The 144179-nt window shown below is 43.8% G+C and overlaps 4 protein-coding genes and 2 pseudogenes across 4 annotated transcripts; 4 read left to right on the plus strand and 2 right to left on the minus strand.

Annotated features, from left to right (window-relative positions):
- Positions 1-3263: 3263 nt before the first annotated feature.
- On the minus strand, positions 3264-11085 carry LOC121478154 (alcohol dehydrogenase class-3-like). The gene is made up of 2 exons (XM_041733040.1): positions 10028-11085; positions 3264-3609 (listed from the first exon to the last, which is right to left on the minus strand). The coding sequence occupies exons 1-2, from the start codon at positions 11074-11076 to the stop codon at positions 3531-3533; spliced, it is 1128 nt and encodes a 375-aa protein (XP_041588974.1). The 5' UTR covers positions 11077-11085; the 3' UTR covers positions 3264-3530.
- Positions 11086-41799: 30714 nt separating this feature from the next.
- On the plus strand, positions 41800-42302 carry LOC121477826 (annotated as a pseudogene).
- A 7941-nt stretch (positions 42303-50243) lies between these two features.
- On the plus strand, positions 50244-62790 carry LOC121477827 (L-lactate dehydrogenase A chain-like). Its single transcript, XM_041732364.1, is given in 6 exon segments — positions 50244-50303; positions 51836-52008; positions 52911-53004; positions 61724-62034; positions 62209-62252; positions 62255-62790. Coding segments are annotated over 6 exon segments (1218 nt in total).
- An 8004-nt stretch (positions 62791-70794) lies between these two features.
- LOC121477829 (WAP four-disulfide core domain protein 8-like) lies at positions 70795-79223 on the plus strand. The gene is made up of 6 exons (XM_041732365.1): positions 70795-70877; positions 71445-71554; positions 74623-74763; positions 76051-76218; positions 77981-78121; positions 79084-79223. The coding sequence occupies exons 1-6, from the start codon at positions 70795-70797 to the stop codon at positions 79221-79223; spliced, it is 783 nt and encodes a 260-aa protein (XP_041588299.1).
- A 12443-nt stretch (positions 79224-91666) lies between these two features.
- On the plus strand, positions 91667-98830 carry LOC121477830 (annotated as a pseudogene).
- Positions 98831-135938: 37108 nt separating this feature from the next.
- On the minus strand, positions 135939-141690 carry WFDC2 (WAP four-disulfide core domain 2). The gene is made up of 4 exons (XM_041733480.1): positions 141534-141690; positions 140824-140967; positions 138473-138625; positions 135939-136108 (listed from the first exon to the last, which is right to left on the minus strand). Exons 1-3 carry the CDS (start codon positions 141610-141612, stop codon positions 138474-138476), a joined length of 375 nt encoding a protein of 124 aa, XP_041589414.1. The 5' UTR covers positions 141613-141690; the 3' UTR covers positions 135939-136108; position 138473.
- Between the last annotated feature and the right edge of the window lie 2489 nt (positions 141691-144179).

Below are 144179 nucleotides of genomic sequence, written 5' to 3' on the forward strand. Positions count from 1 at the left end.
ACTTGCTTACTTTACTTAGCTTGTGTTCAAGTTCATCCGTGTTGTAGCCTGTATGGTAATTTCCCTAATTTTCGAGGCTGAATAATGATCCATTGTATATCCATTCCATATCTCCTTTATCCATTCAATAGAGTGGGGAAAAGATTCCTCCAAAAATTCATCACTTACAAGCTAGTTTTCCCACATAACAGTGCAGCAGGAATTAGCACATGGGTGAAGTCCGAAAAACCTAGTCATGACTTGAGTTTGAAAATAGTCTGAGTGGTTAGGTGAAACATCTGATTTTGACATTGCTCACTTAAACACAGGATTCCAAGAAATTCTACAAGTAAAGTGTCATGGAAGAGAAGTTTCCATTAAATATACGAGCTCACAAGAAAAAAAAATTCCCACCCGTTTAAGAAAACAAGAAAGGATGAAAAAAGTCAAGAGAAGCAGAGATCCACAGAGACTTCAGATATTGGAATTACTATAGACAGAGCACAAAATAAAAGTGCTTAGGAAAGGAAAGGAAATGAAAGATGGTAATAATGCCCAGATAAAGTGAAAGAGAACATAAATATCACGAGAGTACTGGGGCTCCTGGCTGGCTTAGTCGGTGGAACATGTGACTTGAGCTTGCAGTTGTGTGTTGGGAGTCCCATGTTGGGTGTAGAGATTACTTAAAAATAAAATCTTTTAAAAATCATCAGGATATTGAAAAAGTACAAGTAGAATACCTAGAAGTAAAATACATAACTGAGTAAAAAGCAAAAGAATGAAATATCTTGACTCACCAAGGATTACTCAGAATGCAGTAATATATTTTTAACGTGCTGGCAGAAAACTGTTAATCTAGTACCGACTACCCAGTGGAAACTTCTTATTTTTAAAAAATTTCACCCAGCTCTCCTGAAGTAATTGATACATAAAAATTGTATGTATTGAAGATGGGTATCATAAGTTTTGATATAGTTACATTTTATGAAATGATCACCATAATTAAGTTTGTTAACACATCCATCACGTCACATAGCCATCTCTTAATTTTATGTCTGGTGAGAACACTTAAGATCTACTCTCTTAGAAAATTTCAAGTGTACACTATTGTTTTATTACTTGTGGTCACTATGATACATGTTGGATCCCTGGAACTTATGCATGTTATAACTGGAGGCTTGCTCCCTTGGAAAAGTACCTTCTCTTTTGCACACATCCCTCAGTCCCTGGCAACCACTATTCTGTGGAGAGATGGAGTGCTCTGTATACCACCCTTAGAGAATTTCATTATCAGAATGTAGATTACTAGATAGGAGTTATGTCTTTGGAGGAGGCATCTACTTACTCTGCCTAGGAATAGGGCAAGGTGTATGAAAGAGACCCACAGAGCTAATTGTCCTCCTCAGGGTCTGCCCAGTGGCTGAGGCTAAAGGCACATTCTTGGTTGAGTAGCCAAGCAGGAGACATGCTATGCCATTGGGAGGAGGAAGATGTGAGGGAGGAGCTCTCAGTCATGGAAACAGGGTCTGAGGCTGGCTCTGCTCCCGGTGTGTGGTGGGAGTGGGGGAAAGAAGTAGGCCGTCATGGGATGTAGTAGAGTTACAGTGGGGCCTTACCTGTAGTTTCCAAAAATTGTAACCTGGAACTTCACACTCTTCCCCCAGCTCCTGACCATCAGGAGATCTTTTGATTGAAAATGCTCCTCCGTATACTGCAAAGAACAACCTCAGCCATGTGGGGAAGCTGGGCAAAGAGGTAGGTTCTGTGATGGGGTTCTGGAGAAAATTTGACCACTCAGGCTCAGGAACTGAGTAACACTCTGGGTGTGAAACATTGTCAAATGGACTGTTGGGAAATAGGGGGAAAAAAAAACCCTACCATCATTTTAAGTGACTTAGATTCTTAGAGACCCTGAAATTTAAGCAAATTACTTTAATCTCTTAAAAGTTGTTGCACTTCTACCACTATGCATGTATTAGAATGACAATTCTAATGCTAGAATTACAATTCTAAATGCTAGCAAGGATATGAGGCATGTGCAACTCTCATATGTTACTAGTAGAAATGCAAAATGGTACAGCCATTTTGGAAAACACTTTGGTAGTTTCTTTTTTTAAAATAAATTTATTTTTTACTGGTGTTCAATTTCTCAACATATAGCATAACACCCAGTGCTCATCCCGTCAAGTGCCCACCTCAGTCCCCACCACCCAGTCACCCTCAACCCCCTCTTACCTCCCCTTCCACCACCCCTAGTTCATTTCCCAGAGTTAGGAGTCTTCCATGTTCCATCTCCCTTTCTGATATTTCCCACTTATTTTTTTCTCCTTTCCCCTTTATTCCTGTTCACTATTTTTTATATTCCCCAAATGAATGAGACCATAAAATGTTTGTCCTTCTCCGATTGACTTATTTCACTCAGCATAATACCCTCCAGTTCCATCCACGTTGAAGCAAATGGTGGGTATTTGTCATTTCTAATGGCTGAGTAATATTCCATTGTATACATAAACCACATCTTTCTCCATTCATCTTTCATTGGACACTGAGGCTCCTTCCACAGTTTGGCTATTGTGGACATTGCTGCTATAAACATCCGGGTGCAGGTGCCCCGGCATTTCATTGCATCTGTATCTTTGGAGTAAGTCCCCAGCAGTGCAATTGTTGGGATGTAGGGCAGGTCTATTTTTAACTCTTTGAGGAACCTCCACACAGTTTTCCAGAGTGGCTGCACCAGTTCATCTTCCCACCAACAGTGCAAGACGGTTCCCTTTTCTCCACATGGTCTCCAACATATGTGGTTCCCTGCCTTGTTAATTTTCCCCATTCTCACTGGTGTGAGGTGGTATCTCATTGTGGTTTTGATTTGTATTTCCCTGATGTCAAGTGATGCGGAGCATTTTCTCATGTGCGTGTTGGCCATGTCTAGTCTTCCTCTGTGAGATTTCTGTTCATGTCTTTTGCCCATTTCATGATTGGATTGTTTGTTTCTTTGGTGTTGAGTTTAACAAGTTCTTTATAGATCTTGGAAACTAGCCCTTTATCTGATACGTCATTTGCAAATGTCTTCTCCCATTCTGTAGGTTGTCTTTTAGTTTTGTTGACTGTATCCTTTGCTGTGCAAAAGCTTCTTATCTTGATGAAATCCCAGTAGTTCATTTTTGCTTTTGTTTCTTTTGCCTTTGTGGATGTATCTTGCAAGAAGTTACTGTGGCCGAGTTCAAAAAGGGTGTTGCCTGTGTTCTCCTCTAGGATTTTTTTTTTTATACAGAAATTACTTTATTATGTTAGAATACTCCTTAATGGGTTGGCAATTATTCATGTGAAGGAGAGTTCAGAAAACAGATTTATGACTGTATTAGCCTTGTCCTTGATTAGAGATTTATGAATTATACAAAAAATATTATTCCCTAGAGAAGGTTACTCTAAAAGTAGTAGTAGAAAAGGTCTAAGAGACTGTGAACTTAGAAGAGCATCTCCCTACTTGTCTGGCTGTTCCAGGTGGACCACAAGACTTCAGTACAAGGATGGACATGTTTTCTCTGTTGAATTTAAAGCTTTACAACAGTTCGAATGCTCTTTCCTGCATGCAACAGGTCAAAGGCTTCATTAATTTGGTCAAAAGACAGACTGTGGGGGGGGAGGGGCAAGATGGCGGAGGAGTAGGGTCTCCAAGTCACTTGTCCTCAACAAATTACCTAGAAAACATTCAAATCATCCTGAAAATCTACGAATTCGGCCTGAGATTTAAAGAGAGACCAGCTGGAACGCTGCAGTGAGAAGAGTTCGCGCTTCTATCAAGGTAGGAAGACGGGAAAAAAGAAATAAAGAAACGAAAGGCCTCCAAGGGGGAGGGGCCCGCGAGGAGCCGGGCTGAGGCCGGGGCGAGTGTCCCCAGGACAGGAGAGCCCCGTCCCGGAGGAGCAGGAGCTGCACCAACCTTCCCCGCGGAAAGGCCTCCCGGGGAATTGGAGCAGGATCCCCAGAAAGGCGGGGACGCCCTCGGGCTCCCTGGGACAGTAACAGAGGAACTGCGCCCCGGAGAGTGCGCCGAGCTCCCTAAGGGCTGCAGCGCTCGGCGGGGCCCGGAGCAGCTCGGAGGGGCTCGGGCGGCGGCTCCGCGGAGGGGGCTGCGGGGCTCCGGGAACAGCTCAGCGGCGGCAGCTCGGGTGGAGGAAGAAGCTCCGCGGAGGGGGCGGCGCGGCTCCGGGAACAGCTCGGAGTGACTCGGTCTGCGGCTCCGCGGAGGGGGCTGCACCGCCGGGAGCGCGAATCCAACAGCGCAGGCCCCGGAGCACAGGGCGCCGGGACACAGCCCAGGATCCGGCCTCCCCCGGGACAGGCAGAGGCCGGGAGGGCCCAGGACAGCAAGGACGCTCCTGCCTGGAACTGAGCAGATCAGCGGCCCCGCCCCGGAGCCCCCAGGCCCTGCAGACGGAGAGCCCCGGAGCTACTGCGGGAGCTGACTCCAGGGTCACAGAGCTGCCCCGGCCACTGTGGCTTCCTCCCGGGGCCTCACGGGGTAAACAACCCCCACGGAGCCCTGCACCAGGCAGGGGCAGAGCAGCTCCCCCAAGTGCTAACACCTGAGACTCAGCACAGCAGGCCCCTCCCCCAGAAGACCAGCAACACGGACCAGTTCCAGGGGAAGTCAAGGGACTTAAAGTATACAGAATCGGAAGATACTCCCCCGTGTTTGTTTGTTTGTTTGTTTGTTGTTTTTGTTTTTGTTTTTTTTGTTTTTGTTTTGTTTTGTGCTTTTTTTTCTTTCTTTCTTCTTGATTTCGGATTGCTTCCCCCACCCCACCCCACCCTTTTTTTTCTCCTTTCTTATTCTTTCTCTTTTTCTTCTCTTCCCCCCCTTTTTTTTCTTCTTTCTCTTTTTTCTTTTTCTCTTTTCTTTCCTTCTCTCTCTTTTTCTCCTTTTCCCAATACAACTTGTTTTTGGCCACTCTGCACTGAGCAAAATGACCAGAAGGAAAACCTCACCTCAAAAAAAAGAATCAGAAACAGCCCTCTCTCCCACAGAGTTACAAAATATGGATTACAATTCAATGTCAGAAAGCCAATTCAGAAGCACTATTTTACAGCTACTGGTGTCTCTAGAAAAAACCATAAAGGACTCAAGAGACTTCATGACTGCAGAATTTAGATCCAATCAGGCAGAAATTAAAAATCAATTAAATGAGATACAATCCAAGCTAGAAGTCCTAACTACGAGGCTTGACGAGGTGGAAGAACGAGTGAGTGACATAGAAGACAAGTTGATGGCAAAGAGGGCAACTGAGGAAAAAACAGACAGACGATTAAAAGACCATGAGGATAGATTAAGGGAAATAAATGACAGCCTGAGGAAGAAAAACCTACGTTTAATTGGGGTTCCCGAGGGCGCCGAAAGGGACAGAGGGCCAGAATATGTATTTAAACAAATCCTAGCTGAAAACTTTCCGAATCTGGGAAGGGAAACAGGCATTCAGATCCAGGAAATAGAGAGATCCCCCCCTAAAATCAACAAAACCCGATCAACACCTCGACATTTAATAGTGAAGCTTGCAAATTCCAAAGATAAGGAGAAGATCCTTAAAGCAGCAAGAGAAAAAAAGTCCCTGACTTTTATGGGGAGGAATATTAGGGTAACAGCAGACCTCTCCACAGAGACCTGGCAGGCCAGAAAGGGCTGGCAGGATATATTCAGGGTCCTAAATGAGAAGAACATGCAACCAATAATACTCTATCCAGCAAGGCTCTCATTCAAAATGGAAGGAGAGATAAAGAGCTTCCAAGACAGGCAGGAACTGAAAGAATATGTAACCTCCAAACCAGCTCTGCAAGAAATTTTAAGGGGGACTCTTAAAATTCCCCTTTAAGAAGAAGTTCAGTGGAACAATCCACAAAAAGAAGGACTGAATAGATATGATGACACTAAACTCATATCTATCAATAGTAACTCTGAATGTGAACGGGCTTAATGACCCCATCAAAAGGCGCAGGGTTTCAGACTGGATAAAAAAGCAGGACCCATCTATTTGCTGTCTACAAGAGACTCATTTTAGACAGAAGGACACCTACAACCTGAAAATAAAAGGTTGGAGAACCATTTACCATTCAAATGGTCCTCAAAAGAAAGCAGGGGTAGCCATCCTTATATCAGATAAATTAAAATTTACCCTGAAGACTATAGTGAGAGATGAAGAGGGACACTATCTCATACTCAAAGGATCTATCCAACAAGAGGACTTAACAATCCTCAATATGTATGCCCCGAATGTGGGAGCTGCCAAATATTTAAACCAATTAATAACCAAACTGAAGAAATACTTTGATAATAATACACTTATACTTGGTGACTTCAATCTAGCTCTTTCTATACTAGATAGGTCTTCTAAGCACAACATATCCAAAGAAACGAGAGCTTTAAATGATACACAGGACCAGATGGATTTCACAGATATCTACAGAACTTTACATCCAAACTCAACTGAATACACATTCTTCTCCAGTGCACATGGAACTTTCTCCAGAATAGACCACATACTGGGTCACAAATCGGGTCTGAACTGATACCAAAAGATCGGGATAGTCCCCTGTATATTCTCAGACCATAATGCCTTGAAATTAGAACTTAATCACAACAAGAAGTTTGGAAGGACCACAAACACATGGAGGTTAAGGTTAATCATCCTGCTAAAAGATGAAAAGGTCAACCAGGAAATTAAGGAAGAATTGAGAAGATTCATGGAAACTAATGAGAATGAAGATACAACCGTTCAAAATCTTTGGGATGCAGCAAAAGCAGTCCTGAGGGGGAAATACATCGCAATACAAGCATCCATTCAAAAACTGGAAAGAACTCAAATTCAAAAGCTCACCTTACACATAAAGGAACTAGAGAAAAAGCAACAAATGGACCCCACCCCCAGCAAAAGAAGACAGTTAATTAAAATTCGAGCAGAACTAAATGATATCGAGACCAAAAGAACTGTGGAACTGATCAACAGAACCAGGAGTTGGTTCTTTGAAAGAATTAATAAGATAGATAAACCATTAGCCAACCTTATTAAAAAGAAGAGAGAGAAGACTCAAATTAATAAAATCATGAATGAGAAAGGAGAGATCACTACCAACACCAAGGAAATACAAACGATTTTAAAAACATACTATGAACAGCTGTACGCCAATAAATTAGGAAATCTAGAAGAAATGGACGCATTCCTGGAAAGCCACAAACTACCAAAACTGGAGCAGGAAGAAATAGAAAACCTGAACAGGCCAATAACCAGGGAGGAAATTGAAGCAGTCATCAAAAACCTCCCGAGACACAGGAGTCCAGGGCCATCTGGCTTCCCAGGGGAATTCTATCAAACGTTTAAAGAAGAAATCACACCTATTCTACTAAAGCTGTTTGGAAAGATAGAAAGAGATGGAGTACTTCCAAATTCGTTCTATGAGGCCAGCATCACCTTAATTCCGAAACCAGACAAAGACCCCACCAAAAAGGAGAATTACAGACCAATATCCCTGATGAACATGGATGCAAAAATTCTCAACAAGATACTAGCCAATAGGATCCAACAACACATTAAGAAAATTATTCACCATGACCAAGTAGGATTTATCCCCGGAACACAAGGCTGGTTCAACACTCGTAAAACAATCAATGTGATTCATCATATCAGCAAGAGAAAAACCAAGAACCATATGATCCTCTCATTGGATGCAGAGAAAGCATTTGACAAAATACAGCATCCATTCCTGATCAAAACACTTCAGAGTGTTGGGATAGAGGGAACTTTCCTCGACATCTTAAAAGCCATTTACGAAAAGCCCACAGCAAATATCATTCTCAATGGGGAAGCACTGGGAGCCTTTCCCCTAAGATCAGGAACAAGACAGGGATGTCCACTCTCACCACTGCTGTTCAACATAGTTCTGGAAGTCCTCGCCTCAGCAATCAGACAACAAAAAGACATTAAAGGCATTCAAATTGGCAAAGAAGAAGTCAAACTCTCCCTCTTCGCCGATGACATGATACTCTACATAGAAAACCCAAAAGCCTCCACCCCAAGATTGCTAGAACTCATACAGCAATTTGGTAGCGTGGCAGGATACAAAATCAATGCCCAGAAATCAATGGCATTTCTATACACTAACAATGAGACTGAAGAAAGAGAAATTAAGGAGTCAATCCCATTTACAATTGCACCCAAAAGCATAAGATACCTAGGAATAAACCTAACCAAAGAGGTAAAAGATCTATACCCTAAAAACTATAGAACACTTCTGAAAGAAATTGAGGAAGACACAAAGAGATGGAAAAATATTCCATGCTCATGGATTGGCAGAATTAATATTGTGAAAATGTCAATGTTACCCAGGGCAATTTACACGTTTAATGCAATCCCTATCAAAATACTATGGACTTTCTTCAGAGAGTTAGAACAAATTATTTTAAGATTTGTGTGGAATCAGAAAAGACCCTGAATAGCCAGGGGAATTTTAAAAAAGAAAACCATAGCTGGGGGCATCACAATGCCAGATTTCAGGTTGTACTACAAAGCTGTGGTCATCAAGACAGTGCGGTACTGACACAAAAACAGACACATAGATCAATGGAACAGAATAGAGAACCCAGAAGTGGACCCTGAAATGTATGGTCATCTAATATTCGATAAAGGAGGAAAGACTATCCATTGGAAGAAAGACAGTCTCTTCAATAAATGGTGCTGGGAAAATTGGACATCCACATGCAGAAGAATGAAACTGGACCACTCTCTTTCACCATACACAAAGATAAACTCAAAATGGATGAGAGATCTAAATGTGAGACAAAAGTCCATCAAAATCCTAGAGGAGAACACAGGCAACACCCTTTTTGAACTCGGCCACAGTAACTTCTTGCAAGATACATCCACAAAGGCAAAAGAAACAAAAGCAAAAATGAACTATTGGGACTTCATCAAGATAAGAAGCTTTTGCACAGCAAAGGATACAGTCAACAAAACTAAAAGACAACCTACAGAATGGGAGAAGATATTTGCAAACGACATATCAGATAAAGGGCTAGTTTCCAAAATCTATAAAGAACTTATTAAACTCAACACCAAAGAAACAAACAATCCAATCATGAAATGGGCAAAAGACATGAAGAGAAATCTCACAGAGGAAGACATGGATATGGCCAACATGCACATGAGAAAATGCTCTGCATCACTTGCCATCAGGGAAATACAAATCAAAACCACAATGAGATACCACCTCACACCAGTGAGAATGGGGAAAATTAACAAGGCAGGAAACAATAAATGTTGGAGAGGATGCGGAGAAAAGGGAACCCTCTTACACTGTTGGTGGGAATGTGAACTGGTGCAGCCACTCTGGAAAACTGTGTGGAGGTTCCTCAAAGAGTTAAAAATAGACCTGCCCTACGACCCAGCAATTGCACTGTTGGGGATTTACCCCAAAGATTCAGATGCAATGAAATGTCGGGACACCTGCTCCCCGATGTTTCTATCAGCAATGGCCACAATAGCCAAACTGTGGAAGGAGCCTCGGTGTCCATCGAAAGATGAATGGAGAAAGAAGATGTGGTTTATGTATACAATGGAATATTACTCAGCAATTAGAAACGACAAATACCCACCATTTGCTTCAACGTGGATGGAACTGAAGGGTATTATGCTGATTGAAATAAGTCAATCGGAGAAGGACAAGCAGTGTATGTTCTCATTCATTTGGGGAATATAAATAATAGTGGAAGGGAATATAAAGGAAGGGAGTAGAAATGTGTGGGAATATCAGGAAGGGAGACAGAACATAAAGACTCCTAACTCGGGGAAATGAACTAGGGGTGGTTCATTCAAAGGGGGGAGGAGGGCGGGTGTTGGAGGGGAATGGGTGACGGGCACTGAGGTGGACACTTGACGGGATGAGCACTGGGTGTTTTTCTGTATGTTGGTAAATTGAACACCAATAAAAATTAATTAAAAAAAAAAAAAAGAAAAAAAAGTCAAAGAGCAAAAAAAAAAAAAAAAAAAGAAAAAAAAAAGACAGACTGTGAGTCACAAATTCATCAACTTTTATCTTTCTGGACATATATTCAGATACCAACTTTGGGACACTTTCCACACTCTTCCATCCTCCAAAGGCAGTGCCTTTCCATACGCGCCCTGTTACCAGCTGAAATGGACGAGTGGCGATTTCTTCACCTGAACCAGCTACTCCAACTATGACGCTGACACCCCAGCCTTTGTGGCAGGCCTCTAGCGCAGCTCTCATGACTTTCACGTTACCAATACACTCAAAGGAATAGTCCACTCCCCCGTCAGTCATTTCAATGAGCACTTCCTGGATGGGCTTACTGAAGTCCTGGGGGTTAATACATTCAGAGGATCCAAACTCCTTGGCCCTTGAGAATTTATCTTTATTGATGTCCACACCAATGATCCGGGATGCACCAGCCACCTTACAGCCCATGATAGTCGCCAATCCAACTCCTCCTAGGCCAAAGACGGCACAAGTAGAGCCAGGCTCCACCTTGGCAGTGTTCAGAGCAGCACCATAACCAGTTGAAATGCCACAACCGAGAAGGCAGACTTTATTCAAAGGTGCTAAAGGATCAATTTTAGCAACAGAGATATCAGCCACAACTGTATATTCAGAAAACGTGCTGGTTCCCATATAATGTAAAATTGTCTTTCCTTTGCAAGTAAATCTGCTAGTACCATCTGGCATTAATCCTTTCCCCTGTGTAACTCTTATCTTCTGGCAAAGGTTTGTTTTAGGATTTAGACAAAATTTGCATTCTCCACACTGTGGGATGTAAAGTGGGATGACAGTGTCACCTGCTTTCAGCTTAGTAACTCCTTCGCCAACACTTTCCACAATTCCAGCACCTTCATGTCCCAGGATCACTGGAAAACTTCCTTCAGGATCAGCCCCACTCAGGGTGTAGGCATCGGTGTGGCAAACTGCAGTGGCAATAATCTTAATTCGAACTTCATGAGCCTTTGGGGGTGCCACCTCTACCTCTTCTATAGAGAGAGGCTTTCCTGCCTCCCAGGCAACTGCAGCCTTGCACTTGATAACCTGGTTCACCATGTCCTCTGCTCCGGGTCAGTGAGGGGCGGACATCTGGGGTGGGCCGCACGGCCTCCTCTAGGATTTTGATGGAATTTTGTCTCACATTTAGATCTTTCATCCATTTTGAGTTTATCTTTGTGTATGGTGAAAGAGAGTGGTCTAGTTTCATTCCTCTGGATGTGGATGTCCAATTTTCCCAGCACCATTTATTGAAGAGACTGTCTTTTTTCCAGTGGATAGCCTTTCCTCCTTTATTGAATATTAGTTGACCATAAAGTTGAGGGTCCACTTCTGGATTCTCTATTCTGTTCCATTGATCTATGTGTCTGTTTTTGTGCCAGTACCGAACTGTCTTGATGACCACAGCTTTGTGGTACAACCTGAAATCTGGCATTGTGATGCCCCCAGCTATGGTTTTCTTTTTAAAAATTCCCCTGGCTAGGAATATAAATAATAGTGAAAGGGAATATAAGGGAAGGGAGAAGAAATGTGTGGGAAATATCAGAAAGGGAGACAGAACATAAAGACTCCTAACTCTGGGAAAAGAACTAGGGGTGATGGAAGGGGAGGAGGGCGGAGGGTGGGGGTGAATGGGTGATGGGCACTGAGGGGGGCACCTGACGGGATGAGCACTGGGTGTTATTCTGTATGTTGGTAAATTGAACACCAATAAAAATAAATTTATTATTAAAAAAAAAGATCTTGGAAAATTTAAATAAATAAATAAATAAATAAATAAAATAAAATTCCCCTGGCTATTCGGGGTCTTTTCTGATTCCACACAAATCTTAAAATAATTTGTTCCAACTCTCTGAAGAAAGTCCATGGTATTTTGATAGGGATTGCATTAAACGTGTAAATTGCCCTGGGTAACATTGACATTTTCACAATATTAATTCTGCCAATCCATGAGCATGGAATACTTTTCCATCTCTTTGTGTCTTCCTCAGTTTCTTTCAGAAGTTTTCTATAGGTTTTAGGGTATATATCCTTTACCTCTTTGGTTAGGTTTATTCCTAGGTATCTTATGCTTTTGGGTGCAATTGTAAATAGGATTGACTCCTTAATTTCTCTTTCTTCAGTCTCATTGTTAGTGTATAGAAATGCCACTGATTTCTGGGCATTGATTTTGTATCCTGACTTTAGCAGTTTCTTATAAACATATACTTATCACATAACCCAGCCGTCCTCCTCTCTGGTATTTAGCAAAGAGAAATGACCATTTATGTCCATAGAAAAACCTGTATGAAAACATTTGTAGAGGATTTACTCATACTCATCAAAAACTGGAAACAATCCAATGTCTATTAACTAGTGAATGGATAAACAACCTATGGTACCTCATACGATGAACCAGAAATCAGCAATAGGAGGTCCAGACAACACACAAGAAGGAATCTCAAATGTATTATGCAAACATGCTGTAGATATTAATCTTATTAAAGCTGCCCAGCTTTATTTTTTAAATTTTTTTAAAACCATTATCTTTTTTTTTAATTTTTATTTATTTATGATAGTCACAGAGAGAGAGAAAGAGAGAGGCAGAGACACAGGCAGAGGGAGAAGCAGGCTCCATGCACTGGGAGCCCGACGTGGGATTCGATCCTGGGTCTCCAGGATCGCGCCCTGGGCCAAAGGCAGGCGCCAAACAGCTGCGCCACCCAGGGATCCCTATTTTTAAAATTTTTTTTATTGGAGTTGAAGTTGCTAACATTTAGCATAACACCTAGTGCTCATTCCGCCAAGTACCCCCCTCAGAGCCCATCACCCAGTCACCCCAACCCTCCCGCCCCGCCCACCTCCCTTTCCACTACCCTTGTTCATTTCCCAGAGTTAGGTGTCTCTCATGTATTGTCACACTCAATATCTCTTTCTCTTTATTTTCTTTCACTAATATTCACATGCCTAGCTTTATTTCTTTTTAAATTAATTTTTATTGGTGTTCAATTTACCAACATACAGAAAAACACCCAGTGCTCATCCCGTCAAGTGTCCACCTCAGTGCCCATCACCCATTCCCCTCCAACACCCGCCCTCCTCCCCTTCCACCACCCCTAGTTCGTTTCCCAGGGTTAGGAGTCTTTATGTTCTGTCTCCCTTCCTGATATTTCCCAGCATTTCTTTTCCCTTCCTTTATATTCCCTTTCACTATTATTTATATTCCCCAAATGAATGAGAACATACACTGTTTGTCCTTCTCCGATTGACTTATTTCACTCAGCATAATACCCTCTAGTTCCATCCACGTTGAAGCAAATGGTGGGTATTTGTCGTTTCTAATTGCTGAGTAATATTCCATTGTATACATAAACCACATCTTCTTTCTCCATTCATCTTTTGATGGACACCGAGGCTCATTCCACAGATTGGCTATTGTGCCCATTGCTGCTAGAAACATCGGGGTGCAGGTGTCCCGACGTTTCATTCTGCAGTCATGAAGTCTCTTGAGTCTTTTATGGTTTTTTCTAGAGCCACCAGTAGCTGTATAATAGTGCTTCTGAATTGGCTTTCTGACATTGAATTGTAATCCAGATTTTGTAACTCTGTGGGAGAGAGGGCTGTTTCTGATTCTTTTTTTTGAGGTGAGGTTTTCCTTCTAGTCATTTTGCTCAGTGCAGAGCGGCCAAAAACAAGTTGTCCTGGGAAAAGGAGAAAAAGAGAGAGAAGGAAAGAAAAGAGAAAAAGAAAAAAGAGAAAGAAGGGGAAAAAAGTGGGGGAAAGAGAAAGAAAAAGAAAGGAAGGAGAGAAAAAGGGGGGTGGGATGGGGGAAGCAATCAGAAATCAAGAAGAAAGAGAAAAAAAAGCACAAAACAAAACAAAACAAAAAACAAACAAAAAAAACAAACAAAAAACCCCGGGGGAGAATCTTCCGATTCTGTATACTTTAAGTCCCTTGACTTCCCCTGGAACTGGTCCGTGTGGCTGGTCTTCTGGGGGAGGGGCCTGCTGTGCTGATTTTCAGGTGTTAGCACTTGGGGGAGCTGCTCTGCCCCTGCCTGGTGCAGGGCTCAGTGGGGGTTGCTCACCCCGTGAGGCCCCGGGAGGAAGCCACAGTGGCGGGGCGGCAGCTCTGGGAACCTGGAGTCAGCTCCCGCAGTAGCTCCGGGGCTCTCCGTCTGCAGAGCCTGGGGGCTCCCAGGCGGGGCCGCTGCTCTGCTCAGTTCCAGGCAGGAGCGTCCTTGCTGTCCTGGGCCCTCCTGGCCTCTGCCTGTCCTGGGGGGAGGCCGGATCCTGGCACATGCCCAGCTTTAAAAATAAATCGATTGGTGTCAAAATACTATCCTACGGTTTGTCACCCGCTCTAATTTTTCCCATTTTTGCTCCCTTCCCCTATAATCCCTTTCATATTTCTATAATCCCTGTAGGAGTGAAACTATAACATGATTGTCCTTCTCCGATTGACTTACTTCACTCAGCATAATACCCTCCAGTTCCATCCATGTTGATGCCAAAAATAAATAAATAAATAAATAAATAAGGCAGCTTAGCGCTGCCTTCAGCCCAGGGCCTGATCCTGGAGACCCGGGATCGAGTTCCACGTCGGTCTCCCTGCATGGAGCCTGCTTCTCCCTCTGCTTGTGTCTCTGCCTCTCTCTATGTCTATCATAAATAAATGAATAAATAAATAAATAAATAAATAAATTTAAAAAATAAAATAAACATATAATAAAAAATACATGGAAAGCCTTTATTTTTTAATAATAAATTTATTTTTAATTGGTGTTCAATTTGCCAATTTACAGAATAACACCCAGTGCTCATCCCATCAAGTGACCCCCTCAGTGCCTGCACCCATTCACCCTCACCCTCCGCCCTCCTCCCCTTCCACCACCCGTATTTCGTTCCCAGAGTTAGGAGTCTTCATGTTCTGTCTCCCTTTCTTTAAAAGTCGGACATTTTAAAACACTTCTCCTTCTCCTTGAATTCATATTTCCATTCCTAATACCCCACAGACTCTTACTCTAAAGCAATATAATCTTATGCTCAGGATCCCTGGGTGGCGCAGCGGTTTGGCGCCTGCCTTTGGCCCGGGGCCTGATCCTGGAGACCCAGGATCGAGTCCCACGTCAGGCTCCCCATACATGCAGCCTGCTTCTCCCTCTGCCTGTCTCTGCCTCCCTCTCTCTCTCTCTCTGTGTTACTATCATAAAAAATTAAAAAATAAAATAAAATAAAAAAATCTTATGCTCAAGAGTCTTTTATCACCACCTTTTCATACTGCTATGCAGTAAAAAAATGAGTATAGATTGAAATTTTAAGTTTTCATTTACTGGGACCAGAAGACTCTAGGAATAAAGTTTTTTCTTATGCATTGATTTTTCATTCCATTCATTATTAAAATAACAATAACACGATATACAAGTAAATACATTGAAATTATTGATCACCAAAATTTTATTGGTTAGCAAAATTCTATAGGTAATGCATCTCTTAGTGATAAGTAATTGCAGGGGAACAAAATTTTTGTTATAGGTATGTCATTTGGATTTTCCAACTTCTAGCACGCTGCCCCACCAAATCACATAATGCTCTCTAATAAAAAATTATTTTAATGATCTAAGTTAAATATTAAAACAGTTTAATTAAACCCCCTTTCGTATTTTATTAAGGCATAGAACTGGAAGCCTTATACTTGAAAAGAATTTATTTCCTAGTAATTAGGATGCTGCTCACAAATTGGTTGGTAGGCACTGAGCGGGGCACTTGACGGGATGAACACTGGATGTTATTCTGTATGTTGGCAAATTGAAAACCAATAAAAAAATCAATTTATTATTAAAAAAACAAATCAAAAGTGATTTTCTTCATTTTTGGAAGGTTTACCAAAAAGCCTTTGCCAATTGACTGGGTGGGGGACACTGAGGGGGGTACTTGACGGGATGAGCACGGGGTGTTATTCTGTATGTTGGCAAATTGAACACCAATAAAAAATAAATTTATTATTAAAAAAATTTTAAAAAGCCTTTACCAATATTTAATACATGTTCAATAATGTCATTAAGTATACCTGTTATTCTTTGATTTAGACACCTTATTGAATCTGATACACTCCATAAATGTTGGAAAGTTAACTCTGATAGACCTTTAATAGTATATATTTTATAAAATGCTTTATCTTATAACATGCTTTAAACACATTCAGAAATTTTTTAATGTATTTTTTATTGGAGTTCAATTTGCCAACATAAAGCATAACACCCAGTGCTCATCTCGCCAAGTGCCCCCCTCAGTGCCCATCACCCAGTCACCCCAATCCCCCACTCACCTCCCTTTCCACTGCCCCTTTTTTTAAAATGTATTTTTTATTGGTGTTGAATTTGCCAACCTATAGCATAACACCCAGTGCTCATCCCATCAAGTGCCACCCTCAGTGCCCGTCACCCAGTTACCCCCACCGCCCGCCCACCTCCCTTTCTACCACCCCTTGTTCATTTCCCAGAGTTAGGAGTCTCTCATGTTCTGTCTCCCTTTCTGATATTTACCACTCATTTTTTCTACTTTCCCCTTTATTCCCTTTCACTATTTTTTATATTCCCCAAGTGAATGAGACCATAAAATGTTTGTCCTTCTACAATTGACTTACTTCACTCAGCATAATACCCTCCAGTTCCATCCACATCGAAGCAAATGGTGGGTATTTGTCATTTCTAATGGCTGAGTAATATTCCATTGTATACAAAAACCACATCTTCTTTCTCCATTCATCTTTCATTGGACACCGAGGCTCCTACCACACTTTGGCTATTGTGGACATTGCTGCTAGAAACATCGGGGTGCAGGTGTCCCGACGTTTCACTGCATCTGTATCTTTGGGGTAAATCCCTAGCAGTGCAATTGCTGGGAGTAGGGCAGATCTATTTTTAACTCTTTGAGGAACCTCCACACAGTTTGCCAGAGTGGCTGCACCAGATCACATTCCCACCAACAGTGCAAGATGGTTCCCTTTTCTCCACATGGTCTCCAACATTTGTGGTTTCCTGCCTTGTTAATTTTCCCCATTCTCACTGGTGTGAGGTGGTATCTCATCGTGGTTTTGATTTGTATTTCCCTGATGGCAAGTGATGCGGAGCATTTTCTCATGTGCTTGTTGGCCATGTCCATGTCTTCTTTGGTGAAATTTCTGTTCATGTATTTTGCCCATTTCATGATTGGATTGTTGTTTCTTTGGTGTTGAGTTTAATAAGTTCTTTATAGATCTTGGAAACTACCCCTTTATCTGATAGATTGTTTGCAAATATTTTCTCCCATTCTGTAGGTTGTCTTTTAGTTTTGTTCACTGTTTCTTTTTTATATAAATTTTTTTTATTTTTATAAATTTATTTTTTATTGGTGTTCAACCTGCCAACATATAGAATAACACCCAGTGCTCATCTTGTCAAGTGCCCACCTCAGTGCCTGTCACCCAGTCACCCCCAACCCCTGCCCACCTCCCCTTCCACCACCCCTAGTTCGTTTCCCAGAGTTAGGAGTCTTTCATGTTCTGTCTCTCTCTTTCTGATATTTCCCACTCATTTTTCTCCTTTCCCTTTATTCCCTTTGTTCACTGTTTCTGTTGTTCTGCAGAAGCTTTTTATCTTGATGAGTCCCAATAATTCATTTTTGCTTTTGTTTCCCTTGCCTTCATGGATTTATCTTGCAAGAAGTTGCTATGGCCAAGTTCAAAAAGGGTGTTGCCTGTGTTCTTCTCTAGGATTTTGATGGATTCTTGTAGCACATTTAGATCTTTCATCCATTTTGAGTTTATATTTAGAAATTTTTTTGAAGCCACAGATTTAACTCCCTATATTTATGGAAAATGTTCAATGAATCAGCTAATTGGCAAAGTCCGTCTTCAATTAGCCAAATTAGACCACTTTATCCCACAAGATGACTGACTTCACTTTTCAATTGATATGAATGTTTTAATGTACATCCCTGTGGATATATGCTATTGTCCTTGGGATTTCTAACTTTAAAAGAGTGAGCTAAAGGCATAACGACATACTATGACTTTGACACCTGAGTGAAACAAGGTACTGTCCCCTTAGTATTTCCTATCCACATATTTTTTTTGCTTTGCTCCCAGGGAAGCATACTCAGGAAAATACATTTTCAAATTGTTCCTTTGTTTAGAACTCAGTTTTTATACTTCCAACACATATAAGAGACTCTTAACTCTGGGAAACGAACTAGGGGTGGTGGAAGGGGAGGTGGGCGGGGGTTGGGGGTGACAGGGTGACTGGCACTGAGGTGAGCACTTGACGGGATGAGCACTGGGTGTTATTCTATATGTTGGCAAATTGAACACCAATAAAAAAATAAATTTATAAAAAAATAAGAGATAGGTAAAGCATATGCTTCCATCCCCACCTTTCTTAGAAGCAGCACGGGACATTCTGAGAGACAGAAGAGGAGAAAGGCAGGCTGCAGGCTATTTTTCAGGCAGACCAACTTCAAGAAACAATAAATGTGGAGTTTAAGAACCAGGACATCATGTCCTTAAACCTGTTTGTGCCTCTGGAAAATCTATCTGTGCCCTCTGGAGTAGGGGAATGCCAGCATGCAGCATGGACAGGACTGACTGAGTTGACCTCATTTTTCAAATGGGTAGACTGAAATAAAAGTAGCCCAAATTGATATGCTGAATTAATGGTAGAACTTTGGCTTTGATCAAGGTCTCTTCATTTCTGGCTCATTGTTGTTCCTACAGGATGTTCGGGTCATGCCTCCCACATCTGTTCCAGTCCCCAGGGCCACTGAACCAGTAAGCCACATGCGTTTGCTTGTTCCCCACAGGACACATGTTTTGTAGTCTCTTGCCCAAAGAAATACCCCTCCAGAATGAATTCACTGTTTTATGGTTGCTAGATTTAGCACATAAAAATATTATATGACCAACTAAATTTATTTATTTATTTATTTATTTTTAAATTTTTATTTATTTATGATAGTCACAGAGAGAGAAAGAGAGAGAGGCAGAGACATAGGCAGAGGGAGAAGCAGGCTCCATGCATCGGGAGCCTGATGTGGGATTCGATCCCGGGTCTCGAGGATCGCGCCCTGGGCCAAAGGCAGGCGCCAAACCGCTGCGCCACCCAGGGATCCCTGACCAACTAAATTTAATGTCAGATAAATACTGAATCGTTTTTAGTGTAATTACAGTGTTTATATTTCATGGGATATACTACTAAAAATTCTAACTGAATACTCTACATTATATTTGGCTATCCGATTGATCTGCATCTTTCCTTTCCTTCCACCCAAATCCCTGGAGATCTGCTTCCAACAAAGAGACTACAGGCTAATCTGATGAACTACTACTCAAGACTGGGTTAACAGGTATAAAACATCAAACCCAAAGAGTGATTTGATTTAAGAATTTAAGACTCCACGATATGTTGGCAAATAGATCTCCAATAAAAAAATACATATAATTTTTAAAAAGTGAAAAAAAAAAAGAATTTAAGACACCATAGGGCCTTGGCTAATCTTCCCAGGGAAGAGAAATAATGATATGCCGAGATGATTATGGGAAATTCAAGAGCTAAAAAGATAATAGGCACCTTTTCTTTGACATTCAGTAAATTATTTGTTTACTTCCTAAAATATATTAAGTACTAATTATGCCAGTTGCCTTGCTTTCCACAAGAGTTCAGTTAATTCTCATGTCTATGATGTAGGTGTGTTACTATTTCCTTCAAGGGAAACTGAGGTGTGGGACACCTGGCTGGCTCAGACAGAGGACTATGTGCCTCTTGTATTTGGCCTTATGTGTTCAATCCCTACATCAGGTATAGAGACTAGTTAAAACTAAAATCTTGAAAAGAAGATTCTTGTTTTTTCTCTTGTTGATATGATCTATCACCTTGATTGTTTTACGAGTTTTTTTAATAATAAATTTATTTTTATTTGTGTTCAATTTGCCAACATATAGAATAACACCCAGTGCTCATCCCATCAAGTGCCCCCCTCAGTGCCCATCACCCAGTCACCCCCACCACCACTATCCTCCCCTTCCACCACCCCTAGTTCATTTCCCAGAGTTAGGAGTCTTCATGTTCTGTCTCCCTTTCTGATATTTCCTACCCATTTCTTCTCCCTTCCCTTCTATTCCCTTTCACTATAATTTATATTCCCCAAATGAATGAGACCATATAATGTTTGTCCTTCTCTGATTGACTTACTTCACTCAGCATAATACCCTCCAGTTCCATCCACATCGAAGCAAATGGTGGGTATTTGTCCTTTCCAATGGCTGAGTAATATTCCATTGTATACATAAACCACACCTTCCTTATCCATTCATCTTTGGATGGACCCCGAGGCTCCTTCCACAGTTTGGCTATTGTGGACATTGCTGCTATAAACATCGGGGTGTAAGTGTCCCGGCGTTTCACTGAATCTGTATCTTTGGGGTAAATCCCAGCAGTGCAATTGCTGGGTCGTAGGGCAGGTCTGTTTTTGAATCTTTGAGGATCCTTCACACAGTTTTCCAGAGTGGCTGCACCAGTTCACATTCCCACCAACAGTGTATGAGGGTTCCCTTTTCTCCACATGGTCTCCAACATTTGTGGTTTCCTGCCTTGTTAATTTTCCCCATTCTCAATGATGTGAGGTGTTATCTCATTGTGGTTTTGATTTGTATTTCCCTGATGGCAAGTGATGCAGAGCATTTTCTCATGTGCTTGTTGGCCATGTCTATGTCTTCCTCTGTGAGATTTCTGTTCATGTCTTTTGCCCATTTCATGTTTGTATTGTTTGTTTCCTTGGTGTTGAGTTTAATAATTTCTTTATAGATCTTGGAAACTAGCCCTTTATCTGATATGTCATTTGCAAATATCTTCTCCCATTCTGTAGGTTGTCTTTTAGTTTTGTTGACTGTATCCTTGCGAGTTTTGAACCAACCTTGCATCCCGGGGATAAATCCCACTTGGCCATGGAGAATACTCTTCTTAATGTACCATTGGATCCTATTGGCTAGTATCTTACTGAGAATTCTTGCATCTTTGTTCATCAGGGATATTGGTCTATAAATCTGATTTTTGGTGGGGTCTTTGGCTTTGGAATTAGGGTGATGCTGGCTTCATAAAATGAGTTTGGAATTATTCTGTCCCTTTCTATCCTTTGGAACAGCTTTAGTAGAGTAAGTATTATTTCCTCTCTAAACATTTGATAGAATTCTCCCGGGAAGCCATCTGGCCCTGGACTTTTGTGTCTTCGAAGGATTAAAACAATCAACGTGATAGATCACATCAACAAGAGAAAAAACAAGAACCATATGATCCTCTCATTAGATGTAGGTGTCTTTGAAAAAATACATTTGAAAAAGTACAGCATCCATTCCTGATCAAAACTCTTCAGAGTGTGGGGATATAGGGAATATTCCTCAGCATCTTAAAAGTCATCTATGAAAAGCCCACAGCAAATATAATTCTCAGTGGGGAAACACTGAGAGCCTTTGTCCTAAGATCAGGAATGCAACAGGGATGTCCACTCTTACCACTGTTATTCAACATGGTACTAGAAGTCCAGCGTCAACAACCACAATGAGATACCACATCACACCAGTGAGAATGGTGCAAAAAATTTTTTTCTAGTCACACATTTAGATCTTTCATCCATTTTGAGTTTATTTTTCTGTATGGTGTAAGAGAATGGTCTAGTTTTCATTCTTCTGCATGTGGCTGTCCAGTTTTCCCAATACCATTTATTGAAGAGACTGTCCTTTTTCCAGTGGCTAGTCTTTCCTGCTTTGTCGAATATTAGTTGACCATAGAGTTGAGGGCCCATTTCTGGTATCTCTATTCTGTTCCATTGATTATGTGTCTATTTTTGTGCCAGTACCACTCTGTCTTGATGAACACAGCTTTGTAGTACAACCTGAAATCTGGCATTGTGATGCCCCTGGCTCTGGTTTTCTTTTTTCAATAATCCTCTGGCTATTCGGGTCTTTTCTGATTCCACACAAATCTTAAGATGACTTGTTCCAACTCTCTGAAGAAAGTCCATGGTATTTTGATTGGGATTGCATTGAACATGTAAATAGCCCTGGGTAGCATAGACATTTTCACAATATTAATTCTGCCAATCCATGAGCATGGAATATTTTTCCATTTCTTTGTGTCTTCCTCCATTTCTTTCAGAAGTTTTTTGTAGTTTTTAGGATATAGATCCTTTACCTCTTTGGTTAGGTTTATTCGTAGGTATCTTATGCTTTTGGGTGCAATTGTAAATGGGATTGACTCCTTAATTTCTCTTTCTTCAGTCTCATTGTTAGTGTATAGAAATGCCACTGATTTCTGGGCATTGATTTTGTACTTGCCACACTGTGGAATTGCTGTATGAGTTCTATCAATCTTGGGGTGGAGTCAGGGATATTGGTCTATAATTCTCCCTTTTGGTGGGGTCTTTGTCTGGTTTTGGAATGAAGGTGATGCTGGCCTCATAGAACGAGTTTCAAAGTATTCCATCCTTTCCTATCTTTCAGAACAGCTTTAGTAGAATAGGTATGTTACTTCTTCAAATGTTTGCTAGAATTCCCCTGGGAAGTCATCTGGCCCTGGACTTTTGTCTCTTGGGAAGTTCACTGCTTCAATTTCCTCCCTGGTGTTCAGGTTTTCAGATTTTCTAATTTCTTCCTGTTCCAGTTTTGGTAGTTTGTAGTTTTCCGGAAATACACCCATTTCTTCTAGATTGCCTGATTTATTGGCGTATAGTTGCTCATAATATGTTTTTTAAATTGTTTGTATTTCCTTGGTATTGGTTGTGATCGCTCCTTTTTCATTCATGATTTTATTAACTAGAGTCTTTTCTCTTTTGTTTTTAATAAGGCTGCCTAATGGTTTATCTATCTTATTAATTTTTTCAAAAAACCAACTCCTGGTTTTGTTGATCTGTTCCTTAGTTCTTCTGGTCTCTAATTCATGGAGTTCTGCTCGAAACTTTATTAACTCTCTTCTTCTGTTGGGTGTAGGTTTTATTTGCTGTTCTTTCTCCAGTTCCTTTAGGTGCAAGATTAGCTTGTGTATTTGAGGTTTTTTTCCAGTTCTTTGAGGGATGATTGTATTGTGATATATTTCCTTCTCAGGACTGCTTTTGCTATATCCCAAAATTTTGAACGGTTGTATCATCATTCTCATTAGTTTCCATAAATCTTTTTAATTCTTCTTTAATTCCCTGGTTGACCTTTTCATCTTTCAGCAGGATGGTCCTTAATCTCCACGTGTTTGAGGTCCGTCCAAACTTCTTGTGATTTAGTTCTAATTTCAAGGCATTATGGTCTGAGAATATGCAGAGGACGATCCCGATCTTTTGGTATCGGTTCAGACCCGATTTGTGACCCAGTATGTGGTCTATTCTGGAGAAAGTTCCATGTGCACTTGAGAAGAATGTGTATTCAGTTGAGTTTGGATGTAAAGTTCTGTAGATATCGGTGAAATCCATCTGGTCCAGTGTATCATTTAAAGCTCTCGTTTCTTTGGATATGTTGTGCTTAGAAGACCTATTGAGTATAGAAAGAGCTAGACTGAAGTCACCAAGTATAAGTTTATTATTATTTAAGTATTTCTCCACTTTGCTTATTAATTTATTTAAATATTTGGCAGCTCCCACATTCGGGGCATATATTGAGGATTGTTAAATCCTCTTGTTGGATAGATCCTTTAAGTATGAGATAGTGTCCCTCTTCATGTCTCACTACAGTCTTCGGGGTAAATTTTAGTTAATCTGATATAAGGATGGCTACCCCTGCTTTCTTTTGAGGACCATTTGAATGGTAAATGGTTCTCCAACCTTTTATTTTCAGGTTGTAGGTGTCCTTCTGTCTAAAATGAGTCTCTTGTAGACAGCAAATAGATGGGTTCTGCTTTTTTATCCAGTCTGAAACCCTGCGCCTTTTGATGGGGTCATTAAGCCCGTACACGTTCAGAGCTACTATTGACAGATATGAGTTTCGTGTCATCATGATATCTATTCAGTCCTTGTTTTTGTGGATTGTTCCACTGAACTTCTTCTTAAAGGGGAATTTTAAGAGTCCCCCTTAAAATTTCTTGCAGAGCTGGTTTGGAGGTCACATATTCTTTCAGTTCCTGCCTGTCTTGGAAGCTCTTTATCTCTCCTTCCATTTTGAATGAAAGCCTTGCTGGATAAAGTATTCTTGGTTGCATGTTCTTCTCATTTAGGACCCTGAATATATCCTGCCAGCCCTTTCTGGCCTGCCAGGTCTCTGTGGAGAGGTCTGCTGTTACCCTAATACTCCTCCCCATAAAAGTCAGGGATTTCTTGTCTCTTGCTGCTTTAAGGATCTTCTCTTTATCTTTGAAATTTGCAAGCTTCACTATTAAATGTCGAGGTGTTGAACGGTTTTTATTGATTTTAGGGGGGGATCTCTCTATTTCCTGGATCTGAATGCCTGTTTCCCTTCCCAGATTAGGAAAGTTTTCAGCTAGGATTTGTTCAAATACATATTCTGGCCCTCTGGCCCTTTTGGCGTCCTCGGGAACCCCAATTAAATGTAGGTTTTTCTTCCTCAGGCTGTCATTTATTTCCCTTAATCTATCCTCATGGTCTTTTAATTGCCTGTCTGTTTTTTCCTCAGTTTCCCTCTTTGCCATCAATTTGTCTTCTATGTCACTCACTCGTTCTTCTACCTCGTTAACCCTCGTCATTAGGACTTCTAGTTTGGATTGCATCTCATTCAATTGATTTTTAATTTCTGCCTGATTGGATCTAAATTCTGCAGTCGTTAAGTCTCTTGAGTCCTTTATGCTTTTTTTCTAGAGCCACCAGTAGCTGTATAATAGTGCTTCTGAATTGGCTTTCTGACATTGAATTGTAATCCATATTTTGTAACTCTGTGGGAGAGAGGACTGTTTCTGATTCTTTCTTTTGAGGTGAGGTTTTCCTAGTCATTTTGCTCAGTGCAGAGTGGCCAAAAACAAGTTGTATTGGGAAAAGGAGAAAAAGAGAGGAGAGAAAGAAGGAAAGAAAAAGGAAAAAAGGAAGAAAAAAAGAAAAAAAGAGAGAAGAAAAAGAGAAAGAAAAAGGAAGGGGAAAAAAGGGTGGGGTAAGCAAAAAGAAATCAAAAAGCAAAGCAAAACAAAACAAAACAAAAAACAAACAAACAGAAAAAAACCACGGCGTAGTATCTTTTTTTTTCCTGTATACTTTTAAGTCCCTTGACTTACCCTGGAACTTGTTCGTCTAGTTGGTCTTCTGGGGGAGGGGTTTGTTGTGCTGATTTTCAGGTATTAGGACTTGGGGGAGCTGCTCAGCCCCCTGCCTGGTGCAGGGCTCAGTGGGGGTTGTTTACCCTCTGAGGCCCCAGGAGGAACAACCGGAGTGGCGGCGGCCAGCTCTGGAGCCCTGACGTCAGCCCCTGCAGTAACTACAGAGCTCTTGGTCTGCAGGGGCCTGGATGCTCCCGGGCAGGGTCGCTGATCTGCTCAGCTTGGGGCAGGAGAGTCCTTGCGGTCCTGGGCCCTCCCGGCCTCTGCCTGTTCGGGGGGGAGTCCGGATCCTGGGCTGTGTCCCGGCGCCCAGTGCTCCCGCGCCTGCGCTGTTGGATTCGCGCTCCCGGCCGCGCAGCCGCCTCTCAGGAGCCGCCGCCCGAACCCTCCGAGCTGCTCCCAGAGCCCCGCAGCCCCCTCTGCAAGGAGCCTCTTCCTCTGCAGGAGCCACCTCCGAGCTGCTCCCGGGACACGCAGCCCCCTCCGGAGAGCCGCCGCCCGAGCCCCTCCGAGCTGCTCCCGGGTCCAGCCGTGCGCGCTGCAGCCCTTAGGGAACTCGGCGCACTCTCCCCGGGGCGCAGGTGCCTGTTAGTGTCCCAGGAAGCCTGAGGGCATCCCCGCCCTCCTGGGGTCCTGCTCCAACTCCCTGCGAGCTCCTTTCCTCCCAGGAAGATTGGTGAAGCTCCTGCTTCTCCTGGACGGTGCTTTCCTGTCCTGGGGACACTCGCCCCGGCCTTAGCCTGTCTCCTGGCGGGGCCCCTCCCCCCTTGGATGCCTTTTATTTCTTTATTTCTTTTTCCCCCCGGTCTTCCTACCTTGATAGAAGTGCGAACTCTTCTCACTGTAGCATTCCAGCTTTCTCTCTTTAAATCTCAGGCCGAATTCGTAGATTTTCAGGATGATTTGAAGGTTATCTAGGTAATTTGGTGGGGACAGGTGATTTGGAGACCCTACTCCTCTGCCATCTTGCCCCTCCTTATAGGGTTAGTTTGCCCACTGTCATTCCCAGGTCAACCCCAGACATGAGTGGACACCTTTTCCTTGCTCCACTGATGACAAGAGAATGATGGTATGAGATCTTCAGGAGGGCCTGAGTATTTCCCCCTGAGTCTTAGAGTACCAGGAGCAAAAAATCCCAGGTGACCTTGGGTGAAGAAAAGAATGCCTCATCTTCCTTCTGGTGTTATCCAAGCCTTGCTTCTGATACTCCCAGAGCACTCCATACACAGATGACCCTTCCCTACTCACCTGACACCCATTTCAACATGTCTTTTCTTTGTCCTTATGTCCTTTTAAATTCTGTGATGTGAAGAACTGATAATGCCTTGCCATGTTACCTCTCTCAGACTAAACACATCTCAAAAACAGCACTTGACAGGATGAGCACTGGGTGTTATTCTGTATGTTGGCAAATTGAACACCAATAAAAAATAAATTTATTATTTAAAAAAATTTAAAAAATAAAATCTGAAAAAAAAAACAGCAAGAGAGAGAGAGAGAGAGAGAGAGAGAGAGAGAGAGAGAGAGAGACGGAGGCAGAAAAGAAGGGAAACAGAAAGAGAGAAAGGCAGAGAATGTTGTTATGCCCAGGAAGGGACCTATGTTGGTGGAACTTCAGATACTGTGTAAGGGGTAGAGTCTTTTCCAGATTTCCTGAAACCATAATACGTGGCTAAGAGTAAAGACTTGTAGCAATGTCTTCATTTTTGTCTCCTCTAATCCTGCATCCTCCCCACATTTTACAACAGTGCCTGGGCTGTTCAGTAATGACAATTATGGCCCCAAATCGAAGGACACTGATTTTTGGTCCTGGCTAGTAACCTATCACTGTAGCTGTGTCTTGGAGCCTTAGTTTCCTCATCTAGAAAATGGAAACGATACAACCTACTGGCAACTTTGGTGTCACTGTGAGGATTAGATAAGATCAGGTGAAGTTTATCCATGAAGTGGCAAGGCATGGTCAAAAATAGTGCTTAGAGTTGATTCTGAGTTCATGTGGTGGATCCCCCCACTTGCCAGCTGTGCCTCTTGGCTCAGTCATGGAACCTCACTGAGCGTTATTCTGTTTTACTTTTGTTCTGTTTTTTAGTTCTTTCATTGTTTCGGTTATGATTTTAGTTTTAAGTAATCTCTACATCCAACTGGGGGTTATACTCACAAGCCTGAGATCAAGAGTCATACAGTCTTCCACCTGAGCCAGCCAGATGTCCTGCACCTCAGTTATCCCCCCATTTGCTCTTGTAAAGAATGTATATTCCCCAGTAATTCTGAATTCTTTTTGATACACATCAGTCACTTGTTATTTGTATTGTTCAAATCTTCTAGATCCTTCCTGAGTTTGTTGTATTTTGTTTTGTTTTGTTTTGTCTTCCTACTCTATTGGTTACTGGAAAGTGTGTGAAAATTGTCTGCTGGTCAGTTATGCTTCTGGCAATGGCAGGCCAGTTGACTTTGCATTCCAAGAATGCAAAATGAGATCTCCTGCGGTCTCCCAGCCCCACATTTGGATACTGGTCACCTCCCAATTCTTCTTCCAGGATGGGTTAACCTGGACTTTGAAGTGAGACACCCAAGAGCAAGGGCTCAGTGTATTGCTTAATGTACCTACTGGTTAAGAATGTCCTATCTCCCTGGTGGCTCCAGAGTCTTTCTCAACTGCTTCTTTTTGTTAATTGCTTAGCAGGAAACAGTTTATTGGTTTTGTCCTAAGGCAATCACCCCCTGCTAGTCCAGGAGAACACTATGGACCTGTCCTCTTTCGCCCATCTCAGCTATCACTCTTTCTGCACAGTGCCCCTCCCCAACCCTATATGCCACCAGAACCCCTATTTCAAGCACATCTCTGGTTCCTAACATATATGCATTTCAGGAAACTCAAGTACAGGGGCATGTAGACAATGAGGTCTACATATCTATTTGTCTTCAATCTGCTGAGTGGACGTGAGTAGGTTCAGCCACCTGTCTGTGCCTATTGGTTTTCCCTAGTTAATTTTAGCAGGTGTGTGCTGCAGTATTCATGGGTTTAACAACAGAGATCAAAAACTAGAGTTGGCAAGTTACTAGGGTAGGGTCATAGAGCCCATAATCCAGTCTTGCCCACAACTTCATCTGTGGTGTCGGGGACAGGAGGAAGATTTGATATCAACCTGTTATATCCTTCAAATTCCCTTACTTCTCCCGCCAGTGTATATTTAATCCTGTCATGGAGGAAAACTAACTTTCATTTCAGTTACCCCAATTCCTCCCTACCCCTCAAGGTAGGATCAAGCATCTCTTCTTCCAGTAAATCTGATACCACGACACACATACTGATCTCTCTGTACTTATACCTTAAGGCACTAACTATATATCCCATTTATCCCTTTTTGCCACAAAAAGGGGGTCTTTCAAAACCATGGAAAACCACTGTGCTTCTGGGATTCTGGTTTCTGCTTGTTTGGGTCATAAGACTTGGCGCATATGCCAACAGAGAGTTAGTCACACACCTCTGCACATGAGAAGTTGTCCTTGCCATGAGCCTGAGCACAATGTAGATTCTCTATAACCTTCTAAAGTTTGCCTCTTCTTCCTAGGAGTATTCACACTTGAATCTTCAAGTTCAATTCCTATAGATTCAAGTGATTGAGTAAATAATGCTGACAAATATGGCATTATTTGAGCACTGGGTGCTATATGCATCTGATGAATCATGAAACTGTACCTCTGAAGCTAATAATGCACTGTATATCAATTAATTGATTTGAAAGAAAAGAAAGAGGAAGATGAGAAGAAAAGAAAGAATAGAAATGAAAGAGCTTAATCAAGGCCTCATTACAAGTTATAGTAATAAAAAAGTTCTTTCTGAAAATATAAAACAAATATCAAAAACAAAAACAAAAAAAAGTGGCATTGTCTGAGAGGGCTTGGATAGGCCAATGGCATTTCCTTTCAATTCTAGACTGTGGGTGCTATCATCTATAAAAAAGATTGTACTTCCCTGGATTAGTTAAAAGGTGGCCACTTGTGGGGACCTACTAGAATCACAGGCCTGAAATAAGGAAAGAAAGGCTGCACCAAGAAATTCTGGGAAACCCAGAGGTATGGTGTTTCCTATAGCCAAAAGAACATCCCACACATAAGCAGTTTTTCCTCAGAGATGATAGTCAATGAACAAAGAGAGTCCAGGAGTCTTAGCTAATAAGTTCAATCTTCTTTTTTTTCAGTTCAATCTTCTGAATGGTGAGAGGGCAGAGAAATCCACAGGGAGGCAGGGGTTAGGGGCTTAAGGTGGAGGGAGCTAATGGTAGTGGGACTACAGAAGAAGAGTCAGATGTTCTGGGTTACTGCCACTGTTTATTTGTGAAGGAGTAGAGGTTGATAATACAATGGTTCAGAGAAGAGGGTTGGCAAGTAGGGGAGATGTTGCCCTCCCCTGCCCTCCAACCCCCCAAATGAGACAAGACAATGGTCCCACTGATTATCAGGGAGTATTAATCTGATGCTCCTTGAACATCTCTACCGGAGTCCAAGGGAACAGCATTAGACACCACTGTGCTTCAGGGGTTGTTGTTTGCAGTGCTGGTCTCTGGAAGCAAAAAGGGGTAGATATTCAGTGATCACAGTTGGCTGAAACACAGTTCTTTGAGAGTGAGAGTAACAGATCCTCCCAAACCCCAGGGGCAGGATATTTTCTGTGGTTTAGGAGATGCCCACACAAGGCTTCCCTCAGGCTATATGTATTAAGTCCAGTGAGTCCAGGCAATATGTATTAAGTCAGGAGTCCAGATCTCCTGAGTTTTGGATAAGTCAGCAGCCTTGAAAGTGAGCAATAAAAATGGGCTTGGACTGGGAGGAAGGGGTGGAGATCTCCATGTTGGAACGGGTACTGAGACTAGGGAGGGATAGTATCCTTTGACTTTCCCTCACGTTTAGGGGTTCCGTGGTCTTTCAAAACCAAATGGCAAAAGAGGGGTGATTCTTATATCTTACCAGGTCCTCGGATTTTCATGCAGATGTTTCCACAGATGGACAAGCAGCATATACTGTCAGTATTACAACCTGAATAAGAGTTGCAGTGTTGCCTGCAATCATAGTAGTTGGGCAGGTTCGGGCAATATGATAGTACATCTTTGGGGTTAACTAGGAAGGAACACATAAGCAGTGACTTCAAGAAGAGGAAGAGATTTTTCTCACTATTATCAGCCCCTGTATGTCCCCAGCACCACCTCCATTGGTTTCTCTTCTTCTTTTCCCTGCCTAGGGATCTGGGAGGCCTTTTCCATTCCCAGAGTCAAAATCCAGATCTCACCCCTTAACAAACCCAGCAACCATGAGGCCACCTCCATGGAATTCAACATCACATGACCTGAGTCCTGAAACCAGTTCTCAGAACAAAGAGGCCCAAGAGATCCTCTGGTCTCCTGCTCTCATTTTACGGAGTGAGAGGAACAGGGTCCCAAAGGAGAGGAAGAACTGTCTCATTCTTTTCTCTGTCTGGCTGAGACAACCCTCCAAACCTAGCTGTCCCTCAGAAACCTTTGCCAGCCAGTATGGATTCACTACTCTCCCCTCATTTCTGCTAACTTCAATTCTTTTACCCCAGCCATTCCAAACTTCTCTTGGTCAAGATCCATTTCAGTTCTCTTCCCCACACCCAATGTTCTAAAATACTCAATTCGGTAAAGAAAAGGCATATTTCAAGAAATAATTAGTCTCCCGTGCTCAATTTGTTGCTCATCCTTGGAACTCCTGAGAGGAGGATGCAAACTCCTGGTGGTTCAACCTAGGCACTCTCCATGCAGCCTTCCATGGCTACAGGTCCTCCTCAACAAAAACACCATGTAGTACCACAGTCCCCACAACATACAGAAAAACATCATTACTTGTCACATCAGGAGTCCCTCAAACTTGAGAACTGCACATTCAGCTTTCCTCAGGTATCTTGGCTTAAAAAAAGAACCAACATTTTCATTATGCCAGTACCTGACTCCTTGTTTTCTAGCCCCTCTTCAGTTTGAAGCTCCACCAAAATACCTACTGAAATCTGGATGATAAGTTACTTTCCTGGTTTTTTCTCTCATATTTCCTGTCACTGGCATGATGACCAGGCAGTAGAGTGTCACCAGCTGGAGAAACAACCACTTCATGATGTTAACTCTGGATGTCTGAGTGTGAACCTGGCAGCAGACCCAGTATTTTACCAGGTCCTGCAGGGGGTAGTGAAGGGCTTTGGGGTGTGGAGTTTGGAGAACATGTGACTGGTCTCTCACTGCCCCACCTGGTTCTGCTTCATCTCCTCCAGGCACCACTCCTTGGCTGGGCACTGCCATCTCTTGAGGTACTTTTCTTGTCTTATGCTTTCTACTCCTCTCATTGCAGAAATTAATTCTCCATAATTTTATCATTATTTAATTTAGAGATTTGAAAAACACAAAAGCACAAAGAAAACTAATCAGATATAATCAGTTATCCACTACCTAGATAGATAATAATGTCATTTGTCTTTCATGAAAGATATCTTTAGAGTTGAACCCCCCAAATCATACATATTTATTATTGAAGTGTTTTGGTATACTTTAAAAGCTATTTAAGAATATCAGTAAATGGGGGTACCTGAGTGGCTCAGTTGGTTGAGTGTCTGTTTTCAGCTTAGGCCCTTATCTCAAGGTCCTGATATCAGAGTCCTGTTATGGAGCCACTTGCTGGGCTCTCTACTCAGCAATGAGTCTGCCTCTCCCTCTCTCTCTCTGCTCCCCCCCACCTGCCAATGCCCTATCTCCCTTAAATAAATATAGAATATAGTCTTTTCAAAAAAAGGCTGTCTATAAATGTGAGTTAATTAAAATTTAAAAATCACCAGAGACTTTTAAAAATTGATTATAAAATTTGAAATGGACAACTTTTTCTAAGCCTGAATTTCCCCAACATTTTCTGGGTTCCACAAGAATTAGCTCTTAAATGATACCAGCATATTTCATATTTAAATGATACTGAATTTACACTTTGAAAAATAAAAAAATAAAGGATACTGAATTTAGTTTTTGTAGATACAATATTTCTATATCATTCAATTTCATTAAGGTACTCTTTGGGAGTGACATCAGCAAGATGGCTGAATAAGACTCCCGTCTTGACCCCCGCCCCCATACACAACATGCAACATTTGGAATCCACTCACAGACAAAAGTACCTTTGTGGAAGCTGTGGATCCAGCACCATATGCCAAGGGACCCAAGAGGAGTCTCAGCCATGGGTTGGGTCATAGGCATGGAGATTTCAGCCTTGGCATGGGACCCTGAAGTGGCCTGAGAACTGGCTCTATTCCTCCTCAGCCACAGTCCAGGAGCCACTGGAGAACACTCATTTAGACAACAACCTGCAGGTGACAGAGCTTTGTGGAAGTCCAGGCTTGTAACAGGGAAGTTCCACCACACTGATGGAGAAAAAAAAAATCCAAGTGTGGATGGAATGGAGAGGTTATAAGTAACAGTTTGACTCTACACACTTCACACCTACCCAGATTTAAAAAAAAATATTTTCTAAAGAACTGTGAATGGAAAAATGTTTAAGTTGTCTGTGCATCCAGGTGAGAGGATATATAGTCACTGCATCAAACTTAAGCTCATTTCATGCTTACATCATTTACACATATTATGCATTATCAGTATCTTCCCCAGATTGCTAACTGAAATACTTTCTTAAAAAGTAAAACCTTATGAATGAGATTGGCATGAGGCAACAACAACTCTGCCTTTCCTGGTGACCTCCCATAACTGGCTGGCTCCTTCCTTTCCACATCTTTTGTCTTTAGCTGAGGATGATATTTAAAGAGATGACTAGAGCCATTTCAGGGAGCTACTCAGTTTTCCTTGTCTGTCTCATGTTACTGTAGATACGCATTTAGTTCACTTCTGTTTTTTTTTTTTTTTTTAACTCCTCCTAATCTTTTATTGCAGAGGTCCCAGCTAGGAACCCAGAAGGATAGAGAGAAACTACTTTCCCTTCCCCATAATACCCAAGATACCCAAAGGGACAACACTTTCCTTCTGTATCCTTCCTTTGGGGGTCTCTAACCTCTTATTCTTCTCTACTATTTTTGTTGGAAGGAATAGCCACTTCACTCAATAGAACTCCAAGTGCTCCTTATCTCTGAAGATCAAGACAAAGCCCCACTCCTGCAGGATGGTTCCCTGAGCCCCCCAGTCCTTGTGCCTTTTTCTTACCCTGAGTTCTAAGGCACTAACCAGTGTTCTGGTAGGCCTTAGTCCCTTACCTGGCCTCGGTCTATCCTATATCCCATTGTGGAACCTTTCCATGGGCTCTATAGTTGATAAGTGTGAGGTGCTGACTCATCCCATCTAAATGAGAATATCTCATTCTCTAGACCAGGCAGAGGCACAGATATGAACACGTTGTAGGGACTTTATAATCCCCTCATCCAAGGGAAGTTACATCATTAAAATGACCTTCAAGATACTAATGGTAGAAATTCAAATATATACTAGGGGAACAGTATGGGCTGTAAAGCCTGCCTCACATTACCACAGGATATGAGTATTATTACCAGATAAAACTGCCAGGCATACAGGGACACCTGGGTGGCTCAGTGGTTGAGTGTCTGCCTTCAGCTCAGGGTGTGATCCCCAGGTTCCAGGAGGCTGCTTCTCCTTCTGCCTGTGTCTCTATCTCTGTGTGTCTCTCATGAATTAATAAATAAAATCTTTTTAAAAAGCTTCCAGGCAGACAAAACAGGCAGGAGTAGGAAGATACTGGGATGCCAGAATGAAGAATCATTTTGGAAGCTCAGGGTGCCAACCCTGAGGGCAGGAACCCTTTCTCTATGATAGGGGTTGCCAGCTTCTTACCATAGGGGTACTTGTTCAATTGGACAGTGATATGGAGGCCAAGCTCTTGGATCTTCCTTGAGGAGCTTGACTTTGCATATGGAGACAGATCAGAGACCATGTGTACACCAAATCCTGCTTTCTGTTCTTCTTGGGAATAAAGCTAGACTATATTTGCCAGTCTCCTTATAAATAAGAGGCCTGGGTGACTACCTTATGGCAATTCAAGTGGTTAAAAGTCAGGGAGCCCTAGGGACAGCCAAACTTAATAGCACCCTGGTCCATGTTAATGGGAACAGAAGTTCTTTCTGTAAGATGAGGAGTTACCCATTTTAAGCAATTTCTCCGAAGAGATTTGCTAACTGGGGACGTAGGTGGAGCCCAAGACTCTTTGGGCCTGCCTGCCTCAAGGGACCAATGGAAAGGCCAGATGAAGGAGGCAATAGTCTGGACCTTGGACAAAAGAGGGATGAACAAACCAATGGATGACCCTTTGGGGGAAATGAATGAGAGCAAAGGAAGAAAAGTGAGCCCCTCACATTGGTGTTTGGGTTTTTGTCCTAAATGGCAGTCTTGGTATGGACATAGGAGGACATTGCCTTATGCTTCCTGTTTCTTTGACCAGGATTTTGGTGAATCTGTTCCATGTCACAGCTTCTGGATGAAGATGGCCAGTAGTGAGGAAGCATGTCCAGGCCCGATCATCTTACTCCAACCAACTCACTCATTGTCCAATCAGATATTTCCACAGAAGGTCCAGCAACATATATGATTGGGAGATAAACACTTCTGTAATTTAGTGCACCTCTACTTACAATACTTTAACAGAGGCTGTATACCCAGCACTACTCAGTGGCTCTTCTTCCAACTGGAACTGAGATGGTCGGTGTTGGCAGATCCATCACCCACAACTTAGAGAAAACACCTTTCCCAAGCTTAACAACTCTTGAGCTCTGAATACTGAGCTCGTAGTCACAAACAAAACACTTGTTTTCATTTTCAGAAAATCCTTTCTTTGAATTCTAGCTGAGTCTTTTCACAGAAGACCCTTGTTGCATCACATGCCTTCCCTCTTTCCACATGTCCCCATAGCACCTCAGGCCTTTGGGCCCTCTCCAAGCTCCCTAAAGATAGGAGCCAGGACAATTTCACAACTTTGGCACTACCTCACCAGGTCTATTTCCTTAGCACTTGGGATTTCGGGGCCTACAATATTCTCTAGCTTCACTTCCCATACCCAGTTTACAGAATGGAAAACGGAGCTGAGGGAGAATAGGTACTATCTTTCCCCTTGTCTCTTTGCTTCTCCGCTCATACCACCTAATCACTCAGCCTCACTCTACATTTTATATCTTTCACTATTCCCCAACCTTCCTCATTATCCCCTCATTATCATCTGGCCCCAAGTTTTGACTCCTAACAATGTCTCACTTGCCTTTTCCATTTTTTCTCATTCTAAAAGATTCTTCCCTTCCAAGTAAATCATATTGCTCTTTTGGTATTCATCAAAGGCAAGAGATCTGAAAATATGGCTCAGAGGGCAGTTCTGTGTTGGTGTTTCCCCTACCTAATGTAGTCTAACATTGGAAATTATCATTTTGTGCCAGCTTTTGGTATGCACTTACAGACAAAGCTATGTTCCCTTTCCATATGCCCATCGTCACTTTCAGAGCTCAGACGGGGAGCTGGAGGGCTCCAAACTGGGGACATCCAACCTAAATCTTTCTTTATGTCTCTATTTTAAGGAGTTTGTGATCCAGAAAAGATGGTCACATAATCAGTTACACCTGACATCCCAGGCCTGGGCAAAGCCCCCTCCTCCCATGTCATACCACCTACAAAAATCTTGTCCTTGATGCCTCCCAGCAGAGCCAGAAGTAGCATAAACCCATAGATGAGCATGATGAGTAGGAGAACCTGGGGCTTCATTGTTGTCACTCTGTGTGTTTGGGTTAAGTTCTGGCAGAAGACAGGTCTTCTCCAAATGCCGCCTGTGGTAGAACAGGAATTAAGTAGACTGGGATCAGAAAAAGATAGAAAATGCTTGTGAATATTGGGTTATTCTTTCTCCTACTTTTCCCTTTCACCCTCTGGCACCTAACAGCGTATCAAGCTAGCCATTGGCTTCCCTAGGGTACTTCCCCAACTCACATTACGTGTTACTTCCTTTGCAAAATTGTTTTTTTAAATGCATTTTTTTCTGATTTAAAAGCAATAAATCTTTTCTATAAAGAACTTATTAAACTCAACACCCAGGAAACAAACAATTCAGTCATGAAATGGGCAAAAGACATGAACAGAAATTTCACTAAGAAGACATACACATGGCCAACAAGCACATAAGAAAATGCTCCACATCACTTGCCATCAGGGAAATACAAATCAAAGCCACAATGAGATACTGCCTCACACCAGTGAGAATAGTGAAAATTAACAAAACAGGAAACAACAAATGTTGGAGAGGATGTGGAGAAAGGGGAACCCTCCTGCACTGTTGGTGGGAATGCAAACTGGTGCAGCCACTCTGGAAAACTGTGTGGAGGTTCCTCAAAGAGTTAAATAGAGCTAGCCTATGACCCAGCAATTGCACTACTGGGTATTTATCCCAAAGATACAGATGCAGTGAAACACCAGATCACTTGTACCCCAATGTTTCCAGCAGCAATGTCCACAAGCCAAACTGTGGAAGGAGCCTCGGTGTCCATCGAAAGATGAATGGATAAAGAAGATGTGAGATATATATTTGCTTCAATGTGGATGGAAAACTGGAGGGTATTATGCTGAATGAAGTATGTCAATTGGAGAAGGACAATCATTATATGGTTTCACTCATACAGGGAATATAAGAAATAGTGAAAGGGATTACAGGGGAAAGAAGGGAAAATGAGTGGGAAACATCAGAGAGGGTGACAGGACATGAGAGACACCTAACTCTGGGAAACGAACAAGGGGTAGTGGAAGGGGAGGTGGATGGGGGGATGGGGTGACTGGGTGACAGGCACTAAGGGGGGCACTTGATGAGATGAGCACTGAGTGTTATACTATATGTTGGCAAATCGAACTTCAATAAAAATAAATAAATAAATAAATAAATAAATAAATAATAAATGCAATAAATATTCAGCTTGTATAATTTGTCAAACAATAACAAGAAAAATACAAAAAGGAAACAGATAAGCATTAGGACTTCCACTATGCATGGATACCCTGTGTATGTGTGTCCTTTTTTGTTATATTCATTATTTTAAAAAAAGATTTTATTTGTTCATGAGAGACACAGAGAGAGAGACACACACACACATATAGGCAGAGGTTAGAAGCAGGCTCCATGCAGGAAGCAGGTGGGGATATGAGGTAGGAGGTAGCTCGGTGAAGGTGAGTAGGCCCTGGGGCGGGCTGCATTCCTGGACACTGCCTTTGCTCAAAGAAAAAGGAAAACTAGTGCACACTGACAGAAACACAGTAAACCCAAAGCCATGGGTTCCATGAAGCTATGTATTTGTTTCTGAGGAGGGCATTTGATGGGATGAGCATTGAGTGTTATACTATAGGTTGGCGAATCAAACTTAAATAAAAACAAATGAAAAATTGAAAAAAAAAACAAATGAAAAATTGTAAAAAATATAAAACTATCATTCTATATCTAAGTTTTCCAGAACTTTGAGATCTGTTCATTGAAAAGGCCTTACTCAGTCCAGTTCTCTGAGTTCCTTACTTGCCCTTAAAGGGTGCTCAGGATCCTGGGGATGCTCAATACCCTTCTTTGCACACCTCAGGTGCACTAACTGAGCCAGAAAAGAGATATAATCACATCCAGGCTGGATACTACTCACATACAGGATTCTGGGTGAATTCTTTGGTCATCTTGAGATACAGTGTAGGTTGATGACAAAACCCCTAGGCATTGCAAAGACACAGAGCAACTGCTCCTCTCAGAATTCAGGATCCTGGGCTTTCCAGATAATGTTAAAGAGGAGAAAGTACTGGATTTAGAGTCAGGAATACAGGTATCTTGTTTCATGTATGCCCTTTTACCTGTGGGACCTCAGACAGGTATGTCCTCTCTGTCTCAAGTTTTTTATTCAAACACCAGAGACAGTAATCTCCATCTCACAGGAATAGTGCTGATGCCACCTATGCAGAGAACTCATCCAAGCAAGCCACCAATAAAAGCTGGCGCCTCCAGACCCTTATCCCTACTTACCTCTGAAAGGGTTTGAGTGTATGAGGAACTGGCTGATAGCTCTTTTATGTGGCCTCTTCTTACTTGGGGAGGGGGAGAGGAGGTTGTGACATGGAACCAGGACAGAAGAGCAGAAAAACAAGGTTCAAAGGCCCATAACTTTTTTTTTTAATTTATGTTTTATTGGTGTTCAATTTGCCAACATATAGAATAACACCCAGTGCTCATCCCATCAAGTGCCCCCCTCAGTGCCCGTCACCCAGTCACCCCCACCTTCCGCCCACCTCCCTTTCTACCAAAGGCCTAAAACTTAATGGTGATATGCATTGTGGCAGATCTGTAAGTTCTCCCCAGAAGCTACACTTTGGCCATGTCACAGACTTTTTCCTTTGATACTCTCCCATTCCAAAGGATTGGATTTTCTTTAATATGAGCAGTATATCCGGCTAAGCTAGGAGGAATGCTTTATACCTTACTCACAGTTCTGGTCACCCAAACAGATCCAAGTCTTGAGTCTGTCTGATGCATCTGAGTCTACCCATTGGTAGACTGAAGTGAAGTTTATAATTCTATTTGCCTTGGACTTGCTTTGTGCAAGTTTGGATTGATTATTTTTTGGTAATTAAAGCATAACACTATCTCCCGCCAAATGCCTTGGGGGTTTTAGTGGATAAAAAGAGACTGAACAGGAAGGATTTAGGAAAGGCAGGTGGAAAAAAAATAATTTAAGAAAAAAAAAAGGAAAGACAGGTGGCCATCTAGCAAATAAGGGAAGTGAAGTGATCAAATCTAGCCCCAAGGTCTTGGCACATGTTCGAGGGTTGAGGGCTGGGGGTATTTTCTCACCAAATATCAGAGAGGAGCATTGTACTGGGCACTCATACACATGATTTGGAGCTTATTAAAAAAGAAGAGTCCACAGGCCAAGGGCCAGGGCTCCCAAGAAGCAGACCTCCTTCTCCCAAACTCTATGTCCAGGAATATTTCACACACTGCCTGGAGACATCCATGTGCATAGTATGTATATATATACATATATATACACATTTATTAAAACATATACATATATGTATATGTATTAATGTTAAATAATATATATCATTTAATATATACATATATACACATATATTATACACATATATGATACCTGCTTATGTATCTTTGACCCATAATGTGTGCAAGCATTCTTCTAAAATCGCAAGTTTGTGTGGTTGATGTCTGCTCTCATAGTCCCCATTCCTGAGCCCTCCATAAAACCTACTGATTGCTTACTCCACAAGTATTTGCATTTTAATTGAGAGATAATTGACATATAACATCATATTAGTTCACATATGCAGCATAAAGTTTCAATATTTATATAGTGAAATCATCATCACAATAAGTCTAGCTAGCATTCATCACCACACAATTACGCTTTTTTTTACTTGTGTTAAGAACTTTCTTTTTTAGATTTTATTTTTTTACTTGAGAAAGAGATAAAGAGAGAGCATGGAGTAGGGGCAGGGGAGAGGAACAGAGAGACAAGCTGACTCCATGCTGAGTGGGGAGCCTAATGTGGGCTCAGTCCCAGGACCCAGAGATCATGACCTGAGCTGAAGCTCAGGTGCTTAACTGACTGAGCCACCCAGGTGCCCAGTGATAAGAGTTTTGAGATCTATTCTGTTAGCAACTTTTTAATATACAATACAGTATTGTTCACTACAGTCACCATGCTATACAATGCATCAATCATTAATTGATTGCATCAATGCAATCCAGTTATTTTGTAACTGGAGGTTTGCACCTTTTGTCCCTGTCACTCATTTTGTTCACACTCTGCCTGCCACCTCTGGAAACCACCAGACTATTCTCGATAGGTATGAGTTTGAGCTGTATTTGTTTTCTGGCTACATATATTTCATACAGTACTTGCAGTTGTAAAGGGATCCAATCTCCAAAGAAAAAATGGCTGATGATGGAAATTTAAGGATCCTTTAGGAATTCTTTTTGGACAGGGAGGTCTTTACAGTTGACCTCAGGTTAAAGAGTAAGATTGTGTGTCTTTGGGAAGAGCTTTGGGAAGAGCCCAGAAAATGTTGAAAGAGGAGACAGTCTGTGGAGCTCTCCCCACAGTCACTAGGGTGAACAAGGAAAGAAGAGGAGGCAGGGGAGAAGAAAAGCCTGAGGGATTTTTCTCCAAGGGAGTAGGTTGGTGGAGCCTGTCAACAGGAAAAAATAATTTAAGTTGAAGGACAAGGTAGAGTAATTGACCCTCCACCTCACAGAACGTGAAAAGGTCCCTTCTCAGAATTCACCTCCTCACTCCATAATACCAGAACAAATTCCCCACATTTGCTGTTCTTTCAGAGAGTAGAGGTAGTTCATTTGAAATGGCTGTTTTGAGTTCCTATATCTACTCCTGGCTCTGCTACCAATCCATGTGGAGTTGGCAGATCTGCTTGGATAAGCATGCAAATCGCACCAACTCCTGGACCAAACAGTTTTTCTTCTAAGAGTCCAACTCTAAGACTGGGTCTTAATACTCAGGGTAAACTATAAACTAAGAGAGTTCTTCTGGTACTTGGGGCTTGCTATGTGTCATTGGGAAGCAAGATTGGAGATAAGACAAAGGTACTGCATTGAGCACCTACTGTGTGCCAGGTATTATGAAAGTGTTTAAAGATGTCAATTTATTTCATTCTCACCATGGAAGTGCCAAGAATTCATGAGTGAACTAAGTCTACAGAAGTCATAGGACTGTCCCAGTGTTATGATGCTGGTGAATATCGGGGTTAGCTTCGACTCCCCATCTACCCCAGTACAAAATGTACGAATATTCCTCTGATACTCAAATTTTTATAGTCAATAGAGGGCTGATTCCTGAAATTGTCTCCAGACTTACTCCAGATACTCCAGATACTGTGGTATCTTATAAGGTTTGAGGAAATTATCATTCATCCTCCGTTGAGTTAAACATGATTTGTACATGTTTAATTACATTTATAGCAGCAATGTCCACAAAAACCAAACTGTGGAAGGAGACTTGGTGTCCATTGAAAGATGAATGGATAAAGAATATGTGATATATATATATATATATATATATATATATATATATATATATATATATAATTTTACTCAGCCATTAAAAACGACAAATACCCACCATTTGCTTTGACATGGATGGAACTGGAGGGTATTATGCTGAGTGAAATAAGTCAATTGGAGAAGGACAAACATTATATGGTCTCATTCATTTGGGGAATATAAAAAATAGTGAAAGGGAATAAAGGGGAAAGGAGAAAAAATGAGTGGGAAATATCAGAAAGGAGAAAAAATGAGTGGGAAATATCAGAGAGGGAGACAGAACATGAGAGACTCCTAACTCTGGGAACTGAACAAGGGGTGGTAGAAAGGGAGGTGGGCGGGGGGTGGGGGTGACTGGATGATAGGCACTGAGGGGGGCACTTGATGGGATGAGCACTGGGTATTATGCTATATGTTGGCAAATTGAACTCCAATAAAAAATAAAAATTAAAATTAAAAAAAAGCTCTGGTCATCCTGGCCAAAGGAGCAGAGGAGATGGAGACAGTCATTCCTATAGATGTCATGAGATGAGCTGGAATTAAAGTCACCATTGCAGGTCTGGCTGGGAAAGACAGGGTAGCCGAGATGTCATTTATCCTGATGCCAGTCTGGAAGATGCAAAAAAAGAGGGACACAGAATGTATGTGAGTCCGCTGCCGAGAAGGAGATAATGAAGGAGCAAGAAGACAGGAAGGGCCTCATAGCCGCCATCTGTGCAGGTCCTACAGCTCTTTGGGCTCATGAAATAGGTTTTGGAAGCAAAGTTACAACACACCCACTTGCAAAAGACAAAATGATGAAGTCATTACAGCTACTCCGAGAACCGCATGGCAAAGGACGGCCTGGTCCTCACCAGCCAGGGGCCTGCAACCAGCTTTGCGTTTGCGCTTGCGATTGTCGAGGCACTGAGCGGCAAGCATGTGGCTGACCAAGTGAAGGCCACGCTCGTCCTTAAGGATTAAAGCAGAAATCTTTGATGGCGAGGTAGAGAAATGGGATGTTTGTAATCCTTCTCACCGTGTCCACTTTAAGCAAAATGGGCAGTTCCCACGCAGTCTGGCTGCCAAGTGGCCACCTCACCGAGCTTCCAGGCCTTCGCCTAGGTCTTCACGGTCCTGAGCCTTGATGGCAGAGTAAATGGCAGTTAGCAAACTGCTGGTTGTTACTTCATTTGTCTCTCAATTCTCCCTTTTTTTTGTGTGTGTGACCAAATTCACTATCAGCTTCACTTGCAGCTGTTAAGTGTTGATACAGCCACTGAGAGAAAAGAGCAGTGAACACATTTGACACAGCAAAGAGGAAAAGCATAAAAAAAGATTTAAGGAGCTTGTGATTTTTCCTCCCATTTGCTAACTGTATATTGTTAATGTGCTACTACAAAACCAGTGGAGAGAAGGGCACTAGACGGGATGAGCACTGGAGGTTATCAAACTCCAACAAAAAAAAAAAAAATAGGAGGAGGGGCAAGATGGCAGAGGAGTAGGGTCCCCAAATCACCTGTCCCCACGAAATTACCTAGATAGCCTTCAAATCATCCTGAAAATCTACGAATTTGGCCTGAGATTTAAAGAGAGAACAGCTGAAACGCTACAGTGAGAAGAGTTCATGCTTCTATCAAGGTAGGAAGACGGGGAAAAAGAAATAAAGAAACAAAAGGCATCCAAGGGGGAGGGGCCCCACGAGGAGCCGGGCTAAGGCCGGGACGAGTGTCCCCAGGACAGGAAAGCACCATCCAGAGAAGCAGGAGCTGCACCAATCTTCCTGGGCAAAGACGCCCGCAGGGAGTTAGAGCAGGACCCCAGGAGGGCGGGGATGCCCTCGGGCTCCCTGGGACACTAACATACACCTGCGGCCTGCGCAGGAGAGTGCGCCGAGCTCCCTAAGGGCTGCAGCGCGCACACATTGACCTGGGAGCAGATCGGAGGGGCTCCGGCGCCGGCTCCGCGGAGGGGGATGCGAGGCCGGGAGCGCGAATCCAACAGCGCAGACCGGGAGCACAGGGCGCTGGGACACAGCCCAAGATCTGACCTCCCCCGGGGACAGGCAGAGGCCGGGAGGGCCCAGGACAGCAAGGACGCTCCTGCCCGGAGCTGAGCAGATCAGCGGTCCTGCCCCGGACCCTCCAGACCCTGCAGACGGAGAGCTCCGGAGTTACTGCGGGGGCTGAATCCAGGTTTCTGAAGCTGCCCTAGCCACTGTGGCTGTTCCTCCTGGGGCCTCATGGGGTAAACAACCCCCACTGAGCCCTGCACCAGGCAGGGAGCAGAGCAGCTCCCCCAAGTGCTAACACCTGAAAATCAGAACAGGCCCCTCCCCCAGAAGACCAGCTAGACGGACAAATTCCAGGGGAAGTCAAGGGACTTAAAGTATACAGAATCAGAAGATACTCCCCGTGGTTTTTGTTTTTTTTTTTCTTTTTGATTTCTGATTGCTTCCCCCACCCCTTTTTTCACCTTTCTTTCTGTTTCCTTCTCTTTTTCTTCTCTTTTTTCCTTTTTATCTTCCTTTTTTCATTTTTCTTTTTCTCTTTTCTTTCCTTCTCTCTCTCTCTTTTTCTCCTTTTCCCAATACAACTTGTTTTTGGCCACTCTGCACTGAGCAAAATGACTAGAAGGAAAACCTCACCTCAAAAGAAAGAATCAGAAACAGTCCTCTCTCCCACAGAGTTACAAAATCTGGATTACAATTCAATGTCAGAAAGCCAATTCAGAAGCACTATTATACAGCTACTGGTGGCTCTAGAAAAAAAGCATAAAGGACTCAAGAGACTTCATGACTGCAGAATTTAGATCCAATCAGGCATGAATTAAAAATCAATTGAATGAGATGCAATCCAAACTAGAAGTCCTAACAACGAGGGTTAACGAGGTGGAAGAATGAGTGAGTGACATAGAAGACAAGTTGATGGCAAAGAGGGAAACTGAGGAAAAAACAGACAGACGATTAAAAGACCATGAAGACAGATTAAGGGAAATAAACGACAGACTGAGGAAGAAAAACCTATGTTTAATTGGGGTTCCCGAGGGCGCCGAAAGGGACAGAGGGCCAGAATATGTATTTGAACAAATCCTAGCTGAAAACTTTCCTAATCTGGGAAGGGAAACAGGCATTCAGATCCAGGAAATAGAGAGATCCCCCCTTAAAATCAATAAAAACCGTTCAACACCTCGACATGTAATAGTGAAGCTTGCAAATTCCAAAGATAAAGAGAAGATCCTTAAAGCAGCAAGAGACAAGAAATCCCTGACTTTTATGGGGAGGAGTATTTTTTTTAATTTTATTTATTTATGATAGGCACACAGTGAGAGAGAGAGAGAAAGAGGCAGAGACATAGGCAGAGGGAGAAGCAGGCTCCATGCACTGGGAGCCTGACGTGGGATTCGATCCCGGGTCTCCAGGATCGCGCCCCGGGCCAAAGGCAGGCGCTAAACCGCTGCGCCACCCAGGGATCCCTATGGGGAGGAGTATTAGGGTAACAGCAGACCTCTCCACAGAGACCTGGCAGGCCAGAAAGGGCTGGCAGGATATATTCAGGGTCCTAAATGAGAAGAACATGCAACCAAGAATACTTTATCCAGCAAGGCTCTCATTCAAAATGGAAGGAGAGATAAAGAGCTTCCAAGACAGGCAGGAACTGAAAGAATATGTAACCTCCAAACCAGCTCTGCAAGAAATTTTAAGGGGGACTCTTAAAATTCCCCTTTAAGAAGAAGTTCAGTGGAACAATCCACAAAAACAAGGACTGAATAGATATCATGATGACACGAAACTCATATCTGTCAATAGTAGCTCTGAACGTGTACAGGCTTAATGACCCCATCAAAAGGCACAGGGTTTCAGACTGGATAAAAAAGCTGGACCCATCTATTTGCTGTCTACAAGAGACTCATTTTAGACAGAAGGACACCTACAACCTGAAAATAAAAGGCTGGAGAACCATTTACCATTCAAATGGTCCTTAAAAGAAAGCAGGGGTAGCTATCCTTATATCAGATAAACTAAAATTTACCCCGAAGACTGTAGTGAGAGATGAAGAGGGACACTATCTCATAAAGGATCTATCCAACAAGAGGACTTAACAATCCTCAATTTGTGCCCCGAATGTGGAATCTGCCAAATATTTAAACCAATTAATAAGCAAAGTGAAGAAATACTTAGATAATAATACACTTATACTTGGTGACTTCAACCTAGCTCTTTCTACCCTCAATAGGTCTTCTAAGAACAACATCTTCAAAGAAACGAGAGGTTTAAATGATACACTGGACCAGATGGATTTCACAGATATCTACAGAACTTTACATCCAAACTCAACTGAATACACATTCTTCTCAAGTGCACATGGAACTTTCTCCAGAATAGACCACATACTGGGTCACAAATCGGGTCTGAACCGATACCAAAAGATTGGGATCATCCCCTGCATATTCTCAGACCATAATGCCTTGAAATTAGAACTAAATCACAACAAGAAGTTTGGAAGGACCTCAAACACGTGGAGGTTAAGGACCATCCTGCTAAAAGATGAAAGGGTCAACCAGGAAACTAAGGAAGAATTAAAAAGATTTATGGAAACTAATGAGAATGAAGATACAACCGTTCAAAATCTTTGGGTGCAGCAAAAGCAGTCCTAAGGGGGAAATACATCGCAATACAAGCATCCATTCAAAAACTGGAAAGAACTCAAATACAAAAGCTAACCTTACACATAAAGGAGCTAGAGAAAAAACAGCAAATAGATCCTACACCCGGCAGAAGAAGAGAGTTAATTAAGATTTGAGCAGAACTCAACGAAATCGAGACCACAACTGTGGAACAGATCAACAGAACCAGGAGTTGGTTCTTTGAAAGAATAATAAGATAGATAACCCATTAGCCAACCTTATTAAAAAAGAAGAGAGAGAAGACTCAAATTAATAAAATCATGATGAGAAAGGAGATATCACTACCAACACCAAGGAAATACAAACGATTTTAAAAACATATTATGAACAGCTATACGCCAATAAATTAGGCAATATAGAAGAAATGGACTCATTCCTGGAAAGCCGCAAACTACCAAAACTGGAACAGGAAGAAATAGAAAACCTGAACAGGCCAATAACCAGGGAGGAAATTGGAGCAGTCATCAAAAACCTCCCAAGACACAAGAGTCCAGGGCCAGATGGCTTCCCAGGGGAATTCTATCAAACGTTTAAAGAAGAAATCATACCTATTCTACTAAAGCTGTTTGGAAAGATAGAAAGAGATGGAGTACTTCCAAATTCGTTCTATGAGGCCAGCATCACCTTAATTCCAAAACCAGACAAAGACCCCACCAAAAAGGAGAATTACAGACCAATATCCCTGATGAACATGGATGCAAAAATTCTCAACAAGATACTAGCCAATAGTATCCAACAGCACATTAAGAAAATTATTCATCATGACCAAGTAGGATTTATCCCCGGGACACAAGGCTGGTTCAACACTCGTAAAACAATCAATGTGATTCATCATATCAGCAAGAGAAAAACTAAGAACCATATGATCCTCTCATCAGATGCAGAGAAAGCATTTGACAAAATACAGCATCCATTCCTGATCAAAACTCTTCAGAGTGTAGGGATAGAGGGAACATTCCTCGACATCTTAAAAGCCATTTACGAAAAGCCCACAGCAAATATCATTCTCAATGGGGAAGCACTGGGAGCCTTTCCCCTAAGATCAGGAACAAGACAGGGATGTCCACTCTCACCACTGCTGTTCAACATAGTATTGGAAGTCCTCGCCTCAGCAATCAGACAACAAAAAGACATTAAAGGCATTCAAATTGGCAAAGAAGAAGTCAAACTCTCCCTCTTCGCCGATGACATGATACTCTACATAGAAAACCCAAAAGCCTCCACCCCAAGATTACTAGAACTCATACAGCAATTTGGCAGTGTGGCAGGATACAAAATCAATGCCCAGAAATCAATGGCATTTCTATACACTAACAATGAGACTGAAGAAAGAGAAATTAAGGAGTCAATCCCATTTAAAATTGCACCCAAAAGCATAACATACTAGGAATAAACCTAACCAGGTAAGAGGTAAAAGATCTATAGAGGTAAAGGATCTATACCCTAAAACCTATAGAACACTTCTGAAAGAAATTGAGGAAGACACAAAGAGATGGAAAAATATTCCATGCTCATGGATTGGCAGAATTAATATTGTGAAAATGTCAATGTTACCCAGGGCAATTTACACGTTTAATGCAATCCCTATCAAAATACCATGGACTTTCTTCAGATAGTTAGAACAAATGATTTTAAGATTTGTGTGGAATCAGAAGAGACCCCGAAGCCAGGGGAATTTTAAAAAAGAAAACCATAGCTGGGGGCATCACAATGCCAGATTTCAGGTTGTACTACAAAGCTGTGGTCATCAAGACAGTGTGGTACTGGCACAAAAACAGACACACAGATCAATGGAACAGAATAGAGAACCCAGAAGTCAACCCTGAACTTTATGGTCAACTAATATTCGATAAAGGAGGAAAGACTATCCATTGGAAGAAAGACAGTCTCTTCAATAAATGGTGTTGGGAAAATTGGACATCCACATGCAGAATGAAACTAGACCACTCTCTTTCACCATACACAAAGATAAACTCAAAATGGATGAAAGGTCTAAATGTGAGACAAGATTCCATCAAAATCCTAGAGGAGAACACAGGCAACACCCTTTTTGAACTTGGCCACAGTAACTTCTTCCAAGATACATCCACGAAGGCAAGAGAAACAAAAGCAAAAATGAACTATTGGGACTTCATCAAGATAAGAAGCTTTGCACAGCAAAGGATACAGTCAACAAAACTAAAAGACAACCTACAGAATGGGAGAAGATATTTGGAAACGACATATCAGATAAAGGGCTAGTTTCCAAAATCTATAAAGAACTTATTAAACTCGACAGCAAAGAAACAAACAATCCAATCATGAAATGGGCAAAAGACATGAACAGAAATGTCACAGAGGAAGACATAGACATGGCCAACACGCACATGAAAAAATGCTCCGCATCACTTGCCATCAGGGAAATACAAATCAAAACCACAATGAGATACCACCTCACACCAGTGAGAATGGGGAAAATTAACAAGGCAGGAAACAACAAATGTTGGAGAGGATGCGGAGAAAAGGGAACCCTCTTACACTGTTGGTGGGAATGTGAACTGGTGCAGCCACTCTGGAAAACTGTGTGGAGGTTCCTCAAAGAGTTAAAAATAGACCTGCCCTACGACCCAGCAATTGCACTGTTGGAGATTTACCCCAAAGATTTTTATGCAATGAAACGCCGGGACACCTTCACCCCGATGTCTCTAACAGCAATGTCCACAATAGCCAAACTGTGGAAGGAGCCTCGGTGTCCATCGAGAGGTGAATGGATAAAGAAGATGTGGTTTATGTATACAATGGAATATTACTCAGCCATTAGAAACGACAAATACCCACCATTTGCTTCAACGTGGATGGAACTGGAAGGTATTATGCTGAGTGAAGTAAGTCAATCGGAGAAGGACAAACAGTGTATGTTCTCATTCATTTGGGGAATATAAATAGTAGTGAAAGGGAATATAAGGGAAGGGAGAAGAAATGAGTGGGAAATATCAGAAAGGGAGACAGAACATAAAGACTCCTAACTCTGGGAAACGAACTAGGGGTGTTGGAAAGGGAGGAGGGCGGGGGTGGGGGTGAATGGGTGAGGAGCACTGAGGGGGACACTTGACGGGATGAGCACTGGGTGTTTTTCTGTATGTTGGTAAATTGAACACCAATAAAAAATTAATTTATTAAAAAAATATACACAAAAATACCAGTGGGAAAATGTTTTTTAAAAACTGATGGAGGAAAGACCTTGTGGCCATAATAATACATATAGCGCTGTGGGACAGCATTCTTTTTTAATTTCTAAAAATTTTTTTTATTGGAGTTCAATTGGTTGCTGTATCAGCCTGGAACCTTCCTCCCTCCCCCAGTGATCATGGCTATCAATCTATGAATGTTTTTCTCTAACATTCAAAAATATTACGCTGTGTTCCGGTGACTCACTATAGCTTTATAGAGCCCACAGAACCTAGCTTATCCTCTTGTGCACAGAAGAATCACGAAAACATTTCATGTGGTCAGACAGGTGTGTTCAACATTCCAATGTGAATACTTAGCCATTTTACATCCATTATTGTGGGCTTCTCTATGACCCTTGACTCAAGCCAAGCTCACTCATAAGGTTTTATTTTTGTAGAAAATATTTTCACTTAGTAATGTGGGCAAGTTGATATCCATTATGTACAATATGTGTAAACAGTGTGAGCATGAAGCAAACTGAAGTGTAATGCAGGGACTATACATCCTCTTGCCTGGGTGCACAGATAGATTAAACATTTTTGCATGCACAAGTCCTCAGACTATTTTTAAAAGATTTTATATATTTATTCATGAGAGACACACAGAGAGAGGCAGAGACATAGGCAGAGGGAGAAGGAGGCTCCTTGCAGGGAGCCGATGTGGGACTCGATCCTGGAACAGGTATCATGCCCTGAGCCTAACGTAGATGCTCAACCGCTGAGCCATCCAGGAGGCCCTCCATAGACTTTTTTTTTTTAATCTGTAGAGGTAGGATACAGATAAAGTCAACCTGTCACTTTTAACCTCTCCATTGTGTCCACACATGGCTTTTGTTTTTCCTCCATCAGTGTGATGGAACTTCCCTGTTATAAGCCTGGACTGCCACAAAGCTCTGTTACCTGTGGGTTATTGTCTAAATGAGTGCTCTCCAGTGGCTCCTGGTCTGTGGCTGAGGGAGGATAGAGCCAGTTCTCAGGCCACTTCAGTGTCCCCTGCCAAGGCTGAGATCTACATGAAAGGACCCAACCCATGGGTGAGATTCCTCCTGGGTCCTTGGCATATGGTGCTGGATCTGCAGCTTCCTCAAAGGTACTTTTGTCTGTGGGTGGATGCCAAAATTTTGTGCTGCTGAGAGGAAGGATCCAAGCAGTGGGGTCTTCTTATTCAGCCATCTTGCTAATGTCACTGCCAAACACTACCTTAATGAAATTGAATGATATAGAATTACTGAATCTACAAATATTGTAAATGCAGTATAATTTAAAAATGAAAGGTGAGGGGATCCTTGGGTGGCTCAGAGGTTTAGCGCCTGACATTGGCTCAGGGTATGATCCTGGAGTCCTGGGAAGGAGTCCTGCATCAGGCTCCCTGCACGGAGCCTGCTTCTCCCTATGCCTGTGTCTCTGCATCTCTTTCTCTCTGTGTCTCTCATGAATAAATAAATAAATAAATAAATAAATAAATAAATAAATAAATAAATAAAATCTTTTAAAAAGAATGAATGGTGCTGCTATCATTTAGGAGCTAATTCTTATGAAACAGAAAATGTTGTGATAATTTAGGCTTAGAAAAAAATTGTTCAACGTTGAATTCTGTAACCAATTTTTTAAAGTCTGTGGTGATTTTTAAGTTTTAATAAACTTACATGCATTGACATTCTCTTTTATTTTATTTTATTTTATTTTTATTAAGATTTCAATCTTATTTTATTTTTTTAATAAATTTATTTTTTATTGATGTTCAATTTGCCAACATATAGCATAACACCCAAGGCTCATGCAATCGAGTGCCCCCCTCAGTGCCCGTCACCCAGTCACTCTAACCCCCCGCCCACCTCCCCTTTCCACAACCCCTTGTTCGTTTCCCAGGAGTCTCTCATGTTCTGTCTTCTCTCTGATATTTCCCACTCATTTTCTCTCTTTTCCCCATCATTCCCTTTCACTATTTTTTATATTCCCAAAATGAATGAGACCATATATTGTTTGTCCTTCTCTGATTGACTTATTTCACTCAGAATAATACCCTCCAGTTCCATCCACATTGAAGCAAATGGTGGGTATTTGTCGTTTCTAATGGCTGAGTAATATTCCATTGTATACATAGACCAGGTCTTCTTTATCCATTCGCCTTTCTATGGACAGCAAGGCTCCTTCCACAATTTGGCTATTGTGACATTGCTGCTATGAACATCGGGGTGCAGGTGTCTCAGTGTTTCACTGCTGGACTGACATTTTTAAATGGCTTTTAAAATTTACTAAAACTCTCAAACAGTAAAGACGTATTATTTTTGTTTATTGAAAGGACAATTTTAAAGCTATCTTTCTATGAAAACAAATGGCACTATTACCTATCTAGGTTGGATAGCTGATTATATCTCCTTCATTTTCTTTGTACTTCTGTATTTTTCAAATTTCTAAAATAGAAATGATTAAATATGAAGAATTCATTTCTGCAGTGAGCAGAGTAGAAAACATAAGAAATAGGAAGTACCTCAGGAGACACCAGGGCCCAACCAAGGAGTGGTGCCTAGAAAAGATGAGACAGAACCAGATGGGGCAGTGAGAGACCAGTCACATGTTCTCCAAACTCCACACCCCAAAGCCCTTCGCTACCCCCTGCAGGACCTGGTAAAATACCGGGTCTGCTGCCAGGCTCACACTCAGACATCCAGAGTTAACATCATGAAGTGGTTGGTTTTCCAGCTGGTGACACTCTACTGCCTGGTCATCATGCCAGTGACAGGAAATATGAAAGAAAAAACTAAGAAAGTAACTCATCGTCCACATATCAGTAGGTATTTTGGTGGAGCTTCAAACTGAAGAGGGGCTAGAAAACAAAAAGGGACCAGGCACTGGCATATGTGAAACTCTTGGTTCCTTTTTAAAGCCAGGATACCAGAGGAAAGCTGAATGTGCAGTTCTCAAGTTTCAGGGTCTCCTGATGTGACAAGTAATGATGTTGTTCTGTATGTGTGGGGACTATGGTGTTTTTGTTGAGGAGGACCTGTAGTGGTGGAAAGCTGCACAGGATTCAAAGCCTGCATAGAGAATGCCTAGCTTGAACCACCAGGAATTGGTGTCCTCCACTTAGGAGTTCCAAGGATGAGCACCAAATTGGGCAAGGGGGACTAATTATCTCTTGAAATATGCCCTTTGTTTACCAAATTGAGTATTTTAGAACACTGGGTGTGGGAAGAGAACTGAAATGGGTGATTGACCAAGAGAAGTTTGGAATGGCTGGGGTAAAATAATTGAAATCAGCAGAATTGGGGGGAGAGGAGTGGGTCCATACTGGCCGGCAAAGGTTTCTGAGGAATAGCCAGGTTTGGAGGGTTGTCTCAGCCAGACAGGGAAAAGCAAGGGACGGTTCTTCCTCCCCTCTGGGACCCTGTTCCTCTCACTCTGTAAAATGAGAGCAGGAGACCAGTAGATCTCTTGAGTCTGTTTGTTCTGCAAACTGGGCTTCAGGACTCAGGTCATGTGATGTTGAATTCCATGGAGGTGGCCTCATGGTTGCTGGGTTTGTTAGGGGGTAGGAGCTGGATTTTGACTCTTGGAATGGAAAAGGCCTCCCAGATCCCTGAGCAGAGAAAAGAAGAAGAGAAACCTATGGAGGTGGTGCTGGGGCCTTAGAGGGGCTGATAATAGTGAGAAAAACTCTTCTTTTTCGAGTCACTGCTCATGTATTCCTTCTCAGTTTTAGTAAAACCGAAAGTGCGAGATTGTTCGAGGTCACCTACCTCCTACGAGTGCCAAAGAAAGTGCCAATATTCCTGGGACTGTGCTGTTGGGTATGAATGCTGCTTTGCTGCCTGTGGAAGTATTTGCTTGAATATCCGACAAATTGGTAGGGTTAAGAATCACATCCTCTTGCCACTCGGTTGTTAAACCTATAGAACCACTATTGTAGGGGAAAGACAGAGAGAGACTATACCTCCTCAGTCCCAGGACCCATTCCAGCTGGGGATCCCCACTCCTTCCCTCAGCCCAAGCCCCCATTGTCTGCTTGTAGCCCTGCCTGATTTATTCAAAACTCAGGAGATCTAACATTAATGTCCCTTTGCTCACTAGACTCGAAAAAACCCAAGGGAAGCCTTGTGTGGGCATCCCCTAAACCACATTAAATATCCCTGCCCCCAGGGTTTGGGAGGATCTGTTACTCTCAAAGAAATATGTTTCAGCAAACTGTGTGGTCACTGAATACCTACTACCCCTTCTCTCTTTCAGAGACTCATAAGGACACTACACCCAGAACCAAGGCTGTAACTACTTTGTATCCCCCAACCACCATTTGGAATTAGGACCTATAGACACCTACAAGGTGTCAGGCTAATCTACATGATGTCCAGTGGTATCATCGTCTTATCCCAGCTGGGAGACGGCAGGGAGGGAAGTGGATGGGTCCCAGGGCAATGTCTCTCCTACTTGCCAACCCTCTTCCCTGAACCATTGTATATCAGCCTCTTTTCCCTGAAAAATAAACAGTGGCATTAACCCAGAACCTCTGTCTCTTCTTCTATAGTACCACTACCTTTAGCTCCCTCCATTTAGTACCTAAGTTTCCAACGCCTGCCTCCCAGTGGATTTCTCTACCCTCTCACCATTCAGAAGTCTGAACTCCTTAGCCAAGACTCCTGGACTCTGTTCATAGACTACCATCTCTGAGGAAAGATGCTTATGTGTGGGATCTTCTTATAGCTACAGGAAGCACCATCCCTCTGAGTTCTCCAGACTTTCCTTGTGCAGCTTATCTTTTCTTTTCAGACCTGTGATTCTAGTAGGTTCCCACAAGTGGACTCCCTTTGAACTAATCCAGGGAAGTACAATCAATCTCACAGGTGACAGCACCCATGGTCTAGAATGGATAGGAAATACCATTGGCTTCTCTAAGCATTCCTCTCCAACAATGCCTTATTTGTTGGCATCGTTTACTCAATCACTTGGAAACTACAAGAATATCTTCAAGTGCAAATACGCTTAAAAAAATAAACAAACTTTAGAAGGTTATAGAGAGCGTACAATGTGTCCAGACTTGAGGGAAGAACCACTCCTCATGAGTCGAGGTATGACTAACTCTCTGTTGGCATACAGCCCAGGGAAGGGTTAAGTCTTATGATCCAAACTAGCAGAAACCAGGATGGGGCATGGAAAAAAGCATGAATGGGATATAAGATATAAATGCAGAGAGGTCATTATGTGCATCATAGTATCAGGTTTCCTGGAAGAAGAGATACTTAGTCCTAAACTTGGAGGATAGGGAGGAATTGGGGCAACTGAAATGAAAGTTAATTTTCCTCCATGACAATATTAAATATAGAGTGGAGGGAGAAGAAAGGGAACTTGAGGATATGAAAGGTTGATTCCCTCCCTACTTCCTGTCCCCAAACCAACATATGAAGTTATGGACAAGATTGGATTATGAATTTGGCATTAAGCTCTATGGCCCCAGCATATTGGAACTTGCCAACTCTTCCTTTTTGGTCTCTGTCGTTATATCCATTAAACCTGCAACACGCAGGTATTATTTGCTAAAATTAACAAACGAAAACCAATAGGCACAATAGGTGGCTGAACCTACTCAAGTCCTCTCACCAGGTTGATGACAAATAGATGTGTAGACCTCATTCTCTACATGCCCTGTACTTGAGTTTCCTGAAATGCATATATGTCAGGGGCCAGAGATGTGCTTAAAATAGGAGATCTGGTGGCGAATAGGGTTGGAAAGGGGCACTGTGCAGAAAGAGTGATAGTTGAAATGGTCGAAGGAGGACAGGTCCATAGTGTTCTTCTGGACTAGCAGGGGGTGATTGCCTTAGGACAAAACCAATGAACTGTTTCCTGCTAAGCAATTTAACAAAAAGAAGCAGTTGAGAAAGACTCTGGAGCCACCAGGCAGATAGGACACTCTTAACCAGTGGGTACACTGAGGAACACACTGAGCCTTTGCTCTGGGGTGTCTCACTTCAAAGCCCAGAGGTAACCTACCCTAGAAACAGAATTGGGAGTATCCAAATATGGGGCCAGGAGAACCCCAGGAGATCTCATTATGCATTCTTGGAAGGATTGTTCCCAAGTCAACTGGCCTGCCATTGCCAGAAGCATAACTGACCAGCAGACAATTTTAACACACTTCCCAGTAACCAATAGAGTAGGAAGACAAAACAAACAAAATACAACAAACCCAGGAAGGATCTAGAAGATTTGAACAACACAGTAACAAGCACTGACATGTATCAAAATGAATTACTGGAGAATATACATTCTTAAAAAAGCAAATGGAACATTTTTTTAAAAAGTCTCAGCAAATGTCAAGAAAATGAAATCAAACATACCACAGTGGGAAAAAAACTAGAAATAAGTAAGATAAAATTGATAGAAAAAATTTCCAAATGGGTAAAAGTTAAGGAAAGCAGTGCACCAGAGTGGTTCAATCAACTAATTGTCTGCCTTTGGCAAGGGTCATGATCCTGGGGTCCTGGGATTGAGCCCCATGTTGGACTTCCTGCTAAGTGGGGAATCTGCTTCACCCTCTCCCTTCACCCCTGCCCCGGCTCTTGGTCTCTCTATCCTTCTCTCTCTCTCTCTGCTCCATTTCTCTCTCGAAGAAATAAAATCTAAATAAAATTAAACAAGCAATTCTAAGGAGTCATAGGTCAAAATGAAATCATGATAGAAAATAAAAAATATTTGGAACTGAAAAATGAACATGACATCTCAAAACATATGCACACAGAATGATGTCCAGCAAGTGGCAACACATGAGACCCTAGCCTCTGTCCCTCCACACAGATCAATAATTACACAGCTGTCCGTGAACAAAAACAGTTCTGCAGTAGCAGACACACAGTGGAAGTGATTGTGGCAAATGGTGTCCTGCCCTACAAACCAACCCAGCAGATTTGCCATTGAAGAAACCAATGGCCAGCATGGCATCCATAGACCTCAAAGAAGATTTCAGTAGTTTTTGCCACTCTCACTGTCACCGGCCACTTGAGTCTCTTCCCACTCCTTAGCCTCTGCCCACATGGAGCTCAGGAACTGCACCAGTAGCCGACCCAGGCCTCTGTAACTGTGCAATTGCAAGATGCCTGTCAAGACCCCCGTGACTGACCCCACCAAAGTGAAGTGTACATGCTTGGGGCTGGCCTACCTGTGACAGGCCTTCACTGCAGTACACATGCCCTGGGAAAATGTGAAGCTACAGGAGGGCTTCACGTGCTGACCTGCAGAGCCATTGCTGCCACTTACGGTCCTGGATCAGGCCCTGTCTTCAGTCACTGGCCTGTACCACAGCACTCATCTACAGACAGTCCATCCTGCTGCGCACCTGCACTCCCCTGGTCCCACTCCCACCACAGGCCTTCCCTGCCAGGGTTGGCAATCTAATGCACAGCATGCTGACTACAGTTAATACTAGTGTATTGCATACTTGCAAGTTGCTGAGAGAGCAAGTCTTCAGTGATCATCAAAGTTTCTTGATCTACAGTCTTATGTCTCCCAATATACTTAGGAACTTTCAGTCATTATTTCCTCAAATATTTTTTCAGCATCAGAACTTTGGTTGTTGCCCTTAGGCTCTGTAGATTTTTGGTATGTTCTTCTTTTTTTTTTCTTTGTTGTTCAAATTGGATACTTTCAATGCAGCAGTCTTCAAGTTGGTTGCTCCTATATCTGCCCTGTGGATTCTGATATTAAGCCCATTCAGTGAGCATTAAATCTCAGTTATCATGCTCATTTCAAATTTCCATTTTCTTCTTCTTTAGGTCTTCCATTTCTTTGTCAAGATTTTCTATTTTTCCATCTTTCAAGGGTGTTTTGATTACTTGTTTCAGAGTTTTTATAATAGTTGCTTTAACACTTTTAAAAGATGATTTCAACATTTATTTCATCGTGAAACTGGAGTCTGTTGGTCGCCTTTTGCCATAGGAGTTGGTATTTTCCTTTTCTTTCATATATTCCAAAATTTTGGATTATATCCTGGACATTTTTAAACATATTTTATTTATTTATTCATGAGAGACTCACAGAGAGATGCAGAGCCATAGGCAGAGGGAGAAGCAGGCTCTCCAGAGGGAGCTTGATGCGGGACTTGAACCTGGACCCGGATCAAGCCCTAAGATGAAAGCAGATGCTCAACCACTGAGCCACTCAGGTGTCCCTATCCTGGACATTTTGAATGTTTTAAGACCCTGAGTCTTGTTCACACTGAACGGAGAAGGTAATACTGTGTTTTCAAAAGTAATTCATTTTTTTTTAATTTTTTTTTTTAATTTATGATAGTCACAGAGAGAGAGAGAGAGAGAGGCAGAGACACAGGCGGAAGGAGAAGGAGGCCCCATGCACCAGGAGCCCAACGTGGGATTCGATCCCGGGTCTCCAGGATAGCGCCCTGGGCCAAAGGCAGGCGCCAAACCGCTGCGCCACCCAGGGATCCCCTCAAAAGTAATTCAAATGGTTAAGAGTAGAGTGAGTTCAACCTGTCTTGGGTGAGTTGTGTTCCTATGTCAGTTCAGTTGTTCAAAGCCCCTGTTTGCAGTTCGTTTGGTGCCTTCCTGAATATGCACCACCACATGGCTAGTCCGGGATTTAGGTGGTGGTGTACCTATCTGCTGGTTCATTTCTCGAAGTATGTCAGCTAGGATCACATCCATGCGTGCAATGGCTTAGAGGTGAACCCAGAAATAAACAAACAACTATATGTGTTTGCTTTCTCAAGTTCTTGTTGGTCATCTCCCCCTGTGCCTTGTATTTCCCCTCAGCTCCAAACAGCTTAGGCTTTGGTTATCCTGCTCTACTAGGCCCTTCCACAACTACATCCATATCCAGAGCCAGTTGGTGAGAGAACAAAGAGAGAAAAGATAAACAGGGACAATGGTGGCCACCTGCTCTATAGAATTACAGCTGCACCCAACAGAGGAAGAGTTCCCCTCTCTCAGAGTCTTGGCTCCTTCCCATCCTGATCACCACTCTTTTTCTTAGGGACTAGGACATAGAAGAAAAATTAAGGGGCACTCTGCAGGCTCGGTAGAGCATGCAACTTTTGATATTGGGCTGTGAGTTTGAGCCCCGTGTTGGGTGTAGAGATTATGTAAAAATATAATATTTGAAAAAAGAAAGAGGAGGGAGAGGTGGAGAAGGAGGAAAGGGAAGAATTAAGAGAAAGAGAAAAAACCAGGTGATTTCTGCACCTCTTCTGGGCATTACAAGTTCTCTTTTCTATGTCTCAAGCCAACTTTAGAAAGTTTCTCCCGCCATTCTACCTGTGCCCTAGTGCTTATTTTCAGGTTTGGTGGGGGATATCAGAGGGGGAAAAATCCCAGTAGATGCATCATCAACAATGTGGTACTTGAATTCTAGCCTTCTTTCCCATCTGTCTGTTAGTACTGACTTTCCAATTTTTATAGCTATATTCAGTGGGATGGGCAAGGAACCAGAAACAGGCAATAGTATTTATCCCTGGAAATGGGTTCGCCTTTCCTTCTATTAGGTCTTTTTTTTAAGATTTTATTTATTTATTCATGAATGACACAGAGAGACAGAGGCTGAGAGACATGCAGAGGGAGAAGCAGGCTCCATGCAGGGAGCCTGACACCAGACTGGATTCCAGGTTCCAAGGAACACGCCCTGGGTGGAAGGTGGCGCTAAATCGCTGAGCCACCTGGGCTGCCCATATTAGGTCTTTAATGTGGAAATTTGTGTTAATCTAATCAGGAGCCAGGCTAGTTTGTGGTTTATGGGTTGTTTGTTGCTGTGGTTACCTTGAGTGCACCATGGATTTTTGGTGAAAATCTGTAAGAGTGTGTGAATTGCCCACTGCCTCCACCCTTGCCCAGTATTTGCAGCCTCAGACTTTTCACTTTCTTTTGATTTTTTTATAAATTTATTTTTTATTGGTATTCAATTTGCCAGCATATAGAATAACACCCAGTGCTCATCCCGTCAAGTGTCCACCTCAGTGCCTGTCACCCAGTCACCCCCACCCACCTCCCCTTCCACCATCCCTAGTTTGTTTCCCAGAGTTAGGAGTCTTTCATGTTCTGTCTCCCTTTCTGATATTTCCCACTCATTTTTTCTCCTTTCCCCTTTATTCCCTTTCACTATTTTTTATATTCCCCAAATAAATGAGACCATATAATGTTTGTCCTTCTCCAATTGACTTATTTCACTCAGCATAATACCCTCCAGTTCCATCCACATTGAAGCAAATGGTGGGTATTTGTCGTTTCTAATGGCAGAGTAATACTCAGCCTCTAGCAATATGTTGACCACCTAGATTAACTATCCTTTCTGGTTTCTGGCTGCCTATCTCCTAGGAAATCAATGTTTGTGTCTTCTATCTCCTTGCAGGTGCCTGACTCCATTGATACTGCACTGGTTAGTTGTCCTGGAATCTCAGTGCTCTGGTGAGTTTAAGAAAAGTTGTCAAAGATGCAGTGAAATGCTGGGACACCTGCACCCCGATGTTTATAGCAGCAATGTCCACAATAGCCAAACTGTGGAAGGAGCCTCGGTGTCCACTGAAAGATGAATGGATAAGGAAGATGTGGTCTATGTATACAATGGAATATTACTCAGCCATTAGAAACGACAAATACCCACCATTTGCATTGACTGGATGGAACTGGAGGGTATTATGCTGAGTGAAATAAGTCAATCGGAGGACAAACATTTTATCGTCTCATTCATTTGGGGAATATAAAAAATAGTGAAAGGGAATAAAGGGGAAAGGAGAAAAAATGGGTGGGAAATATCAGAAAGGGATACAGAACATGAGAGACTCCTAACTCTGGGAAACAAACAAGGGGTGGTGGAAAGGGAGGTGGGCGGGGGGTGGGGGTGACTGGGTGACAGGCACTGAGGGGGGCACTTAATGGGATGAGCACTGGGTGATATGCTATATGTTGGCAAATTGAACTCCAATAAAAAAAATTGTCAAGCTTTTTTTTCAGTAAGTTTGAGAGGTTTATTCAGCTTTCTACATCTGGGCAGAAATCAAAAGTCCCTTTTATGTATTTATTATTATTTGTAAGTGTGGTAAAATACACATAAAATTAACCATCTTGACTATTTTTTAGATGGAGGGAGTGGAGGAAGGAGAGGCCGAAGAGAATCATATGTAGGCTTCCTGCCCAGCACAGAGTCCAATGCAGGACTCAAACTCACAACTCTGAGATTGTGACCTGTGCCAAAGTCAAGAGTTGGATGCTTTACCAACTGAGCAACCTGGGATCCCAACCATCCTGACTATTCTTTTTTTTTTTTTTTAAAGGTTTGTTTTCTTTTTTTTTTTTTTAAGATTTTTTTTATTTATTCATGATAGTCACACAGGGAGACAGAGAGGCAGAGATACAGGCAGAGGGAGAAGCAGGCTCCATGCAGGGAGCCTGACATGGGAGTCGGTCCCGGATCTCCAGGATCGCGCCCCAGGGCCAAAGGCAGGCGCCAAACCGCTGCGCCACCCAGGGATCCCCCATCCTGACTATTCTTAAGTGCACACTTCAGTGGCATTAAGTACACTCACATGGGTGTACAACTGTCACCATCATCCATCTCCAGAACTCTTTCATCTTGTAAAAGTGAAACTCTGTACCCATTAAACAACAACTCCCCACCCCTATCCCCCCAGCCTGTGGAAACCACCCTTCTCTTGTCTCTGTGAATCGGACTCCTCTAGGAATCTTGCAAAGGTGGAATTATATGGCATTTGGTTTTTGTGACTGGCTTACTTCACTTAGCTTGGGTTCAAATTCATCCATGTTGTAGCCTGTATGGTAATTTCTCTCATTTTCGAGGCTGAATAATGATCCATTGTATATCCATTCCATATATCCTTTATCCATTCAGTAGAGTGGGGAAACGATTCCTCCAAAAATTCATCACTTACAAGCTAGTTTCCCCACATAACAGTGCAGCAGGAATTAGCACATGGGTGAAGTCCGAAAAACCTAAAGGCAAGGCTTGAGATGAAAACAGTCTGAGTGTTTAGGGTAGTATGTGAAACAAACTGATTTTGACATTGCTCACTTAAACACAGGATTCCAAGAAATTCTACAGGTCATGTGTCATGAAAGAGGAATTTCCATGAAATATACGAGCTCACAAGAAAAAAAAAATTCCCATCGGTTTAAGAAAACGAGAAAGGGGGGATCCCTGGGTGGTGCAGCGGTTTGGCGCCTGCCTTTGGCCCAGGGCGCGATCCTGGAGACCCGGGATCGAATCCCACGTTGGGCTCCGGGTTCATGGAGCCTGCTTCTCCCTCTGCCTGTGTCTCTGCCTCTTTCTCTCTCTCTCTCTCTCTCTCTCTCTCTCTCTCTCTCATAAATTAAAAAAAAAAAGAAAGAAAACAAGAAAGGAAGAAAAAGGTCAAGAGAAATAGCAGAGATCCACAGAGACATCAGATATTGAAATTACTATAGACAGAGCACAAAACAAAAGTGCTTAGGAAAGGAAAGGAAAAGAAAGATGGAAATAGTGCACAGATAAAGTGAAAGATAACATAAATATCACCAGAGAGTCGGAGCAGCCGCCGCCTCCACCGCCCGACGTGAATTCCGGATTCCTTTTGGTTCTAAGTCCAAAATAGCAACTCTCAAGGATCAGCTGATTCAGAATCTTCTTAAGGAAAACCATATCCCCCAGAATAAGATTACAGTTGTTGGGGTTGGAGCTGTAGGCATGGCTTGTGCCATCAGTATCTTAATGAAGGACTTGGCAGATGAACTCGCTCTTGTTGATGTCATGGAAGACAAATTGAAGGGAGAGATGATGGATCTCCAGAACAGCAGCCTTTTCCTTAGAACACCAAAAATTGGCTCTGGCAAAGACTATAATGTGACTGCAAATTCCAAGCTGGTTATTATCACGGCTGGGGCATGTCAGCAAGAGGGAGAAAGTCGTCTTAATTTGATCCAGCCTAACGTGAACATCTTTAAGTTCAGCATTCCTAATATTGTCAAATACAGCCCAAACTGCAAGTTGCTTGTTGTTTCCAATCCAGTGGATACCTTAACCTATGTGGCTTGGAAGATAAGTGGCTTTCCCAAAATTGCGTTATTGGAAGTGGTTGCAATCTGGATTCAGCCTGGTTCCGTTACCTAATGGAGGAAAGGCTGGGAGTTCACCCATTAAGCGATCATTGGTGGGTCCTTGGAGAGCATGGAGACTCCACTGTGCCTGTATGGAATGGAGTAAATGTTTCTGGTGTCTCTCTGAAGAATCTGCACCCTGACTTAGGCACTGATGCAGATAAGGAACAGTGGAAAGAGGGTCACAAACCGGTGGTTGACAGTGCCTATGAGGTGATCAAACTGAAAGGCTACACTTCCTGGGCCATTGGACTGTATGTAGCAGATTTGGCAGAAAGTATAATGAAGAATCTTAGGTGGGTGCATCCAATTTCCACCATGATTAAAGGTCTCTATGGAATAAAAGATGATGTGTTCCTTAGTGTTCCTTGCAATTTGGAACAGAACGGAATCTCCAATGTTGTGAAGGTGACTCTGACTCCTGAGGAAGAGGCCCGTTTGAAGAAGAGTGCAGATATACTTTGGGGGGTCCAAAAGGAGCTGCAGTTTTAAAATTCTCTAATGTACCACGTCACTGTCTAGATTGCAACAAGATTTTAGTTGGAGGTTGTGTATGTTGTCCTTATCATCTGACCTGTTACTCAAGTCGTAATATTAAAATGGCCTAAGAAAAACATCAGTTTCCTAAGTTACAAATGGGAATGGTGCACAAAACCCTGCAGCTATATCCTGATGCTGGATGATACTTGCTTGTGTAGTCCTAAATTGGTTAATGTAATATAGTTCTATCATCTCAGAGGCACCACTGTCAATGTCATATATGCTGCAGTTACTCCTCAAACCAGATGTGTATTTACTGTGTTCAGTAACTTCTGATTCCTTCAGCCCAACACCCAACATGCCTAGTCCATCTTTTATTCTTCAGTCATATCCTGGGATCCAATGTATAAATTCAATATTGCATGTATTGTGCATAACTCTTCTAAAGGATCTTATTTTGTGTACTATGTATGTCAGAATATAGTGTGCATTGCCATATAATGTAAAAAGATAATGCAACCAACTATCTGTCATACCAACTAAAATACCAAATAAATTTTGGAAAATAAATATCACCAGAATACTGGGGCTCCTGGCTGGCTTAGTCGGTGGAACATGTGACTCTTGAGCTTGCAGTTGTGCGTTGGGAGTACCATGTTGGGTCTAGAGATTACTTAAAAATTACTTTCAAAAATCACAAGGATATTGAAAAAGTACCAAGTAGAATATCTAGAAATAAAATACATAACAAGCAAAAAGCAAAAGAATGAAATATCTTGACTCACCAAGGATTACTCAAAGTAGTAATATATTTTTAACCTGTTCGTTACTCTAGTGCTGACCACCCAGTGGAAACTTCTTACTTTTAAAAAATTTCACCTGGCTTTCTTGAAGTAGATTGATAAATAAAAATCGTATGTATTGAAGATGGGTATCATAAGTTTTGATATAGTTACATTTTGTGAAATGATCACCATAATGAAGTTATTAGCATATCCAACACCTCACACAGCTATCTCTTTTTTATAATGTGTGGTGAGAACACTTAGATCTATTCTCTTAGAAAATTTCAAGTGTACAATACAGTTTTATTATTTATGGTCACTATGCTACATGTTGGATCCCCAGAACTTACCCATGTTATAACTGGGGGCTTGCCCCCTTTGAACAGTGCCTTCTTTTTTCCACACACCCTTCAGTCCCTGGCAATCACTATTCTGCTTTATGCTTCTATGCATTCAACTTTTTGAGATTCCACATGTGAGATCATGCAGGATTTGCCTTTCTGTGCCTGGCTTCTCTTACTTGGTATAATATCCTCCAGATTCATCCATGTTGTTGCATATGACAGGATTTTTAAGGCTGAATAAAGTTCATATATATCACTTTTTCATTATCCATTCACCCATCCACTGATACTTAGATGGTTTCCATATCTTGGCTATCATGAGTAACACTACAGTGAATATGGGAGCGCAGATATCGCTTCAAGATATTACTTTCATTTCTTTTGGATATAGTATAGTCAGAAGTGGTATTGCTGAATCACATGGTTGTTCTGTTTCTGATTATTTGAGGAACATCCAGACTGTTTTCCATAGTGATGGCACCAATTTAAATTTCCACCAACATGGACAAGACTTCCCTTTTCTCCACATCCTTGCCAATACTCATTATCTTGTGGATTATTGATGATAGCCATTCTAACAAGGTGTAACATGAGATCTCACTGTAGTTTTGGTTTTCATTTCCCTGACGATCAATGATGCTGACCATCTTTCATTATACCGGTTGATCATTTGTATTTTTCTTTTGAGAAATTCCCATTCAAGTCCTTTGTCCATTTATTAATCAAGTTATCTGTTTCCTTGATATTGAATTGTTCCGCAAACAAAATAAATTTGCATGTACAGAATCTGCAAATAATAAGAAGAGATTATAGAAAACTCAAAATAAGATTGTAGAAATGAACACACATGTCATTAACCCCATAAATGCCAATTGATCAGCAAAGATGACTGGAAAGGATTTTTTTTTAATGTATATAGACACTGTAAGAAAAATAAAACACAGGTGCATGGAAAGGTTGAAAGCAAACTGAGGGGGGAAAGTCGAGGCAAATGTAAACCAAGAAGACATGGTATAGATAGATTAATATCAGACAATACAGAGCTACAAGATGACTTTACTCTAGGGATAGAGAAGGGGTCACTGTACAATGATAATAGATCCAATTCACCAGAAATTGTTTGTATTTACCTAAATCAATAGGATCAAGATATATTAAACAAACAAGGATGGAATTACAGGGATAAATTGAGTAGTGTTTGTCTTGAGAGCCCTCAACACAACTTTCTGAATTACTGATAGGTCAAAGAGACACAAAATTAGAAAGTTTAAGACATTTAAACAACATATAGCAGAGAGATGTAGTGCTCTGTATACCACCCTTAGAGGATTTCAATATCAGAATGTAGATCACTAGATAAGAGTTACGTCTTTGAAGGAGGCATCTACTTACTCTGCCTAAGCTTAGGGCAAGGTGTATGAAAGAGACCCATAGAGCTAATTGTCCTCCTCAAGGTCTGCCCAGTGGCTGAGGCTAAAGGCACATTCTTGGTTGAGTAGCCAAGCAGGAGACATGCTATGCCATTGGGAGGAGGAAGATGTGAGGGAGGAGCTCTCAGTCATGGAAACAGGGTCTGAGGCTGGCTGTGCTCCGGTATGTGGTGGGAGTGGGGGAAGCAGTAGGCAGTCATGGGATGTAGTAGAGTCACAGTGGGGCCTTACCTGTAGTTTCCAAAAATTGTAACCTGGAAATTCACACTCTTCCCCCAGCTCCTGACCATCAGGAGATCTTTTGATTGCAAAATGCTCCTCCGTTTACTGCAAAGAACAACCTCTGCCATGTGGGGAAGCTGGGCAAAGAGGTAGGTTCTGTGATGGGGTTCTGGGGAAACTTTTGACCACCCAGGCTCAGGGACTGAGGAACCCACTGGGTGTGAAACATTGTCATTTGACAATGGACTGTTGGGAAATAGTAAAAACAAAAACAAAAACAAAAAACCCTACCATCATTTTAAGTGATTTAGATTCTTAGAGACCCAGAAATTCAAGAAAATTACTTTAATCTCTTAAAAGTTGTTGCACTTGTACCACTATGCATGTATTAGAATGACTAAAATAAACATTTATAATTCTAAATGCTAGGAAGGATATGAGGCACGTGGAACTCTCATATGTTACTAGTAGAAATGCAAAATGGTACAGCCATTTTGGAAAACACTTTGGCAGTTTCTTATAAACATATACTTATCACATAACCCAGATGTCCTCCTCCCTGGTATTTAGCCAAGAGAAATGACCATTTATGTCCATATTAAAACCTGTATGAAAACATTCGTAGAGGATTTACTCATACTCACCAAAAACTGGAAACAACCCAATGTATATTAAGTAAATGGATAAACAATCTATGGTACCTCATAAGATGAAACATAAATCAGCCATAAGAGGTCCAGACAACACACAACAACATGGATGAATCTCAAATGTATTCATGCAATGTATGCAAACATGTTGTAGATATTAATCTTGTTAAAGCTGCCCAGCTTTAAAAATAAAAGATACAGATGCAATGAAACGCCGGGACACCTGCACCCCGATGTTTATAGCAGCAATGTCCACAATAGCCAAACTATGGAAGGAGCTTCAGTGTCCATCGAAAGATGACTGGATAAAGAAGATGTGGTTTATGTATACAATGGAATGTTACTCAGCCATTAGAAATGACAAATACCCACCATTTGCTTTGACGTGGATGGAACTGGAGGGTATTATGCTGAGTGGAATAAGTCAATCAGAGAAGGACAAACATTATATGGTCTCATTCATTTGGGGAATATAAATATTAGTGAAAAGGAATAGAAGGGAAGGGAGAAGAAATGGGTAGGAAATATCAGAAAGGGAGACAGAACATGAAGACTCCTAACTCTGGGAAATGAACTAGGGGTGGTGGAAGGGGAGGAGGGTCGGGGGGGTGGGGGTGAATGTGTGACGGGCACTGAGGGGGGCACTTGACGGGATGAGCACTGGGTGTTATTCTCTATGTTGGCAAATTGAACACCAATAAAAAATAAATTTATTATTAAAAAAAGAAAATAAAGCAGAAGCAAAAAAATAAAAATAAAAAATAAAAATAAATAAAAATAAATCGATTGGGGTCAAAATACCGTTCTATGTTTTGTCACCCTCTCTAACTTTTCCCATTTTCACTCCTTTCCCCTATAATCCCTTCCATATTTCTTATATTCCCCATAGGATTGAAACCATATAATGATTGTCCTTCTCTGATTGACTTACTTCACTCAGCATAATACCCTCCAGTTCCATCCATGTTGATGCAAATAATAAATAAATAAATAAATAATGTCCTAATTTGATACCTACAATCCATTTAAAAAATACATGGAAAGCCTTTCTTTAAAAGTCGGACATTTTAAAACACTTCTCCTTCTCCTTGAATTCATATTTCCATTCCTAATACCCCACAGACTCTTACTCTAAGGCAATATAATCTTATGCTCAAGAGTCTTTAATCACCACCTTTTCATACTGCTATGCAATAAAAACATGCATATAGATTGAAATTTTAAGTTTTCATTTACTGGGACCAGAAGACTCTAGGAATAAAATTTTTTCTTATGCATTGATTTTTCATTCCATTCGTTATTTAAATAACAATAACAATGGATATGTAAGTAAATACATTGAAATTATTGATTACCAAAATTTCAATGGTAAGCAAAACTCTATAGGTAATGCATCTCTTAGTGATAAGTAAGTGCAGGGGAACAAAATTTTGTTATAGGTATGTCACTTGGTTTTTTGAACTTCTAGCATGTTGCCCCACCAAATCACATAATGCTCTCTAATAAAAATTATTTTTAATGATCTAAGTTAAATATTAAAAAGCAGCTTCATTAAACCCCCTTTCAAACTTTATAAAGGCATAGATTGGAAATCTTATACTTGAAAAGAATTTATTTCCAAGTAATTAGGATACTGACCAAAAATCACAAGTGATTTTCTTTATTTTTGGAAAGTTTACCTAAAAGCCGTTACCAATATTTAATACATGTTCAATAATGTTATTAATTATACCTGTTATTCTTTTATTTAGACACCTTATTGAATCTGATGAATCTGATACACTCCAAAAATGTTGGAAAGTTAACTCTGATAGACCTTTGATAGTATATATTTTATAAAATGCTTTTGTCTTATAACATGCTTTAAACACAGTCAGAAATTTTTTTGAAGCCACAGATTTAACTCCCTATATTTATGGAAAATGCTCAACAAATCGGCTAGTTGGAAAAGACAGTCTTCAATTAGCCAAATCAGACCAGTTTCTCCCACAAAAAGACTGACTTCGCTTTTCAATTGAAATGAATGTTTTTATGTACATCCCTGTGGATATATGCCATTGTCCTTGGGATTTCTAACTCTAGAAGAGGGAGCTAAAGGCATAATGACATACTATAACTTGATACTTGAGTGAAACAAGGTGCTGTCCCCTTATTTCCTATCCACATATTTTTTGCTTTGCTCCCAGGGAAGCATACTTAGGAAAATCAGAAAGGGAGACAGAACATGAGAGATTCCTAACTCTGGGAAACAAACTAGGGGTGGTAGAAATGGAGGTGGGCGGGGGGTGGGGGTGACTGGGTGAGGGGCAATGAGGGGGGCACTTGATGGGATGAGCACTGGGTGTTATTCTATATGTTGGCAAATTGAACACCAATAAAAAATAAATTTATTTAAAAAAGAAAGAAAGAAAAGGAAAATACATTTTCAAATTGTTCCTTTGTTTAAAACTCAGTTTTTATACTTTCAACACATATAAGAGATGGGTAAGGCATATGCTCCCATCCCCAACTTTTTCTGGAAGCAGCACAGGACATTCTGAGAGACAGATAGAAGAGGAGAAAGGCAGGCTGCAGGCTTTTTCTCAGGCAGACCAACTTCAGGAAACAGTAAATGTGGAATTTAAGAACCAGGACATCACGTCCTTAAATCTGTTTGTGCCTCTGGAAAATCTGTGTCCTCTGGAGTAGGGGAATGCCAGCATGCAGCATGGACAGGACTGACTGAGTTGGCCTCCTTATTTTTCAAATGGGTAGACTGAAATAAAAGTAGCCCAAATTGACATGGTGAATTAATGGTGGAACTTGGGCTTTGATCAAAGTGTCTTCATTCCTGGCTCATTGTTGTTCCTACAGGACAATTGAGTCCATGCCTCCCACATCTGTCCCAGTCCCCAGGGCCACTGAACCAGTAAGCCACACACATTTGCTTGTTCCCCACAGGACACATGTTTTGTAGTCTCTTGCCCAAAGAAATACCCCTCCAGAATGAATTCACTGTTTTATGGTTGCCAGATTTAGCACATAAAAATATTACATGACCAACTAAATTTGAATGTCAGATAAATACTGAATCGTTTTTAGTGTAACTACAGTCTTTATATTTCATTGGATATACTTCTACTAAAAATTCTAACCGAATACCCTACATTATATTTGGCGATCCAATTGATCTGCATCTTTCCTTGTACCCGCATCCCTGGAGATCTGCTTCCTACTAAGAGACTATAGACTGTCTGATCAACTACTACTTAAGACTGGATCAATAGATATAAAACTTCAAACCCAAAGAGTGATTTGATATAAGAATTTAAGACTCCACGATATGTTGGCAAATCTATCTCCAATAAAAAAAATACATATAATTTTTAAAAAGTGAAAAAAAAAAAAAAGGATTTAGGGATCCCTGGGTGGCGCAGTGGTTTAGCACCTGCCTTTGGCCCAGGGCACGATCCTGGAGACCGGGGATCGAATCCCATGTCGGGCTCCCGGTGCATGGAGCCTGCTTCTCCCTCTGCCTGTGTCTCTGCCTCTCTCTCTCTCTCTCTCTCTCTCTCTCTCTGTGACTATCATAAATAAAAATTAAAAAAAAAAAAAAAAAGAATTTAAGACACCATAGGGCCTTGGCTAATCTTCCCAGGGAAGAGAAATAATGATATACAGAGATGTTTATGGGAAATTCAAGAGCCAAAAAGACAATAGGCACTTTTTCTTTGACATTCAGTAAATTATTTGTTTACTTCCTAAAATATACTAATTACACCAGTCACCATGCTTTCCACAAGAGTTTCATTAATTCTCATGTCTATGAAGTAGGTGTGTTACTAATTCCCTCAAGGAAAACTGAGGTAAGGGACACCGGGTTGGCTCAGTCAGAGGACCATGTGGCTCTTGTACTTGGGCTTGTAAGTTCAAACCCCACGTCGAGTATGGAGACTAGTTAAAACTAAAATCTTGAAAAAAGAAAGGAAAAAAGACTGAGGCTCAGTGAGGTTCAGTGGCTGAGCCAAGAGGCACAGTTGGCAAGTAGGGGATCCACCACATGAGTTCAGATTCAACTCCAAGCACTATTTTTGACCATGCCATGCCACTTCATGAATAAGCTTCACCTGATTTCATCTAATCCTTACAGTGACACCAAAGTTGCCAGGTATGTTGTATCGTTTCCATTTTCCAGATGAGGAAACTAAGGCTCCAAGACACAGCGACAGTGATAAGTTACCAGCCAGGATCAAAAATTAGCGTCACTGGGTTTGGAGCCATAACTGTCATTACTGAACAGCCCAGGCACTGTTGTAAAATGTGGGGAGGATTCAGGATTAGAATTCTAGGGACAAAAATGAAGACATTGCTATAAGTCTTTAGTCTTAGGCAGCCACGTAATATGGTTTCAGGAGATCTGGAAAAGACTCTATGCCTTTTCAGAACTTCATGTCTGAACTTCATGTTTGAAGTTCCACCAACAACATAGGTGCCTTCCTGGGCATAACAACGTTCTCTGCCTTCCTCTCTTTCTGTCTCCCCTCCTTTCTGCCTCCATCTATCTCTCTTGCTATTTTTGAGATGCGTTTAGTTTGAGAGAGGTAACATGGCAAGGCATTATCAGTTCTTCACATCACAGACTTTAGAAGACATAAGGACAAAGAAAAGACATGTTGAAATGGGTGTCAGGTGAGTAGGGAAGGGTCATCTGTGTATGGAGTGCTCTGGGAGTATCAGAAGCTAGGCTTGGATAACACCAGAAGGAAGATAACACCCAAGGTCACCTGGGAGTTTTTGCTCCTGGGGCTCTAAGACCCAGAGGGACATGCTCAGGCCCTCATGAAGACCTCATACCATCAGTCTCTTGTCATCAGTGAAGCAAGGAAAAGGTGTCCACTCATGTCTGGGGTTGCCCTTGTAATGACAGTGGGCAAACCAGCCCTGCAACTGTTCCAGAACAATCCCTGTGATCCTTCACATGTGACCTTTCATGGAGGAACAAGACAATGGGCAAATGTCCTGCTGGGACATGCTCCAGACCATGGCAGAGTGTGGGGCCACTGGGAAGGTCCTAGGCCTGAAGGTCCTGCCCTACTCTCCACGTGACCTCAGACAAACCCCTTCCCCACTGTGCATCTTGGTTTCCTCATCTGTGAACTGAGAGAAGTGGTGGACTGTCTCCATGGTTCTCAGCACAAGCTCTATATGTCTGTCTGGCTTGTGCCTAATCCCTCTGCCTCTTCTCGTCCCACACAGGAACCTTCCTCTCCACAGTTCGACCTTCTCCTGGAGGAATATAGCACTCCTGCTGCTTCTCTCTATCTCTTTGGAGGAGACCACTTCATCGCCAGTCAAAATAGAGATACGTGGGTTCAGAGGAGCTTCAGCCACCCTTCCTTAGCAGGCCTTTCTGAGACTGAGAGTCAGGCGGGAGGCAAGGACTCACATTATTTGAAGCCACATCTTCTGTGGCTTTAGAGAACTAGCCCTGCTCACACACCCTGGGCTCTTTGATCCTTCCCTCATCTACTGCCTCCAAATTATTTCTCTACCTTTTCCTGCTATGTGTCTTTTCCAAGATAAATTTTTAAAGTGAATCTATCACTAGGTAGGAGCCTGAGGTAGAGGACAGTGAGGAGGCAGTTGCACAGTGGAGGACAGAAATGGAATGAGGTCTGGCCTGCCCTGGAAATGGTGGTCAAGAGAAGAAGCTATGGGGGCTTGAAGAGAGACTAGAGGGAAAACTGGCCCAAGTCCATGACTGATAGGATGCTGGGGTGAAATATTGAGAGAAAGGAATCTCAGGGTTCTCATGACCACCTGGGAGCCTGCTGATGTCAAATATAAAGATGTGAGTAGAGAGATGGAGGCATTGCTGAGGCATAGGGAGACCCTAGTTCTGTTTTATACATGTGGGCATAGAGGTCTTATGAGATGCCCAGATACATGTTCCCCAGGTGGTTGAATATGTGTCTTTAGCTTGGAAGTGAAGATGGGTCTGGAGAGAGGTATAGGAACCACAGTTAGCATCATGGATATGGATGTGGTGCAGAAAGAGTGTGTCCAGTAAAGACAGCAGAGAGCTGATATCTACACCCAGGGAGCATCCTTAGTAGTTGCAGAGGAACCATCAGGGTGTGTGCATTCAAGGAGGAGACGGCACAGACAAGGTAAGGAACTGAGGACGGCTGACCAGGAGGGAGGAGGATTATAAGTGAGAGCTGAAGCTGACAGTGGGGCAAGAAGGTACAATGGCTAAACCAAAAAGATGGTTTACAAGCCTCCAGAAGCATAAGGGAGGCAGGACTGACTAGAGTCTACATTAGGTGGGGACATTTGTCTTTAGAATCTCAAGATTTCTATGCCTTTTTACTTCTTGGAGGTATCCCTTATTTGATTTGCTTTACTCTCCTTTATTTAATTTGCTAGAACACTGGCTCCCAAGGAGTAGCCTGCATCATGATGCTCAACTGCCTGCTTTGGTGTCCCCAGATGTGCTTTTAAAAATTGAAGTCCTTAGGCTTCACTTTCTAGAGATTCTGATTCAGGCCACAGTCTGCAGTTTCTAAAAGATGCACAGAGGTTTCCATTGTACACTCCAGATTAGGAACCACAATTCTTCTTAGCCTCAGATGTCCATGGCGGATGCATGAAGCATGGTATGAAGGGTAAGAAATATATCTGGAAAGTACTAAAAGTCTCAATGGCATGCTCAGGGCTTCTGGCTTCCAGAGTGAGTCATGAATTGGAGGTCCCAGGGCTGCCCCTCATTAACTGTATTTTCACATCTGACTTCTTCTCCTCCTCCTCCTCCTCCTTCTCCTCCTCCTCCTCCTCCTCCTCCTCCTCCTCCTCCTCCTCCTCCTTCTTCTTCTTCTTCTTCTTCTTCTTCTTCTTCTTCTTCTTCTTCTTCTTCTTCTTCTTCCTTCTTCTTCTTCTTCTTCTTCTTCTTCTTCTTCTTCTTCTTCTTTCTTCTTCTTCTTCTTTCCTTTGCCTAGGAAATTAGGAGGGTGATACTAATGACCCATATGGCCTTTCCAATTCCAAACTTCTATAATTCCAAGTCTCAGTAGTATCCAAATGAATCATGCTTCTCTGGTCAGATCTCACTGGAGAGCTGCTTGGTTTAGAGTCCTGCAGCCAACTGCACAGTATAGTAGTTATCTGTCGCTGTGTGACACATCACCTCTAGGCCAGAAGTCTGGTGTAGTGTGCCAGGCTTCTCTGCTCGGGGTCTTGGCAGGCTGAAACCAGGGTGTCAGCCAAAGCTGCCATTCCCATCTAGGAACCCAGAGTTCTTGGCCATGCACCCTGGCTGTGGCAGAATCATTTCCTTGCAGTTGTACCATGGGGGTTGCTTCCAGAAGCCACCTTCCATCCAGGGCACCTAGCTTCCTCCATCCTCAATGTTACTAATAACGCATTGGACTGAATCTCTCTTACCTCTTCCCTATTAATCAGGGGGAAAGCGCTTCATTTTAAGGACTCAAGAGCTTAGGACTGGTTCACTCAGATAATCTCTATATTTTAAGATCAATTAACTTGGGACTCTACTCACATCTATGAACTCCCTTCACAGCAGCACCTAAATTCATATTTGGTTCAATAACCAGAGGATGAGAATCTCGGGGAGGCAACTTTCAAATTCTGCTTCCTACAACCCCAGCAATTAGGAAGCCATGTCTAGCCCTTAAAAAGGAGGAAGCAAACCCATATCTGCCAAGCTCTTTCCATGTGCCAGGCACTGTGACAAATGCATTACAGGCATCATCCCCTTAATTCTTTTAAGCAGGTTGTAAGGATTTTCTCATATTATAGATGAGAAACGTTGGACTCCAAAAGAATACATTTTTCCCAAGATTATTTACAGTTGTGTTGGCGTCAGGCTTCCACACCAGGTCTGTCTTGGAGTGCTCCTCCTGCTGCCCATTTCTGCATACTTTAGAGGTAACTGCGAAGTTGTATAGTGGAACTCAGTTTGGCCTTGAGCTCACAAGGAGCCAGGGGCCCAAATCAGGTTTTTTTGGTGACTCCTATACTCCTATTTCCATGATATTTCCTCTACTCTTTACTAATTAACTTCCCCAATCAACTACAGTTCTGGAGGTAGATGCCATGGGCATTAATATATTCTATTCCAAAAGGAGAGAGGAGCTCCTGAACTTATGGTAAGACTCTTGATCCACATATAACTCCCTGCTGTGGAATCTGAGATGCTTCCCCTTCAGTTGACCTGAGCATAGATTCCTGACTCAGATAGATCTAAATGAACCATGAGTGGTGAGAAACAGACCCAATCCCTAAATATAAGCAGAGTGAGAACAGAGAATGGAAGGTAGAAGACAGGGCTGATAGAATATCACTTTTCACCTTTGCCATAGGAGGAGAGCTGAAACTCTCAAGAAATGTGAATGTGGACATTGCTTTGTTGCAGGGAAACCAGGAGTATGCCCCAAAGACAGGGTCATCTGTGAAACTAAACTTCTAGACTTCTGCTTAAGTGATTTGCACTGCCAGGATTACATGAAGTGCTGCTCGTTCGCCTGTGGGAAGAAGTGTATGGATCCATTCCAAGGTAGTGGCCCCCAGGCTGTGGGCACAGGTGCCTTTACAGGTGCCTTTCTTCCTGCTCCATCCAGAACTAGTTGAATGATTCTCTTGGAGGGTAGGACAAAAAGCTAGGGTTCATGCTTTTCTTTTACTATTCAGATTCCCAACACTCAAGTACAAACAATGAATTCAGGCATGGTGGATATCAACTGGATAATATGGATGATAGTCTTTTTTTGAGTCAACATTCAAGCATTCACAAATAACTAACTCTAGTTGCATGTCCCCTAACTGTCAAGAGAATGTTGCTGGGCATGTGGTAAATACAAAGCTCAGTTGGTTTAGATGCTGGGCTTAGTTTTGGACCCTTTGGCCTTCAAATAAGTTTCCTGCTAACTTAAAATATAGAGCATCTCATAATAGGAAATTATGTTTTATATATATATATATTATATATATATATATATCCAAAGTGTCTATTTTAATGTACTTTAGACAAAGGCCATCGAGAATACACTTATAGGTGAACAAGGTGGATTTATTATTCATTATAATGAGGGAGAATGTTCACCATAGATAACTGGAGGGATCTCAGTAAAAAGCTACTGAGATTCAGGAAAGAATCTACTATAGGAGAAAGGCTTTGATTGGGGAATTTGGGGCCTGGGTGTGATCTATATTGGGTGTTGTTGAAAAGTGGGACACTCTCAGGGAATCTTATCTACAGAGAGGTCAGGCTAGACCGAGGATGAAGCCATAATGGATAGAGAAGCATAAATCACTCATAGGTGTTTGGCATTTCATGGGTTTCACAATATTGTGTTTTTAGTTTCCCTTTATGATGGCCCCAGAGCAATCTTCTTTGATGTGGATGTCCTGTGACATATTTCTAATAGGGAATGACATGGTTCAGCTGTGAGCATCAGACAGGATCCAGACATGAGACATTGCTGTTTTTTCTTTCTTCATGGCTTGTTCCTTCTATACACCAGGTGCTTTGTTAGGCACTTTGGATACAGTCACTGAACAAGTCTCACCTTCCCAAAGCTCCCAAAGCTCCCAAAGTCTTATAGTAAAAGATCAGCTACAAAACATCCTCATATGCTTTTCACTATGTCTTTTGCAAGGTAGAAATGGTGCTCAGAGATAGTGCACAACATAGATTATTTGTAGGAGAACTAGTCTAGACTTTTCTTGACAGTGGCTCTGTATGACTTGTATGGTCATACCAAGAATTGTGTAGAAGAAGAACCTGACCCCTTCTCTTTTCTACTACCCTTTCTGGCCTTAACTCTTTGCTTCCCACCCTCAGAACCCTGCATGCTACCCTCAGACCAAGGAAGCTGTAACATTGGGATCTCGCGCTGGTATTTTGACTTTAAACATCAGATATGCAAACCGTTTAAATATGGAGGCTGCTATGGGAATGCCAACAACTTCATCAGCAGAGGAAACTGCAGAGTGGCTTGCTCATCAGTTGGTAAGACTTATAAGCCTAGCAGTCCGAGGAACTAGTCTAACCAGAAATAGCATACCAGCCTAGGTATAAGCTTAGGCTTTGAGGTGAAACTGTCTTGACTCAAGTCAGCTCTGTCATTCACTGAATGGGTGGCCTTCGGTTAGTCTTCTGTTTCCATGCACTTCAGCATTCTTGTCTATAAAAGGGGGATAAAAATAGCATTTACCTAATGGAGTCATTGTGGCAGAAAAATGACATAGAGCACATGCCTGTTGAGTAGTACCTGAGGACTCATCCAAGAATGAAGCATCAACAGGTCAGGTCTGGAATCCCATGAAGTAGGAGTAGAGCATGGAGTAAGTGAAGAACAGGGTGAGGTGAAGGTAAGGGCTGTGGATTAGTTCCTACTCTAATGACCAACACCAGTAATATTGGGAGACAGTGTCTTACAGAGGTAGATGAAACTCCTCCTTTTCCCATTTCCTGAAAATTTCTTCACCTCTTTGAGTTTCTGTCCCTCCCCTGTAATACTGGACTAACAGCAAAGACTTCACTGAGGTGAGGTGTTGGTAGGATTATATGTGATCAGGACACAAGGATCTGATATGGGGGCTGTTCAGTAGTGTGGGCTCACTAAATAATAGCAATCCAAGGAGTGACCATTGATGTTCAAACGCAACACTGTGTGACATACAAGGCAGCACTAGAACTTTGGCCTCCGGGTCTGTGAATCGAGCTAAATGCTGTACCATCACGTCTATTAGCCTCACAAAGAAACAGAGTCAGAGAGATAAAGTTAGTCGCCCAAGGATTCACAGTGGGTCCCAGGTAGATCTGGAATTTTAATTCTGTACGTCCAGTGAGCCTGAATAGACAAGGCACTCTTGTGGTCTTACCCATTGTGGGATGCTGTAAGGAATCATGGCACTATGGATTAGACCTTGGCTCACTCTCAGAAGCCAGCAGAAAGAAGCAACCAGTGAAATGGGCTTGGGTGAGTTTGGGGGAAACTTTTTTTCCATCTGGGGCTCAGAAAGAACCTAACAATAGCTCTGAGAGTCAAACACACCACAGACTGTCTGAGTCTGACTTGAGGAAGAAGGACAAGGAGTAGAAGGAGAAAGAGAAGACAAGAAATACTTCCTGCCCTCATAGAATTTGCAATCACATAATAATCACAGGAAACATGCACAAAATCCTAACAAATCGATTTCAATACCACCCAGGTCCTAGTGACCCACACAGTTTTATCTCCAGTCTGAATTTGACTCCCAAACTCCAACTGCTTACTCTACTCCTTCATCTCAATCTCACAAACACCTCACACTTCACTTGTCTAAAACAAGACTCCTCATCTTTGCTCTCCCACCTCAAACTTGCTCTGCCCATAGTTCTCCCCATCTTGATTGAAATCAACTTCTAAATGACCCTTAATGAATCAACATCGACATTCTCAATCCACATCTACTGAGTTAGGAAATCCTTTTAGATCTACCTTAAAAATAGATCCAGAATTTGACCACTTCCTACCACATCCTCAGCTGCCAGCCCAACCTGAGGAGCCACCTTCTTACCTGGGGTTTCAAAGAACAAGCCTAACTCTCTTCCTACCACATCCCATGAGATGCTGAGGTATTGCATTCCTCCGCAGGCTCCCAGAGGTAGTCATCGTAGAGTGAACCAAGTCACAGAAAGATATACTAGTTTTGAAGAGAAGGTAAAGGTGTTTGAAGGGTATGGGATGGGTGGGGTTTGAGGAAGCTCACATCTGTTCTTGTTTTAGTCAAGACTGGACAGTGCCCACTCTTCCCCTTCAAGAACCGTATGGAGTGTCCAGCTTCCTGTAAGGGTGACATGGATTGCCCCAAAAGTGACAAATGTTGTGAATCCATGTGTGGCTTTGTTTGTGCCAAGGCCTGGACAGGTGAGGACTGGAGATATACCTCCCAAATATGCTAAGGATGTCATGTTGTCTCATGGAATGGGGATGCCCCTTCGGTTGACCTTAGATGTCTCTTGGGAAATTTTCCTTTTTTAAGGCCCAATCACTGCTCTCCTGTTGCCTTCCCGATTTCAGGAAACTATTGTGCTAGTCTTCAAAGCCAACCAGGCATAGTATCACTGCCTATTTTTCCCCATGAGAACTTATTTATTCTGAGTCTCTTCTTCACTGACCAACAGGTGACAATATCCACTTATTCATACAAAAAAATGATAACCATTACATCCATTCCTAATAAGTCTTATGTCTGTCTACACAAAACTTCAGAACATGTAGAGCATACTCACATCATGTAAGGGATGCTGGGGAAAAGATGGGTAGCAAAATGCTGTTGGGGCAGACTTGAACTTTGTACCTCTGAGACTAGTGCTCATTTCTGCATGTAGTGCTGAGATAATATGCTCTTGTCCCAGAGATTGTTAGTGTTTTGAGGTACAGCCCGGTGTCCCGGAAGGAACCCAAGGCCTTTCAACTGACTTCAACTCTTCTACTTGTTTTCCATATGGCCTTAGGTAACTCACATGCCCCTACAAAATCCTCAATTTCTACAATTTCTAAAATGAGGAAGTTCTGAATGCTCTCTAACATTCCTTCAGACTCTGGTACTTTGGGATTAGGAAACCCAAATCCATTAGTTTTGTGGGAGTGGCAGGAATCCTAACGGATTCTCTACGTCAGACATGGCAAGCCTCTTTGATACTCCTCAAATTATTAGCCATAGAATGCTGATATTCTGCCTTCTGCACACTATTGTTACTCCAGGGGGAAAGAGTAAGAGGCTTCCTCAGAAGATAGCCCCTTTTAGGGTTCCCCAAGTCCCCCAAATTTGTCTCAAACTATGATAAAGTATTTCAAGGTCAAGTGTCTTATTTTATCCCATAAAGTCAAATCAGGTTTCTGCCCACGCAAGCCCCTGATGTGTTCCAAGATTGAGAGACCCAAGTGCCTGCAGGATCGTGATTGCCCAGTGTCCCAGAAGTGCTGTTCACATTGTGGACTGAAGTGCCTGGAATCTCAAAAATGACCAGTAAGTGGAAAATATTATCATCGATGTAATTAACTATGACTAGCATGATAAAAAGCTATCAGTGTTATCTCTTATCCAACTACCTTCCAAATTGTCTTCGAAGTAGAACAGTATTTAATGGGATTACTTTGATTTTATAGAGAATCATGTCAACTGAAAATGATGAGAAATTTAACTCTTCTTTATTCCAATTTCACGACTTATATGTTTCCTTGTCTTTTTATATCATGTAGGGCCTCTGAAACAATGCTGAAAATAAAGGTAATGACATTTATCCCTGTCTGGTTCTTTATTTTAGAGTCAGCGTCTCTTGCTGTATAAAATGATACTTGTTGATGGCTTTGGGATCAACAGATGTTACTGCTCTTGGGTTGTTTTCTTTTCATCCATTTACAGCTGCTATTAGAAATTACTGTGGCATTTTGTCAAAAACCTTTTAGGCATCTAAAAATCATATAATGATTTTTCTCTTCTAAAGTGCTGGTATAAGGGAGTACATTATTAAATTTTCAAATGTTGGATCATCCTTGCATTCTTGGATTGACCTTAATCGTATTGAGGGTATACTTGTATTAATACACTGAAGGTTCTTTAAGCAAATAATTTGTACAGAATTTTCACATCAATGGTCAAAAGAAAAATAGGTCTATTACTTTGGTATGTCTTACTATCTGAGTCATATACCTTTCAACAAACTAGCATGGAAAACGTACTTTTTCTCCCTATGACCTGTAATATTTTAATTTTTTGTATATTTTTTAATTGGAGTTCGATTTTCAAACATATAGTATAACACCCAGTGCTCATTTAAAATTTATTATTTATTTTATTTTAAGCAATGTCTACACCCCAGTGGGGCTCGAACTCACTCTTGGAGATCAAGAGTTGCATGCTCTGCCAACTGAGCCAGCCAGGCGCCTCCCATGATCTGTAGTATCTTTAATAATAGTTTCAATAGTAACATTTTAATGATATCCTCTGTTCCTTGAAAGCTGGACAAAATTGTTCTCCAAAAGCATCTAGGTTAGGTTCTTTCTGTAAGATATATCTTTACTAATTTTCTTTGTGTTTTATCTTATGCTTGTACAGGCTTTCTACCTCTTCTTCTATAAAGTTAGGTCTCTTATGTGTTGCTAAAATTGATTCATTTTCTCTCCACTTTCAAATGTATTACTTTAGAGTAATATAAATTATTTTGTACATGATTTTTATCTTTAATTTTCGTTAATGTTTTTATTCTTATACTCATGTTTCTACCCTACCCCCACCTATTCACCACCATTCCCTCCATTTACTCTTGTATCCACCCACTCACCTACAATACATTGATATATCTTGAAATTTACCTGTCTTTTCATCCATGGTTTCACTCATATATCCATCCACTTACCCTTCCCACCCATCTTCTTTCTGCCTATGCAGCTGCCTGTTTTATATCCAGCCTTTATCCATCTTTCCTACACACACCATCCTCTCATGCCCAACGACATACTTCTGCATCATTTCTACACCCATCTCCCCTCCATCCACCTACCAATTTACTCACCTCCCTTCCATTCAGAGTTTCCATCAAATAGACCCATTCATTCCATGACTAACCTATCCATCCTTATGTTCAGTGCAACCCACTTCTTCACCCACCCATCCATGTTCATGTATTCACGCATCCAAATGTCCATGATACCCTCACCCATCCTTCTTCATATTCTTCAAATGATCTTCCCATTCATCATACTATGAACCACCCATATACCTACCTTCCTCATCCAGTAGTTTATTTGGAGCATTTATTCCGGGCCTATCAATGTGCTAAGCACTAGGCTCTAAACATAGGCCTGTTTAATGAAGGTCAGAATTCATTTAAGGACACAACATGAAACTCAGTAATACATGTAGGGACTCAGGAAACAACACAGAAAGCCAGGGACAGGAAGTTTGAGGAAACTATCTTGTCCTAATTAACAAGCAAAAATTTCCAGGTAGAGGCCATCAAGCTTAGTACCCCTTGGAGTTTCTCATTCTGACAGGGGATAGGTACTTGAACAGAAGTGTGGCTGAGCTAGTAGAGGCAGGGTACTATGACCATCAGTGAGAGGAGATAAGAGAAGCAGGGCAAAGATCCACATGTATCCTTACTCGCCTTCTTCAAGAAATTGGGTGAGAGAAGGGGCCAAAACGTGTCTTTCATCTCAGGCCCCAAAGACATAAATTTCATCTCACCTGCTTTGAAAGTGAGACCCTTGGGTGGGGCTGGAAATTAGGCAAGACAGGATAGATAGATAGAACAATCAGAATTCTGAGTTTTCATTTACTTTCAAGAAGATTTAGAGAAGAATTTGGTCTTATTTGGGGGACGCAGGAAACATCTGGGCATTTATAGACCCTGGAATTCCTTAGCTTCTGTCCCCACTGTACACATCACCTTCACCCCCTCCCCTTTTACGTACTATTCCTCCCACTCCATAGTAACATATTATGTCCACACTAATATCAGAAGATTCCATAGTGACCTCTGACAAGAACTCAGACACTCCATTCCCTCTGACCTGTATCTCTGACACTCACTCACTTGATGACATTGAATCAGCATCTGCACTCCAATGGGCCTTATGACCCCTATGTGTAAGATGAGGAAATGGGACTTGTGCCCTCAGAGTCTTTTCACCCAGGTGGTTCAGCTTTGTAATCTCTTCTGGGATGATTTTGAGAAGGACACAGAATTAAGAGGGACAGCACCTCTGAAGACATCTTGGTTATTCATTAGAAATTCTATTTCCTGCTCCCTTTATGGGGTCCACTGGGTCCCTGAAACTGATGGTATGGGATTCTGTAGTGTAAGTGCCTGAGAGTCAGCTTTTTATTGTAATGTGAGTGCCTGACATTAAGCTTTTGAGTGGTGAGGCATCCATTTCAAAGACACCCACTGCAATACACAATAGGACAACTCAGCTGTATAACACAGATTGTCATGACAGGACTAGATGAGCAACCACCCTCCTCTCACCCATGAAGTTACACTTTTAGGAAGTCCTCAAGGATTCCAAATCATTGATCATGGCAAAGCCCAGTTTCTCCCTTCCCACACCCTAATACCCACTTCTATGTGCTTTATTTTTTTTAAAATTTTTATTTACTTATGATAGTCACAGAGAGAGAGAGAGAGAGAGGGGCAGAGACACAGGCAGAGGGAGAAGCAGGCTCCATGCACCGGGAGCCCGATGTGGGATTCGATCCCGGGTCTCCAGGATCGCGCCCTGGGCCAAAGGCAGGCGCTAAACCGCTGCGCCACCCAGGGATCCCCTCTATGTGCTTTAAATTCACCAACAGAAAGTGAACTCATGAAACCCTACATTTCACCCTGGGACCCTAATAAAGGGAGAGTCCTAGCTCTGCACTTTCTCCCACATTCTCTGTCCACAACCTCCTGTGTGGCCCTCCAGCTTGCCATGTACCCTACAAGGCTTGTGACTATTAAATCTTGTTCTCTTAAATTCCCTGATGGAAAAAAAAAAAAAAAATAAATTCCCTGATGGTATGATAGATGCAAGTCCTGGGATCATAAAAAGAACCACAAAATCTTATCCAACCACAACACTGGCCCAGTGGTGGTAGGGGGATGTCTGTGAGGGGAATGTCTGGAGGCCTCTCTTTGAGTAAATATGCCCCCCACTCAGGGATGTCTCAGGCCTTCCTAGCTGAGAAACTCACTGTCAATAGGCTGAGACCCACATCACAGACTCCCATAGAAGGCTCTGTCAGTGATCCTAAATTTTGTGACCATATAATCACTCACTGAAGATAAAGCTTGCTTTGTCTGGCTTCTGCCCATAATGTAGGACAAATGGAGAACAAAGCTTGGCCCAAAAGTGCAACAGCTAGTTAATGGAAGAAATGAGGACCCTACAGATGACATTTACTCTCTGAAGAGAGTCTCTCTCCCTGCCAAGACTGAGAGACTGGCTGACATGTGGACTCTTTGTTGGAAAGCTACCAAGTACCCTAGCACTCTCTCCAGAGCCCTTTCACCAGTCCAGTCAGAAGCCAGCCACTCCACTGCTATGGACCTCTTCTTGGGTGTAGTCTCTCAGGCAGGTCTCCCTATCTTACAGTTCCTCCTCCAACAACAAGTAGTTTGCACCAGATGGGAGACACCCCCCTAGAAGCTCTACTGACATTCCTCAAAGTTCTCAAAGTAATACAACTTTGACAAATACTCTCTGAAAACTGTGCTGACAGGCTGTTCCTTCCCCATGCCCCACTCTGTGGCAACACATTTACTCTTTTGGCCTTATTCAAAGAATATAAACTACTGAAAGAGAAAATGGAGAAGGATGGGAGGAAAGGATAGGAGAGGGATAAAGAGACACAGAGACCTTGAGAGACCCAAAGAAGAAGAGAGTAGTTCAGACACTGACACAGAGAAGCACAGAAAGACAGAGATAACAAGAGATCCATAGAGACACATGTCAGAGACAAACAAAAAGGGCATGCCACTTAGTGTGCAGATAAAATGTAAAGTGAATGGAGAGCAGGCACATTCTGCAACTCTCAGAGTTACCAAGAAGACGACCCCTGATGGTGGCATTGACTCCTAAGGTCACCTGGAATGTGAGACAAGCTTTGCCCACTCCCCCTGGTTGACCAGAGGGCACGGCTCTGCCCAGGTGGAGGATCAGGAACCAGGCAACCAAAGACCCTTCCCCAGGGCTGTGTGCTATAGACACCCACTGTCACACTGATGATCTCAGGAACTTGGGGTTCCCAGCAGGAAAGGAGGTGGCTGGCTTCACTCCAGTTCTCACATCCAACATACTGACTACTGAAGAAATAGGCTGGTCAAAGGCAGCTGGACATTTTCATACTCTGGAATCCCTGGACAGACCAGCTCTTCTTCAGTATGGAGTCTTCTAGACTTTTGAGCATCCTGGTCTTATCCATCCTTCTAGTGAATGTCCAGGGTTCTTGTCTGAAGTGACTGGATCCTTCCCAGTAAGTACTGGGGCTTCAGCCCTCACCCTGGAGAGAGGAAAGTCACTAGGAGGAAGGAACAAGGCATAAGACTTGAGTTGCTTCCCACCATGTTAGCCCTGGTCCTAGATTGGGAGAAATTTGCATATTTCTTCCAATTTCTCTCTTTATGGAAGAGCCCTTCAGTGAATGCAAGAATGCAGGACTTTCAGCCCCTTTGAAGTGAGAGTCAATGGGGTAGGGTGGAGTGGAGGGAAGAGTCACAGGATCTAGTGTGTATGAGAGGGACTGTAGGAATCTGGGAAGTCTAGGAGCCATTCCTCTCACCCCACAACAGAAACAGCCCCCTTTCTCAGGATATTATCCCTAGCAAGTCCTGATTCTTTCAAATGCAATATAATACTGCAGAGTATTATAAACCATTCCTGCAACCCCAGGGGTGCCTTACCTTAAGGATAAAAGACAGTATCCAGAAGGTTCTTTGAACTGCAGTAAGAATCCATGACCTCATAGTAATAATGATTATTGCTGCCATTTACTGAACATTTAGAAAGTCAGAAGTTTGAGAGATCCACATTCTGGTTCCACCACTCAGTATCCATGACCTCGGGCATGATGCTTAAATTCCATGTCCTGTATCTCCTCCTCTGCAAAATGGGGATGTCAGTAAAACTGAACAAGTTATGATTTAAATGCACAGAAAAGCTCTTGGCTTATGGCAAACAGTTGACAAATGTTAGTTAACACTGCTATGCATCAGTTGCTATGATTAGAACTTTACACACTTTTTAAAATTTTTTAAAGGTTTTATTTATTTATTCATGAAAGACAGAGAGCGGGGCAGAGACATAGGCAGAGGGAGAAGCAGGCTCCCCACAAGGAGCCCAATGCGGGACTTGATCCCAGATCCCGGGATCAGGCCATGAGCCAAAGGCAGATGCTCAAACGCTGAGCCACCCAGACTTCCCTACACACTTTGTCTCATTTCTTCCTCAACGACTCTTGAGGCTAAAATGATTTTACAAGTGATGAAACCATGGTTCAGATAGGTGAGTGGTAATCCAAGGGCTAGAATTTAAAAACCCAACTCTCTGAAGTCAGAGTAAGCGATATTAATCACTGTGCAATAGTGCCCCCCAGAAAGAACTCCCAAACACTGACTTCTCAACCAGGCCAAAATGACCAAATTACCTCAGACCAATGACTTTCAGTGGGGTCATTTTGCCTTCCAGGGGACATGTGCAATGTCAGGAGATATTTTTAGTTTTTAAACTGGGGAGTGCTATTGGTGTACAGTGGGTAGAGGGCTAAAGCGCTGCTAAACATCCTACAGTGCACAGGACAGCTCTTCCCCTCCCATAACTAATGATCAGGCACTAGTGACAAGGTTGAGAAATCCTGCCTTAGAGGGGATGAGGCTAGGGGGTGGAACTAGGGGTGAGGTAAGAAGGTAGAGAATAAGGGGTGTCAGAAGGGAGGGTAGCATAGACAGTGCTGGGAAATAGATGAGACACCCTGAAGAAAGGTCTCTTGGTGGATGAGCAAAGACAAAGCAAACTTCCCTGACTCCCCAGAATTGCCTCACGTTGGGGGAAGAGTGGACTCTGTGCCCTCCATCATTCATGGTTGTAAAACTGTCCTTTCCCTAGGGAGAGGCCCCAGAATCCAAGAGAAATGTGAATTCAAAGAAAGGGATGAATGTGCGAAGGACAGACAATGTCTACATGACAACAAGTAGTGTTGTGTATTCAGCTGTGGAAAAAAATGTTTAGACCTCAATCAAGGTATTATTCTGAGCCTCAGAATAACCATCCACCTTGCCCACCTTCTCATCTTTTGCCCACCTAGGTGGCATCATCCTTGCTTTGCTAAGGGCTGGTCTCTGAGCAAGATTGCTGGGTTGGGGTGACCTGCAATTTAGAGCCATCACTGCCCCTGATATTATGTTAACATTAGGAAGTATCTTCATCCTGCCTGGACCTCAGTTTCCCCAAACAGAAGATGACTGTAGGATTGTACCAGCAGTCGCATGGTTGCTTTTAACTCATTATTTTCTTTTTTGTTTGTTTGTACTTGTTAATTTTTGAGTCCCCTGGTGGCTATTACCGGCACATTTTTGCTGTATGTCATAACTAAGCTATTGGTATTTACCAGTTTTTTGCTGCAGATGTGCTGCCTTTCTCCTTATTGAAGTGCAACTTAGAACCAGGAAACCTCCAACTACTCCAGACCAGAGGCTAGTATCTCACTTTGATCCCAAGAGCAAATGAGTCCACTGAGGTGGACTGTGACATGATCAGGTTTTAACGATGCCTACAAAGAAGGAACAGAGTATCTTTGAGAACTTCAGGAATAAAGGATGTGGTAGCTTGAACCAGAGAGGAATTGAGGGGATGGAGAGGAATGAGGTGAGTTTGAAAGGTGTCTAGGAGGTAAAGTAAGCAGGACTTGACAATGGAGCAGAGTGGGTAGAAATTAGACACAATCTCTGCTCCCTTGGAAGCCCACAACCTCATGGAGGAGATAAAGGATGTAAACCAGCCACAATAACGCACATGAAATCAGAAGCATGGTAGAACAATGCAGGATTGGTCCAGGTGCCTGTGGGGTATGGGGTATAGATGGAGTCAGTGACATCACAGAGGAGCTGATGTTTGAGGTTTTAAAGGGAGAGGTGGGAGTGCCGCTAATGAACAGCAGCAGGGTGGGCAGAGGGAATGCAGAGCAAAAGATGTGGATGTGTGGGATAACAAATGGTGTGAATATTGCAGAGCATGTACCTCAAATGGTACTGTGGTGGGGGAGAGGGGTAGAAAGAACCACAAGCAGGCTCCAGTCTACAAAGAGCCTGTGAATCACGGAAAGACTTGGCCATGAATTCAAGGCCTTAGCTGTGGAATGATGTCATCAGCTTTGTTTCAGTTCCATTAGGTCCTTCCTTCTGGTGGGCAGCACAAAGGACTGATTGGAGGGGCCAGGGCCAGGGACAAGAAGATCAGTTCCAAGCTATCCCAATAACCTAAGCAGAAGACACCAAGATTTCAAGAGACTGGCATAGAAGTGAGCTAGAAGTTTTCCCTTGAGAAGCTCAGAATTTAGTTCAGATCTGCATTCATTTGCTAGGGCTGCTATAACAAAAGACCACAAACTGAGTGGCTTAAACAACAGAAATGTATTGTCTCACAGTTCCTCAGACTACAAGTCCAAGGTCAAGTGTTGGCAAGGAAGGTTCTTTCTCAGGCTGTGAGCATCTATCTGTTCCCTGCCTCTCCCCTAACTTCTGGTGGTGTGCTGACAATCTTGGCAGTCCCATGCTTATAGACTTTTGCCTTCAGCTTCTCATGATGTTCTCTCTCTCTCTCTCTCCCTCTGTGTGTGTATGTGTGTGTTTATGTGTGTGTTTGTGTGTGTGTGTCCAAGTTCCGCTTTCTATAAGGAGACGAATCATATTGGATTAGGGATGCATTCTACTCCAGTATTACTCCTCCTAACTAATTATGCCTGCCACAACTCTATTTCCAAATAGGATCTCATTCTGAAGGATTGAGGTTTAGAACTTCAACATATGAATGGGAGTGGGGTGAGTAGGGAGAGACACAACTCAACTCATCACAGGACTGAAGCTAACTGCAGGATGAAAGGTGCTTGACTTGACCATCTAAAAGAATAGCCTCTGGCTTCCCTGCCTTACTTGCCCTTTACTCGCCATCATCCCAATGCTGTCTTCCCAGCACAGTTTGGAGCACAGAGTAAATAGCTTATTATATTTTGTCATTTTCAAGCTACTTCCATATCTTTTATCCACTCAGGATGTATTTCCTGAGCAGCTACTCTCTGCCAGGCATTGTGCTAGGAGCTTCACAGCCTTGTGCTACTAGCAGTGTGGGATTTTGCATTTCCATTTTCCACAAGAGGAAGTCAAGGACGAGACAGGTAACACAGGAAATCAATGTGCACACACTGAATTGGGAGCAGATCCTTGAAATCAGTCTCCTCGGAGAAGACAATAAAGGACAGTGACCAAGAAGAACAGAGGAGATAGACATTCTCCAGGGGTGCAGACACCCAAACAAGTCTGCTCTGGGGGCCTACAATGTGCACCACATGTCAGTGGAGCTGGGCTCTGAAATGTGATAAGGGGAAAGGAGCCTGCTCAGTTCCATGTCCAGTGATTTCCAGGGGGGGAGCAATATCAACTGCTTTCTTGGGGGGGCACTCATATTACTAAAGTCTGGGGTCTCCCTACAGACATATGCACCATGCCCAAAGAAACTGGCCCCTGCATGGCTTTTTTTTGTGTGTGTGTGTCGTTGGTGGTATGATAAGGAGAAGAATGCCTGCTCCAGGTTCATCTATGGTGGATGCAAAGGAAACAACAACTTTCAGTCCAAAGCCATGTGCCAGAACATGTGCCCCAGCAATTGTGAGTCCCGGGGGCATTCCATCCTCAGTAGGGCCCTGCCAGCAAGTTTGTGTGTGACTGCTTTATTCAGGCATGGCCACAACCTTGGCAGGCCAAGTGCTGACAGAGCCAGCTTTACCTGGGAGGTAAGCATGCACCTGGCTGAGGGTTGGACAGTGGCATTCTGGGAACTGAGTTTGGGAAGGGATGTGGTCATGAATCAAAGCTGGCAAGTATGAGAGGTGGAGGAAGGGTGCAGACAGGGTAAAATCCCAGAGACCAGCTCCAGAGAGGTCACAGGACATCCAGCCTAGTGCTGGGTTGCCAGCACTCTATCCCGACCATATCTCGTTTCTCCTGCAAGGAGGAAAGCTATAGCTCCCCCAAAGAAAATCCACTTTGTTTTAACCTCCTGTGCAAAGAAGCACAAACATAACTTCAAGACTCACACTGAAGATAAGCTGAGCCCAAGATGCTTAGTGGGTCCCATCCTACATTCTTGCCAGGTTCCTATTCCTTAGTGCATAAGGATGCACCTGAACAACCACCAGGAGGTGGCTTGTGATCTAAGGTTGTGTCCATGCACCTGGATGATTCTCCACGTTGGGTTCCACTGTTCTAGTCTACATTCCAAGGCCCCAGGTCTTCCCCCAAACAGAACCTTGGTTTCTGCATTCCTCTTTCCCTATCTCAGACTCTTTTCAAACATGGTATAATTCTCTTTTGATCCCATCCCTATGCTTCTTTCCTTTATGTCCGATGTCTAGAGCCCCCAGTTTTCCCCAATTAAGATTCTGTTTAGTCCCATGCCTCTGAGGCTGAATAATTCACATTGTTTGGTACATTACATCTTGCATAGAGTAAAGGATCATTGAGGCTATTGTGGCACCATTAAAGGGAGTGAAAACAGTCAGAACCTCGAGAGCTGAGAGCATCAAAGACATTGTTATTCTCCTCTGTTTCTTAAAAAAATTATAAGACCCTTTTAGGACAAGGGTCTACAGGCATTGCCTTAGTTTGAATCCCCCAGAAACCAATCCTAGGACAAGGACATGGATAAAGGAGTTTACTTGGGACATCTCTCCAAACACACAGGATGGGGGAGGGGGGAGTGATACAGGCAAGAGAAGAGTCGATTGTGAGCTGTTTTGATGGGGACAAACTGCAGCTTACTCCCCCTGGGGACCTTCTAAGGAACCCTGTAAAACATATGTCCAAATGTCTGCATTCATCTCCGTGATGGAGCAGCTGAGGCATTTATTCCCTAATTCCCACCCCCCCCCAGATGTCGGGGTGTATTAAACCCCTTGCTCTTCTAAATTGTTCCTCATGCAAGCTGAGCAAGCTGTCAGGGAGCCAGAGAAAACCCATAGCATAGAAGTAGAGACTCTGACACTAGAAGTGGGAAGTTATTACTGTGCACTGGATGCTATTCAGCCATAACAAGGAGCAAAGCGCTTATATAGGCTACAATGTGAATGAACCTCAAAAGCATTAGGCTATGCAAAAAAAAAAAAAGCCAGACATGAAAGATGATATGCTGTATGATTCTATTTATATGAGATATCCAGAAAAGGTAAGTCTATAGAAATAGAAAGTTACTTGTTACTGGTTGCCAGGGGCAGGATTAGGCTGGGGGAAATAGTGACTACTAATAGGTAGTCCTTTTTTAAAAAAGAGTTTTATTTTTTTAAGTAACATCTATATCAGATGTGGAGCTCAAGCTCCTGCGATCAAGAGTCATGGTCTTCCAACTGAGCCAGCCCAGTCCTCCTATCCTAAAGTTTTCTTCTGAAGTGATTAAAAAAAAAGGGGTGATTATGCAACATTGTGATGGTACTAAGAAGCCTCTAATCTGTCCACTTAAAAATGGTTAATCTTCTCTGATGTGAACTCCACTTCACTTTAAAAAATGGATTAGAACAAAAAAGTTCACTAGATCTGTCTCCTGCAGCTGCAGGTGAAATCAAAGGTGAGCCAAGAACATGTCATATTTCTGCTTCAAACCTTAAGTTGAAAAGTTCAAGGAAGGATCCTCATGGCCTATGGCTTCTGTTTCTGAGGTTGTAACTGATATTTATCATTTCCTCCTGCATCATACATTCCAAATTGCACACAATGACAGAGGCTCTCTGTTAGCTCTGGCATCCTCTCTTGCTTTCAAAGCACCATGATCTCAACATATACTCTCTGAAGATTTGGCTTAACCTGTCTCCTCCCCCAAAAGCTCCTTATGGCAATACCTTTTCTTTTTGGCAATGGTTAAGAGAAAGGAGTGGCCCAAAGAAAACAAAAAGGAGAAAGAAGGAAAACAAAGGGCAGGGAGAAAGAGACTCAGAGGGAGACTCACAGGAAAAGAGAAAAAGGCAAGGGACAGAGTAAAAGGAGGAGGCATAGAGAGAAGAAAAATAAACAGTGTGAGAAAAAGAAGCAGACAAAAACATATCAGGAGAAGGGTAAGATTGGAAAGAGGGAACTGGAATATTCTTTTCTTTTAAGATTTTATTTAGTTATTTGAGAGAGAGAGAGAGAGAGAACATGAATGGGGAAGAGAAGAGCAGAGGAAGAAGGAGAAGCAGGCTCCCCAGTGAGCAGGGAGTCCGATGTCATGGGGCTTGATCCCAGAACCTCAGGATCACAACCTCAGCCAAAGGCAAATGCTTTATCAACCGAGCCACCCAGGCATCTCAAGAACTAGCATATTCTTGATCTCTAAACTTCCCCCTGGAAAATGGAAAATGAAATTGGACATCCCTTTCTTCAAGGGAGTCTAGAAGTCCCAGACAAGCTTTATTCCCTCCTCCTGGCTACCAGAGAGCCAGAGAGCCTCAGAGAGCTGAGGAGTAGAAGCTGCCTGTCAAAATCCCTTTCCCCCCGGGTTAGTGCTGTGGGTTCCAGATACACCCACTGATGACCTCCGGGACTTGATGTTCCCCAGCAGAGGGAGTGTAGCTGGCTTGTCTCCAGTGATATGTGGCTTTTGCTCCAGGGAAGCCAAAGTTCAGAAGCAGGAGCTACTGAGGAGCAGTTCTTAATTTTGGTGCCATCAGCCAGGCCAGTAGCTCTTAACATGGGGCTTTTGGGACTTCTGTCAGTCCTGGCACTCTTCATCCTCTTGGGGGGAGTCCAGGAACCTGAGCTGGTTGAGGGGTTACTTGCCAGTAAGTACTGGGGACCAGATCCTCCCAGCGGAGACATGGAAGTTGCTGGGAGGGAGGAAGTTTCTGGGAAGAATTCTACAGATGAGGAAAGCTTCCCCTACTCAACCTGGGGTCCTGTGTGGGAGAAAGGGGAGATATTCACAGTCCATCTCTCAAGGCCCCTTCCTCCTGATAAGATGCACTCTGTGAGTGCAGGAACCCGAGTTTATGGCAACAGACTCCCCACTGTCATTATGAGAGGGATTCCTTCTGGAGGTGCCTAGACCCGGAGCTCATGAGATGGACTAAAGGTGCTGGGACCTTGTGGGCCTTCCCTGCAAGAAAGGTCCCTCGCCCTAGCACCACCATTAGCAGCTTCAAATTTTCCAGTTGCAGCCCTCAAAAGTCTCCCCACACCCAAACCCCCAGAGAGTCCTTGCCTGTGGAGTAAAGAATGGTCTCTGGAAATCCCTTGGAATGCTGAGATATGAAGGTTCCCATAAGTAGCAGTTAAAATACACTGAGCACTCAGCAGTGAAGCCATACATTGCAGGTTCAAATCCAGGCTCCACTTTTTGGTGGCTGTGTGACCTTGGGGAAGTTCACATAACCTCCCTGTGCTCCAGATTCCTCTGTTTTATAAAATGTGGATATTGGTAGGATTCACCCATAGAAGTGCCATGAGAATCAAGGAAAAGAGGACAAGCTCATAGTATCTCTTTAATACCAGTTATTAGTAATATGCCCCAGGCCGCCTTACAAGGCCTCCAAGATTTGTCAACTAGTCCTCCAAATAACTTTTCAGGCAAATGAAAGAATCAAGGTCCAAAAATGGTGCCTGCCATACCAAGGGTTGCAGAGAATTCAAAAGCCCAGCTACCTGACTCCACGAATGGAGATCTCAGTCACCTAGAGGAGCTACAGCCCTTTTACCCCCACCCAGGGAACATCCAAATATAGGAAATCCAATGACCAGAGTAGTCCTAGAGGAGAGCATCCTTCTCCCTAAAACCTTACGGGTGGTGTGGGTGAGAGTAGGGTTGTGTTTAGTGAATAGATGAGGAGTTGTTATGGGGTTGAGAGTGGGGCCAGTGGTGTGAAAATCCTGAGCTCTCTGAAGGTCTCTACTTCTGTGGACGATGAAGCGAAAAGCCTTCTCTAACTCTGCAGTGATGTGCTGGGCCTGTCAATGGAGGGTTCTTGCCTGGCTTCTTCCCTTTTTCCCCTTCCTCAGTCAAGTGTCCCCGTACCAGAATACCATGCCGTTACAGAGAAATCGACCAATGCTCGAGGAGTAAAAGCTGCCCTGAGAAGATGACGTGCTGCAATTTTAACTGTTCAAAGAAATGTTTAGACCTCAAGGAAGGTAACACAAAAACCCCTGAAGTATCCAGTGCCCTCCCTCCTGGCCCCCACTTTCTGCCCATCTACACTGGCAGTGTTCGACCCCTCCCCCCTGATTTCCTGATGGCTGGTCTCTGACCAAGAATCTGGGTGCATCTTTTACTTAACCCAAATCATAGCAGCACTGGAATGGGGTGGAGTTTATTTCATTTTCTGCCCCTATTCAGGTATGTGATGTGAATAACAGTTTTTGCTTTATGGACCTTAGTTTCCCCCATCTGTAAGAAAGATGTAGGCATTAGACCACATGGTCTCTTGGCTATTCTTCTGTGATCCTCTGAGATGCCAAGTTCTCACTGAAGTCCCATCAAACATCAAATGGCATCAGGTGATACGATAGCTATAAGAAACAAGTATACAATTTCTATTTCCTGGCATTCTCCCCTGCCCCCCACCAGGCTTCTCTGTCATATAAATCCAGGATTCCTTCTCTAACCACTTTTTTACTCTTCCACTCTTCCTTCTGTGCCCATATGATTGAACTTTAAAGAGGACCATCAAGGACCATTCATTCATTCATCCATTCAACAAATATTTACTGGTGCCGCTTACACACATGATGGGCTCTGCTTGCTCAATATAGGCCAGGGGAGGCAGGTCAGGTTTTCCTGGAAAAGAGATCTATGATTTAAGATCTGAAAGATTGGTGGTAAGTAGGCAAAAATTGGAGGGAAAAATTTCCAGTCACAGGAAATGCACACATGTGCAAAGTCCCTGTGTTCAGGGACAGCATGTTCAGGCCTAGAAATTTCAGAGACTAGAGAGCAAGTATGCCCATGATGAGAGAGAGAAGTATCAGGAGGGTGAGGCCATGCTAGGTAGGCAGGGTTCTGACGAGGCAGAGTCTTGCCAGCCAGAGTAAGGGATCTGGTCTTAATTCTAAGAGCAACAGAATATCTATGTTCAAATCCCTTGCCATCTTTGTGACCTTAGGGAAGTTACTTTGTCTCTCTGAGCTTCAGTTTCCTCATCTGCAAAATGAAGACAATAAGAGGACCTACCTCCTAAGGTTATATGTCAATATATGTCAAGTGCTAAGAGTTTTAATTAAAAACTGTCATTGTTGTGCTTCAGACTGTGAGGTTCTAAACAACTCTATTTGTACCTCATAGTACTGTGCACAAAACAGTTGCTCAGGGGGATACCTGGGTGTCTCAGTGGTTTAGCACCTGCCTTCAGCCCAGGGCGTGATCCTGGGGACCCGGGATCGAGTCCTACGCCGGGCTCCCTGCATGGAGCCTGCTTCTCCCTCTGCCTGTGTCTCTGTCTGTCTGTCTGTCTCTCTCTCTGTCTCTGTGTCTCTCATGAATAAATAAATAAAAACTTAATAAAAAAACAGTTGCTCATTAAGTATTTCTCGAAGTTCAGGATATATTTGATTTTGTACTGTGTACATTCCTGAAGCAACCTCTCAGTGCCAGATTATCTGCTAGGAACTAGTATACCAAGATGATGTAATGTGCAAACCTCACTTTCTGATGGAGAAGTCAGAAAATATGAATAAATAATTACAATTACGTGGAAGTGATCAATGTGTAGGCAATATTGAAAAGCAATAAAGAAAAGCAAACAGTGAAGAATGGAGCCAGGAGAGAGATCACAGAAGAGTCTGATGTGGGGGGGAGTGTTTTGAAGAATGAATAGAAATGTACCTAGTAAGCAAGAGAGGGGTAGACTCTCCAAGCATGTGCAAAAGTGTGGAGAAGTGTAACAGCACAATATTTTTTTAGCACATCCATGCTGTTCTAAAAATATCATGCTCTTTCATTCTTCCAAGCCTTTGCACATGCCTGGAATACTCTCTAGCAAGGCAGGCACCCAAGCAGTACTGCTCTGCCATCTTCTTGCAGACATATGCACTTTGCCAATGAATGTGGGCCTCTGCCTGGCCCGCATTCCACGCTGGTGGTACAATAAGGAATACAAACGCTGCTACAGATTCAACTATGGTGGTTGCAGTGGGAACAATAACAACTTCCAAACTGAAGCTGTCTGCAGGGCCATCTGCCCAGATACATGTAAGTCCCAGGGGTCCCGTCTCCCATGCTCACCTGCACCAGTGGGAGATCTGGGTGTTGGCGGGCCCATTCCAGGAAGTTGGCAGGCCTGGGGCAAATAGAACAAGTCCAATCACAAGGTAAGAATGCACCTTTCAGAGGGGTCGATAGAGGATGCTTTGGAAAAGAGAAGGTAAGATGAGGAGCAGTAGCCAAAGGGAAGTTGGCAAGTATGAGATGGATAAAAGGTGCAGAATGAGGAAGCAGAAGGGGTGTAATGTCCAAGAATATGTCAGAAAAAGGCTCAGTGGAATATAAATAATAGTGAAAGGGAATAGAGGGGAAGGGAGAAGAAATGGGTAGGAAATATCAGAAAGGGAGACAGAATATGGAAGACTCCTAACTCTGGGAAACGAACTAGGGGTGGTGGAAGGGGAGGAGGGCGGGGGTGTGGGTGACTGGGTGGCGGGCACTGAGGGGGGCTCTTGACGGGATGAGCACTGGGTGTTGTTCTGTATGTTGGCAAATTGAACATCAATAAAAAATAAATTTATTATTAAAAAAAGAAGAAAAAGGCCCAGTGAACCAGCCCAGTGTTGGTGCCATGCACCATCACCCAATCTCTTCATTTTCCTTTTTAAGGTGATTAGAACCAGGGCAACCACATGCTTTATTGACCAAACCGAGAAACTTTTGACAGTGAAAGGGGATGCCATGAATTACTACATTGGGACAACAGGTGTAAACTGGGACTTGACTGGAAAAACCAGAGCACACAAGTACCCTATGAGCCCTAAAAGTCACTCCACTTCTGTTTTATCTTCCTGTGAAAAGATATAAAAATGATCCCATCTCTTTTGTTCCATTAACTACAGCATTTGGTTCCTGAGGTGAGTAAGGCCCAATCATCTCATCCTTTTTTATTCTGCTATCTTGCAGAGTCACCATCTCCCTTGGTAGGATAAAGAGAACTGGAACAACCTTCAGAATTTGGCTCATAATCCAAGGTTCTCTTCACATGTGCCTGACTGATGCTTCATATTGGCTTACTCTGGCCAAATCTCAGCTGCCAAAACATTGCCTGTTCCAAAAAAAACTGAACCTCAGAATTTGCTTACTCCCTTTCCTCCAGGTCACCTTCTCTTCAAACACAATGCCCTTCATCCTTTAACCCTTTCTCAATGTCTGACCCTATCTCTTCAACTCTCAGCATACCTGTGTATACTTTGGAAGCCTCCAGTTTCCCTAATAAAGTGTTCTATAGGTCTGATATCTCTGAGAATGAATAATTCGCATCTACTCCCTCTGTGGAATGTTTGCAGAACAAGGAAACCATTGGGTCTTCCAGTGACACCAAAAGAAAGAAAGAAAGAGGTATAGAAATCCTGCAAGTTGGGAACTCTGGTGATGCTATGGTCCGGTAAAATTGCCATAAAATGCTTAAGAATAGAACTGGGTTTGCACAAGTGAGGGACCATGAAGCTTGAACTCCATCAATTTCATGAAGCTTCATATCTGAAAAGGCTATGAGCTTGTTTTCTGGGCTTTCAATAAAGGATACACTTCCAGGCGATGCCTGGGTGGCTCAGCGGCTGAGTGTCTGCCTTTGGCTCAGGGTGTAATCCCAGTTCCAGAATCGAGTCCCACACCGGTTTCCCTGTGAGGAGTCTGATTCTCCCTCTGCCTGTGTCTCTGACTCTCTCTATGTGTCTCTCGTGAATAAATAAATAAAATCTTTTAAAAAAAGGATACACTTCCAGAGTCCAGCACAGACACTACAAAATAGAAGATGACTGGGGAGAAGCATGAAAGGAGGAGATGGGGTAGCAAAGAAGAGTGACAGAGGAAGGGAGAAAAGAGGAAGGATGGAGGAAGGAAAGATACTGAATGATGGCACAGTTTAAAAGAAGGGATCTGCAATTCTTTCAAGCACTTCAGTCTAGAGGTAGAGTCCATGGAGTCCATGCCCCCTCCATTTGAATCTTGGCACACTGTGGAACTGCTTTGACCAGTAGAGTAAAACCAGATGATACTGTGTGATTTCCAGGGTTAAGGCCAGACGAAGTGCACCTGATCCTCTTAGGATGCTTGTTTGGGGGGGTGTGTGAGGCAGCTACCATGGAAGAGGTCCAGTCACTCCAAGACAACCATATTGGAGAGGCCCAAGCATGCACTCTGGTTAACAGCCCCAGACAAGATCTACCCAAGAGCCTGTGTCATTTCCCAGCCACATGAATGAGCTTCCAATTGAGCAGAGCTTCAGATGACTGTGGCCCCAGCAGACATCCAACTGAAAGTGGGTGAAGACCTCAGGAGAGAACCACTGAGCTCATTCCCTCCCAAATTCTCACCCACAAAATGGTGAGAAATAGAAAATGTTCTGGGAATTTTTTCACAGCTATAGGTAGGTAATTGGAACAGATGAGAAAGAAGTGGAAGGAAGAGGAGAGGCAAGGACTGGAGGCATGGGGGAAAGGAAAGGCATTAGGAAGTCAGGAGGATGGAGAAAGGGGTCCCCAAAGGACTGGGCAAGATAAGAAGGTGCCAGGCTTCAGGAAGGAGCCCCACAGCAGGAGGCTTGACTACCACAGCACACCAAAACCTGGATGTATCTTTTTTTAAGATCGATTGATTGATTGATTGATTGATTTGAGAGAGAGAGAGAGAGAGAGAGAGAGAGAGAGAGAGAGAGAGAACAAGCCAGAGGGGCAGAGAGAGAGAGAGAGAGAATCTCAAGCAGACTCCATGCTGAGTCTGACACAAAGGGCTGGATCTCAGGACCATGAGATCACAACCTGAGCCAAAACCAAGAGTCAGTTGCTTAAGACTGCATCCATGACAAATGGATGTAACTTTCAAATGAGTTCATTGTCTGATATAACTTGGATCAAGAGGCTCTAATGAAAGTCTGTGATCCACTTACTATTGAGTAATTCCTTTCCTCTCCATGTCTTTGTTTCTTTTTCTTTAAAAAGGGCTAGTTAAACTAATGAATATTTCTGAAAATGCTGTTAGCAAACACCTACATTAGAGTCACTTAGGGTGGGGAGAGGCTGTCTAAAATACAGGTCCTCAAGGAATTGCAGATGCCACTGCCCTGGAGCAGCCTTTCCACCTAGCCACAGTCAATCTCACCGTGTTCTTCAACATGTCTGTGGATGGCGAACCCTTGGTCTCCTTCCAGCTGTTTGCAGACAAAGTTCCAAAGACAGCAGAGAATTTCTGTGCTCTGAGCACTGGGGAGAAAGGATTTAGTTAAAAAGTTTCCTGCTCTCACAGGATTATTCTGGGATTTATGTGCCAGGGTGGTGATGTCACCTGCCATAATGGCACTGGTGGCAAGTCCATCTGCGGGGAGAAATTTGATGATGAGAATTTCATCCTGAAGCACATGGTCCTGGTATCTTGTGCATGGCAAATGCTGGACCCAACACAAATAGTTCCCAGCTTTTCACCTGCACTGCTAAGATTCAGTGGTTGGATAGCAAGCATATGGTCTTTGGCAAGGTCAAAGAGATCATGAATATTGTGGAAGCCATGGAGCACTTTGAGTCCAAGAACGGCAAGTCCAGCAAGACCAGACCACCTTCTCACCCCCATCTTCTTGAAATATCCCATAATATTTGTGCTCTCATTGCAGTTCAATGGGTTCCATGTTTTCCTTTCTCCCCTCCAAGTCTAGCTGAGTTGTAGAGTTAAGTTTGTTATTATGAAATAAAAACAAAACAACAACAAAATAAAAATAAAATATGGGTCCTCTAGATCCCATAAATATGCATTTTTAACAAGTACTTCCAAGTGATTTTAAAGTTTCAGAACCTGTGGATTGGATGATATTTAAGGGCCAACCCATCAGTGGGGGGAAAAATCAAGGATTAAGAAGTCTATTGGTGTCTGGGGAGGATCAGGGAAAAGTTTTACAGAAGACCCCAAAGTCCTACTCGTCTGGCAGTTTTACAGAGGACCATCTATCCAAGTGGCCCGTGTTTACATCTCCTTAATTTATCTGGCTCTTGCCTCTACAAATCTGTGAGAGTCTGTTCTCTGGGGAAGCCTGTCTTTGTGCATCTTTGTGATCCAGACCAAATTTGCAAAAAGTCAAAACTGGTTTGCATCCTGTGGGAAGAGCACTTATCTGGGAATAAATATATCCAAATATAAATCCCAACTTTGCCCTGGGTTGAATGTATGATCTTGTTGGGACAGGGTAGGATGGAGGGATGATTCCCTCAGGACCTCAGTCTCCTATGCATAAGATGAAGGTGATGGATTAATAATGTCAAAGAGTACTTCTCAATCGAGGAACTATAGCAGCTCAGGAACCCAGCCAAATCTGATAAGCACCTGATGCTTGTCTGTCCCATTGGTACCTCTCAGTCCTTGATTAATGTTGACATACATGAATGACTGGAACAAAATCATTCTGTCCTAGAAGGCCCTTGAGTCAGAGTGGTCCTTGGAAATGGCCAGAGTGTGCCTTGCCATTTATAGAGTCTGCTCACCTGCTGTCCTTAGGAATGAACTTAGAGTCATAGGAGTTTAGCACAGGGAACTCTCTGCTTTACACGGACCTCAGTGGAAGATGTTGTGTTTCTTTGTTATCAACCATTTGCTCATTATTCTGCCCATTAGAACCCAGAGGACACTTCAAGAGGGATCTTCAAGTGTTATTCATGGTGTTATGCAGATCCAGGACTCCATCTTTTCTCTCCTTATTTCCTCCTCGAAGCTATCTTCAAGAGCCAGAAATTCCCAGAGGAAGGTGAGGATGGTTTGGAAACTCAGGGAATGTTGAGTTACACAGCCCCAATCACCCTCCTTTTTAAAAACCCATGTAGAAATAGAAGCTTCTAGTAAGAAATAGATTCATCCAAGATCACACAGCAAACCTAGCAAAACTAGAGCTAAAATCCAGGCTTGAAGGGTTAGCAAGGTGTTGTCAGATTCCACAGCCCAGTTGGAAATCAGATGGATATAATGGCTGTCAGTTGGTTTGTCAATATTCACTATCTTAATCCCATTCCTACAGTTGGAGAAGTCTCTGCCAGAGTTTTGTTATTAAATAAAACCAGCATTCCACTTCTAAAAGCTGAAAGAGCCAGCCTCTCTATCAGTCAAGATTCAGGAAAACTGTGTGGAGGTTCCTCAAAGAGTTAAAAATAGATCTGCCCTACGACTGTACTGCTGGGGATTTACCCCAAAGATACAGATGCAATGAAACGCCAGGACACCTGAACCCTGATGTTTCTAGCAGCAATGTCCACAACAGACAAACTGTGGAAGTAGCCTCGGTGTCCATCGAAAGATGAATGGATAAAGATGTGGTTTATGTATACAATGGAATATTACTCAGCCATTAGAAACGACAAATACCCACCATTTGCTTCGACGTGAATGGAACTGGAGGGTATTATGCTGAATGAAATAAGTCAATCGGAGAAGGACAAACATTAAATGGTCTCATTCATTTGGGGAATATAAATAATAGTGAAAGGGAATAGAGGGGAAGGGAGAAGAAATGGGTAGGAAATATCAGAAAGGGAGACAGAACATGGAAGACTCCTAACTCTGGGAAACTAACTAGGGGTGGTGGAAGGGGAGGAGGGCGGGGTGGGTGACTGGGTGGTAGGCACTGAGGGAGGCACTTGACGGGATGAGCACTGGGTGTTATTCTGTATGTTGGCAAATTGAACACCAATAAAAAATAAATTTATTATTTAAAAAAATTCAGTAAAGGACACAGAAATGCACTCGTATTTCAAACACAGAGGATTTAATACTGAGAATTGGTTATATGAGCATTGGTGGGGATGGGGGTGCACTCATCACTCCTAAATTTGAGAGAATAAAATCTTTGGGGTTTTCAGACCTAGGAGTTCATAGAAGGGGCCCAGGAACAGCTGGTGCTCACACCTCTGGCAGGACAGGTAGGTAGAGGCTGTGTGGCTGGCACTCAGTTTTCTAAAATTCACTGTGGCGGGCAGCCTGGGTGGCTCAGTAGTTTAGTGCCGCTTTCAGCCCAGGGCATGATCCTGGAGACCCGGGATAGAGTCCCATGTTGGGATCCCTGCATGGAGCCTTGCTTCTCCTTCTGCCTGTGTCTCTGCCTCTCTCTCTCTCTCTCTCTCTCTCTGTCTCTCATAAGTAAATAAAATATTTTTAAAAATAAAATAATAAAATAAAATCCACTGTGGCTGGCATTCAGACCTCTGAGGGGAGCCTGGTGATGGGTCTACTGGATCGAGATATGCAGCCAGCTGGTGCTGGTATTTCTGAGGAAGTGCAATGCATTTTGCTTGAAAAGTGCCAAAAGGACCTGGAGGCTGGAGGTAGAACTGTGTTTTGCTACTGGAGAGATGCTGATAAGAACCAGAAATAGGAAGGAAACCCCTTCTTTCTTCATTTCACTTGCTTCATTTACACTTTCTTCTCAGTGTCTCCCATGCAGAGTCTAACTAGAAGCAACTGGCAAAAGAATGAGGGAAAACATAGTTTGCAGAGTCCCACTGGAAGCATCACAAAGAAAGGTATGGACTTGCAGCTGAGACACAGTTGGTAGTTAATAGCTATACACTCTCCCAGCCTCTCTTGTAGCTAGGAAGTAGACACTTGTCTTGGGCTCAGCCAATCGGACACTCCCACATTGAACATTGAACTAGAAGCTAGTAAGCAAAGAAGCAAGGCCAATGGGGGATTTATTCTGATGGCAACAGTGGCAATAGATAGCCTTATCCTATTTCTGGGAGTAGTAGTGGCAGGGATGATGGTGATGGCATTGATGGGGCAAGATGGTGCAAGTGTTCAGTGTTCTATTGACTGTGGCCCCGACTTCACAGCCTTCCTTGTTCCCAGCCGTTTTCCTAGTCTTATTTTCCAGTCCTGCTGGTGATCCTGTGAACTACCCAAATTCTTAAAAAATGAATTTCTGCTCAAAATAATCAGAGTTGAATTTGTGGCTATAACCTCTAATGGATATATCAAGGATGGCACCTGGAGAGAACTTTGAGCCTAGAAGTCTGTATGAGCACAAGAGAACTTTTATCTTTGTGTGCCTGGGTGGCTCAATCAGTTGAGCATCTGACTCTTTATTTCAGCTCAGGTCATGATCTCAGGGTCGTGAGATTGAGCCTTGCCTTGGGCTATGTGCTGAGTATGGAGCCTGCTTAAGATTCTCTTTCTCCCTCTCCCCTCTGCTTGCTCTCTCTTTCTCTCTCGAAAGAAAGAAAGAAAGAAAGAAAGAAAGAAAGAAAGAAAGAAAGAAAAGAGAGGGGCACCTGGGTAGCTCAGTGGTTGAGTGTCTGCCTTTGGTTCAGGGCATGATCTTGGGATCCTGGGATTGAGTCCCACATCAGGCCCCCTGCAGGGAGCCTGATTCTCCCTCTGCCTATGTCTCTGCCTCTCCCTGTGTCTCTCATGAATAAATAAATAAAATCTCTAAAAAGAGTAAGAGAGACTTTTTTCTTGCTGGACAGGTTGTCACCCTTCTGTGATGTGGTTCAATGGAGTCCTTCCCCATGATTGGTTCTTAAAGCTTGTCATCAGGCTATGGGCCCCATATTCCTCCTCTGAGTTAAGTTTTACCTTGGAAAGGGTGCCCTTTAGAACATGGATGTCCAGAAGTATATAACACAGAGGTCATTTACTATCTTACTTTCTCATTGGAAGGATCTAGTCATTAGGAAGAACTGGAGCTTGAGTGAGAATCAGAGAGAACATTCTCTCCAAAATAACAGGGTAAAGCTAAACTATTTCCAGGAATAGTAGAAAAGCTTTGGGCTTGAAGAACTGTTCAATAAAGCTGGCACCAGGTCTTACATGCTGTGCAACAATGAGCCACTTGCTCTCTTCTCTGGGCCCTAGTTACCACAACTATACCATCGGGAAAGACAAAGAAAGAATCCTCCCCCACAGACTCACCTGGGGATCTCATCCTTCCCACCTCCAATGATGTTCAAAAAGCTATTAGTGGTAGTAGTGATGGGAGAAAGGTAAATCTGTGCAGAGTCACAGAAGATCCAGTAAAATATACGGTAAACCACACACCTCCCAGGAAGACCTGAAGTTCCAAGCTCTTTTTCTACATAGAAGTGAGCTCTCAAGTGAGCTGCACTCCATGACAATAACATATCAGGAAGGAAGAACTGAGACTGTGTAACTGTTAGTTTTCTAAAATTTCCACTTGGATTTCTTAAGACATAAATTGACTCTATTCTTAAAGTGATCAACCTTATTTTTGCCCTCTGGACATTTATTTGAAACATTAAAAAGGTAAAAATAGAAATCAATTCCTTTGGTATGTACATGTTTATGATAAATGTATTTGTTATATGTACAAATATGTCTTCTCTGTAAGCCCTGGTTCCTCTGTTCTGTAAAATGAGGATGTCAATAATATCTATTCCAAAGACGTTTTATGAGAATGTAATGAGGCAAGGCAGGAAACTCCCTGACATATAGTTAGTGCTCAAGTGATGTTAATCACCTTCCTTTTCTAGATAAGAGAAAGATTATATGGAGGTTAGAATCTAAATGAGGGGGAGCCTGGGTGGTTTAGCGGTTTAGCGCCGCCTTCAGTCTAGGGTGTGATCCTGGAGACCCAGGATCGAGTCCCATGTCAGGCTCCCTGCATGGAGCCTGTTTCTCCCTCTGCCTGTGTCTCTGCCTCTCTCTCTCTCTCTCTCTCTCTCTCTCTCTTTGTGTGTGTGTCTCTCATGAGTAAATAAATTCTTTTTTTTTACATTTAAAAAAATTTTTATTGGAGTTCAATTTGCCAACATATAGCATAATACCCAGTGCTCATCCTGCCAAGTGCCCCCCTCAGTGCCCATCACCCAGTCACCCCAACCCTCCACCCACCTCCCCTTCCACTACCTCTTGTTCATTTCCCAAAGTTAGGTGTCTCTCATGTTTTTTCACCCTCACTGATATTTTCACTCATTTTCTCTCCTTTCCCTTTATTCCCTTTCACTAATTTTTATATTCCCCAAATGAATGAGACCATATAATGTTTGTCCTTTTCCGATTGACTTATTTCACTCAGCATAAGAATCTAAATGAGGAAACTTCATTATTTCAAAATTCCACCCAATTCACTTTCCCCCATCCCCATACCACCCAAATCAATGGTTCTCAATCAAAGGTAATTTAATTAATTCTTTACATATACACACACATGCATGGACATATAGTTGATGTGAGGTTAGTAAGAGTCCTTTGATAAATACAAAAGCTGGATAACCAGAAAGAAGTTCCTGTTAGCTTCTCAAACATGCATTTAGTAAATCTTATGCTCTCCCTCCATCTTCTGGAATTATAGTAACCCTGCACCCAAATCACCTGAGGAAGGGTCAAGTCACTGAGTCATGGCCAAAGATTCCTCAGGACATCCCCAGTACAGAGTGCCTAGTTTTCAAAGTCCAGTGCCTCCCACACTGACTCACGAAGCCTGCTCAGCCAAAAATAGTACAGGCACACCTCATCAAGTACTACCCTCACTGCATGGAGTCCTTATCATGCTACCAATGTTAGAATTTTTTATTAAAAAGGTATTTATGGGGGCACCTGGGTGGGTCAGTTGGCTAAGCATCTGCTTTCGGCTCAGGTCATGTTACCAGAGTCCTGGAGTCGAGCACCATGTTGAGTTCCCTGCTCAGTGGGGAATCTGCTTCTCTCTCTCTCCCTCTGTTGATCACCCTGTTTGTTCTCTCTCTCTCTCTCTCTCTCAAATGAATAAATAAACTCTTGCTTAAAAAGTATTTATGTCCATAAATACTTTTGCAGGGTTTCCTGACCTTGGCTCTATTAACAATGGGGGACGGAAAATTCTGTGTGGTAAGTCTGTCTTGTACCTTGTAGGATGTTTTAGTAGCATCCTTGGTCTTTACTAATAGGTCGTTTCCCACTCCAGGGTTGTGATCACCCAAAGTGTCTCTAGACATTGCCAAGTGACATTGCCTCTTCAGAGGAGATAAATAGGAAATAAGGTAGAGGAAACAGTGAAGATCAGCAGCTGATGAGAGAGTTGACCAACTATTGTGTAAACTACAGTTGGGAGAAGCAATTGCCAAAGAATGAGTATCATAGCTTTGGAGGATTTTAAGAGAAGGAAGAGCTATGAGTAGTGAGAAAAATGGGTAACACATGTCTGTAGGGACCATGGTGCATGGTGATGATCCAGTTAAAAGTTAAAATTCCATTTCCAAAAAAGCATCATGACCCCCAACAAACACACACACACACACACACACACACACACACACACACTTGCAAATGGCATGTGTCTGTGTGCATTTACAATCAATGAAACATTTGCATACTGAGGTGGGCACTTGACGGGATGAGCACTGGGTGTTATTCTATATGTTGGCAAATTGAACACCAATAAAAAATAAATTTATTTTAAAAAAAAGAGAAAGAAAAAACAAATACCCACCATTTGCTTCGATGTGGATGGACCTGGAGGGTATTATGCTGAGTGAAATAAGTCAATCGGAAAAGGGCAAGCATTATATGCTCTCATTCATTTGGGGAATATAAAAATTAGTGAAAGGGAATAAAGGGAAAGGAGAGAAAATGGATGAAAATATCAGCGAGGGTGACAAAACATGAAAGACTCCTAACTTTGGGAAAAGAACAGGGGTAGTGGAAGGGGAAGTGGGCAGGGGGTTGGGGTGACTGGGTGATGGGCACTAAGGGGGGCACTTGGCGGGATGAGCACTGGGTGTTATGCTATATGTTGGCAAATTGAAATCCAATAAAGAAATAAAATAAAATAAAGTACACCAGAAAAAAAGGCAGATGAGGGTGGGGATTAGTGAGTCAAAGATGAAATAAAAGTGGCAAAATGTCAAAAAAAAAAGAGTTGTATACTTAACCTACTGCACCACCCAGGTGCCCCAATTCATCTCAATTTATACGTGAGAAAACTGAGGCTCGGAAAGGTTAAATAATTCGCTCAAAATCAAGAACCCCTGGACTCAATAGCACAACCTCAGACTTCAAATCCAAAGCTCATTAAATCCCACTAAAGCATGTGGCTTCATAGTCTGAAAAGTCAAATGTCTGGAAGATCTAGGAAAGGAGTTGGGTAAAGAATGTGCTGTACCCTGGTGACTGGGGCATGTGTTTAGACAGATGATTCTCTAAACCAAACAAAGTTGGGCTCTCCTTCTACACTATGCTTTTGACATTTCCATTTGAAGATACTGAGTCTATATCTTCTCCAAGTAGATGACTTATTATGACCTCTGGACAATGTATGTGTTGTTCCAGAATAGAGAACCCAGAAATGGACCCTCGGCTCTATGGTCAACTTATCTTCAACAAAGCAGGAAAGAATATCCACTGGAAAAAGGACAGTCTCTTCAATAAATGGTGTTGGGAAAACTGGACAGCCACATGCAGAAGAATGAAACTGGACCATTCTCTCCAACCACACACAAAGATAAACTCAAAATGGTTAAAAGATCTAAATGTGAGACAAGAATCCATCAAAATACTAGAGGAGAACACAGGCAACAACCTTTTGAACTTGGCCACAGCAACTTCTTGCAAGACACATCTATAAAGGCAAGGGAAACAAAAGCAAAAAAGAACTATTGAGACTTCATCAAGATAAAAAGCTTCTGCACAGTGAAGGAAACAACCAACAAAACTGAAAGACAACCTACAGAATGGGAGAAGATATTCGCAAATGACAGGTAAAAGGTTAGTAACCAAGATCTGTAAAGAATTTATCAAACTCGGCTCTCTTCCTCTTCGGAGGCGGAGAGCCCGTTTGCGCAAACGTCCAATAAACCCTCTTGCTAATTGCATCTGCCTGTCTGGGGTCTGAGTCTCTGGGGCGTCCACCGGGACACGTTGGCACCCATGAGCCAGGGTCCAACATTTGGGGGCTCGTCCGGGATCCGAGACGCCCCAGGCTCAATCCTAAGACCGGTAGGAGGTAAGACCGAGCTCGCTAAATGTCATATCTGTCTCGTCCGTTTGTCTGACTGGCCGGGTCTGTGCCGGGTCTGTATTGTGCCTGCAGGACGCTGTACTCTGTATTCTGTATTTGGACCAGCGGGGGAGGCAGACGTGCCCTGACACCCCTGGTCCCCCTCCGGAGTCGGACTCCGGAGTGGTCTGGAAGAGGAACGGAGCCCCGGCACTCCCTCCTCTTCAGGGACGGTCGTTGTTGGCGACCGCTCCCATCTGAATCCGCCGCGCCAGTCCTATCATTCGTGTGCGTCTGTTCGTTCTGTGTCTTTCTGGTCCCGCTCCGGAGTTGGACTCCGGAGTGGTCTGGAAGAGGGAGGGAGCCCGGCACTCCCTCCTCTTCGGGGAGGGTCGCTGTTGGCGACCGCTCCCGTCTGAATCCGCCATGCCGATCCTGTCATCTGTGTGCATCTGTCTGTTCTGTGTCTTTCTTCCTGTCCTCTTCCTCCCCACTCACCTCTTTTCTACACGCGCAGGGCAAACTGTAACCACCCCTTTAAGCCTCGCTCTAGATCACTGGAAAGAAGTCGCCGGCCGAGCACACAACCTTTCGGTCGAAGTCAGAAGACGAAGATGGGTCACCTTCTGCTCCTCAGAGTGGCCGACTCTCAACGTCGGGTGGCCCACGAATGGAACTTTTAATATTGATATTATCTTGCAGGTGAAGGCCCCGGTCTTTCAGCCAGGACCCCATGGGCACCCTGATCAGCTCCTGCAGACTCTCCTCACCACGGAGGAGAGACTGCGCGTCTACAGAAAAACGTCCCCGGGGCAGATGGGAGGCCGACCCAGCTGCCTAATGAAATTGAGGACGTTTCCCCCTTGGTTCGCCCGACCTGGGACTACGACACTGCTGCTGGGAGGGAGCAGCTCCGTCTCTATCGCCAGGTACTCCTAGCGGGTCTCAAAGGGGCAGGGTGATGCCCCACCAATTTGGCAAAGGTACGTGCTATAGTGCAGGGAAAAGATGAGACGCCGGCAGGTTTTCTGGAAAGATTAATGGAGGGCTACCGTATGTATACTTAGAGAGAGAGAGAGAGGAAACGCAATAAAGAACTGCCTGGGATACTGGCCACCGTAGTACAGAGCTCAGGGCAGAGTAAGTCAGGACAGAGTAAGGACCTGGGAGACAAAAGAAGACCACGGGTTGAATGAGACCAGTGTGCCTACTGCAAGGAAAAAGGACATTGGGTTAAAGATTGTCCAAAGAAGGGCCAAACGCAGGGACCTAAGAAGCCCATTCCCGTACTGTCCCTAGAGGATGAAGATTGGGGGTGTCAGGGCCAGGAGCGCCCCCCCCCCGAGCCTCAGATAACCCTTAAAGTGGGGGGGTCAACCAGTGACCTTCCTGGTTGCTACGGGAGCTCAACATTCAGTTTTAACTGAGGCAGAAAGACCCTTGAGCTCTATCTAGAAGATGCATTCTTTTGCCTAAAGTTAAGCTCTCAAAGCCAGCCTATTTTTGCCTTTAAATGGAAAGATCCTGAGACGGGATTCTCAGGACAACTCACTTGGACAAAGCTACCACAGGGATTCAAAAACTCCCCCACCTTGTTCAACGAAGCCTTGCATCAGGACTTGGCAGACTTCCGAGTTGGCCATCCGGACCTCGTTCTCCTGCAGTACGTGTTTGATTTGCTCATAGCGGCTAAGACAGAACAGGATTGTGTAAAAGGTACGGGGGCCCTGCTCGAGAGACTGGGAGGACTGGGGTATAGGGCCTCCGCCAAAAAGGCCCAAATAGGCCAGAGACGAGTGACCTATCTGGGATATCTCCTGGAAGGAGGCCAGAGGTGGCTGACGGAGGGCCGCAAAAAGGCTGTAGCCCTGATCCCAGCACCCACTAGTGCCAGAGGGCTACGAGAGTTCCTCGGCAGTGCTGGGTTCTGCCACCTCTGGGTACCCGGGTTTGGAGAGCTGGCAGCTCCCCTATATCCTCTCACGAAATCCAACACCCCCTACCACTGGGGAAAGGAGCAACAATTGGCTTTTGACAAAATAAAAAGGGCCTTATTGACCGCCCCTGCCCTGAGCCTCCCAGATGTAACCAAGCCATTTGCGCTATATGCTGATGAACACCAAGGAATACCCAAAGGGGTCCTAACTCAGAAACTGGGACCCTGGAAAAGGCCTGTGGCATACTTTTCAAAAGAAAATTAGACAGAGTGGCTGCAGGATGGCCCCCATGTCTCCGAATAATAGTGGCTGTGGCAGTCCTGGTAAAAGACTCAGATAAGTTGGCCTTCAGCCAACCCCTCACTGTGGTGGCCCCCCCATGCCATAGAGACAGTCATCTGCCAGCCACCTGATCGATGGCTCTCAAACGCCAGGTCACCCATTATCAGGCCATGTTACTGAATTCTGAGCGGATATGGTTCGGAACGGCTACATCCCTAAACCCGGCCACCTTGCTTCCAGAAGCCGAGTCCCCCTCCCTGGTAATGCATGATTGCCACCAGATCCTAGCCGAGGTCCATGGCACCAGAGGGGACTTGACAGACCAGCCTTTGCCAGGTGCTGAAGCAACCTGGTACACCGAGGGGAGTAGCTTTCTACGAAATGGTGAACTTAAAGCCGGGGCGGCCGTGGTAGATAATTCACTGTCCGGGGCATCAGCAAGGCAACGACCCAGTAGCAGAGGGGAACAGGATGGCCGATGAAACGGCACGAGCCGCTGCACTAGGCCCACAGGAGGATGGACAGAAGCCTTCCCCACCAAACGAGAAACTGCCCAGGTGGTTGTCAAGAAAATCCTAGAAGAAATTTTCCCCTGGTTTGGACTGCCCAAGGTAATAGGGTCAGACAACGGCCCCGCCTTTGTCTCCCAGGTAAGTCAGTTGGTGGCCAGATTACTGGGGATAAATTAAAAATTACATTGTGCATACAGACCCCAGAGCTCAGGGCAGGTAGAAAGAATGAATAGAACAATTAAAGAGACCCTAACCAAATTGACACTGGAGACTGGCACTAGAGACTGGGTCCAACTCCTCCCTATGGTTCTGTTCCGAGTCCGGAACACTCCCGCGCGCCATGGGCTAACTCCTTACGAGATTGTCTATGGAGGTCCCCCACCAGTGACGGACTTACTAGATTCTGCTATTGACCCTCTTGCTAACACTCCCGGTTTACAGGACAGGCTAAAGGCGCTCCAGATTATCCAGCGCCAGATCTGGAAACCCCTTGCGGGGCTGTCTACCGCCCCGGAGACACAACCTGTTCCAGATCGGTGACTCCGTCTATGTCAGGAGACATCAGTCCAGGACGCTTGAGCCCCGCTGGAAGGGCCCATACACTGTACTACTGACCACCCCAACCGCCTTAAAGGTAGACGGCATTGCTGCTTGGGTCCACGCCTCACACGTCAAGCGCGCCCCATCAACGAGCACCGCTGACGCCAGCCAGGACGGACTGGGCGAGCCACTCCAATGGAAGCTCCACTGCACCCAAAACCCGCTCAAGATAAGACTTTCAAAAAATTGTTCAATGACAGTTGTTATATTCCTACCTCTCCTAGCGCTCTTTACCTCCACCAAAGGTGACCCTCATGCCCTCAAAAGGTTAACCTGGCAGGTACTAACGTCTGGGGGTGACGAGGTCTGGTCTATAACTAAGACCGCCCCTGTGGGAACCTGGTGGCCTAACCTATATCCTGACCTATGCAAGCTAACCATAGGGGCCCCTAGCCCATGGGACCTAGAGGGATACTTCGACACCTCTAGAGCCCCTAACCGAGAAAGCCCTCCAGGGCGACTGGGATTAGACCCATGGGGAGGATGTGGCACGCCTGACAGAAGGGCCATGCTAAGCACTCTTCCCTTTTATGTCTGTCCCGGGTACCACAGAGATCGCAGGCTAAATCCCACCTGTGGAGGGGAATACTTCTATTGTAAAAATTGGGGGTGCGAGACTAGGGAGACACAGGATGAGAGGCCCTCCTCCTCCTGGGATTACATCACTGTCAAAGCTAACTATACTCACCCGGGGTTACCAGGAACTCTGCAATACTACCGCCCCGATTTTAGGGACTGACTCTTACCTGGAGCCCCAGCCGGGAACTTGGTGGGCATGCAACAAAGTCCTCACCCCCTGTGTGTCAGCTAAGGTTCTAAATAGCTCAAACGACTTCTGTGTCATGGTGCAGATCATACCCAGGGTGTTCTATCACCCTGGTGAAACTCTAGAAAATCAGTATAATGAACATCCCACCCGTTTTTGGCGCGAACCTGTCTCCCTAACCCTAGCCGTTATGTTGGGACTAGGGGTCGCTACTGGGGTGGGTACTGGCGCAGCTGCTCTGATCCAGGGCTCACGACGTTATATAGAACTCCAGGCAGCTGTAGATGAGGATCTACGGGCACTAGAGCAGTCCGTTTCTAAGTTAGAACAGTCCCTCACCTCACTTTCAGAAGTAGTACTCCAAAACAGGAGAGGCTTGGATTTACTATTCCTGAAAGAGGGAGGACTGTGTGCAGCCCTAGGAGAAAAATGCTGTTTCTATGCAGGCCATTCTGGAGTCATCAGAGACTCCATGGCCAAACTCAGGGAAAGGTTAAATAAAAGACAAAGGGACCGGGAGGCCCAGCAGGGCTGGTTTGAAAGCTGGTTTAATCAGTCTCCCTGGTTAACCACCCTAATCTCTACCATTATGGGCCCTCTAGTTATCCTGCTCCTGCTGCTAACTTTTGGCCCCTGAGTCCTCAACTGGCCGCTCCAGTTAATCCGAGAAAGATTGTTTATTACCCAAGCTCTGGTATTAACTCAGCAATGTCGGGCCCTCCAAACTGAAGAAATAAATGTTCCCTAAGATTTTAAGGTTAAAATCAGCCCAAACAAGAGGAGGGAATGAAGAAACCTCCCCCCTTGTAAGTAGGGCCAGCCCTAATCCAGAGGCAGCCCATCCAGGCATCTTCCTGAAATTTTAGCAACTAAAAGCATTCTGTTTACAATAAGAAAACCATTTCCCCCCACACCCTGATTGGAATGTCCCTGAATAGGTTCATGTTGACCCTCTGTGAAATCAATAACCTGAATGCTATGCAACTCCCGAGGTTCTTTTGTCTTTAAGCGGTTTTTTTTCCCCTTTTGCCTTTAAAAGATACCTGTAATTACTAATCAGGGCTCTCTTCCTCTTCGGAGGCGGAGAGCCCGTTTGCGCAAACGTCCAATAAACCCTCTTGCTAATTGCAAAAAAAAAAAAAAAAAAAAAAAAAAAAAAAAGAATTTATCAAACTCAACACCCAAGAAACAAACAATCCAGTCATGAAATGGGCAGAAGACATGAACAGACTTTTCTCCAAAGAAAACCTCATGTGGCAAACAAGCACATGAAAAAATGCTCCACATCACTTGCCATCAGGAAAACACAAATCAAAGCCCCAACGAGATACCACCTCACACCAGTGAGAATGGCTAAAATTAACAAGACAGGAAACAACAAATGTTGGAGAGGATGTGGAGAAAGGGGAACCCTCTTGCACTGTTGGTGGGAATGCAAGCTAATACAGCCACTCTGGAAAACAGTGTGGAGGTTCCTCAAGAAGTTAAAAATAGAGATATCCTATGACCCAGCAATTACACTACTGGGTATATACCCCAAAGATACTGATGTAGTGAAAAGCCAGGACACCTGCACTCCAATGTTCATAGCTGTAATGTCCACAATAGCCAAACTGTGGAAGAAGCCATGATGTCTTTTGACAGATGAATGGATAAAGAAGATGTGATATATATAAATACAATGGAATATTACTGAGCCATCAGAAAGGATGGACACCTACCATTTGTGTCTATGTGGGTGGAACTGGAGGGTATTATGCTGAGTGAAATAAGTCAATCATAGAAGGACAATCATCATGTGGTTTCACTTATATGTGGAATATAAGAAATAGTGGAAGGGACTCTCAGGGAAAGGAAGGAAACTGAGTGGGGAAAAATTAGAGAGGAAAACAAATCATTTTTTTAATAATAATAAAAAAGGAAGACAAATCATGAGAGACTTCTAATTCTGGGAAACAAACAAAAGGTTACAGAAGGGGAAGCAGGTGAGGTGATGGGGTGACTGGGTGATGGGCACTAAGGAGGGCACTTGATGGGATGAGAACTGGGTGTTATACTGTATGTTGGCAAATTGAATTTAAATTTTTAAAAAAGGAAAAAATGTATGTGTTATTCCAACAATTCCCTGGAGTCCCCAGAAGGGAGAGAGACAGCACCTAAGACTATGCCTCACACATTATGGGAACTCAATAAGTGTTTGTTGAATGAATTATACAAGGGCATTGGAACTGGACAAGCCAGGGTCCCAGTCCTGTCTGTGAAACTTGATATCCATGTGACAATGGTCAAGGCAGTTTAACTTCTCCTTGTCTATAAGATGGGTTCTAAGCTTTGTGGGAATACTTTGTGGATTCAATGGAGATATTTTATATGGTGCCTAGAAGAGTAAGGGACTCAACAAATGGTAGATGTTGTTTTATTATTGTTAAAGAGGTTCCCATCCTGAAGTGTAGTCAAATGACCTTGGATAAAGTTAGATCAAATAAGGCCAGAGGAGAAAAGCAGAGCTGGGCTTTGAATGGATACTCTGTTCTAGGGGTAGCCCAGCCTTGTAAAGAGCAGAAGTTAGGGGTAAATCAGCTGAATGTGGGCCTAAACTCCTCCCTTTTGGTCTGCTTTCTCTCTAAAATGCCAGTCCCAGGCTGGGTGGCAACATACAACTCCAGGTCGCTCTCCCATTCCTCTTGCTTCTCACTCCTGCCAAGAGCCTTGATCGGATTTAGGACAAAGTTGGTATGGAACACTGGAGCTCCAAGAACAGTCTGGAAAGGGCAGCACAGAGAGAGTTCATTTCTTTACTTATAGGATAGGGAGTCAATTCAATTCACTTCATCAGATATATGTTCAGCAAACATATGCCTACAACATGCCAGGCACTGTCCTAGGTGCTGAAGCTAAAGCAACGAGCAAAATAAAGATCCTGCCTTTGCGGAATTCATATCCCAATGGAAGAGAGACAGACAATACATAATATACATAATACATGATAAAAGGACTATAGAGAAAGAAAAAGTAGAGCAGAGTAAGGGGGTTTCAAGTCTGGGGTGGGGCTAGTGAGAAGTAAGGTGAGATGGAGAAGGGTGAGTAGGATTCAAAATTCAAAGATGAAGGGCTTGGCTAAATCAGACCTACCGGTAGGAAAAAGCTACTTTCTGGACAACTTTCTTTGCTAAACTTAAATTCTGCACGTGGAAGTGGGGAGATGAAATGCAGCATATCCAAGATTACTGGAAATGAGGGAGTTAGCAGTAGTTTCCAAGATTTTTTTCACCAGCCCGTAAGATTGCTTTAAAAAAATCATATTATAATATGCAATTATAAAAAAAAGCTATACCTATGTTTTGTAAAAACTCAAACATACAGAAGTGTAAGGAAAAAAAGTTAAAAATCGTCAAAATTTTTGTCTCTTACCTTCCAGAGACTACCACTTGTACATGTAGCTTTCTGCATGTATGCATAAGTATAAAACTGTAGATCACAGATTCTTATATATACCTGGGATACTAAACCTCTCAATAACCTGACAAACCAATGTTTTTCAAAGTTTATCTCCTTTTCTAGAAGCAGTAGCACCACCTGAGAATTTACTAATTCCCAGTTTTACTGTATCAGAAACTCTGGGAGTGTCCCTCACAATGTGTGTTTTTGTTTGTTTCTTACAATTTCCAAGCCTGCTTAAGATTCTCCTCTCCCTCTATTTCTGCCCATCCCCTTGCTTGCACACTCTCTCTCAAAAGAGAGAGAGAGAGAGAGAGAGAGAGAGAGAACCTCTGTTAAGGAGCAGTGGTCTCGGCTTTATCTCAGTCTCGGTCCCTGAAGGGAAGATTTCAATTTTTTTTGTATTTTCTTAATGTTCACTTTATTGGGTTGTATTTCAGTGCAATGCAACTGCATTGCATTTTTTTATAATATATTTATTTTTTAATGGAAAGATTTCAATTTTATCCCTTCAAGAACTGTACTGACCTGGATTATTTCAAAATACACTCTTTATCCAGTTAAGGAATGGTATCTCTATTTGTAGTTTTCTAGGATTTTGTCATGAATGTGTGTTGAATTGAATTTTATTAAAAGCTTTTTTTCCTGTAAAAAAAAAAAAAAGAAAAGAAAACCTCTGCTAAGAAGGTTGTAGTAGTCAACCGGATGGGATACCTACAGACACCTGGATCTAGGTCATGACTCCACTACTTGTTTTGGGAACATTATTTAGCCTCTCTGAGCTTCAGTCTCTTCTTCTGTAAAATAAAGCAAATGACCTTACCCGCTTTATTGATCAACTGGTGTGATGTATGCAGAGCTCTCAGCATAATTTAGCTCTTAATAGATTCTTGTCTTAGAACTAATCAGTCATAAACATACCATATAAAAAACTTGTGGACTGCAGCTAAAGTGGTTCTTAGAGGGAAATTTGTCACTTGAGTGTTTAAACTCAAGTGAGTGTTTTCTTCTTTACAAGAAGAAAAGTTGTAAGGTAATTAACCATGCAAGAACTCAAGATACTAGAAAAGAACAACAGAGTAAACTCACACACACACACAAAAAATAGACAAAAACAAGAGAGAGTAGAATAGAAAACGTGACAAATACAGAATAAATAAAACTATTAGTTGGGGGAGAGGAAGTTTAAAAATAGATTTTTGTAAAGCATTTAGCAAGCTTCTTTCACATACAACACACACATTACATATAAACACATATGCACACATACACAGAGGCATCATTGTTCTCATTCCATAAGAAAAGAAATAGGTCAAGTGATTTTCCTTTCTGTGCCTTTTCAAAGATTACTTATTGATTTATTTATTTGAGAGAGAGAAAGAGAGAGCATGTGGGGGGCACAGAGGGAGAGGGAGAGAGAGTCTTAAGCAGTCTCCAAGCTGAGCCAGACTTGGGGCTCAATCTCAAGACCCTGAGATCATGACCTGAGCTGAAACCAAGAGTCAGATGTTTAACTGACTATGCCACCCACGTGCCCCATAATTTTCCTTTATTTAATGACACGGAGGAGCATAGAGGCAGGGCTAAGAAAATTAAAAAGCAAATAGGACTACACTCCTTGACGAGTCACTTGTAAAGATCCAGGGGGTGAAGCTGCTGTGACTAGGATATTCAGGAACATCACAACATGCCCCACTCTGCCTCTCATCTTGACTAGACTAGCTATTCTGTCTCTTTCTTATAAGAGACTTCACCCTTAGCATCTGCCATACAGGTAGGAGGATAAGACAGAGCTTGAACATTCCCTCTGTCTAGCTTGATGACTGAAGGTCTGCCATAGGAGTGATCATCTATCCATTCATTCTCCAACAACAAATATGGATTGAGAATCTGCAAGCCAAATGGGAGAAGATATTTGCAAATGACATATCAGATAAAGGGTAGTATGCAAGATCTATAAAGAACTTATTAAACTCAACAGCAAAGAAACAAACAATCCAATCATGAAATGGATAAAAGACATGAACAAAAAAACAAACAAAACAAAAAATACATGAACAGATATTTCACCAAAGAAGACATAGACATGGCATGGCCAACAAGCACATGAGAAAATGCTCCCCATCACTTGCCATCAGGAAAATACAAATCAAAACCACAATGAGATACCACCTCACACCAGTGAGAATGGGGAAAATTAACAAGACAGGAAGCAACAAATGTTGGAGAGGATGAGGAGAAAGGAGAACCCTCTTACACTGTTGGTGGGAATGTGAACTGGTACAACCACTCTGGAAAACTGTGTGGAGGTTCCTCGGAGAGTTAAAAATAGAGCTACCCTACAACCCAGCAATTGCACTGCTGGGGATTTACCCCAAAGATATAGATGCACTGAAACGCCGGGACACCTGCACCCCAATGTTTCTAGCAGCAATGTCCACAAAAGTCAAACTGTGGAAGGAGCCTCGGTGTCCATTGAAAGATGAATGGATAAAGAAGATGTGGTCTACGTATACAATGGAATATTGCTCAGCCATTAGAAATGACAAATACCCACCATTTGCTTCGATGTGGATGGAACTGGAGGGTATTATGCTGAGTGACATAAGTCAATCGGAGAAGGACAAACATTATATGATCTCATTCATTTGGGGAATATAAAAAATAGTGAAAGGGAATAAAGGGGAAAGGAGTAAAAATGAGTAGGAAATATCAGAGAAGGTGACAGAACATGAGACTCCTAACTCTGGGAAATGAACAAGGGGTAGTGGAAGGGGAAGTGGGCGGGGGGGGGGGGGGGTTGGGGTTACTGGGTGATGGGCACTGAGGGGAGTACTTAGTGGGATGAGCACTGGGTGTTATGCTGTATGTTGGCAAATTGAACTCCAATTAAAAATATATGCACATGGGTAGCCCAAGTTGCTCAGTGGTTTGGTGCCACCTTCAGCTCAGGGTGTGATCCTGGAGACCCCGGATCGAGTCCTGCATCCAGCTCCCTGCATGGAGCCTGTTTCTCCTTCTGCCTGTGTCTCTGCCTCTCTCTGTATCTCTCATGAATAAATAAATAAAATATCACTGAGGGGGGCACTTGACGGAATGAGCACTGGGCATTATTCTGTAAGTTGGCAAATTGAACGCCAATAAAAAATAAATTTATTATTTAAAAAATAAATAAATAAAATCTTTTAAAATATATTTTTTGTAGAAGCAGATACACACACACACACACACACAGAGAGAGACACACACACACAAAAAGAGGGAACCTGCAAGCCTTTGTGGTATGCCTGTCCTGGGTTTGGTTCTTGGCCCAGCACTTTCTTGCATAACATTAGGAGTTGAGTTGATGCATAATCACACAGTAGTAAGGAACAGGGCTAAGATTTGACTTCACTTGAGTTGAATTCTCGTCTGGGATTTTCACCACATCAGGCTACTCCCAGAAGTGAATATCTCAGCTTCTTTGTAGGTGGTAAGACCATGGCCAGGTGGGCTGGGCGTGAAGGAATGCAAAGCTTGGCTATGGTTGGACAGACCCACAATTGTGCCCAGGGCCATCCCAGCCCTTGGCCTGTGAGGCTGTGAAGGGGAAAGTGATGTCTTTGGCCTCTCTCAATTCTCTCCTCTCTTTAGGCCTTTCCAGCCTTGGCTCCTTAAGTGTATGCAATCTCCTTTTTAGAAATGGATCTTTGTCAGGCCTCAATGCCACGATGGTTTCACAATGTGAAAACTTAAATGTGAGAAGTTTTTCTCCAGAAGTTTTAATGGCAATGGCAAAGAACTTTTTGAGAAAAGAATCATGTGAGAAAGTCTGCAAGGACACCTAATTTCCTAGTAAGACCACAACCCTCAGTTAGGATTGCTCTAGGGCAATATGAGGTGTTTTTGTGAAATTTTAAGACATGCACCTTCCACCCCCAAACTAGTTCTCCCTGCTGTGTTCCTGAAATCATTCATCACCATGCCTGAAATTTACCAATATTAAAAACATGTTTAAAATCTCAAGACCTTCCCTTGAAAATACATACATACACACAAATATGCTAGGTAAATTAAGAGTTAATAGCCACTCACACTTTGTTTGAGTTATTGCTTAACCTATTGGAAAACAGGGGTATTAAAGGACAGGGGTAATCTGAAAACTTGGGGCATGATATCAGAAGGGCCTACAATGGAAAAGAAGATTCCTGGAGACCTGTGAAACAAGACAAAGGAACAATAGAAACAAAGAAGCAAAGGGAATGGGGGGTGGGGTATGAAGATTTTAGGACCATTTTTTTAAAGTTTTTATTTATTTAGGTAATCTCTACATCCAACATGGAGTTTGACTCACAACCCTGAGATCAAGAGTTGTGTCTTCTTCTGACTGAGCCATCCAGGTGCCCCAGGACCATTTTTAGTTTAAAGATTAGTGAGTTTTCATAAAAGCCCTTAGCTACTAAGGCTACACCACATCTAACTGCCATGGGCTACACAAGGAGAGGAATAAAGAGTCCTGGTCCTGGAATCCCTTCATTTGCCTTACCGACACCAATTATTCCAATACCAATTATTATAATTTGGAGCAAAAGGAGAAAATATGGAGATCATCTGGTTCAGTTAGCTCAAATCTCAGAGGGGAAAAGGGTGGCTAAAGAGGAGCAGAGACTTCTCTAAAATCACAAGGTGGAAATGAAACAGAGGTGTTCCTGATATAAGAAAAATGCCCTCCTTTCCAAAAACTTTGCAATGTCTGCCCAATAATTTTCCCTGACTTCCTCTGCCCCCAGGAATGGAGGGAAGAACTAAGGATGGATCATTCTTTTGGCACATCTATCTCTCATTTTGATTCAGGTCCTCCTCTCAGATCCAAGTCAGCTGCTTGCTACTGCCCAAGGAAAAAGAACTACCATTCATTGTGCCAGGCACTGTGCTAAGCTCTTTGTAAACAATACATATAAAGCTCAGAGTGACTTTTAAAATTAGGTTGTAATTATATGGTCTCATTCATTTGGGGAATATAAAAAATAGTGAAAGGGAATAAAGGGGAAAGGAGAAAAAAATGAGTGGGAAATATCAGAAAGGGAGACAGAAAATGAAAGACTCCTAACTCAGGGAAACGAACTAGGGGTGGTGGAAGGGGAGGTGGGCGGGGGGTGGGGGTGACTGGGTGACGGGCACTGAGGTGGGCACTTGACGGGATGAGCACTGGGTGTTATTCTATATATTGGAAAATTGAACACCAATAAAAAATAAATTTATAAAAATAAATAAATAACACCCAGATTGACTTATGTCACTCAGCATAATACCCTCCAATTCCATCCACGTTGAAGCAAATGGTGGGTATTTGTCATTTCTAATGGCTGAATAATATTCCATTGTATACATAGACCACATCTTCTTTATCCATTCATCTTTTGATGGACACCAAGGCTCCTTCCACAGTTTGGCTATTATGGACATTGCTGCTATAAACATTGGGGTGCAGGTGTCCCGGGGTTTCACTGCATCTGTATCTTTGGGGTTAAGAAGCAGTGGTAGATGCGGAAATGCAGATAATATATTTCATTTCCACTACTGTTTCCATGGTAAGGTTTCCAAGGCCTAGCTGGAAAATCACAGAGCTGGACATTGACCCCAGGCTGGTCCATTTCCAAAGTCCATGACCTTAACTGCTCTACTATACTTTTTCCATGGATCTCAGAAATTCCCCTATCGGGCTAATTTCCAGCCATAGCTTTTATTCAAACCACTTCAAAATAACAAGTTCGCTGCCAAGAAAACAGACACATCCCACTCTTCTCCTCCACCCCATTGCTTCCCATTACATCACTACTCATGAGAAGCAAGTCACTGGGTTTGGCCCACACTCCAGGAGGGAAGTATACAGGGGCATTCATATCAAGAGATGGGGATTGTTTGGGCCACATTAGAAGTCTATCTGCCACAGGGAGTAACTTGACCTAAATCACATGGCAGTGACTACTGGAAGTCTCAATTCTTGAGTCTTTCCCTTTCCCCATTCTTCTTCCCTGATATTTGTTCACAGATGGAAAATTCAAGGTTCATAGTGCCTGGTCCCTGTGCGTATAAATGCCCAAATGGTCCTACATCATCAAGTCTAGGTTCTGAGAGATGTCATGTTACAGAAGTTGCTTAGATGGAAAGATAAATAAAAATTGCCAGAAAGAATAAACTAGACTACTGGGTGCCAAATAAGCAATGTGGGCCCTGGGAATAGCCCTCTTGACGTTGTATTGAAGGTGTCACTAAATTTATCAATTCAGGGGCACTTGGCTGGCTCACTTGGGAGAGCGTGGGACTCTTGATCTCAGGTCATGAGTTTGATCCCCACATTGGGTGTAGAGATTACTTAAGTAAATAAACCTTTTAAAAAATTCTCAATTCACATATGATGGAGGAAGATCTTCCAAATGCCCCTGAGGACAGTAGCAAGCTTCTCAAGGCCTTTAAAGAAACTTTCTGGGAAGAATGATAATAATTTAGAAGCATATATTAATGCAGATTTATTTTTTAATGCAGATTTATAACGTACTTTTGTCAGTTAACAATATTGAGTGAAGATTTTTCTTATATTATTCTACAACACAATTGCTAAAAGGCACAAAGCCTTCTTTATGTTGATAGATCATATTTTTTAAAGGAAACTGTTATGATTAAATGTTAGGATTGTTTATGGTTTTTCAATTGATAAGTAGTGCTGCAAGGATAATAAATCACTGCAGACATTTCTGATTGTTTAGTTAGGAGAGGTTCTAAGAAATGGAATTTCTGGGTCAAAGAAGACATGTATTTTTTTATAAATTTATTTTTTATTGGTGTTCAATTTGCCAACATATAGAATAACACCCAGTGCTCATCCCGTCAAGTGCCCACCTAAGTGCCTGTCACCCAGTCACCCCCACCCCCCGCCCACCTCCCCTTCCACCACTCCTAGTTCGTTTCCCAGAGTTAGGAAGAAGACATGCATTTTAAAGGCATTTGATACATAATACCTTTCATTAAAATTTTAATAACTACCACTTATGAAACACTTATGGTATGCCAGGAAGCAAGCTTAGTGCTTTGCATACATTATCTCATTTAATATTCTCAACAGCCTGAAGAGGAGGATTCTATTAATATCTGTATCTTACAAATGAGAAAGTTAAAGGTCAGGAAGATAAATGACTTGCCCCAAATAACAAACCGGCAAGGAATGAAGCTGGTGTTTGAATCAAAGTCTGATTCCAGGGCCCATGTTCTTAATTAGTTTGCTGTCATTAAAACACAGCTCTAAAAAAAAAATAAATAAATAAAAATAAAACACAGCTCTGCCATGGCCAGCCCAGCCCCTCCTCACCTCTCCATCCCATAAAAACCTCTGGACTTCTCCAAATGTACTCCACAGGAATATTGGGGGTCTGCTGGCTTCTACATTTTCATCTTCACATTTTGTGGATTGAAAGCAGGTACCTTGCCTTACATATTTCTCCCTACACTAAGCCATGCACAGAAAGAAAGTGTGACATGCACAGAGTAGGTACTCAGCAAGTACTTGTTGGTTAGTTTCATAGAAATGATACCATAGAGGAAAGGAAAGACCTGGGATTTCTTTTTTGGAGTTAAGGTTTTAAGCTATGAGTCACTGCTATGATTCTCATCATCTCTGAATTATGGAGAGGAGGAAGGAAGGAAGGAAGGGAAGGAAGGAAGGAAGGAAGGAAGGAGGAAGGAAGGGAGGGAGGGAAGCTCTGATCTCCTACAAGATAACTGGCTGCAGGAAGCACAATTGACTGACAGCCCACCTGCCACACCTCTGGGTCCTCCATCTTGTTTGCATCAGGCTGTGTTCCCTCAGCCTGCTTCCAATCAACAACTGAGATTGGTTGGGGTTCTAGGGGAGGCCCATCCCTGAGAGATAAAGGATTCCCCTGGTAAGCAACCAAGATTTCCCGCTGACCTGGACAAGCCTTCTTAGAACTGAGCTATAACCAGAGACTTTCTGCCCAAACCTCCTGCCCTCCTGCCTCCTTTCACTAGTATGAGACCCCCATCATCTTCCCTGGCCTCCTCCTGCCCCCAATTTATCCTTCATGGTTCTTTCCCAGTAAATCTCTTGTACATCTAATCCCCTCTTGACAGCAGCTTCTGGGAGGACCTAGACTGACAGGGGAGGAAACACTGTGCTTTGGGAAGTAAAAATAAGAGTCTGGTGAATTGTGATACAAAATGTGGAGAACAATGCTGAAAATAATGAGACCACTCATACCTGGGAATTCTCAAAAACAGCTCCCAAATGGGAGACAATAAAACCAAGAGATAAGAGTACACAGCCTAGGAAAAAAATATGAAAGATCTCTCAAGAGTAAAAGTCTGCACTTGTTCCTGTAGGACCCCAATAGAAATGGCAAAAACCACCAGGGATCCCCACTTATCCTGGTGAACTGGGAGAAAGGCAGAGCAGGACTCAGAATGCGACAGCTGGGAGCATGTCACCCCAAGCAATAAGCTAAAACTAGAGACAAAGTATTAAATACATCTAAGATTGGGAGGTTGGAGGAAAGAGATTCTAGTGGAAGCCTTCGAGAAATCTCTTCTTCCCTACTTGAGCTATTCTTAGAAGGCCCAACATACAAAGGCACCTTGCGCTTTTCTCTTTTGATACGCAGGTGAGCACATAGCTGCTGTGGAGAGATCTTGAGCAGGATGGGATGATGTAGAGAAAGAAGAATCCCAAGCTCTGTCCCAACGGCTAGATAACCCCTCTTGGGAGCAAGATGCTCTGCTAACTACAAGGAATAAACCCTGGCGGCTGCGGGGCTCCGGGAGCAGCTCAGAGGCGGCGGCTCGGGCGCAGGAAGAAGCTCCGCACGGAGGGGGCGGCGCGGCTCCGGGAACAGCTCGGAGTGACTCGGTCTGCGGCTCCGCGGAGGGGGCTGCAGGGCGGGAGCGCGAATCCAACAGCGCAGGCTCCGGAGCACAGGGCGCCGGGACACAGCCCAGGATCCGACCTCCCCCCGGGACAGGCAGAGGCCTGGAGGGCCCAGGACAGCGAGGACGCTCCTGCCCCAAGCTGAGCAGATCAGCGGCCCCGCCCGGGAGCCCCCAGGCCCTGCAGACGGAGAGCCCCGGAGCTACTGCGGGAGCTGACTCGAGGGTCCCAGAGCTGCCCCTGCCACTGTGGCTTCCTCCCGGGGCCTCACGGGGTGAACAACCCCCACCGAGCCCTGCACCAGGCAGGGGCAGAGCAGCTCCCCCAAGTGCTAACACCTGAGACTCAGCACAGCAGGCCCCTCCCCCAGAAGACCAGCGACACGGACCAGTTCCAGGGGAAGTCAAGGGACAAAAGTATACAGAATCGGAAGATACTCCCCCGTGTTTTTTTGTTTGTTTGTTTTTCTGTTTTTGTTTTTTGTTTTTGTTTTGTTTTGTGCTTTTTTTCCTTTCTTTCTTCTTGATTTCTGATTGCTTCCCCCACCCCACCCCACCCTTTTTTTCTCCTTTCTTTCTTTTTCTTTCTCTTTTTCTTCTCTTTTTCCCCCCTTTTTTCTTCTTTCTCTTTTTTCTTTTTCTCTTTTCTTTCCTTCTCTCTCTTTTTCTCCTTTTCCCAATACAACTTTTTTTTGGCCACTCTGCACTGAGCAAAATGACTAGAAGGAAAACCTCACCTCAAAAGAAAGAATCAGAAACAGCCCTCTCTCCCACAGAGTTACAAAATCTGGATTACAATTCAATGTCAGAAAGCCAATTCAGAAGCACTATTCTACAGCTACTGGTGGCTCTAGAAAAAAACCATAAAGGACTCAAGAGACTTCATGACTGCAGAATTTAGATCCAATCAGGCAGAAATTAAAAATCAATTAAATGAGATGCAATCCAAGCTAGAAGTCCTAACGACGAGGCTTAACGAGGTGGAAGAATGAGTGAGTGACATAGAAGACAAGTTGATGGCAAAGAGGGAAACTGAAGAAAAAAGAGACAGGCAATTAAAAGACCATGAGGATAGATTAAGGGAAATAAATGACAGCCTGAGGAAGAAAAACCTACGTTTAATTGGGGTTCCCCAGGGTGCCGAAAGGGACAGAGGGCCAGAATATGTATTTGAACAAATCCTAGCTGAAAACTTTCCTAATCTGGGAAGGGAAACAGGCATTCAGATCCAGGAAATAGAGAGACCCCCCCCTAAAATCAACAAAAACCGTTCAACACCTCGACATTTAATAGTGAAGCTTGCAAATCCCAAAGATAAGGAGAAGATTCTTAAAGCGGCAAGAGAAAAAAAGTCCCTGACTTTTATGGGGAGGAGTATTAGGGTAACAGCAGACCTCTCCACAGAGACCTGGCAGGCCAGAAAGGGCTGGCAGGATATATTCAGGGTCCTAAATGAGAAGAACATGCAACCAAGAATACTTTATCCAGCAAGGCTCTCATTCAAAATGGAAGGAGAGATAAAGAGCTTCCAAGACAGGCAGGAACTGAAAGAATATGTAACCTCCAAACCAGCTCTGCAAGAAATTTTAAGGGGGACTCTTAAAATTCCCCTTTAAGAAGAAGTTCAGTGGAACAATCCACAAAAACAAGGACTGATTAGATATGATGACACTAAACTCATATCTCTCAATAGTAACTCTGAACGTGAACGGGCTTAATGACCCCATCAAAAGGCGCAGGGTTTCAGACTGGATAAAAAAGCAGGACCCATCTATTTGCTGTCTATAAGAGACTCATTTTAGACAGAAGGACACCTACAACCTGAAAATAAAAGGCTGGAGAACCATTTACCATTCAAATGGTCCTCAAAAGAAAGCAGGGGTAGCCATCCTTATATCAGATAAATTAAAATTTACCCCGAAGACTATAGTGAGAGATGAAGAGGGACACTATCTCATACTCAAAGGATCTATCCAACAAAAGGACTTAACAATCCTCAATATATATGCCCCGAATGTGGGAGCTGCCAAATATTTAAACCAATTAATAACCAAACTGAAGAAATACTTTGATAATAATACACTTATACTTGGTGACTTCAATCTAGCTCTTTCTATACTAGATAGGTCTTCTAAGCACAACATCTCCAAAGAAACGAGAGCTTTAAATGATACACTGGACCAGATGGATTTCACAGATATCTACAGAACTTTACATCCAAACTCAACTGAATACACATTCTTCTCAAGTGCACATGGAACTTTCTCCAGAATAGACCACATACTGGGTCACAAATCGGTGTGAACCGATACCAAAAGATCGGGATAGTCCCCTGTATATTCTCAGACCATAATGCCTTGAAATTAGAACTTAATCACAACAAGAAGTTTGGAAGGACCACAAACACATGGAGGTTAAGGACCATCCTGCTAAAAGATGAAAAGGTCAACCAGGAAATTAAGGAAGAATTGAGAAGATTCACGGAAACTGATGAGAATGAGGATACAACCGTTCAAAATCTTTGGGATGCAGCAAAAGCAGTCCTGAGGGGGAAATACATCGCAATACAAGCATCCATTCAAAAACTGGAAAGAACTCAAATTCAAAAGCTCACCTTACACATAAAGGAACTAGAGAAAAAGCAACAAATAGACCCCACCCCCAGCAGAAGAAGACAGTTAATTAAAATTCGAGCAGAACTAAATGATATCGAGACCAAAAGAACTGTGGAACAGATCAGCAGAACCAGGAGTTGGTTCTTTGAAAGAATTAATAAGATAGATAAACCATTAGCCAACCTTATTAAAAAGAAGAGAGAGAAGACTCAAATTAATAAAATCATGAATGAGAAAGGAGAGATCACTACCAACACCAAGGAAATACAAACGATTTTAAAAACATATTATGAACAGCTGTACGCCAATAAATTAGGAAATCTAGAAGAAATGGACGCATTCCTGGAAAGCCACAAACTACCAAAACTGGAGCAGGAAGAAATAGAAAACCTGAACAGGCCAATAACCAGGGAGGAAATTGAAGCAGTCATCAAAAACCTCCCGAGACACAAGAGTCCAGGGCCAGATGGCTTCCCAGGGGAATTCTATCAAACGTTTAAAGAAGAAATCACACCTATTCTACTAAAGCTGTTTGGAAAGATAGAAAGAGATGGAGTACTTCCAAATTCGTTCTATGAGGCCAGCATCACCTTAATTCCGAAACCAGACAAAGACCCCACCAAAAAGGAGAATTACAGACCAATATCCCTGATGAACACGGATGCAAAAATTCTCAACAAGATACTAGCCAATAGGATCCAACAACACATTAAGAAAATTATTCACCATGACCAAGTAGGATTTATCTCCGGGACACAAGGCTGGTTCAACACTCGTAAAACCATCAATGTGATTCATCATATCAGCAAGAGAAAAACCAAGAACCATATGATACTCTCATTAGATGCAGAGAAAGCATTTAACAAAATACAGCATCCATTCCTGATCAAAACACTTCAGAGTGTTGGGATAGAGGGAACTATCCTCGACATCTTAAAAGCCAGTTACGAAAAGCCCACAGCAAATATCATTCTCATGGGGAAGCACTGGGAGCCTTTCCCCTAAGATCAGTAACACGACAGGGATGTCCACTCTCACCACTGCTGTTCGACATAGTTCTGGAAGTCCTCGCCTCAGCAATCAGACAACAAAAAGACATTAAAGGCATTCAAATTGGCAAAGAAGAAGTCAAACTCTCCCTCTTAGCCGATGACATGATACTCTACATAGAAAACCCAAAAGCCTCCACCCCAAGATTGCTAGAACTCATACAGCAATTTGGTAGCGTGGCAGGATACAAAATCAATGCCCAGAAATCAATGGCATTTCTATACACTAACAATGAGACTGAAGAAAGAGAAATTAAGGAGTCAATCCCATTTACAATTGCACCCAAAAGCATAAGATACCTACGAATAAACCTAACCAAAGAGGTAAAAGATCTATACCCTAAAAACTATAGAACACTTCTGAAAGAAATTGAGGAAGACACAAGAGATGGAAAAATATTCCATGCTCATGGATTGGCAGAATTAATATTGTAAAAATGTCAATGTTACCCAGGGCAATTTACACGTTTAATGCAATCCCTATCAAAATACCATGGACTTTCTTCAGAGAGTTAGAACAAATTTTTTAAGATTTGTGTGGAATCAGAAAAGACCCGGAATAGCCAGGGGAATTTTTTTTTTTAATTTTTTATTTATGATAGGCACACAGTGAGAGAGAGAGAGGCAGAGAGACAGGCAGAGGGAGAAGCAGGCTCCATGCACCGGGAGCCTGATGTGGGATTCGATCCTGGGTCTCCAGGATCGCGCCCTGGGCCAAAGGCAGGCGCCAAACCGCTGCGCCACCCGGGGATCCCCTAGCCAGGGGAATTTTAAAAAAGAAAACCATAGCTGGGGGCCTCACAATGCCAGATTTCAGGTTGTACTACAAAGCTGTGGTCATCAAGACAGTGTGGTACTGGCACAAAAACAGACACATAGATCAATGGAACAGAATAGAGAACCCAGAAGTGGACCCTGAAATGTACGGTCATCTAATATTCGATAAAGGAGGAAAGACTATCCACTGGAAGAAAGACAGTCTCTTCAATAAATGGTGTTGGGAAAATTGGACATCCACATGCAGAAGAATGAAACTGGACCACTCTCTTTCACCATACACAAACATAAACTCAAAATGGATGAGAGATCTAAATGTGAGACAAGATTCCATCAAAATCCTAGAGGAGAACACAGGCAACACCCTTTTTGAACTCGGCCACAGTAACTTCTTGCAAGATACATCCACAAAGGCAAAAGAAACAAAAGCAAAAATGAACTATTGGGACTTCATCAAGATAAGAAGCTTTTGCACAGCAAAGGATACAGTCAACAAAACTAAAAGACAACCTACAGAATGGGAGAAGATATTTGGAAACGACATATCAGATAAAGGGCTAGTTTCCAAAATCTATAAAGAACTTATTAAACTCAACAGCAAAGAAACAAACAATCCAATCATGAAATGGGCAAAAGACATGAAGAGAAATCTCACAGAGGAAGACATGGACATGGCCAACATGCACATGAGAAAATGCTCCGCATCACTTGCCATCAGGGAAATACAAATCAAAACCACAATGAGATACCACCTCACACCAGTGAGAATGGGGAAAATTAACAAGGCAGGAAACAACAAATGTTGGAGAGGATGCGGAGAAAAGGGAACCCTCTTACACTGTTGGTGGGAATGTGAACTGGTGCAGCCACTCTGGAAAACTGTGTGGAGGTTCCTCAAAGAGTTAAAAATAGACCTGCCCTACGACCCAGCAATTGCACTGTTGGGGATTTACCCCAAAGATTCAGATGCAATGAAACGTTGGGACACCTGCACCCCGATGTTTCTATCAGCAATGGCCACAATAGCCAAACTGTGGAAGGACCCTCGGTGTCCATTGAAAGATGAATGGATAAAGAAGATGTGGTCTATGTAGACAATGGAATATTACTCAGCAATTAGAAACGACAAATACCCACCATTTGCTTCAACGTGGATGGAACTGGAGGGTATTATGCTGAGTGAAATAAGTCAATCGGAGAAGGACAAACAGTGTATGTTCTCATTCATTTGGGGAATATAAATAATAGTGAAAGGGAATATAAAGGAAGGGAAAAGAAATGTTGGGAAATATCAGGAAGGGAGACAGAACATAAAGACTCCTAACTTGGGGAAACGAACTAGGGGTGGTGGAAGGGGAGGAGGGAGGGTGTTGGAGGGGAATGGGTGACGGGCACTGAGGTGGACACTTGACGGGATGAGCACTGGGTGTCTTTTCTGTATGTTGGTAAATTTACCACCAATAAAAATTAATTTTAAAAAAAAGGAATAAACCCTGGCCTAGAACATTTCACTGAAACTCAGAGGAGAGATCCCAAAAACTCCAAGAAAGTTTACTCCCCACCCCCAGGGCCTGTCCTGGGCTCAGGACAGTAGCTAGAACACAATACTCAGCCCTCACACTAGAGACAAGGGAAGCCAGAAGGAGCTCAGTAAAGGATAAAATGAGAAAAATCATTGTTTAGCAACCATTCAATAGTCCCTAAATCTGGCAAGAATCATCGGTGGATATTAAAACTAGCAAGTAGGGGATCCCTGGGTGGCGCAGCGGTTTGGCGCCTGCCTTTGGCCCAGGGCACGATCCTGGAGACCCAGGATCGAATCCCACGTCGGGCTCCTGGTGCATGGAGCCTGCTTCTCCCTCTGCCTATGTCTCTGCCTCTCTGTGTGTGTGACTATCATAAATAAATTTTAAAAAATTATAAAAATAAAAAAAAATAAAACTAGGAAGTAAAATTTTTGAGAAGCAAAAGGATGTTTACAGAGCTTCAAAGCATCTTCCCATAGATACTTATTCATTACAAGGCGGAGAATAAGAACTTTATAGTGGAGAATCCTGGCAGATACCATCTAACTCAAGTAATCAAAGTTAATATCATCACTCTGAACAGAACAAATCAACATCCTGTGCCCCCTGATATGATGCACCACAAAGAACACTCTATCTCTTTGGCAGTATTACTGCCAAAAATGCATAGCATGAATCTAATTGTGAGGAAATATCAGATAAGCTCAATTGAGGGACATTCTGTAAAATAACTGGCCTGTGATGTTCCATCCCCTTGACCCTGTCCCCCTACGGCTGGGATGGCAATTGAGTCACATTAGTGAGGAGGCCCATGATCTGTCATTGCCATCATCTTCCAGTAGGGGCCGTGGCAAGGATACAAGAGGGATCCATGTACAAGTGTAGATACCCCTTGGCATCCCAGGGAAGGCTTTGGCAGACACTGTCCCTATTCAGGGACGGCAGCACCATAGTGCATTCAGAAGGTCTTTCGGCAGGGGCTAACCTCTCACCCGCTCCAGTCCAGGTACCAAGCACATCCAGCACAGAGACTGCAATCCCATGGAGATCACCCATCCATGGTTTAGAATGGAGGGAACTGTAGAAAGAGGAAACTGATTTCCCCACCCACGGCTGGGGCACAGAGCTTCCATCTGGCAGCTGGCGGGAGGAGGGATAATCCAGCTGCCAGTGGAATGCTCAAGGATACACTGCCAAGTACCCTGGGCACCTCTGAGACTCTATTGCCTTCACAGTACCCTCATGCCCAAGGGAATGTGACATTGAATGATAAATAAAAAGCATTATAACAGGTCTGAGAGAGACCCTACAAGAAAAGAAAATGTGTTATAGATGGGTACCTTTAAGGCATATTTTCTTCAGCTTTTAGAAGAGGGGCCTCCACATCTTCTTTAAGCACCAGACCCCAGAAATTACGTAGCTAGTCTTGTCGGTAGATGAGATAATAATATCATCTCAATGTTAATTTCCTGAATTTGATTATTATGGTATTGTGGTTAAATAAAAGAGAATAAAGAATAAAAGAGAATAAAGAATAAAAGAGAATAAAGAGAATGCCTTTATTTTAGGAAATTGACTGAAGTATTTAAGATGTCTGTAACTTGCTCTCACTTGTTACAGAAAAACATATGTTGTGGGGTGTCTGTGACACTCTTCTATGGCACAGCCAGTATGACCTATTTACAACCCAAATCTGGCTATTCCCCAGAAACTAAGAAACTCATATCATTGGCTTACACATCACTTACACCTCTGCTGAATCTACTGATCTACAGTCTGAGAAACAGTGAGATGAAAAAAAAACTTTGATGAAACTATGGCAAAGAAAAGTGGTTTCACACATATTCTCACTGCACTGAGAAGCCATGTGATATTTGATCAGTGTTTGATTGAACTCTACTTAAATTTAATAAATGGGCCAAACATTCTGCAAAAAAAAAAAAAATGTGGGGGGTGTAGAGAGAGAAAAAGAAATGAAAGACAATGTAATAAAATGTAAGCATGTGATAAATATACATAGAGTGTGCAGGAAATCCCAGCACTATTCTTACAACTGTAGGTCTGAAATTCTGTCAAAAGCAAAAGTTGGAAGAAAAGAATAAAATAAAGCATTAAAAAAAGAAAAAAAAAAAGTCAGGGAGAAACAACCCGCCACCACATGAGAGCTACCGGGAGAGTGGGATATAGTGTTCCATGAAACCACAGGCCAAAGCCACAGAAACTACAAGGCAACTATGCACTTGAACCACAGGGAAGAAGAATTCCCCAAGACAGCTGGAGAACTGTCCTGTGATGGGGCATACTCACCTCACTGGCATATTAATACATTGAGAGATTGATGCTATTTCAAAGCCGTTGTTTTTTTAAGATTTTATTTATTTATTTGAGAGAGAGAGAGACAGCACAAGCAGGAGTGGGGCCAGAGGGAGCGGAAGAATCAGACTCTCCACTGAGCAAGGAGCCCAGTACGAGGCTCAATTCCATAACCCCAGGGTCATGACCTGAGCCGAAGGCAGACACTTAACTGACAGCCACTTCAAAGGAGTTTTGAGTTCTATCTCAGAGATCATGAATAAACCAACACAGAGACTTCTATGCTCCAAATCACTCAGCCAACCCAGGCACTTACCCATGAGTCTAAGTAGATTGCTACCTGGAGTTTGACTAAAATGGGTCCTGTGGGCACCCAGGCCATGGGGAGCCCTGCCTACTGCCTGGAACTGCCAGCCTCCTTCCTATTCATGAGCTGTTGTTTTCAGACCAATGGCAACTGCCTTCCATTGCCTATTCCCCTAGTGGCAAGATCCTGCCCATAATCCTAAAGCTAACCCTAACCCGTAAGAAACCATCTGCTTCGGGATTGTTTATCCTGCGAAAAATTTCCAGAGGAGCGTTTATGGAGTGAGGGGCACAAACACTGAGGACAGAGCAGCTCTAAGGGTCTCATCTTTGTGTGAAATGAGCTCACCCCATCTTTCAAACACAAGTCAGATCACAGCATGTCTCTGCTCAAATCCTTCCCATGGCTCCTAGATTCTCTAGATTAAAAGGCAAAGTCTTTGCACTGACCACAGTGCCCTCCATAACCCGCGCCGGCATTACCTGTCTGAGGTCACCTCCCCTCATGCCCCTGATCGCTCATTTATTCCGACCACATTAGCCCCCTGGATGATCCTCAAATACCCAGGGCACATTCTGACCTCAGGTCCTTAGCCCTGGAAGTTTCCTGGGCCTGGACAGGAATTCCCATGGATTGTCACATGGTTCATATCCTCCTTCACTCAACACAGTCCTTGAATGATGCCTATTGAATACCCGCTGTGAAGTAACCACTCTCACCTCTACTATATCCCCTGGACTCACTGGTCCTCTTACCCATCTTTATGACACCTGACATGGTATACATATGTGGGTTCATTCATTTATTGACTGCCCCCACTACCACCACCACACACACATGCACACACATGCATGCACACACACATACACACTCATACACATACCACCCTGATACCAAATCCCTGCCACTTATGACAGAAAGCATAGTAGGCACTCAATAAATGTTTACTGAATGAGTGGATGCTATTCCTCAAGCAAGACTATCCTTTACTGGTCTGTCTTTAGAACCTCACTTTTTATGTAACTGCCTATTATCCCTCCAACCCCAAACCTACACTTTCCTGCAAAACAGAGGCTTATTTCCACATGGGTGTTATCATACACAGCCCTCTAGACTGGAGATGGGTGTACTGGCATCAGCAAAGCCGTCATCAGCTGTTGGAGATGGGAAGGAGTAAGTGCAGGAAGAAACTCTGCCCTGAACTCTGGAGAAGTGGACGGATTGAGGGGCTCTGGGAAGTGCCACAAGTCCCATCTGAAGCCAGAAGTTTACCAGGATTCCTGGCCCTGGGAGCCATCCTTCCAGCCAAAAGTAAACATTGCTGTGTGGTCTGTCTACACAACATGTAGCCCATCAAGACCTGGAAGCAAGTAGGAAGGGACCAGTCCAGAGCAGCCCCTTCTTTCTCTCCTCATCCCCCTCCTCCACCAAAGACCCTCAGAGTCCCCAACCTGCAGCAGCCACTCAGCGGCAAAGGCTGATCAAAGAAATGTCCTCGGCCAGGAGCTCCTCCAAACCCACCCATTTTCTCACCTGACCCACTCCACCCCTCAAGTGTCCTTTTCCAGGAGGTTCTTCCTATTCATCACTGGGACCCATGGTAACCTCCACTCCTGGTTCTCCCCTTTATCTTCCCCAGGATGTCCCTGGGCCAGGATGCCCTTGATAAAAGTCCCACCTTCTATCAAGGTTCTGGAGGAGGCCTGAGGGTCCCTCTCCCTTGGCCCTACTCAGGGTCGTCCTGGCATGCTTCTCACGCAGTAAAACCTCAACCATGAGGTCTGCTATTCCACTGGTGGCACTTCGTTTCTTTATTAAATTGGGAGTCGCAAATTCATGGGCTAGCCCTGATCAGTGGGTGGCTGCTAGCAGCTGCCTGGAGTGTTAGGGGGAGGAGTAGCATGAGTGCTATAGGTTTGCAGGGTGGGAGCTGGTGGAGAAATGATGGTGTGCAGACAAAAGGCATACCCGTCCTGAGTTAGGGCTCTGCCCAGGGTTCTTTCCAAGTTCAAACCGAGGGAAGGTGAGGAGAGAGTAGAGGGGGTGGCAGTCATACACTTGGCTCCTAACAGCTCTACCCATGCCTTTGCTGCTGCCTGCAAGGGCTGGGAGACCCAAGCTTGGGCAGACAAAAACCAGAAAAAAAGCAAAGAGAGCTATGCTGCCATCTATCGCCAAGGGTGGCCTTATGCACTGAGCACACTCCCTTGCATCCAGGAGACTCATTCACTCATTCACCTTGCATCCCTAGTGGAGGTGTAGGGAGAAGCCCTGGGGTGTTGCAAGGTTCGTGGTCTGTGGCAAGGACCCACAAGAGATGAGAAAGATAGGACCAGCCAAGCACCAAGCCACCAAGGCTTTCTTTCTCCAGACCACTGCCCTCAAGCTGCCCTAATTTCTCACATCCCATGGTGGGTGGAGCAGAGGAGCTAGAAGCTGTCCTGGGGGTGGGCAGAGGAAGGCTGAGAAAAGTGGATCAAAAGGAGCATGGAGGAAGGACAGAGAAAGAAGCCATGCAGGAACAGAGATAGAGCGATAGAGGGATAGAGAGAGAGCAAGGGGGAAGAGAGACAAGAGAGGGTAAACAGGAGACGGAGAGAGAGAGCAAAAGAAGGGATGTGAGGACTGGGACTCAGGTGTGTCTCTGAAAGAACACACAAGAAACTCGTAGATTTGATTTCCTCCATAGAAAACAGTTTGGGGCTGGGGGGGGGAGAGGGAGGGGATCAAGCTTGAAGGACCCTTTCCGTTGTTTTTTTTTTTTCAATCTTTTGAATTTTGAATCATGTGAATGTATTATTTACACAAAATAACGGTTTAAAAATCAACAACCCGGGGCGCCTGACTCTTGGTTTCAGCTCAGGTCATGATCTCGGGGTCATGAGATCAAGCTGCCTGTTGGGCTCTGTACTCACTGGGGAGTCTGCTTCGAATTCTCTCTCTCTCCCTCTCCTCTGCCCCTGTCCCACTCTAAATACGTACATACATATATACATACATAAATACATAAAATCTTTTTTTAAAAAAATGAACAACCAGGGCAGCCCCGGTGGCGCAGCGGTTTGGCACCGCCTGCAGCCTGGGGTGTGATCCTGGAGACCAGGGATCGAGTCCCACATCAGGCTCCCTGCATGGAGCCTGCTTCTCCCTGTCTGTGTCTCTGCCACTCTCTCTCTGTGTCTATGAATAAATAAATAAAATCTTTAAAAAAAAAAAAAAAGAACAACCAGAATAACTGAGCACCTGGGTAGCTCAGTTAAGTATCTGCCTTCAGTGGGGAGTCTGCTTCTCCCTTCCCTCTGCCTTTCCCCCTGCTCACGCATACATGCTCTCTCTCTCAAATAAATAAAATTAAAAAAAATAATAAATCAAAACCAACAACCAATCAAAGGACCTCAGCTTTGCCACCTTCTCTCCATGTGGCTGCAAGCAGGTCATCTGGTAGACGCCTGGTCTAGAACACGCAACTGTCATCAGCCTCACCAAATCTCTCAGCCCTGCCTGGGTCCAGCACCCAGATGGCACCCAGACGTGCTGTTAGTTATCGAGCCCCTGGCAATGAATGCGAATGACTTTGGAAGCATCCCATCCTGTATCGGAGCCTGTTCTCCCTTCCATCTCCCTCCCAAGGAAAGGATAACTCCCAACCCCCGAGGAAAAGCACGACTACACAAGCTGAACCCTGAATGTATGTTCACTGTTTCTGAGTTGATCCCTCCCTGGACTTCATGCCCAATGACCTGGTCACCAACCCCCCACCTCAACCCAGAGTCAGAGGAGACAAGGACAGAATGATTAAGAATGGAGGCCATGCTCCCCACCCAGTGCTAGAAGCGGTCACTTTATTGGTTGGAAAAGGAAGAAGCTGCGCTCAGCTCTGGAGGGAGTGTACAGGCCAGAAAGACAAGAGGACGGCAGGCCTGGAGCCGAGCTGGAGCCAGGCAGGGCTGGACGGAAACTTCCACTCCCCACTCCTCGGGCTATGGTGGCTGGAGCTGGAGGAAGAAAATCATAAAATACATCAGTGACAATATCCAAAATACCAGCCAAGAGGACCTGGAGCTTAAATTCTGGACCAGAGCTCCCCTACTCTCCTTTTCCAACACACACACAGCAGAGCCCCCCCGGACTCTGCAGGTCCTAGACTCACCTCTTCTGCTTCTGATCATCCGGGTCATACCTGGTTAATCACGGTCCAAGTGACCGCTGGAGCTTTCCTGAGGGACCATCGTCATTTATCTCCCTACAAGTCCCTCTACCACCAGGAAGCTCCACCACCACCACCACCCCCGCCCCACCCCAGTCCTTAGGTTAAGCTGGGATTTGTTGGTCAAGGAGATCTCATTTTATAAGCACGGTAATTGCAGCTTTGGGAGGTAAAGACTAGTTAAGCGTCAGAGCTGGAATCTGAACCTGGGTCTTCCTGGCCACGAAGTCCGGCAATGCTGCCGGCACGTGGGAGCCAAGGGGTGGCTGGCATCACTGGGGAGCTCTGGGCCCTCGGGAGAACGTGGCTGCCGCTTAAGCACCGAAAGGACACCTCGAAACTGCAATCACAGGATCTTGGGCACATTCTCCCCTCTTCTCATCTGTGGAATCCTGGGTGCCGCCAGAGACCTGTCAGCCCCTGGCTGAGGGCTTATCAAGGTAGCCCACGATCAACAATGAGATTTCAGTCAGAGGACACTCCTGGGGTCCTGCTCCTCCTGTACCTCACCCCTCTACTGACCTTCCAGTCATCCTTGAGGATGGGCCCAGGGTCATCAATGCCTCTGTGAAGCCTGCTTTCTCCCCACACTGGTTTTCCACCCTCCCACCCTCTTAACCTTAACCCATAAGGTTTTTCCTCCTCTGTTCCTCTGTTCCCACAGCACCCAGTCCTTCCCTCACTGCAGCACTGAAGACTGGCCCTGGGAGTGTCCCTCCGTCCATCACCTTAGCCAGGGGGCTGTAAGCTCTGTGAGGAAGGGCAGTGTTCACCTTCAGTCCCAGCAGCTGACATAGAGACCATGGCACAGCGCCGGATCTCCCAATGGGCCAATCAAACATGTGCTTTGTATCTTGTATTTCTTACTTACTCACACTTACTCTAGGACTTGGTATTGCTTTATTTTTAGTTGTAGGTAGGGGAAGAGAGGCTCTGCAATCCTTTCCTTGCAGGGTCAGAACTACCAGAGGTGGCCAAACATAGCCCCAGCCCGCCACTGAGCAAGAGCTCATCACACATCAAATACATATTTGACACCTGCCAAGTGTATCCTGAAAAGCCAAGTTTTTGGGGAAATTAAAGATCAGTCTTCAGCCTCCCACTGGCCACATGCAAAGAGCTTCCCTCCCACCTTTACCCCCTCCAGGCACTGTCCACTACCCCTCTCTCAGGACACAGGTGCTCCTCCAACTGTTGGCTTTCTGAGTGTATGCTATGGAAACAGGGAGGATCTTCTCTTTCCCTCACAGCCCAATTCATCAGCAAGTACCATCCCATCTACCTCCACATATATGCCCCAAACAGTCACTTACCTCCCCTGGTCTGTCATCTCCCAGCTGGTTTCCTGCTTCTGCCACTGCCCCTGTATAGTCTATTCTCCACCCAGCAGCCAGAGCAATCCTTCTCAAATCTAAGCCAGAGTATGTCCATTTCCACAGGGGCGACATCTCGGGGTCGAGATCAAAGTCCTATAACGACCTACCAGGTCCCTAAGAAGCTGCTAAACTTACCCCTGACCTTCCTCTTCCTGTGCTCTCCTGGCTCCCTTTCAGCCTCCTGGCTTTTCCTGAAACACCAGGGATGCTCCTGCTTTTGTACCTGCCGCCCTCACCTGTAACTTTCCCCCCGCCCCCCACACTGCAGCTATCTTCATGGTCCCCTGCCTCAAGTTCTGGCAAGTCTTTGTTCAAATGCTGCTTTCTGGGTAGGGCCCTCCCTGAGTGTCCCTAAAAAAAAAAAATTAACAACACAGAAACCCTGCTTCCTGCCCACCCCACCTCACCCCCACTCACCCCACTGCCCCTCCCCAGCACTCCCATTCCCCTTCTGTTTCCTTTTTCTCCATGGCACTTTTCTCTCTCAAACATTCTACAGAAAACACTTGCTTATTTACTTTTCTTTATTATCCATTAGCACATAAACTCCATCAGAGAGGATTTTTTTGTCTGATTTGCTCACTCATGGATCCTCTTCAGTACCCAGAGCAGTGCATGGCGCATGATAGATGCTCAACTGATACTCATTGAGTGCAAGAAAGCAAAGAAATGGACAGATAGTGAACAGAAGTATGTTTGCCCAGACCCTCCTTTTCAATCACCTTTACATCTAGACATCAGTGTGCTGCCCCCCCCCACACACACACACAACTTACCTCAGAAGATGGGAGTGACACAGGACACCTTCCCGCAACCATTGTAGCAGCATTTTAACAGGCCCGGACAGTGACTGTCCACCTGGCACTGGTCCTGACAGAGGCCGAGCTGGGGGAAATCAGTGTTCACCTGGGGGCAGGAACCCTGCTTTTCTGGGGAGAAAAAGGAACAAGAGAAAGTGGGCAGAGGGGATGCTGGGAGACGAACACTGGTCCACAACATGACCTCCCCCCCCCCCCCCGTGTCACAAACCAGACAGCTGCCTTCTGGCATTGATCTCAGGGCACCTAGGAAGACCACCCGTAAACCCCTCCACCTCCTGCTCCCTCCATCCTTGATTTTGGAACCACCCAACACCAGGCTGCTGGTAAGAAGTAAAACCAAGACCTGAGCCCAGTCTGTGACCATTTCCAAACACACACACACACCCTAAGCACCACTTCCTGGGTCAAGGAGAAAGAAGCTGGGCTCAATTCCCGGAAGCCCCAAGAGCAAGCCCAGCCAAAGGTCAAACACAGGTACAGAACTGGCTGATCAGCTGCAGAGGATAGGAGTGGCTGACTTCTTAGCACAAAGAAAGCCATTCCTCTGAAAAGGGCAGGAGGTCTAGATACTGGGCTTCCCTAGGACAAAAAAGGAATCGGGAGTGGTTTACTGACAAAACACGCCACGGCGGATAGAGGGTCTACTCTCCACAGAGACATTTCCTGTGTGTTATTTCATTTAGCCCCCATGTCAGTCCCACAAAGTTTGGGATTATCATTCCCATTTTGCCAACAGGAAAGGAGAGGTTCTGAGACATAAAGCAACTTGCTCAGGACCACACAGCTGGCAGATGGCAGAACTAAGATTCTAGCTCAGGAGGCCGTCTGGCCCGTTGCTCTTCCTGCTTCAGTCCGTCCATCTGAGACAAAGGAACAGCAAAGTCTGCCCCTAACAGTAGGCACGCCTTCTGTCCCCTCCACCCCACTCATCTGTGTTTGTCTGCCTCTCGCTTTCTCTCTCAACCCTCACCTCTCCCTCTGGTCCTCCTCTCCCTGCTCCAGATTAGAGGCCTCCAGACCCAGCAGCTGCCCATGATGGGCCAATCTTCCCTCTACCCTCCCAGCTCCAGTCTCCTAAGTCTGAGGTCTCTAATTACAAACTGTCCCAGCCCCTACTAGAAATAACAGAAAGGGAAAAATCACAGCTGGGCGAGGGCAGCTGTATTTTGGATAAAGACCAGTAATCACAACAGCTTGGTGCCCCAGGTCATATCCCTGCTTCTGGTCCTCAGTTTTTCCCTCTGAAAAATGAGAAGCTTGGATTTCTTGTTGCCTAAGGCCACTCCCTGTTCTGATGAGGTCCCTGCAGCCTAGTGGAGACAGTGAGCTCTAGCAAGGACCTTTGCGGATCACCAGGACTTTCGCATAGCTCTCTCTCTCTCCATCCTTAGTGGAAGAGACTGTTTTATTTTTTTTTAATTTTTATTTATTTATGATAGTCACACAGAGAGAGAGAGAGAGAGGCAGAGGGAGAAGCAGGCTCCATGCACCGGGAGCCCGACGTGGGATTCCATCCCGGGTCTCCAGGATCGCGCCCTGGGCCAAAAGCAGGCGCTAAACCGCTGCGCCACCCAGGGATCCCCAAGAGACTGTTTTAAATAGGAGGAAGAGGGTAGGGGTGCTCAGGGAAGTGATCCTGATTTCCTCCAAACCAGCCTTCCAGAAGTGGCAAAAGTTGAACCCCCTCGCTAGGACTCCTGCCGAGCCACGGAGTGGCGGTGCGACCTGGGACAAGTCTGCCGCTCACAACCACATCTTCAGGATGGGCTGGGCGCTCTCCTTAATGCGTAAAGTCTCTTTCTGTCTGGACAGAGGAATCCGGGGAGTCTTGCTAGGCCAGACGCTCCAAGTCCTTCCCCCAGAGCTGGGGGAGGGAGGGGAGGGGGGTACAGGGGAGGGACTCCGAGAGGGCTGAGCGCCCCAGGTCTCACGACCCAGCCCACTGGCCAGCCCGGGTCCTGGCCGCGGCTCCAACCGGCCGGGGAGGAAACTGAGAACCGGGTGCCTTGACCTCCGGGAACACGGTCCCAGCTGGTGCTTGCCCGGAAGCCCGTCACGCACCAGGGAACGGAATCCAGCCAGGGGTGGGGGGACCTCCCTTCCCCCTCCTGGCTGAGCTTTAGCGCCGCCTTTGTCTCCCCGAGGACCCGTGAGGAGGCACAGGGCGGATCTGGTTCCATCCGCCTCGACTCTACAGGGGTCCCCGGGGTGGGGGGGGCTCCCCTCTTCCCCGATCTCGGCGCTCTGCCTCCTCCAGCCCACCGCGCCCTTCCCGGCCCCGCGCCGGACGCCCCAGGGTTACCTACCGTTGGGCAGGTGACAAATGGTGGCGCAGCCGGCCTGGCAGCACTTGAGGTTGTCTGCGCATTGGGCGTCCGAGACGCACTCCTGCGTACAGTTCAGGTCCGCCTGTAGCTGGGGGCACACGCCGGTCTTCTCCACTTCTCCGCCTGGGAGGTGCACGGTCAGGGGGCGCGGAGCCCGAGCCTGGGAGGACGCCCACCTCCTGCTCCCAGGGCCCCAGAACGCAAGCTCCAAGGATTCTTGGTCTCTGGCTCTAGGCGCCCCCCTCACAGTCTTCAGGGAGCCCCACCTCCAGGCCTGGGGACCCTAATACGTGTAAGTACGGGGGTCCCCTAACCCTCATCCTTAGAGCCCTCAATCCTTAAGGGGCCCCCAGACAGCTGAGCATCTTAGGAGCTTCCTATGCCAGGGCAAGGGTCCTCCACCGGCCACTAAGTCTCCACCTTCAGCACAGAGCCTCTCCCCCAAATTTCAGCCTTCGGTGGTCTCCCCCACCTCCAGCACATAGGACCCCACATCTAAGCTCCAGGGGTCACTACCTTCAGGAACCAGGGAATCATCAAAATTTAGTCCTCATGGGTCTCCCCACTTCCGCCCCAGGAATCCCCATTTCTCCAGCTCCCGGAGAGGCTACGTGCGCCTCGGCCCAGGCCGGGTCCTAGCGCTCCGGGAGAGGCCTCTCTGGCGCCAGGGCTCTCCCCGCCCCGCTCACCTGGGACCCGGGGGAGGCCGAGCAGCAGCAGGCCCAGGAGCAGGGCGCCGGCCAGAGGACCGGGGCGGCAGGCAGGCATGGTGCTGTGCTGGCTGGGTGCGGGTGTGAGCCGCTGCCGCCGCGGGATGCGGGGATTTAACCGCGCGCGAGGGCGAGGGCGGGGGCGTGGGGTAGGGGTGGGGCCGCCCTCGCGGCGGGGGGTGGGCGCAGCGGCCACCGCGGGCGGGCTGCCACCTCACGCCATTTCACAATTCCCCGGGATCAGGTGTCATTCTTGGCCCCGGTGGGAACCAGGAACCTGAGCAGCTTCCAGGGCCTGGCGCAGCTCGACCAGCTGCAGTCAGACCCTTGTCCACTCCCCTCTCCCTCCTCCCTGCTGGGGCCTTCGCGCAGGGCTGTGGGGGCGGTGGCTGGCGGCCCGGTGGGGCCCAGGACTCCTGGGTCTCCCTGTAATGCCACGGGAGGGCAGGGCAGGGCCCACAGGGAGGCAAATAGAACCTGGGGATTAAGTGGTTGGATTTGCAGCAGCCTGGTCAGAGTGCCGATCTCTGTTGAAGGATTCACGATGCAGGTCTAGTGAGGTGATAGTAGGGGCTACAGAAAAATCATTAATAAATGAACCCATTCCACGGAAGACATTGAGTCCCATGAAGGTGAAACAACTATTAACAGACTCAAGACATTTTGAATGTGTGTTTCTCCTCCCTCTTTCTTCTCTTCTCTTCTCTTCTTTTCTTTCTTTCTCTCTCTCTCTCTTTCTCTCTCTCTCTCTCTTTCCCCTACCAATGCTCTCTCAGGGCTGACTGTGCCAGGCTCTGTGCTCATGGCCTCCTGGCGTCTCATGGCTTTTCCCAGCAAACCTATGAATAGGGAGTTCCTATTACCATCAGCTGTAAATGCCAGATGAATAGGATGTTCAGAAGTCTAGAGGCTTCCCCCAAGGTCCCATGCCAAGCTCTAGAGACAAGGTTTTGAACCCACACCTCTTCTCTCCAAGCTCTTGTTTTTTCCCCATTCCATCATAAATATTCACTAGGTGCCTACTACGTGACACGTTATGGGGCAAGACAATTGGTGTAGAGAAAGCAATTAAAGGAGCCATCTGGCACTGACTGTGGGGTGGTAGGGTCTGGGTGTGACTCCCATCTTCATTATTTCCTAGCTGCAGAACCTTGAATGAATTACTTCTCCATTCTGAGCTTCCATCCTGCCATGTACAAAGATGTTGATAAAGTAAGAATTCAGAGGGAACACGAATGTAATGTTCCCTGCTGTGGAGTAGCTGAGTACTCACTGACGGCTAGATCCACATGACTGGCATAGGAGCTCCAGCCCTGACACCTAGCAGGGAGTAGATAAACAGCTGTGAGTGCTTGATAAAGGGTGTCTAGACCAAGGAACCTGATAAGTATATAGCCAAGCCTTAGAATCCAGGCTGGAAAATACCCAAAGAGTTACCCAGGGCATTAGACAAGACCCTTCCTGCTCCAACAATCTGAGATTCTGTAAGCCCCTTTGCTGCTGGAGGCTAGAGGCATCTGGGGCACTGACAATTGGACCGACTGGTGAGCAGGGCTTTGGTGACATGAGCGTATCAGGCCACTGTCTCCGCAGATGACTCTTGGTAAAAGAGGCTGAGAATCCCTACCCCAGGGGCACCTGAGTGGTTCAGTGGGTTAAGTGTCTGCCTTCTGCTCGAGGTCATGATCCTAGGGTCCTGAGACGAGCTCCACATTGGGCTCCCTGCTCAGTGGGGAGCTAGCTTCTCCCCCTATCCTTCTCCCTCTCTTATGCTCTCCGTATATCTCTCTCCCTCAAATAAATAAATGAAATCTTAAAAAAAAAAAAAAAGAATGCCTTCCTCAACTTCCCATGCCCCTCCTGGGGAAGAGAGGGGTGCCATAGTTGGGAAGGGCAAGGGCTGTTTATTCTAAGCTCAGAGAACAGTCAACAACAATAAGGCAGGAGCCAGGTAGGGGACAGCAGTGGGCACACTCACTCAGTCTAGGGCATGCACGGGGCACCTGGTGGCTCAGTGATTGAGCATCTGCCTTCAGTCTAGGGCATGCAGAGGACATTTTGATGAGCCGCCGATTTTAGCCTTTGGACCCAATTGGGTACTGGACATTCCGTCTTGGGCACAGCTTCCGGGACCTACCCAGCTCCCCAGGCAGGGAAACTGCCCAGCCACACCCCTCCCCAACCATCCTGGGTTCCCAGCTGGTTGGCCCTCTCTTCTTGCAGGAGTACGGATTAGTTTGAGGCTGAGGGGGTGGGGTGCTGCAGAAGATGGAGAAGTTTCCTCTGTCAATGGCCAAAGGCATGAAAAGATGTTTCACTTTTGTGATGCTAGGCTCTGTGCGGGAATATTCATATATTTTCCCTTCTCTTTATAGAAGGTAAAAAGGGCAGAGGCTTTAGAACCAAACACACTCAGGTCTAGATCAGAGGTTGGCTACTTCCTGGTGTTAAGTAACAAAAGTTAAACCAAGCACACATTAAAGATCTAATTGGGTTTATTAATGGATTCATGAATCAGGGAGCATCTCATCTAGCAGGTGGGGGGGGGGTGCCAAAGGGCTACTGAAAAGCAAAGAGTTGTAAAAGCAGTGAAGGAGCAGAAAAAAGGGAAATTATTAACAAAGA

The sequence above is a fragment of the Vulpes lagopus genome, chromosome 18, assembly GCF_018345385.1.
Source record: "Vulpes lagopus strain Blue_001 chromosome 18, ASM1834538v1, whole genome shotgun sequence".
Lineage (NCBI taxonomy): Eukaryota > Metazoa > Chordata > Mammalia > Carnivora > Canidae > Vulpes > Vulpes lagopus.

Excerpts from the sequence above, each read along its gene's own strand:
- WFDC2 (XM_041733480.1), bottom strand. The coding sequence starts at position 141,612 with ATGCCTGCCTGCCGCCCCGGTCCTCTGGCCGGCGCCCTGCTCCTGGGC. Across the intron at positions 140,968-141,533 it reads CGGCCTCCCCCGGGTCCCAG|GCGGAGAAGTGGAGAAGACC; the intron begins GTGAGCGGGGCG and ends TGCACCTCCCAG. Across the intron at positions 138,626-140,823 it reads CATTTGTCACCTGCCCAACG|AAAAGCAGGGTTCCTGCCCC; the intron begins GTAGGTAACCCT and ends TTTTCTCCCCAG.
- LOC121477829 (XM_041732365.1), top strand. The coding sequence starts at position 70,795 with ATGGCAAGGCATTATCAGTTCTTCACATCACAGACTTTAGAAGACATA. Across the intron at positions 70,878-71,444 it reads CATGTTGAAATGGGTGTCAG|GAACCTTCCTCTCCACAGTT; the intron begins GTGAGTAGGGAA and ends CGTCCCACACAG. Across the intron at positions 76,219-77,980 it reads AGTGGCTTGCTCATCAGTTG|TCAAGACTGGACAGTGCCCA; the intron begins GTAAGACTTATA and ends TTCTTGTTTTAG.
- LOC121478154 (XM_041733040.1), bottom strand. The coding sequence starts at position 11,076 with ATGGTGAACCAGGTTATCAAGTGCAAGGCTGCAGTTGCCTGGGAGGCA. Across the intron at positions 3,610-10,027 it reads GAATTTGTGACTCACAGTCT|TCTGTCTTTTGACCAAATTA; the intron begins GTCTTTTTTTTT and ends CCCCCCCCACAG.